The sequence below is a fragment of the Macrosteles quadrilineatus genome, unplaced genomic scaffold (assembly GCF_028750875.1).
Source record: "Macrosteles quadrilineatus isolate MER2022 unplaced genomic scaffold, UCM_ALF_1.0 Scaffold_3__2_contigs__length_128488019, whole genome shotgun sequence".
In the NCBI taxonomy this organism is placed as follows: Eukaryota; Metazoa; Arthropoda; class Insecta; order Hemiptera; family Cicadellidae; genus Macrosteles; species Macrosteles quadrilineatus.
In genome coordinates this window covers 29681042-29825220 of record NW_026542596.1, presented here as the reverse complement: position 1 = coordinate 29825220, position 144179 = coordinate 29681042, and the positions used below count along the sequence as shown (strand labels likewise).

The 144179-nt window shown below is 33.9% G+C and overlaps 5 protein-coding genes and 1 long non-coding RNA gene across 6 annotated transcripts; 3 read left to right on the top strand and 3 right to left on the bottom strand.

Moving 5' to 3' along the window:
• Positions 1-26782: 26782 nt before the first annotated feature.
• On the bottom strand, positions 26783-41176 carry LOC128990662 (uncharacterized). Its single transcript, XR_008490550.1, has 3 exons — positions 41077-41176; positions 37268-37383; positions 26783-26954 (listed from the first exon to the last, which is right to left on the bottom strand). It is a non-coding gene; the product is annotated as an uncharacterized LOC128990662 (long non-coding RNA).
• Positions 41177-60488: 19312 nt separating this feature from the next.
• On the bottom strand, positions 60489-65490 carry LOC128989070 (uncharacterized). The gene is made up of 4 exons (XM_054410927.1): positions 65474-65490; positions 64448-64617; positions 63617-63869; positions 60489-60582 (listed from the first exon to the last, which is right to left on the bottom strand). Exons 1-4 carry the CDS (start codon positions 65488-65490, stop codon positions 60489-60491), a joined length of 534 nt encoding a protein of 177 aa, XP_054266902.1.
• A 15307-nt stretch (positions 65491-80797) lies between these two features.
• On the top strand, positions 80798-88268 carry LOC128989069 (uncharacterized). The gene is made up of 4 exons (XM_054410926.1): positions 80798-81038; positions 86084-86357; positions 86987-87118; positions 88026-88268. The coding sequence occupies exons 1-4, from the start codon at positions 80798-80800 to the stop codon at positions 88261-88263; spliced, it is 885 nt and encodes a 294-aa protein (XP_054266901.1). The 3' UTR covers positions 88264-88268.
• A 3764-nt stretch (positions 88269-92032) lies between these two features.
• LOC128989068 (uncharacterized) lies at positions 92033-97010 on the top strand. Its single transcript, XM_054410925.1, has 5 exons — positions 92033-92217; positions 94356-94575; positions 95627-95759; positions 96383-96504; positions 96795-97010. The coding sequence occupies exons 1-5, from the start codon at positions 92033-92035 to the stop codon at positions 97008-97010; spliced, it is 876 nt and encodes a 291-aa protein (XP_054266900.1).
• Positions 97011-97522: 512 nt separating this feature from the next.
• LOC128989067 (gastricsin-like) lies at positions 97523-101682 on the top strand. The gene is made up of 4 exons (XM_054410923.1): positions 97523-97776; positions 99098-99233; positions 100770-100862; positions 101542-101682. Exons 1-4 carry the CDS (start codon positions 97523-97525, stop codon positions 101680-101682), a joined length of 624 nt encoding a protein of 207 aa, XP_054266898.1.
• A 9228-nt stretch (positions 101683-110910) lies between these two features.
• LOC128990788 (uncharacterized) lies at positions 110911-112399 on the bottom strand. Its single transcript, XM_054413368.1, has 2 exons — positions 112260-112399; positions 110911-111820 (listed from the first exon to the last, which is right to left on the bottom strand). Exon 2 carries the CDS (start codon positions 111806-111808, stop codon positions 110957-110959), a length of 852 nt encoding a protein of 283 aa, XP_054269343.1. The 5' UTR covers positions 111809-111820; positions 112260-112399; the 3' UTR covers positions 110911-110956.
• Between the last annotated feature and the right edge of the window lie 31780 nt (positions 112400-144179).

Sequence of the window (144179 nt, the reverse complement as noted above, 5' to 3'; positions counted from 1 at the left end):
TTCTCTTCTTCTATTTAAACTTTACGACTGCGCCATGATTATAAATTAAAAGTCATAGTTTGGAATTAACTATCTTTTATGAAACCAAAAGTAAATATTTACAAACACAACATAAACAAATGAATATTAAACATATGTTATTTGTCAGTTCCAACATGTTCTACCATGTTCTACCAATGTTCCAAAAATGTTCCAACATGGTCCACCATGTTCCACCAATGTTCCAAAAATGTTCCAACATGGTCCACCATGTTCCACCAATGTTCCAAAAATGTTTCAACATGGTCCACCATGTTCCACAAATGTTGCAAAAATGTTACAACATGGTCCACCATGTTCCACCAATGTTCCAAAAATGTTCCAACATGGTCCACCATAATCCACTAATGTTCCAAAAATGTTCCAACATGTTCTACCATGTTCAACCAATTTCCCAAAATGTTCCAACATTGTCAACCATGTTCCACCAATGTTCCAAAAATGTTCAAACATGGTCCACCATGTTCCACCATTGTTCCAAAAATGTTCCAACATGTTCTACCATGTTCAACCAATTATCCAAAAAATGTTCCAACATGTTCTACCATGTTCCACCAATGTTCCAAAAATGTTCCAACATAATCCACCATGTTCCACCAATGTTCCAAAAATGTTCCAACATGGTCCACCATGTTCCACCAATGTTCCAAAAATGTTCCAACATGTTCTACCATGTTCCACCAATGTTTTAAAAATGTTCCAACATAATCCACCATGTTCCACCAATGTTCCAAAAATGTTCCAACATGTTCTACCATGTTCCACCAATGTTCCAAAAATGTTCCAACATGGTCCACCATGTTTTACCAATGTTCCAAAAATGTTCCAACATGGTCCACCATTTTTGGAACATTGGTGGAACATGGTGGACCATGTTGGTTCCAAAAATGTTCCAACATGGTCCACCATGTTCCACTAATGTTCCAAAAATGTTCATGATTATAAATTAAAAGTCATAGTTTGGTATTAACTATCTTTTATGAAACCAAAAGTAAATATTTACAAACACAACATAAACAAATGAATATTAAACATATGTTATTTGTCAGTTCCAACATGTTCTACCAATGTTCCAAAAATGTTCCAACATGGTCCACCATGTTCCACCAATGTTCCAAAAATGTTCCAACATGGTCCACCATGTTCCACCAATGTTCCAAAAATGTTCCAACATGGTCTACCATGTTCCACCAATGTTCCAAAAATGTTCTAACATGGTCCACCATGTTCCACCAATGTTCCAAAAATGTTCCAACATGGTCCACCATGTTCCACCAATGTTCCAAAAATGTTCCAACATGGTCCACCATGTTCCACCAATGTTCCAAAAATGTTCCAACATGGTCCACCATGTTCCACTAATGTTCCAAAAATTTTCCAACATGGTCCACCATGTTCCACCAATGTTCCAAAATTGTTCCAACATGTTCTACCATGTTCCACCAATGTTCCAAAAATGTTCCAACATGGTCCACCATAGTCCACCATGTTCCACCAATGTTCCAAAAATGTTCCAACATGGTCCACCATGTTCCACCAATGTTCCAAAAATGTTCCAACATGGTCCACCATGTTCCACCATTGTTCCAAACATGTTCCAACATGTTCTACCATGTTCCACCAATTTTCCAAAAATGTTCCAACATGTTCTAACATGTTCCAACAATGTTCCAACATGGTCCACCATGTTCCACCAATGTTCCAAAAATATTCCAACATGTTCTACCATGTTCCACCAATGTCCCAAAAATGTTCCAACATGGTCCACCATGTTCCACCAATGTTCCAAAAATGTTCCAACATGGTTCACCATGTTCTAACAATGTTCCAAAAATGTTCCAACATGGTCCACCATGTTCCACCAATGTTCCAAAAATGTTCCAACATGGTCCAGCATGTTCTACCAATGTTCCAAAAATGTTCCAACATTGTCCACCATGTTCCATTAATGTTCCAACATGGTACACCATGTTCCACCAATGTTCCAAAAATGTTCATGATTATAAATTAAAAGTCATAGTTTGGTATTAACTATCTTTTATGAAACCAAAAGTAAATATTTACAAACACAACATAAACAAATGAATATTAAACATATGTTATTTGTCATCTTCCCCTTGAACTATTATTTGTCATCTTCTCCTTGAGCTTGGAGTCCTAATCTTTTTTTATAAATCTATTATTTCTTCTCTTTATACCCTTGTCTTTAATAGAAACTAAATAAGATCTGGGTTGTTGAAGTTTCTTCTCTACTACTCCTTCATCCCATGTTTTATTGAATACATCTTGAACCCATACTTCCTGCCCTTCAGTAAAGCTATCTTCACGGTTTAAAGACTTTCTATCATAATGTGACTTTTGTGCTTTCTGAGTTTCTATCATTTTTTCATAGATGCTGTCCTCAACAAGTTTGGGGTTTTATAGTTCTTCTCTCATTGGAATTTTACTTCTTAAGTGTCTGCTGTTAAGAAGCTGAGCTGGAGAAACTTCAAGGTTAGATATTGGACTGTTTTTGTAGTTTAATAAGTATAACTGCAGATCTTGTTTTGTTTCTTGACATTTTTTTAACATTTCTTTCACTATTCCGACAGATTTTTCCAATGTCTTCATCACGTTTTCAACAGTTTCAACCACAGACTCATCTTTTATTGAGTTGTACAATTTCAAACCATCTGCCCCCAGTAGATTTTTCAGTCTGGCTAATTGAATTTCCTTACTTTCTTTCGTTGTTTTTGTAGCAATAAAGTAAATGTCGGTTTCTTTCTTAAACTGTTTAAATTTGTCTGAAACGTTTCCCTCCGATAGGTTCAGTGGATCTGGTTTATTGAACTCCATAATATTTAAACTTTACTTTCTCTTCTTCTATTTAAACTTTACGACTGCGCCATGATTATAAATTAAAAGTCATAGTTTGGAATTAACTATCTTTTATGAAACCAAAAGTAAATATTTACAAACACAACATAAACAAATGAATATTAAACATATGTTATTTGTCAGTTCCAACATGTTCTACCATGTTCTACCAATGTTCCAAAAATGTTCCAACATGGTCCACCATGTTCCACCAATGTTCCACCAATGTTCCAAAAATGTTTCAACATGGTCCACCATGTTCCACAAATGTTGCAAAAATGTTACAACTTGGTCCAACATGTTCCACCAATGTTCCAAAAATGTTCCAACATGGTCCACCATAATCCACTAATGTTCCAAAAATGTTCCAACATGTTCTACCATGTTCAACCAATTTCCCAAAATGTTCCAACATTGTCAACCATGTTCCACCAATGTTCCAAAAATGTTCAAACATGGTCCACCATGTTCCACCATTGTTCCAAAAATGTTCCAACATGTTCTACCATGTTCAACCAATTATCCAAAAAATGTTCCAACATGTTCTACCATGTTCCACCAATGTTCCAAAAATGTTCCAACATAATCCACCATGTTCCACCAATGTTCCAAAAATGTTCCAACATGGTCCACCATGTTCCACCAATGTTCCAAAAATGTTCCAACATGTTCTACCATGTTCCACCAATGTTTTAAAAATGTTCCAACATAATCCACCATGTTCCACCAATGTTCCAAAAATGTTCCAACATGTTCTACCATGTTCCACCAATGTTCCAAAAATGTTCCAACATGGTCCACCATGTTCCACCAATGTTCCAAAAATGTTCCAACATGGTCCACCATGTTCCACCAATGTTCAAAAAATGTTCCAACATGGTCCACCTTGTTCCACCAATGTTCTAAAAATGTTCCAACATGGTCCACCATGTTCCACCAATGTTCCACCAATGTTCCAAAAATGTTTCAACATGGTCCACCATGTTCCACAAATGTTGCAAAAATGTTCCAACATGGAATACATCTTGAACCCATACTTCGTGCCCTTCAGTAAAACTATTTTCACGGTTTAAAGACTTTCTATCATAATGTGACTTTTGTGCTTTCTGAGTTTCTATCATTTTTTCATAGATGCTGTCCTCAACAAGTTTGGGGTTTAATAGTTCTTCTCTCATTGGAATTTTACAATTTTACAATGGAGTTGTACAATTTCAAACCATCTGTCCCCAGTAGATTTTTCAGTCAGGCTAATTGAATTTCCTTACTTTCTTTCGTTGTTTTTGTAGCAATAAAGTAAATGTCGGTTTCTTCCTTTAACTGTTTAAATTTGTCTGAAATGTTTCCCTCCGATAGGTTCAGTGGATCTGGTTTATTGAACTCCATAATATTTAAACTTTACTTTCTCTTCTTATATTTAAACTTTACGACTGCGCCATGATTATAAATTAAAAGTCATAGTTTGGAATTAACTATCTTTTATGAAACCAAAAGTAAATATTTACAAACACAACATAAACAAATGAATATTAAACATATGTTATTTGTCAGTTCCAACATGTTCTACCATGTTCTACCAATGTTCCAAAAATGTTCCAACATGGTCCACCATGTTCCACCAATGTTCCAAAAATGTTCCAACATGGTCCACCATGTTCCACCAATGTTCCAAAATTGTTCCAACATGTTCTACCATGTTCCACCAATGTTCCAAAAATGTTCCAACATGGTCCACCATAGTCCACCATGTTCCACCAATGTTCCAAAAATGTTCCAACATGGTCCACCATGTTCCACCAATGTTCCAAAAATGTTCCAACATGGTCCACCATGTTCCACCATTGTTCCAAACATGTTCCAACATGTTCTACCATGTTCCACCAATTTTCCAAAAATGTTCCAACATGTTCTAACATGTTCCAACAATGTTCCAACATGGTCCACCATGTTCCACCAATGTTCCAAAAATATTCCAACATGTTCTACCATGTTCCACCAATGTCCCAAAAATGTTCCAACATGGTCCACCATGTTCCACCAATGTTCCAAAAATGTTCCAACATGGTTCACCATGTTCTAACAATGTTCCAAAAATGTTCCAACATGGTCCACCATGTTCCACCAATGTTCCAAAAATGTTCGAACATGGTCCAGCATGTTCTACCAATGTTCCAAAAATGTTCCAACATTGTCCACCATGTTCCATTAATGTTCCAACATGGTACACCATGTTCCACCAATGTTCCAAAAATGTTCATGATTATAAATTAAAAGTCATAGTTTGGTATTAACTATCTTTTATGAAACCAAAAGTAAATATTTACAAACACAACATAAACAAATGAATATTAAACATATGTTATTTGTCATCTTCCCCTTGAACTATTATTTGTCATCTTCTCCTTGAGCTTGGAGTCCTAATCTTTTTTTATAAATCTATTATTTCTTCTCTTTATACCCTTGTCTTTAATAGAAACTAAATAAGATCTGGGTTGTTGAAGTTTCTTCTCTACTACTCCTTCATCCCATGTTTTATTGAATACATCTTGAACCCATACTTCCTGCCCTTCAGTAAAGCTATCTTCACGGTTTAAAGACTTTCTATCATAATGTGACTTTTGTGCTTTCTGAGTTTCTATCATTTTTTCATAGATGCTGTCCTCAACAAGTTTGGGGTTTTATAGTTCTTCTCTCATTGGAATTTTACTTCTTAAGTATCTGCTGTTAAGAAGCTGAGCTGGAGAAACTTCAAGGTTAGATATTGGGCTGTTTTTGTAGTTTAATAAGTATAACTGCAGATCTTGTTTTGTTTCTTGACATTTTTTTAACATTTCTTTCACTATTCCGACAGATTTTTCCAATGTCTTCATCACGTTTTCAACAGTTTCAACCACAGACTCATCTTTTATTGAGTTGTACAATTTCAAACCATCTGCCCCCAGTAGATTTTTCAGTCTGGCTAATTGAATTTCCTTACTTTCTTTCGTTGTTTTTGTAGCAATAAAGTAAATGTCGGTTTCTTTCTTAAACTGTTTAAATTTGTCTGAAACGTTTCCCTCCGATAGGTTCAGTGGATCTGGTTTATTGAACTCCATAATATTTAAACTTTACTTTCTCTTCTTCTATTTAAACTTTACGACTGCGCCATGATTATAAATTAAAAGTCATAGTTTGGAATTAACTATCTTTTATGAAACCAAAAGTAAATATTTACAAACACAACATAAACAAATGAATATTAAACATATGTTATTTGTCAGTTCCAACATGTTCTACCATGTTCTACCAATGTTCCAAAAATGTTCCAACATGGTCCACCATGTTCCACCAATGTTCCACCAATGTTCCAAAAATGTTTCAACATGGTCCACCATGTTCCACAAATGTTGCAAAAATGTTACAACTTGGTCCAACATGTTCCACCAATGTTCCAAAAATGTTCCAACATGGTCCACCATAATCCACTAATGTTCCAAAAATGTTCCAACATGTTCTACCATGTTCAACCAATTTCCCAAAATGTTCCAACATTGTCAACCATGTTCCACCAATGTTCCAAAAATGTTCAAACATGGTCCACCATGTTCCACCATTGTTCCAAAAATGTTCCAACATGTTCTACCATGTTCAACCAATTATCCAAAAAATGTTCCAACATGTTCTACCATGTTCCACCAATGTTCCAAAAATGTTCCAACATAATCCACCATGTTCCACCAATGTTCCAAAAATGTTCCAACATGGTCCACCATGTTCCACCAATGTTCCAAAAATGTTCCAACATGTTCTACCATGTTCCACCAATGTTTTAAAAATGTTCCAACATAATCCACCATGTTCCACCAATGTTCCAAAAATGTTCCAACATGTTCTACCATGTTCCACCAATGTTCCAAAAATGTTCCAACATGGTCCACCATGTTCCACCAATGTTCCAAAAATGTTCCAACATGGTCCACCATGTTCCACCAATGTTCAAAAAATGTTCCAACATGGTCCACCTTGTTCCACCAATGTTCTAAAAATGTTCCAACATGGTCCACCATGTTCCACCAATGTTCCACCAATGTTCCAAAAATGTTTCAACATGGTCCACCATGTTCCACAAATGTTGCAAAAATGTTCCAACATGGAATACATCTTGAACCCATACTTCGTGCCCTTCAGTAAAACTATTTTCACGGTTTAAAGACTTTCTATCATAATGTGACTTTTGTGCTTTCTGAGTTTCTATCATTTTTTCATAGATGCTGTCCTCAACAAGTTTGGGGTTTAATAGTTCTTCTCTCATTGGAATTTTACAATTTTACAATGGAGTTGTACAATTTCAAACCATCTGTCCCCAGTAGATTTTTCAGTCAGGCTAATTGAATTTCCTTACTTTCTTTCGTTGTTTTTGTAGCAATAAAGTAAATGTCGGTTTCTTCCTTTAACTGTTTAAATTTGTCTGAAATGTTTCCCTCCGATAGGTTCAGTGGATCTGGTTTATTGAACTCCATAATATTTAAACTTTACTTTCTCTTCTTATATTTAAACTTTACGACTGCGCCATGATTATAAATTAAAAGTCATAGTTTGGAATTAACTATCTTTTATGAAACCAAAAGTAAATATTTACAAACACAACATAAACAAATGAATATTAAACATATGTTATTTGTCAGTTCCAACATGTTCTACCATGTTCTACCAATGTTCCAAAAATGTTCCAACATGGTCCACCATGTTCCACCAATGTTCCAAAAATGTTCCAACATGGTCAGCCATGTTCCACCAATGTTCCAAAAATGTTTCAACATGGTCCACCATGTTCCACAAATGTTGCAAAAATGTTCCAACATGGTCCACCATGTTCCACCAATGTTCCAAAAATGTTCCAACATGTTCTACCATGTTCCACCAATGTTCCAAAAATGTTCCAACATGGTCTACCATGTTTCACCAATGTTTCAAAAATGTTCCAACATGGTCCACCATGTTCTACCAATGTTCCAAAAATGTTCCAACATGGTCCACCATGTTCCACCAATGTTCCAAAAATGTTCCAACATGGTCCACCATGTTCCACCAATGTTCCAAAAATGTTCCAACATGGTCCACCATGTTCCACCAATGTTCCAACATGGTCCATCATGTTCTACCAATGTTCCAAAAATGTTCCAACATGGTCCACCATGTTCCACCAATGTTCCATCTTGTTCCATCAATGTTCCACCATTTTCAACAATGTTCAACCATGTTTAGAAAATGTTCCAACATGTTCTACCATGTTCCACTTAAGTTCAAAAAATGTTCCAACATGGTCCACCATGTTCCACCAATGTCCCAAAAATTTTCCAACATGGTCCACCATGTTCCACCATTGTTCCAAACATGTTCCAACATGTTCTACCATGTTCCACCAATATTCCAAAAATGTTCCAACATGTTCTAACATGTTCAACCAATTTCCCAAAATGTTCCAACATTGTCAACCATGTTCAACCAATGTTCCAAAAATGTTCAAACATGGTCCACCATGTTCCACCATTGTTCCAAAAATGTTTCAACATGTTCTACCATGTTCAACCAATTATCCAAAAAATGTTCTAACATGTTCTACCATGTTCCACCAATGTTCCAAAAATGTTCCAACATAATCCACCATGTTCCACCAATGTTCCAAAAATGTTCCAACATGGTCCACCATGTTCCACCAATGTTCCAAAAATGTTCCAACATGTTCTACCATGTTCCACCAATGTTTTAAAAATGTTCCAACATAATCCACCATGTTCCACCAATGTTCCAAAAATGTTCCAACATGTTCTACCATGTTCCACCAATGTTCCAAAAATGTTCCAACATGGTCCACCATGTTCCACCAATGTTCCAAAAATGTTCCAACATGGTCCACCATGTTCCACCAATGTTCAAAAAATGTTCCAACATGGTCCAACTTGTTCCACCAATGTTCTAAAAATGTTCCAACATGGTCCACCATGTTCCACCAATGTTCCACCAATGTTCTAAAAATGTTTCAACATGGTCCACCATGTTCCACAAATGTTGCAAAAATGTTCCAACATGGAATACATCTTGAACCCATACTTCGTGCCCTTCAGTAAAACTATTTTCACGGTTTAAAGACTTTCTATCATAATGTGACTTTTGTGCTTTCTGAGTTTCTATCATTTTTTCATAGATGCTGTCCTCAACAAGTTTGGGGTTTAATAGTTCTTCTCTCATTGGAATTTTACAATTTTACAATGGAGTTGTACAATTTCAAACCATCTGTCCCCAGTAGATTTTTCAGTCTGGCTAATTGAATTTCCTTACCTTCTTTCGTTGTTTTTGTAGCAATAAAGTAAATGTCGGTTTCTTCCTTTAACTGTTTAAATTTGTCTGAAATGTTTCCCTCCGATAGGTTCAGTGGATCTGGTTTATTGAACTCCATAATATTTAAACTTTACTTTCTCTTCTTATATTTAAACTTTACGACTGCGCCATGATTATAAATTAAAAGTCATAGTTTGGAATTAACTATCTTTTATGAAACCAAAAGTAAATATTTACAAACACAACATAAACAAATGAATATTAAACATATGTTATTTGTCAGTTCCAACATGTTCTACCATGTTCTACCAATGTTCCAAAAATGTTCCAACATGGTCCACCATGTTCCACCAATGTTCCAAAAATGTTTCAACATGGTCCACCATGTTCCACAAATGTTGCAAAAATGTTCCAACATGGTCCACCATGTTCCACCAATGTTCCAAAAATGTTCCAACATGTTCTACCATGTTCCACCAATGTTCCAAAAATGTTCCAACATGGTCCACCATGTTTCACCAATGTTTCAAAAATGTTCCAACATGGTCCACCATGTTCTACCAATGTTCCAAAAAAGTTCCAACATGGTCCACCATGTTCCACCAATGTTCCAAAAATGTTCCAACATGGTCCACCATGTTCCACCAATGTTCCAAAAATGTTCCAACATGGTCCACCATGTTCCACCAATGTTCCAAAAATGTTCAAACATGGTCCACCATGTTCCACCAATGTTCCATCTTGTTCCATCAATGTTCCACCATTTTCAACAATGTTCAACCATGTTTAGAAAATGTTCCAACATGTTCTACCATGTTCCACTTAAGTTCAAAAAATGTTCCAACATGGTCCACCATGTTCCACCAATGTCCCAAAAATGTTCCAACATGGTCCACCATGTTCCACCATTGTTCCAAACATGTTCCAACATGTTCTACCATGTTCCACCAATTTTCCAAAAATGTTCCAACATGTTCTAACATGTTCCACCAATGTTCCAACATGGTCCACCATGTTCCACCAATGTTCCAAAAATGTTCCAACATGTTCTACCATGTTCCACCAATGTTCCAAAAATGTTTCAACATGGTCCACCATGTTCCACCAATGTTCCAAAAATGTTCCAACATGGTTCACCATGTTCTACCAATGTTCCAAAAATGTTCTAACATGGTCCACCATGTTCCACCATTGTTTCAAAAATGTTCCAACATGTTCTACCATGTTCCACCAATTTTCCAAAAATGTTCCAACATGTTCTACCATGTTCCACCAATGTTCCAACATGGTCCACCATGTTCCACCAATGTTCCAAAAAGGTTTTAACATGTTCTACCATGTTCCACCAATGTTCCAAAAATGTTCCAACATGGTCCACCATGTTCCACCAATGTTCCAAAAATGTTCCAACATGGTTCACCATGTTCTAACAATGTTCCAAAAATGTTCTAACATGGTCCACCATGTTCCACCAATGTTCCAAAAATGTTCCAACATGTTCTACCATGTTCCACCAATGTTCCAAAAATGTTCCAACATGGTCCACCATGTTCTATTAATGTTCCAAAAATGTTCCAACATTGTTCACCATGTTCCACCAATGTTCCAACATGGTCCACCATGTTCCACCAATGTTCCAAAAATGTCTATGATTATGAATTAAAAGTCATAGTTTGGTATTAACTATCTTTTATGAAACCAAAAGTAAATATTTACAAACACAACATAAACAAATGAATATTAAACATATGTTATTTGTCATCTTCCCCCTGAGCTATTATTTGTCATCTTCTCCTTGAGCTTGGAGTCCTAATCTTTTTTTATAAATCTATTATTTCTTCTCTTTATACCCTTGTCTTTAATAGAAACTAAATAAGATCTGGGTTGTTGAAGTTTCTTCTCTACTACTCCTTCATCCCATGTTTTATTGAATACATCTTGAACCCATACTTCCTGCCCTTCAGTAAAACTATTTTCACGGTTTAAAGACTTTCTATCATAATGTGAATTTGTGCTTTCTGAGTTTCTATTATTTTTTCATAGATGCTGTCCTCAACAAGTTTGGGGTTTAATAGTTCTTCTCTCATTGGAATTTTACAATTTTACAATGGAGTTGTACAATTTCAAACCATCTGTCCCCAGTAGATTTTTCAGTCTGGCTAATTGAATTTCCTTACTTTCTTTCGTTGTTTTTGTAGCAATAAAGTAAATGTCGGTTTCTTCCTTTAACTGTTTAAATTTGTCTGAAATGTTTCCCTCCGATAGGTTCAGTGGATCTGGTTTATTGAACTCCATAATATTTAAACTTTACTTTCTCTTCTTATATTTAAACTTTACGACTGCGCCATGATTATAAATTAAAAGTCATAGTTTGGAATTAACTATCTTTTATGAAACCAAAAGTAAATATTTACAAACACAACATAAACAAATGAATATTAAACATATGTTATTTGTCAGTTCCAACATGTTCTACCATGTTCAACCAATTATCCAAAAATGTACTAACATGTTCTACCATGTTCCACCAATGTTCCAAAAATGTTCCAACATAATCCACCATGTTCCACCAATGTTCCAAAAATGTTCCACTATGGTCCACCATGTTCAACCAATGTTCCAAAAATGTTCCAACATGTTCTACCATGTTCCACCAATGTTTCAAAAATGTTCCAACATAATCCACCATGTTCCACCAATGTTCCAAAAATGTTCCAACATGTTCTACCATGTTCCACCAATGTTCCAAAAATGTTCCAACATGGTCCACCATGTTTCACCAAAGTTCATAAAATGTTCAAACATGGTCCACCATGTTCCACCAATTTTCCAAAAATGTTCCAACATGGTCCACCATGTTCCACCAATGTTCCATCTTGTTCCATCAATGTTCCAATATTTTCAACCATGTTCAACCATGTTCCAAAAATGTTCCAAAATGTTCTACCATGTTCCACCAAAGTTAAAAAAATGTTCCAACATGGTCCACCATGATCCACCAATGTTCCAAAAATGTTCCAACATGGTCCACCATGTTCCACCAATGTTCCAAAAATGTTCCAACATTGTTTACCATGTTCTACCAATGTTCTAACATGGTCCACCATGTTCCACCAATGTCCAAAAAATGTTCCAACATGGTCTACCATGTTCCACCAATGTTCCAAAAATGTTCCAACATGGTCTACTATAATCTACCAATGTTCCAAAAAGGTTCCAACATGTTATACCATGTTCAACCAATTTCCCAAAATGTTCCAACATTGTCAACCATGTTCCATCAATGTTCCAACATGGTCCACCATGTTCCTCTAATGTTCCAAAAATGTTCCAACATGGTCCACCATGTTCCACCAATGTTCCAAAAATGTTCCAACATGGTCCACCATGTTCCACCAATGTTCCAAAAATGTTCCAACATGGTCTACCATGTTCCACCAATGTTCCAACATGGTCCACCATGTTCCACCAATGTTCCAAAAATGTTCCAACATGGTCTATCATGTTCAACCAATGTTCCAAAAATGTTCCAACATTGTCCACCATGTTCTACCAATGTTCCAAAAATGTTCCACCATGTTCCACCAATGTTCCAACATGGTCCACTATGTTCCACCAATGTTTCAAAAATGTTCCAACATGTTCTACCAGGTTCCACCAATGTTCCAAAAATGTTTCAACATGGTCCACCATGTTCCACCAATGTTCCAAAAATGTTCCAACATGGTTCACCATGTTCTAACAATGTTCCAAAAATGTTCTAACATGGTCCACCATGTTCCACCATTGTTTCAAAAATGTTCCAACATGTTCTACCATGTTCCACCAATGTTCCAACATGGTCCACCATGTTCCACCAATGTTCCAAAAATGTTCCAACATGTTCTACCATGTTCCACCAATGTTCCAAAAATGTTCCAACATGGTCCACCATGTTCCACCAATGTTCCAAAAATGTTCCAACATGGTTCACCATGTTCTAACAATGTTCCAAAAATGTTCCAACATGGTCCACCATGTTCTACCAATGTTCCAAAAATGTTCCAACATGTTCTACCATGTTCCACCAATGTTCCAAAAATGTTCCAACATGGTCCACCATGTTCTACCAATGTTCCAAAAATGTTCCAACATTGTCCACCATGTTCCACCAATGTTCCAACATGGTCCACCATGTTCTACCAATGTTCCAAAAATGTTCCAACATTGTCCACCATGTTCCATTAATGTTCCAACATGGTACACCATGTTCCACCAATGTTCCAAAAATGTTCATGATTATAAATTAAAAGTCATAGTTTGGTATTAACTATCTTTTATGAAACCAAAAGTTAATATTTACAAACACAACATAAACAAATGAATATTAAACATATGTTATTTGTCATCTTCCCCTTGAACTATTATTTGTCATCTTCTCCTTGAGCTTGGAGTCCTAATCTTTTTTTATAAATCAATTATTTCTTCTCTTTATACCCTTGTCTTTAATAGAAACTAAATAAGATCTGGGTTGTTGAAGTTTCTTCTCTACTACTCCTTCATCCCATGTTTTATTGAATACATCTTGAACCCATACTTCCTGCCCTTCAGTAAAACTATTTTCACGGTTTAAAGACTTTCTATCATAATGTGACTTTTGTGCTTTCTGAGTTTCTATCATTTTTTCATAGATGCTGTCCTCAACAAGTTTGGGGTTTAATAGTTCTTCTCTTATTGGAATTTTACAATTTTACAATGGAGTTGTACAATTTCAAACCATCTGTCCCCAGTAGATTTTTCAGTCTGGCTAATTGAATTTCCTTACTTTCTTTCGTTGTTTTTGTAGCAATAAAGTAAATGTCGGTTTCTTCCTTTAACTGTTTAAATTTGTCTGAAATGTTTCCCTCCGATAGGTTCAGTGGATCTGGTTTATTGAACTCCATAATATTTAAACTTTACTTTCTCTTCTTATATTTAAACTTTACGACTGCGCCATGATTATAAATTAAAAGTCATAGTTTGGAATTAACTATCTTTTATGAAACCAAAAGTAAATATTTACAAACACAACATAAACAAATGAATATTAAACATATGTTATTTGTCAGTTCCAACATGTTCTACCATGTTCAATCAATTATCCAAAAATGTACTAACATGTTCTACCATGTTCCACCAATGTTCCAAAAATGTTCCAACATAATCCACCATGTTCCACCAATGTTCCAAAAATGTTCCAACATGGTCCACCATGTTCCACCAATGTTCCAAAAATGTTCCAACATGTTCTACCATGTTCCACCAATGTTTTAAAAATGTTCCAACATAATCCACCATGTTCCACCAATGTTCCAAAAATGTTCCAACATGTTCTACCATGTTCCACCAATGTTCCAAAAATGTTCCAACATGGTCCACCATGTTTCACCAAAGTTCATAAAATGTTCAAACATGGTCCACCATGTTCCACCAATGTTCCAAAAATGTTCCAACATGGTCCACCATGTTCCACCAATGTTCCAAAAATGTTCCAACATGGTCCACCATGTTCCACCAATGTTCCAACATGGTCCATCATGTTCTACCAATGTTCCAAAAATGTTCCAACATGGTCCACCATGTTCCACCAATGTTCCATCTTGTTCCATCAATGTTCCACCATTTTCAACCATGTTCAACCATGTTTAAAAAATGTTCCAACATGTTCTACCATGTTCCACTAAAGTTCAAAAAATGTTCCAACATGGTCCACCATGTTCCACCAATGTCCCAAAAATGTTCCAACATGGTCCACCATGTTCCACCATTGTTCCAAACATGTTCCAACATGTTCTACCATGTTCCACCAATTTTCCAAAAATGTTCCAACATGTTCTAACATGTTCCACCAATGTTCCAACATGGTCCACCATGTTCCACCAATGTTCCAAAAATGTTCCAACATGTTCTACCATGTTCCACCAATGTCCCAAAAATGTTCCAACATGGTCCACCATGTTCCACCAATGTTCTAGTTTGCTTGTCGTTACATGTTAATTCTCCATAAGAAATACGTTAAAAAACGACCTTTTTAATCAAAAATCCACCATTTTGAATTTTTTTTAGTAGGTTTAAGTTATAGAAGGTCACTCTAGGGACTTTCCTTTCAACGTTGGGAGCATAAAAAGTAGAAATATATGTGCGAAAAGTCGTTTTAAAAATTAAAAACACTTAAAAAAATAAAGGATTTTTACAATTTTTGGAAGTAGAGCGTTTTTTGAAGGTGAAGGAGTGCGAATTTCGATATGACGCCTTCTCAGAGAAAACTGTCTTGTAGAAAATTTAATTGCGAACTCACGATTTTTCCTCAAATCGATTCTAGCTCTTACCGTTTTCGAGCTACAGCTGTTTTAAAAAAACATGTTTTTCCCAAAAAAGGGCGTTTTTAATGGAATTTTTTTGGGGGGGTTGCATTTTGAAAATGTAACTTTTTGGGATTTTCCTGGTGGTCTGGGACCCATACGGACCTCGACCGAAAATTTCAGCTCTCTAGCTACTCTAGAAGTGCCCAATCTTTAGTATACCTGATCAGTGAGTCAGTGAGTTACACATGCGGTTGTAATATGGATTAATTAATTAATATGGACTCGCCTTTGGCTCGCTGGGGGCTCCGCCCCCAGGCCCCCTTTTTTGGTTGGGGTAAATAGAAATGGGCCATGGCGCAAGACCTGCAATTGAGCCAAATTTCAGATCTTTAGCTAATCTGGAAGTGGGTAAAATTGATTTAGACCGATGCACCTGTAGGAATAACATTGGGGGGATTCTAATTTTCGTGGGAGGGGGGGGAGTTATATTTGTAAAATGTCACTTTTCGAAAAGGGCGCAAGATCAACAATCATGCCAAATTTCAGATATCCAGTTTATCTAAAAATGGATAAACGTGATTTAGACTTATGCACCTGTAAGAATAACATTGGGAGGGAGGATTTAATATTTGAGGTGGGTTGAAAATACGACACCCCCAGGCCCCCTTTTTTGGTTGGGGGTAAATACAAATGGGCCATGGCACAAGACCTACAATTGAGCCAAATTTCAGAACTTTACCTAATCTAGAAGTGGGTATATATACATATATACAATATATACATTTAAGGCATTAAATTATATTCGTTTCATGTGATAACGGGCAAATTTCATAATTTAACTAATATTTACAGATGCATTAGAACGAATTAGTCTGCTGGTATAAAAATTGTTCTGTTTATAAAATAAAATTTTAAATGCCTCAAATTCAATTATATAATTTATAGTTATAAAATCAAACCGTCATAACCTAACCAAACTATAAGCTATAACGATAATTAAGAAATCGAATCAAAAAGTTTGTGCCTCCAGAGGTTTCGAACCGGAACCTATAGAACATATCTCCGGTGCGATAACCTCTACACCATCGAGACATGATGCATATCTGTGGGGAGCGCAATCTCCTAAGCCTCTAGCATTGACTATACTCTAGGTCGATCACAGCATAGATAGCTACCCCCTCCCACCTTGGCCGATGTCTCGGCCATACACACTGTAACCACGAGACACATTGCACTCGCCCCACCCAAGACCCCACTACACTACCCCCCCCCCCCCCTACACCTTGTATTTCTTATTTTCGCGCCAATTCCATCCTAGACATTATTGTGAACTGTGAGGTTATGTTCTAGGATAGCAACCTAATTGGTCTGCTGTGTCCACAAGTCCAGTGTCGTTTAGAGTTCCCTAGTAATAATTCGTAGTGCTACTTACTTACAAATGTAGACAGTTTTTTCGTGTGTATCTATTTATTCACGTGTGTGGTTTTTGTGTGGTGTCATGGGAAATAAAAAACGACCGTTGCGAAGAAAGGTGAAAAACAGAGGTGGTGAAAGGTTGGCTGAGTGGAGAGTGTTGAGAGATTCTGGTGTTGTGGGAAGTAGAAAAAGAAAACTAAGTAGTGATGTTGAGGAGCTGATTGCTGATGAGGCGGTGAGCTGTGGGGGAGAGGATGGAAATTTGTTACCTCTAATTGTAGACAATTCTACGCCATCATCTGATCCTACTGACTGTTTGGGCAACTGTGATATTACCGGTCGTAGAATAGTTGACATTTGTTATTTAGTTGATCAATTTGTCCAACTAAGTGAACATGCGCCTCAATTCGGCTGTTCCCTCAGAAACCTGAAATTAGTTAATGAAATAAAAAGAGGGCTTAGGAGTGGGTTTGTGTTTGATTGCAACATGTGCCACATCAAACAGACAATATGGAGTGAGCCTGAACCTCGGGGAAATGCAATGTCAATGGACATAAACAGTGCAGCAGTAGCCGGTTCTATTACCAATGGCGGAGGATTTGTCGCCTTAGAACGGCTGCTGTCTGCAATGAATGTTCGTGCCATGAACTGGAAAACGTATGACAATCATGAAGAACTAATTTCGAAAGGTTGGGAGGAAACTGCTGTACAAGAGATGGCAAAGGCAGCCGAAGAAGAAATCCGCCTAGCTAAAGAACGTGGCGACGTCAACAAAGAAGGGGTTCCTTTGTTGACAGTTGTTGCTGACGGAAGCTGGGCAAAGAGGTCATACAGGAGAAACTACAACTCCCTATCAGGAATGGTAAGTGTTATTACTAATAAATTCTCAATAATTAATACAAATAGACCTTGACGCTTATAGTATCTTTAAATTATATTAGTACAAACCATCTTATTATAAACATAAAAAGTAAAGTACCGGTAAGTGATAAAAAGTATTGAACAATTGTTATCTTATAAGTGAAGCATAATCTATTACTCAAAATTGACTTGTTCAATTTTATGCCTGTTATTATAAAATCATGAATGAAAATTGAACCGAATAATACACAAATGAGGCGTCGAGAGGCCAAGGGAGATATGTGACTTTTTAAAAAATGTTGTCATGGTAACGGGTTTTGTAAAAAAGGGTGGAATTTCAACAAATAACTCACTTATATCCCTTGGCCTCCAAACTAAACACCTAAGAGTTGGAAGCCAAGGGGTATAAGTGAATTTATTTTTTTTATTTTTTTTATGACCATGAAAAAAATACAATGACATTTTTTTAAAAGTCACGTATCTCCCTTGGCCTCTCGACGCCTCAAATTACGTAACATAAAAGCACATACTACGAGTTAAAAATAATATTTGTACTAAAACTCGTAAAAATGTTGATGTTATGTATTTTTTATTTTAGGCGGCCATCGTTGGATACCATACTCGACAAGTTTTGTACTTTGGAGTTAAAAATAAATACTGTGTCACCTGTGCACGCAATCCTGAAAACACAAAACACACTTGCTTCAAAAATTGGAATGGTAGCTCATCCAGCATGGAAGCTGCAACCATTGTAGAAGGATTCTTGGCAAGTATGAAGAAATGTATAACGTCCAATATGCAAGGTATATTATTGACAATATTTACAACTTGGCATGTTCTAGTTATTTATTACTAGCATAGCACCCGTCGTAACGTAAAAAGTAACCCATAATAATAACTTTTAATGTTTATCAACATTACTGGTATTTTTATTTAGTAGTGTAGCATTTTAAACAATTTCAAACAATTTATTAAGTGTGATAACCCTAACCAATAGCCCTTAAAATCATCCTAAATTATAAACAATAGACAACACGTTTTTAGAATGATTGCGGATGGAGACAGCAGTGTCTACAATAGTGTTCTCGATGCCAATCCCTACAACAACCTAAAGGTGAAGAAAATCGAGTGCTGCAACCATTTACTACGGAACTATTGTAATAATTTGAAGGATGTTGCAACAACCAGTGCACCTAAGGATGTATCAAAAGAGGACCGTGGGCTGCATCTAAAAATGCGTAGGATTCTAGGAGGTAGGTCTTAGTTTCGTAATAAAAACCCATAACTGTTTTATTCAAAAACTTGATTGTATTCAACATATAATCAGCCCCAAGACACATTTTTTGTAGCTTGGTTTACTCAAATTTTCATAAATAGCTCCGAGCACCCAAATAGCTCAAAACAATCCTTTAAGCCGTGTTTTCCTAGCGACGCACTTTCTACGTGGCGTACAACGCACTTTTTGCACTACCCAGTCAGACACAGCAGACACTACTGATTGTTTTCCTAGCAGCGTTTATTCGGTTGTGCGCCAACGCAGGATGAGCGACGCAACAGGGTGACTGGGACCAGACCAGTCAGTTCGGTTGTACGCCGCGCAAATCACAACACTTGTTTTTGCTGCACATGTTTGATGTTATACAACTGTGTTTTTGTAATAAAATTGGTTCCTAGTAAATCATACTAATATTATAAATGTGAAAGTTTGTGTGTTTGTTTGTTTGTTTGTTTGTTTGAAGTTCAATCACGCTTTAACTACACGCTTGTACTTACGCTTTACTTTTAACACTACGCTTGTACTGGACGGATTGGGCTGAAATTTGGCATGATGATAGGCCACATTCCCGATTAACATATAGACATATTCTTATCTCAAAAATCCTTTCGGGCTCCGCCCCAGTGGCTCTGTAGCTCCCCATTTTAACCTTATGAGTATTCATATTTAATGGGAATTAAAGAATTTAGTCAGCTGTTTCAACTGAAAAAGTTTGTTCTATGATATGCAAAACCATTAAAAGGTTATGAGATTTACCAACAGGGTGCAGCACTATTATTTTTTTTGCATTTATGAAAACTGCTTACCTATTTAAACTAAGCAGAAACAAAAAACTGTGATACGTAATGAGAACTGTCAAAGTAGAATTGTTTACAGGCATGTTTATGTTTTTAATTTCACAAATGATTTGTGATATTTTGCGGATTTTTTATAATTTTTTTTATTGTTTAGGAGAAGTGGTAGAACATTATGGCTATGGTAGATGTGTAATACTATAGTATACTGTAAATTTAAAGAAGTGTATTTTATTAAACTGTGTCCTCTCTATTGCAAACGCAAAACTTGAGTATAACTGCAATAAGCATTTTATACTTGATGCCAACCCCGTACGAAGGACGGGATCTCTGCTAGTCTAAAATAAGCTTTGAATTTGATTTCGTCATCTAAAAGGTGCTTATGTATTAACAACTGAAACACACCCTCGTCTCCTCTAAAATTGTACACGTCACTGGTTTTACTTCTAACTGAACAATACTTTTTCGTTATAACATTAACTTCTTCATCAATCTCGTCTAAACACTCCTTACCAAAGCACATATTTGTTTTCTCTTCCGCGAGCTCATCTTGAAGTTATCTTGCTAATTACGCAGCTGTACTGAACATTTCTAGAAAACTTGTACGCCGCGATATAATACGCGGAACACTACTGATATAAGAACTGAACTGAAATGGCTACTTTAAAAAACGGTCGTAGGTAAAGCCGTGTTTTCCTAGCGACGCACTTTCTACGTGGCGTGCAACTTATAACGCTGACGTATAACGTACATATAATAGTACGTTATACGTCAGCGTTATAAGTTGCACGCCACGTAGAAAGTGCGTCGCTAGGAAAACACGGCTTTACCTACGACCGTTTTTTAAAGTAGCCATTTCAGTTCAGTTCTTAGAATTGAAAAGTTTCACTTAACAGCTGTTTACTTTCATATCAGCATAGTTTCATTTCATATCAGCATAGTTTTTCTCATATCAACACAGGTAACGGACCAATGAGGTTCAAGTATTGAGAGAAAAGAATTAAAATTGTAATGCTTCGAACGTCAACTAATCAGCTGATCAGCTGATCAGTTGACAATTTTAATTGTTGATCTTACTTGTTCCTGTTGATACTCGCGTATTCTTAACCTAAGTTGTGGAAGTGAAGTTGACGAGATGGAAATGAGAGCACAAACTGCTTATAATATTCTATAATATTCGATGCTGAGATCTAACTGTAAATTAACTCTTTCACTATACTCATTCAGTTGTCCAAAAAAAAAAAAGAATTAAATGCAATATTTACCTAATTGTACCTGATACAGTATTTATGGTAAGAATGCTGCTAGCAGAACCTATTCCCTGAAAAAGGTATCTTATTATTTAACGAAGTTTTACAAACACTTAATTACATGAAATTAGCTGATTATACAATAAATCGTTGCATCACTTTCAGTGGCACTGACAATAAACGAAAACATAACCTCTCTAAGAAGTTATGAGTAGTGATTGTTAGTAACTAAAAACCAGATTGTTAGTCATTAAAAAACTGTCTTAGGTAAAGTAGTGTACGCAACTCGCGTTAATAGTCTTTACGACACTCGTAGAAGTTTTTAAGGCACTCGCCAAGGCTCGTGCCTTAAATTTTCTACTCGTGTCGTAAAGACCAACTTAACGCAATCGTTGCGTAAACTACTATTTTACTTGGGACTTACTATGTACAAGGAACGTCTGAGTACAAAAAGAACTATATATACAGGGTGAGTTTTAATTGTCCCCCCCCCCAACGTTTTTTTACATTTTTTCAAATATCAATCCCAGACCACTTCCAAACATTGTTGGGTAGTAAGTACTTCATTTTGACAAGGTGGTAATTTCCGGCCGCCATCTTGGATCCGCCATATTGGATGCAAAATTTTGTTTTCAAATGTAAAGGTGAGGTTGTGACCCATTATTTCGAACTACTTTTTTAAGCTGAACTTAATTCCATGATCCGTTTTTCATTTTCATTTTTTGATTTTTAAATATTGACATTTTTTACAAAAAAATTGCAATATTTCATAAATACAACTTGATAACAAAAAATAGATTGCGGCATTGAGTTTAGCTTAAAAAAGTAGTTAGAAATGATGGGTCACAACACTCCCTTCATATTTAAAATAATTTATCACATTTCAAAATGGCGGATCCAAGATGGCGGCCGTAAACAATACATCAGTCATAACCAAGTGAAAATAGGTCGGCAATTACTGGTAGTGTATACTTATCTTTATCTAGCACTATTTTGAGATTATGGTCTTAGTTTGTAAATGCACAATGTTAAAATGGGCTAAAAATAAAGTTTTAAAAAGCCCTCATAACTTTAGAATGAATCAAGATTTTACAGTTTGCGGCATTGTAATCAGGGTAAAAATCTAGTTCGAAATAATGGGTCACAACCCCACCTTTACATTTGGAAAACAATGTTGCATCCAATATGGCGGATCCAAGATGGCGGCCGGAAATGACCACCTTGTCAAAATGAAGTACTTACTACCCAACAATGTTTGGAAGTGGTCTGGGATTGATATTTTAAAAAATGTAGAAAAAAAGTTGGGGGGGGCACAATTAAAACTCACCCTGTAGATGAGTAAATTAACGACTTAGTATTTTTTGCCAGGTCGCATAATGAGGTTGCGGACAGCAGTTACCAAAGCTATTCAACATCGAAAAGTCGAAGAGGGAGTAATGGCCAAAAAGGCTGAAAAACTGAGGTTAGACATTCTGAACGGCCCGAGTCATGTATTCGGAGAACACCTTCACTGCAAAAGTAGAGGCTATTTTTGCAACGGGCCAAAAGAAGGTAGGCATGCATACCTTTTTACATTTGTAATTATAATAGGGTTAAGACTAATATATAAATATATTATTTTTTCAGTAGTGTCTGAATTGACATAATCGTTTTTGGTATTTCACTGTTGTAGAATAGTATGGGACAAGTGCATAACTGATTATTTCCCTCTACCAATTTGGTAAAAATATTAACATGTAAAAGAACACATTTAAAACAAAGCATTATTTTATTTGAAGGTGGTACAAAATAAAGAAACCGGTATAATGATGAGTTGACTACTAATGGTTTGATGTGTATTCACATGTCAAGTAGGCATCCAAAGTTCTAATTACTTCATCAAATTACTTCATGAAAGTAAAGTTTCCCTAACCAAGACTAGCCGGTAATAGCTTCTTTCATAGTTGTTGGAACTTATAGTACGTGTGGTATATGTGTGTGTGTGTGTGTGAAAAATGGCTCTTGAGTGTACTAAAAATATGAATAAATTTGTTACAGGTAACAAACTATATACCCGATATGAGGGCAAGTGGTGTGTACCAAAAGATCATGGTAGCAGTCAACAGCGTGGCTGACAACAGCAGTCACCTCATCTACGATGTAGATAGTAATATGGTCGAGCACTATAACTCAGTCGTGGCGCGATTTACCGGGGGAAAGCGGGTAAACTACATCCAAAAAGGATCGTATCAAATGAGATGCGCTGCCGCTGTAGTAAGCCACAACACCAGCCGACCTCTCTACAAGCTGCATAAAACTATGCTGAAAAATAGCCCTGGCATGTACCTCAAGCTATTTGAGTCAAGGCACTTGACAAAATTGTCAAAAACGTCACAAAGAGAACTGGTGAAGCCCCGAGCAAGGCGGCGTTTGAGACTTACACCTAAAGCAGGTGACGGCGACTACGGACCCATGGCAAAGAAACCAGACATGGAGGCCACCATCTATCAGACTAAGCTCGAAGATCACATGGCAGCTCTTCAGAAGACGAGGGAAGACATTCTTGAAATTGAAAAGAACACAAGAGGTGGGCATCGGTTTTTTTTACTTATTTTTAATATTTATATTTTTTGCTAAAAATTAAAAAAATCTGATATATCAAATTTAAAGGCTATGTTACCGCTACCCACTGGTTTAGAATCGGCAATACAGTACAGACAAAATATACTGTACCTACGTTTTATTGGTGTTTTCAATTATGTATCATAATAAAATAATTGGCAATCGTTCGTGTTAGTAAATGAAAAGCACTATAAAATATGGGTTTCACTAATAACCCAGACAGCACACTTTATCCCAGGGACATCCCATAGTAGTCCCCTATGTCCTGAGAATGTCTCGGGATATGTACGCTATCCTCAGGATATCCCGCAAAATCCCGGGACAAGTACGAAATCCACAGGATATCCTACAATATACCGTAATGTCCCGGGATTTGTAAGTTAACCTCAGGATATCCTGTAAAGTCCCGGGATATGTACGAATGCCATAGGATATCCCAGAATGTCCCATGACATCCCGGGACATTTACAAAATCCACTGGATATCCTGTAATGTCCCGGTAACAAACTGAAGAAAAAAAATACTACCACTGATGAAATGTACATCTAAATTTAAATGTTCAACAAGGCCAATATATAATAATTTTTTTTTTCACTAGCGCTTTCAGAAACTTGGTTTCCATCTTCAGGCTGTGTTAACACTAGTACAAAAAGTAAATATTTACTTAATAAATTAATTTTAAACAAAGTTAAAACAGATGATTTAAAGGATATTGGAAGAATAAAAAATAATAGAAAAATTAATCTTTTGAATTTTGTATACCTATATTACAGTGTTGTTCTTGATGTAATTATTTTCAGTAATTCCAAATTTATAATTGGGCCGTCTTCATTATTTAACAAATAATGTTGGTCTGTTTTTTTTTCTAAAAATAAGATTCCCACGCATTAAGATGTTGAGGTTTTATAATTTGTTTTAAAAGTTTAAGGTTTCCCAGATTGAAAATATGTCTTGTTAATACTATGGCTAGCAAGGGCTGACTTAACTTTACTGACATATTACTACCACTGAGTTCAGGAAAACTAGAGTTCTATCATAGTTGTGTGAAATGTGAATTTAATTCTAACTTTAAATTAATAAAACAATTAAAAACTAATTTTAATCATATAACAATCAATTATAACAGTGCTAATCTAATGGTAATTAAATAATCTATATTCAAATACCAGTATCCTCTCCAACTACAAGAAAAACAATTCAACTACTTGAAGCCTAAACAGATTAACGATTAACAGAATCATATCATATACTGTAGTATCAAAAATATTTTAAGTATTGCGACCATTGCAACTGTCGGCTACTCTTTCACCACTTGAAAAGACCTGTAATCATCAAGCGCAGATAGCTCAGGAGGTAAGGCAAGAGGCACACAGGGCGAAGGTACCAGGTTCGAGACCCGTCTGGGCCAAAAACTTTTTTCTAGTTTTTTTCTTCAAAATTTGTGTATATTAACTATTTAATCAGTTTACTAAACTTATAATTAAGATTTTCATACTAAATCTATATTATTTTGTGTTTTTTATGTTCAGGCCCAGACCAAACTTTATCCCAGGGACATCCCATAGTAGTCCCATATGTCCTGAGAATGTCCTTTAGGATTACCCTGGGATGACCTCGGATGTCCCACGCACGGATATGCTGTGAGCTTATCCGTAGGACATCCCCGGGCGGGGACATTACGCATTCCTGTGGATAACCTGAGATATCCCGGGTTGACCATAGGACCATTATGGGATATCTTGCATATCCTGTTGCAATATCCGTGGGATGTCCTGAGGAGAAAGTGTGCTGTCTGGGAACCAGTATAAATTGTAAATGATTTTATTCTAACTATACTAAGCCTCACACGAGCTAATCAGCCCACCCTATGGCCTGCACACGGTATATTTTTATGTATAATTTTAGGCCCACAATACTGTAAATTCACTAAAATATATTGTTTTCTCCGTAACAGTTTATTAATTATTGTTTTTTTTTTTATCATTCACTTTTAGCAAATTTCCCTATAGTAGTCTATTACCGTAGGTGGCACAGTAAGACCTAGGCCCAGGACCGATTTACTTTTTCATTTTGATGTTCCCGGAGGCCAAAAACACCATTCATTCAAATTTATCTATATATATATATATATACATATATAAAAATTTGAACGAATTGTGTTTTCCGTGAACGAGACGCAATAGCTTGAGTAATTTGTGTCCGATTTAGATTAAATTTGGTTTAAAGTTGTAAGGACATAAACTTGAATAAGTTCGGGAATCAGCATGATCGGACCATGGGAACGGGATTATATAGGGTAAAAAATGGTGTTCGAATTTTTGACCCTCAAAACACAAAATTTCCCAATTTCTTTCTAGACCTCTTTAAAGAGCTTAAAAACATAAAATAATTTTGTTTATCAAAATATTTTTAAAGGGTCATTGGTAACGGAGAAATTTAAAAAAAATGTAAATTTAAATTTTCTGTTATTTTTATGGAGAATATTGTAAAATGTTGTAGTTTGCGGGATTATGAATATATTTTTATCAAACTTGGCAAATTTATTCATTTCATACTAAGCTATTTACAGCAATATTTTACAAAAAATATACTTAATTTGTTTCCTTATTGCAGCAATCCTAGGCAGTCATTATAAACCTAATGTCATTAAAATAGCCTTGATAAAAAATCAATTCAGACAAATAGAAATTGCTTAGTGGCAGGTTTGCTGCGGTGGGGGTTTTTATGTCAAACTGTTTAAACAATTTGGGGGATTTACTGAAAAAATTATTATTACTTTATTCAATAATTCTGCTAATTATTAGAAGTAATAACTAACAGTACCTTAACACAACTTCTTAACACTGACAATATTTAAGTTTATATTATTTGAGTCGACATTAAAGATTGAAATATATAGGGAACTGTACATTCAGTGCAATTTAAATTTAAAGATAAAAATAAAACGGAAGGTTTAAAATTCTGCACTGCATTAAATAGTCTGTATTAATAAAAGTTAATTAAAAAAAATATTTGATAAATTAAAGTCAGAGGTCCAACAAGAAAATCGCATTACAATTTAAACAATTTATTAAAACACATTTAAAATATACAATCTTCAACAGTCTACACAAACTCATCGTTTCTCTCTTCTAGTATCGAAGAATTAAATGATCCTTTAGCCTCGCTGTCGGGTCCCTCAGTATCAGGTTCCAATGTTGTGTCGCTACCATCAGGTAATGGTCTGAAATAAAAATAGAGAAGATTTTAAGTTAAACTAACATACAACAACCCATGAATCAACCACTTAGTAAAGATAAGTTATAAAAACAATCAAATGGAGGCTTCTCCCTAAGAGGGAAGGAGAAAAGAGCACCTTCGACTAAATGTAAGGTTCAAAGAGTGAGCAGGGCCCAAAATTTTACACTCACAATATTCACTAATTTCCATGGCACTTGACACATATTTATATTTTTTAGAGCTTTTTTGATCCTGAGATGCCACAATTATTCCACTTAAACCAATGGCCTACTTCGACGAGTTGTTCTTGTCCAGCTGCCTGGATGCTACGGAGCACTTTGACGAGGTACTCTCGTCACGCGACAGTGCTAGTAATTTCGGCTTTTTCCAATAGGTAGCAGCACAAATTGGGTGACTTAATGGTAATAAAAATCAAGCTATTATTCCTATCTCCTGGTTAAACCCATAGATCACCAGGTAGAAACCCTTGCCGTCAGACCGCCACCGCCCACCACTGCTCGAGCGAACATCATTACCGCAACAATACGTAGTACAGCCATCGGTCTCAGTGGTGTAGTGGATAGCGCACCGGGCTGATAATTTGGAGGTAGCCGGTTCAAAACCTACCGGAGGCATTAACTTTTTGACTCGATTTTTTTCATTATCAGCAAGTTTGGTTGGTTTGGTTAGGTTATGATAGTTTAATTTTATAATTAAAAAATTATTAATTTATTTTGAGACATTTATAATTTTATTTTATGAACAGAATTATTTTTGTTATTAGTAAACCTTCATTCGATATTTTCATTATCAGCAGGTTTGGTTAGGTTATGACAGTTCAATTAAATTAAATTTAACCTAGAAACGATACATTTTGACAGCGACAGTGATAGAGATAACAATTTCCCACAAACAGTTCGGCTATGCACGGTATGATGCGTTAACCCTCACCCGGAGGGTTTACTGAAACCTAGTTTAAACAGAGAAATTATTTTAGGGAAAGTGAATCTGAGGTTGAACTAAAGTTTAAACCACGATCAGAGTTTAACTTGATTTGGGGAAAGCGGCCCTTAGCCAAATAAAGTGATCTACTAAACCATTATAGCTAGCCTTTAGTATTTTGACTAAAAGAATAAAGAACAAAAAATATAATTTCCCCTAAAAAGAAATCGAGAAAAACACTCAAACCTCACTTATATGAAAACATTGACTACAAATATTGGGTTTTATTTTTATATAAATTAATTTTGTTATGAAATACACTCAAAAGAGCTTCAAAATGTACAATAGGATGAAAAGATTAGGCCTACATACGTGGGATTTAAAGTCAATGCCAGAATAATCAATTATGCAATTACACTGTAATACTAGGTGTACGCTCATTTTTCCCGTATTGGGACGAAACGAAGACTGTGAATAAGGCTGCGCTGGTAAAGCCGACCAGAATACACAGTAGTAACCTAGTTGTTGTCACACATAGAAATTACATGTATAGGCCTACTGGATCTAGCAGTCATGGATCAGCATGGATGCTCAAACAGTGTCTTGCAGAGCAGATCATTTCAAGAATGCCAGAGGTCTTGGTGCAGATGTGGTGAATATCTGGCTCAGACTCATATGACGAGTCAATAAGAATCTAGGAAATATTCAATATCCAGAGAATTGAATTAATGCTAACAATTTTCAACTTATTCTTGGTAGGATTTACCATTATCTTTGGTCAAGTCTTAGCTGAGAGCCTTGAGCAAGACTCAAAGTCATGGAGGGAAGCAACTTTCCACAAACAGTTTTATATCGCCAGCAAACTAAAGAAAAGGGATCTTGACAACTCTCTTGGTGTCGTTAAAGAATGTACCGGTAGAGCTGAAAATACAGTATCTGAATTTTGTTGGATGTTTTCATGATATGCAACAAATCCATATTCACCCCACAAAACCACATGAAAACCAGTTTCAAGACAGTTAGTAAAACTCAATCTATAGAGGAAGTGTTGTGTTTTATCGTATTAAACCAAATTACAATAATAAAGTTATCAAGATCCCATGACAACTCCTCCTTATCCTTAGTCAAATAAGGACTCAAAACTATGGTACATTCACTTAGGAATATGTATTGGAAATTTTCCCTCTAACCCATTATCAAACAATAAATGTGGTCAACTATGGTTGCTTGTTTTTTTAGCTACGCTATTTTAAAAAGTTTCTGTTAGCATGTGTAATTAGGTTTTTTGAATAAAAAAATCCAAAAACACTCATATTTGCACCACAGCCTTCTATGAAAGGGAATAAAAGATACCATTTGCTACTTTGTTTGTTTTTAAGCAATTTTTACCTCATGCAATGGAATTTTGAGGTTTTCAGGGTATAAAATGGTAAAAAATCATATTTTACGCCTTACAACACTCTGTAAAAGTCTGTTTTCTTAGTCCGACCAGAATGATTTGTTACACTCATCATATTATGTATATGTGTTCAATCTCTTAAATTTAATCATATCAAAAGTGGTTGCTTTAAATATCATGGGATATTATTTTTACAGATACCTCAGTAATCCTTTATCAAGCAAAAACATATGTGATATACTACAGTATAAACCTGGTTAAAACCGAATTAAAGGGCGAGAGCTTTTTTGGATAACCAATTTTTTTGTTATCATATGCTTAAAATAACCAATGTGTTCCCACAGTGTGTAGAAAACATGAATTTAAGACAATGACTTTATAACCATTGAATAACCCAGTGTTTTATTTAAGCTAAAACAATGCTACAATGGGTTAGAAAACACTTTAAGCTAAATAATTAAAGTTACTAAAGCATTTTACAACCCTGGATTATTTTATGGAACCATTTCGGTTAACCCGGGTTTCGATTAACCCGAATTCGGTTAACAGGGGTTCTTCTGTACTTTGTTGGTATTTTAAGGTCTTTTTAAACAGATCCACTAAACCCATGTCATTTTTAGGTTTTCAAAGCATAAAATGGCAAAAACTTATATTTACCCAATGCAACCCCATGTGAAAAGCCCATTATCATAGTAAGATTAAGATGATTTGAGAAACTCATCATATTGTATAATGTGTTTACTCAGTTAAAACTAATTATATCAAAAGTGGAGTCTCATGTGGTGCTTTAAATTTGGTTCTGTCCCGGGTTCTTTGAATCCCGTCAAATCATTAAGGATTTTTTTATTTTATCCAAGTGATAATGCCGCAACCCCTAAGTATAGCCAGAAAGAATGTGAAAATCAATCCTGGGCTCGTACCTAGCACCCTAGGAAAATAAGTTCTTGTCTGGAAATGTTTTAAACCTTACTTCCAGCGAATATAGTATTGCTGGACTCTACGGTTTCCCAACGCAGAATGATGAAATAGACTCAATGGTATTACGGGGTGCGACCATAGGAAACTTATGTCATCGGCTGCACACAAGTGAAAAACCCTCTTTCTTGCACTATGTGTCAATGTGTCCACTTTATATTGTGTATTATCACTGTTAAAACTTAACTTAATTGAGTGTCTCCCGTATTACTCCAAATCTGATCAATGCTGGAGGATTGACTTCAACTACATTAGAACTATTGGGGAAAAGAGGCCTATATTAGTAATTTTATCTGTAAACTTTCATAAAGAAAAATTTTTTTTTCTTTTTACGATCCTTAAATAAGATTTGATAAATATAAAGGAATTTGTACATTTAAAAAATAAAATAACCCCACACAGCAAATCTGAAGACCAAGCAAATTTCCTTTTGAAACCTTTGATTAGTTTTAACTTTTAAGGTGTACACACACCGGAGCCGTAGCGGTGCGATAGTCGCACAGTGATTTAGTACAATGGAAGTAAATGCAAGCGGCCACAATGGAGCGGTAGCAGTATACCGCCTGTACCACCACTCCGCTGAGATGCAACATGTTCTATTTCACCGCCCAGCGGTGCCGGTGCGACAAGCCAAGCATTTGTGTTTCTTGTCTTTTATAAGTATGGCCCCATTTATGCACCAAGAGCGAGAGCGGGGCGATAGCGGGCCCGCTCCCGCTGTGAAAATTTTGTAAAAATTGTGCAAGCGATAGCGGTAGCGGTTGGTCAATGTAGAATGGAAGGGGGACACAGTCTTGCCAACTCAAACTCTGCTAAATAATTAACTAAACTATTTGTCTTAAGTGACCGTGCGCGTGGGTCAAGTTGGCAACCCTGGCTGCAACCGCTCCCGCCCTGCATAAACAGTCTCATTTGACTCAATGTAGTTGAAAACCGCTCTATCCTAAGCAACCGTTGCGATTTCTAACTACACAGCGGTCGAATTAGAAACCGCAGTGAGAGGTCAACCGCTACTGCTATCGCTCTTCGTGCATAAACAGCCCCATTTAACTCAATGGTGTTGAAAATCGCTACCGCTCCCGCTCTTGGAGCATAAACAGGGCCTATCGTATTTGCCATGCTCAAATCGCCTTTTGTTCATGTCATACATCCACTCCAAATTTTTGTGATCGTTGTCTTCAGCTACAGCAAACAATTGCAACATTTCTTCCTTGTAATCTGATGTAAACAATGTAAACATATTTCTAACTAACAACACACTGAACTTGTTGACTGCACACTCATAAACGAGGACGGAAAATTACTGTAATCCGCTGTCAACGCTGAGGTGCGGAATCGCTCCGGTATGAATGCCCCAGCTATACTGCTGGGTGATGATAGTAGATGGGGGGGGGGGGGGTTAAAAATTGTGCCTATACCACCATCATTCCGGTGTGTGCAGGCCTTAATTTATTTAAGTAGATTAGGTTCAATGAGTACTTAGGTATGCTGCTGCAGGGAGTAAAGTGTAGTATAATGTGTTTTTAATAAAACATCAATATCGTGGTATAAAATAAATAACGTTTCCATATAGGTAATATATCCACAAACAATCAAACCACAGCGGTTTCCTTCTTCTCCATAAGAATATCATGGGAATTTTAAATTTAAAATTTTTAGAATAGCCAATAACTGTAGGTCTACACAAACACTTTGTTGTAAGATCTTTTTACAAGCTCTTCAAAATGTTTTAGAGAGAAAAATTGGGAACACTGTTTCTATGATAAATTGTTAGGCTCCTTTTATGCACAGTGGTAGAGGTTTTTGCCACCCCGATATAAAAATTGCCTGCAAAATTCTCAAGCACAAGCGATCCCTACTCGCTGCTACTACTGGTTTTTAGCGACAGTAAGACCTAGACCGGGGACCGATTTACTTTTGTTTTGAGGTACCCAGAGGCAAAAAACACCCCTGGTTTAAATTCATAGGCTATATATATGTCTGTTAGCATGACAACTCGAGAAAAAATCATACGATTTTAATGAAATTTGGTACAAACGTGTAGACCTACGTTTATTCAAAGAGTTCGCAAACCAGCATAATCAGACTAAGGGAACAGATGTTTAAAATTAAAATTTCACAAGTTCTTTCCAAATCATTTGGTACCGTAGAGCTTGAAAAAAGAAATACCTTTGCATATTGAAGCATGGTTGTATGCCTAACGGTTACGGAGATAATTAAAAAAATTGTAGGCCTAAATTTAAAATTCCCATGTTATTTCTATGGAGAATAGATAAAATATTGTAGTTTGCTTGTTTATGGATATATTTTAATCAAATTTGGAAAGTTTCATTCCATTGTTTATTTCATTCTAAGCTATCAACATAAATTTAATTCTTTCTTGGATATGATATGTATTTCAACGCTGCTGAGCATAGCATGGGTTCTCTAGCGTTAGGTATTTAGTAAATGAATCTAACAATTTGAGGGAATATTTTTGTAGAAATTCAGACAGGTAAATGGATATTGGCTAAGTGTGCAGGTTTGCTGTGGCGGGGGTATTTATATCAACCAAGGTTTAAGTAAGTGCTGCCAAATATTTATCTGTTATGTAGGCCTAGACTCATTACCTAATATTTGGTTGAAATAGATTCTTATTCGATTGTAGGTTACCACCCTCCTGACCAAACTAAAATGTCCAAAGCCGCTGCCAGTTACACGACATTCAATAACCCAGAGCTGTCTCATGACGTATAGAGCTCTTGCTTACGGAGCTAGGTTAGGATAGGTTAGTTTGCACTACAGCCGGTAAAAAGAATTCACAGTGTGCAGGCGCTCTGGACGTCGTGGGACAGCGCTGAGCTATTGGACGCTGTGAAACTGGGAGCGGCTTTGGACGTGGTGCAGTTGCTATATTTTAAAGAGTGTTAAGTGCGCTGTTTCACGACGACCAATCTCATGACCAGAGCTTGTAGAAAGACTATGTTATGTTTATTGCAGTTACTGTACTTTTGGACATGATGAGATTTGAACGTCATGCAAGAGATAAATATTTCAGACTATTGGACGCCGTGAGACAGCTCAAGAATTTTACTTTGAATGTTGTGGAATGCATCCTTACTTATACAACAGTTTAAACAAAAAAAAACTTTTTAATACTTGATAGTGCCTTACCAGAAAGTCTGTACACAGCATTTTGTTACCATGTTAGCCTACCCATGAGTAATGATGTGCGATACTGGTCAATGTGTTGATACTGCTTAGAGATATGTATTAGAACGGAATGTATCGATACCTATATCATATGGTATCTTTGTGCATGAATATTTACCCAAATCAGATGAAATATCGTATAAGTTATTTCAAATTTTTAGAAAAAAAATTTTAATACCTTAAATATACAAGCTGCAGAGACAGATACTATGTTATTTACGAGCTTGTACCCTCAAAATTCAAACATATTTTGTTATTGCATTCCTAGTTTTTGCACATGTATAATTAAGTAGAAAAAGTAGGCTACCGGTACTTATAATATTTGTGGTGAGGCTTACTTGAACACATTTAATAGTATACCCTAACATGGATAATGAGGGTCACTTCCATTGATGATGTCCCTAGTTTTGAGGTTATTTGCAAAACTTAGCTGAAAATACATGTTATCAGTATTTTTGAGAATTTGTAGAGTAAAATATCAAATTTCAACTACAATTGAAGGGAGGAGAAAAATCCCCCCACCGGGTTTTTACGAGAAGGAAAGGAAAGGGAGGAAAAGTTACTTAGGCCTACCTGAAAAACTATATTTGATTTATATTAATAAATAAACAATACAGTATTCAATACGGTGCTGGTTATAGGTATATCGATACAGGCATATCGATAAGTTACACGCCAACCATATGATACAAAATATCAATATTTTCCTGTCCTTGTGCTGATATCCGAATCGACACGTATCGATTTTAACTTACCTATGAGCACATTTGAGAAATCAGTAGGCCTAAGCTTTTTTTAAAACTTTCATCATGAAGAGAAGTTTTTTTGGTTATTAGGGAAAATTATGAGACAATATCAACATTTGAAAGAATGTAGGCCTACTGTAGGTAATTTAAGAATAGGCAAAAAACTTGTTATTCCAAAATTATTACCTAAATATTAAAAGTACGGTAACTTATGTACTGTAATTTTTCAGATAAGTTAGGTTACTTAGTAAGAATTACTGTAGAACTTTCGGCCGATTATGATAACAAATATACAATTAATATTAATACAATTAACTTACATTCTGTTAAAAACAATCAATTACTGTATTTATGGTGCCGCGTCGCCTCGCATAAAAGCTCATAAGACTAAGTAACTTAAATGGTACTTTCCTGTTATCTGGTACCTGCAAAAAAATTCTTCCCTGTTTTCTGGTACCTGTGTTTATTAATCAAACGATTACATATGAGTTTCGGGTGGCCAGAAGTATTGAATTACTTCTAACAGTGCTTCGAAAACATCGCAATCACCGAACATCTTGCGCCACATAAACTCTGCCAAATAAGACTCTAAATGATGACGTGCAGTGCATCGGTGCTTCTTGTTGCGCCACTTTGCTGCCCAACACAAGCGTTCGACGGTCTGAGTATCTGCTCCGCACTCTGTATCGACGAAGTTGTACTTTGGTTAGGTTAGTTTATCAATAACATGAGTATTGTAAGTAAACGAACCTAACCAAACCTAGCCTAAACGGTAGTAACTTATGTGCTCCGGACTCTGGATCGACGAAGTTGTATTTGTGGTTAAAGAATTTTTTTGCAGGTACCAGATAACAGGGAAGTACCACTTAAATGTAGGTTGCCTACTTAAAACCGCTACAAAGTTGCGGTTCCTAGGCTCGCCGCTCTGGACTATAGAGCAAGCTGATCCAGCTAAGCCAAACCAAAAATACTTTTTTTAGAGTAGCTGGCATTCGAAAAGACCTGAAACAGTTTATAAGTCGACTTGAGAATTATTTGTTTGATGCCTTTATGGTTATCAATGTCCATTAATTACACCCACACTGTGTGCCCTTGCAAATTTCAATAGGCCTAAGTTATGTTTGTGTGTGTTGCTAGCCTATTGATTAGGCTAGCGTTACTGATTTTAGAGCAGGGGTACAGATTCAATTTCCGGCATATCCATAACAATAACTTAACTTAGGCCTAAGTTAGGCCATTTTTAACATTTGGACCGCTTTCCTTAAAAGCATTATTACAGGGGTTTTAGGTTTACTTATCGGTTAAAAGTAGGCTAGGCCTACTCGATTTATTATAAAATGTTATGTTGGTTTGCCAGTTAAATATTTGAAAACATGATGCCAAGGCCTAACTTAAACTTATCTAGAAAATAATGTGTTGTCTAAGTTAAATATTGTCTAGAGAGAAGTACCGGTACCTACTTATAGTGCTCACCTTCAAATCTGTAGATTGATTATTTGATTCCAAGCAAGTTGATTGTTTTTGTTAACAATTAATGACTGCTAAGTTTGCCTATCCAACAATAAGGTGTAAACAAGATAAGGTTGTTGGGAAGTTTACTTAACTTAACAAGACCATGGTTTGAACCGCTCCCATTAAAAAGGTTAAAAAATGCCGTCGGCATAGATACTACAAAAAAATAATAAAAATAAAACGAAATGCCTTACAGGACATAGGTCTAGGCCTAAGTTTAGTTGCTGAAGCTAATGATTGTGTTATGCTGATACATACAGGCATAACTTGGCTAACAAGTTTCTAACTTGCACGCCTAGGCCTAGGCATAGATTTTAGGACCAAAAAAACTTAACAATAAGTTACAAGAAGATTAACACCACCTAAGAAACTACATAGGCCTAGGCTAGGTCTAACTTACTACGAAAAGTTTGGTAAGGCTTTAAGTAGAGTACTTAACCTAAATGTTTGAGTGGAAGTGCTCCTACTGAGCTATATAATAACATAGACAAAAATAATTAAATGATCTATTTATCTTAATGTTACCCACCCAAAATGGGGGCTACCGCTACCTACCTGCTAGATAAATCACGTCACTAATCAACTAAACTAAAGCAAGAAGCAGGACTAATTATTCGATAGACGTGACTAATAATTTAGTGCGATGTTAACATAATTTCATTCATAGAGTACAAAATGTAAGGCTTAACTTTTGAGTAAAAAGTCGAAGTCACTAAGTAGGGCAATAGCTATGAATTATTGGCAGTTTGTGTTTACGTTTACTTCACTAACATTTTTGTAAACAAAATATTATAACTTAAATGACAGTCTACTGAATCAACTCAAATCAAATACTCAACACGACGGACGACAGCTAAGAACTATGATAGTCAAACGAACAACAAATGGCTAACAACTAAAGTCAAAATTGAAAATTAAGTTAAAAACGATAAATCAAAAACATAAACGAAAATTACCGAAATATACCTTAGAAAGAACTACATAAAAAAATAAATGTGTGGTACAAGAATCAGATTTTTTAACGTTTTCGTAAAAAAGCCTTATGGTAACAAAGTTTAGCATACGAAATTTTTTACTTGAGTATGAGGACTTCAACTTCGTTTCGTCCAATTAACAACTAAGGTTATGGAATATAGCTTAGAATAGGCCTGTATCAGTTTATGGCCACACCGAATTCAACCTAGTTCAGTGGTTCATGTGAACTGGAGGATCTAGCGCAACACAGTCTGAAGTAGGCATATGTCCTTTATTCAGTCGAAGCGGCTGCTTTAAGCAACTTATGTGAAATGTACTTCCAGGGTTAAGTCAGTTATGAGGGAAAATAGCTTACATAAATTTGTCAATTTATGGCAATTAAGTAAATAATTATTTGGTAAGAGTGTAAGCCAGGCCCAACATTATTACGCATTACGCCTACCCGATAGTTAAACATTTATGTCCAAGGGAAGTTGGCGCACCCCCTGTCTGCATCCGCCACTGTAGGCCAATGGATTAGGCCTAATTTGAGACTTAAGTTAGGTTTACACTAGCATTGAAAAGTTCTACACTCACAAACTTGTCGTTTCTCTCTTCTTGTATCAAAGAATTAAATGATTCTTCAGCCTCGCTATCGTGTCCCTCACTATCAACAGGTTTCACTGTCCGGTCACTAATCTTCAGGTAACGGTCTGAAATAAAAATAGAGAAAAAACAAAAACACATGAACCACTTAGTAAAGATAGTTATAAAACAATCAAAGGAGGTTTCTCCTTACGAGTGAAAGAGAAAACCACCTTTAACCAAATGTAATGTTAAGGTTCAACACTAACAATATTCACTAATTTGCATGGCATTTGACACATATTGCTTTATTTTAAGATCTTTTTTGATCCTGAGGTGAAAAATCCCAAGTTTAACATGTACGGTAGTGTAGGGGAAAACTTCTTACATTTTTAGATTTATTTGGATTTAAAAAAAAAAAAGATCGTAGGGTCTAAAAATATAAAAACTAGAACCGAACTTAGCAAACAATATTTGTTGAGCATAACAAAAAAAACTAATTAATCGAGTTTCAAAAATTAATTAATACCGTACGCAAAACTTCCCAGGACTTGCGTAATTTAGTCGATCGGTTGGAGAAAAACTCTACTTAAAAAATGTCTTTGCATTATTGCATTGTTAACTTGATCAATTTTACTAATTTATTTAGGCCTATTAAGAATGCGAATGACTAGTTAATATAAGTTTCCTCATCTTTGAGGGTATTTTTTTTTTGAGGTGAACAGTTAATGTGTTGAGAGTGTAGGTTAGTATTATTAATGAGCTGTGAGGTGTAGTCATTTCAAATTACAAAGTAACTTAGTGCTGACTTTTTTGAGTCATTAACCTACTGTAGCCCAACGGCCATTGGAAATGTTATTTTTTAAACAGCTAAGCAAGACTTCTAAACCTTGTTCCGATATAGGTTGGTGTATAATAAGCCTATGACTAACTTAAACGTTGCTGGGAGTGATAAGTTAATGTTGAAATGAAACGCTTTATTAAAATGCACACGCACATAAAGAGCAATAAGTTTAACTTAGGCTTCATGAAAACAAAAACAATATAACTTACAACTTATTTGATGATTTTGTTTTCCTACACGATCCATACCGGTAAGTTATTCTTTCTGTTTTAATATCTTCAAACGCATTTAAATTACAAATGAAGAACTAACCTTGTTTTGGCAAAAATAATAGCCTATAGGCCTATTGGATTAGGAAATGAAACTAGCCTATTCTAAACTAACTTAACGTAACTAATCACACTGGCTATAGGCTACGTTAGCGTTTCAAAATTCTTTTTGATAACAGAAAAGGCATATAGGAAAAAGGCTTTCAGACGGAATTTTTAAATGTTAACAGCAAGTTTGGTTGGTCCTTACTTATTGTAGCCTTACCTAAAAAACTGATTTAAAAGCATAAGTTAATCAAGATAGGTTATGATAACTTAGGTTACTTCCAGGTGTAACGTATGCATGGAATAGTCTTGGCTCAATCTAACATTAGAGTGACATTTTCTTAGGCAAACTTAGGCCTACAGGCTGCACTTTACTTGACGTCCTACACTCATTCGATTGTATTTTTCGATTCGATATTTTCATTCGATTAATTAATTCGATATATCGTTTGGTTAGTTAGGTTAGGTTAACCTTACCTAACTAACCAAACGATATATCGAAAGAAGCAATCGATTAATCGATATATCAATCGATATTTTCATTCAAATGAGTGTAGGACGTCAAGTAAAGTGCAGCCGGCCTACATAGGCTACTTACATAAATAATACTGTAACTTACATTAATGTAACTTAGCCCTATCAGATGCAGTTCCATAAGTGACCCGCAGAACAATCGAATGGATGTATCGATTTATAGATTTCATTTGGTTATAGTTAATATAGGCTGCACTTTACTTTACGTCCTACACTCATTCGAATGAAACTATCGATTGTTCGATCAATTGATATAACTTATCGAACAATCGATATATCGATCGATATTTTCATTCGAATGAATGTAGGACGTAAAGTAAAGTGCAGCCTTAATATAACCTAGGTGAACCTTACCCATACCTAATCCAATGACATATTCGATAAGCTATATTAAGAAAAAAATTGATATATTTATTTGGTTGTTCTGCGGGACAGTTATGAAACTACAGCCAGGCTAAGTAGGCCTATCCTATCATGATATTTTAATAGGCTAAGTTAACTTAAATGGCTCAACTTACATCACACTAACTTAGCAATCAATGTCCTGAACCCTACCTAAAATGTAACAATTCGTATTCCTTCTGTGTTAATAGGTACTTTCCTGTTAAAGGGAACATTCATTATTATCGATGATTTCTGTTCGATATATCGATATTTTTGTTTTCCATCCGATATATTGATAGTAACAAATTGAAACATATCAGCTGATAAGTACGATATAGGATACAGTAAATAAATATTGTTCAGTATTAACAAACAATTAAAAAAAAAAATTATATTGAAATGAAACTGTTCTAAACTAACCTAACCAACCAAACTTGCTATAACTTAACATTTCAAAATTCCGTTTGATAGCCTATTCCCCATATGCCTTTTCTGTTATCAAATGGAATTTTGAAACGGTAACTTAGCCTATACAGCAAGTTTGGTTGGTTATGTTAGGTTAGTTTAGAAAAGTTTCATATCCTAATCCAATATAGGCCTATAGCCTATTATTTTTGCCTAAACAAGGTTAGGTAGTTCTTAATTTGTAATTTCAATGCGTTTGAAGATATTAAAACAGAAGGAATACCAATCGTGAAGTAAAACAAAAATATCGATATATCGAACATAAATCATCGATAATAATGAATGTTCCCTTTAACAGGAAAGTACCTTAATATCTTCAAACGCATTTAAATTACAAATTAAGAACCAGGCCTAACCTTGTTCTGGCAAAAATGGGTACACTCCCATAACTTATGTGTTGGCACAAACAACCGAATGAAAATATCGATCCATAGGCTATCGATTATTTGATATATCGTTTGGTTAGTTAGGTAAGGTTAACCTAACCTAGCTAACCAAACGATATTGAATTAAACTATCGATCGAATAACTTAGTCAATATTACTCATTCGGTTGATTGTGCCAACAGATATGGAAGTGTACCCGCAAAATAATAATAGCCTATATTGGATTAGGAAATGAAACTAATAAGTTAGCATATTCTAAACTCTAACACAAACACAAACTAATAAGTTAGTCCCTAAATAGCTCATTCCCTATAGGGCTAACTTAAGTTATGGGAAATTCACTAAAAGTATGGTACATTGAAAAATGAGTTGATTTCTAGCCTAGCCTCCCAAAACACAGCCAAAACGATAGGCCTACCAATGATACATTAACACTTTAACTCATCTTAAGTAGCCTATTTCATTAATATTCAAGCTAGGCTACAAAAAGGCCTAAGTTAGGTTGTACACTTAACAACACTGCTTTTGAATGATAAATCCAATGTAAATATAATTTTTAGCGATTAAGTGTGTTAAGCCATAGATGAAGTGTGACTGTTGCCAAATAACTTAAGTTTATCACTTTAACTTAGTTAGGTGTACATACCCGGCTTTGTTTCATTATTATTTAGCCTGACTTATAAACCGATCAAATATATTAAAATATTATTAAAACCTAGCGAAGTTACAGCTACAGCATTAAGTTATCTTAAATTTTAAGCTTTATTTGATTTGTATCTGCCAGCAGCCTACAAACTGGACCTTAGCCTGAGTAGTTCATGGAATTTCCTAAAACGTTGTTTTATATTTAACTAACTTAGGCTACTTCTGTAATATTTCAATAATTTGACTTACCTCATCAGTATCTACAGACAATTTTCCACTTCCTGTTCACAACATAAACAACACTCACTGAGTGAGAACTAAAATGATAACTTATGTAAATTAGGTAAACAAAAACAAACACTGGCTTCTGTCAGATCGGATAGAAAAAAATGGCGAATGGCGGCGTCTTCTTTAATGTTTCACTCCACTACTCCCAGCAGTCCCAGAGCTCACCGGTTGAGAGCCCGATGCATTGTGGGATTGAGTTTTCAATTCCTATACAATAGGTAGGTTAGGGTTCACTTACTCTACGAATCATTGACACAATGAGCCTCCAAATATGTAATTCTTAAAACACATGGCTCACTTACTCTACAAATCATAGTCTATACGAGCTTCGTAAATAATATTGAAAGTTCACTTGCACTACAGGCTCGTATACTATACGAGCCGATCAAAAATATCAAATAAATGAAGAGGGTTCACTTACTCTACAGATCATTGTGCCTATGAGCCAAGCGTATGAATTCTTGAATAATTCAGGAATAAGCTCGTATAGTATACGAGCCAAAATACTGAATTTAAATAAATTACAGGAGTAGGCTCGTATACTATACGAGCCTATTTCATGATAACTATTACACAAATAGAAGACGGCTCACTTACTCTACAGTTCATTGGCACAATGATCTGTAGAGTAAGTGAACCCTCTACAAATATAAGAAGGCTCACTTACTCTACGGTTCATTTAGCTACTCGTCGCGCGGTTTGCAGCGCATCGTTGCAGGCGTGTATGGTAAACCAATACCGCAGTTCTGCCGTTCTGCCTTACTTCTGCCGTTTACTAGTCTTGCAGCGTGAAAGAGAGCTTGTTATGTTAATGCATTGTTGAATTTTTAACTTGTGTAATCGTTGCTAGAAATCAAGCAATTATCAAGTACCGGTATTACAGGAGCTATTTTGAGAGTTATTACAGACTTAATTTTCAATTAATTAAAAAGACTCACGTAAAAGCTTATGCAACTAATGGAATCACTTACTGTGTTATGAACATTTCTATATAATTAAAGTTGTAAATATTTTAAAATTGTTTAGAAGATTGCCTTTTTAGTGTTTTCTACAAACGTGTCTCAACTTAAACACATAGCCGCATTGATGTTAATGTGCATGTGCATTTTCGCCAATGATAATGTACCAATGTCGACCGTACCAATGTCTAAACTTTACTTTCAAATGGATTTGTTGTTAAAATTTTTTATATTTATACATCATACATAATTTAAATGTTTTTACGTGACAAAATAACAAAATATAACAAGCTACATTACATACAATATAATTTAGGCTTGAGCTAATGGAAAACTGTAGTTTTCGCATACTTGTCTTAGCTTACAGATTCAATTACATCCTTTGTTTACCAAACAAGATATTTACACTTATTGAAAAAATAACACTTAGACAGATCAATAATTGTAAATTACGATGACAACTGCATTTACATAACAATCATTACACAAAGAAGTATGTTTTTGTGACAAAGAGGTCAAATAGAAATTTCTTTTAGAACTATATAATTTATAAAGACCGGCCTTTTACAGTAATATGGTTTACAGTACTTATTAATTGCGCAGTTGTTAAATGCCCTTATAAACATATGGAAATTAAAAATTTAAATTATTAAATCATTTTCTTTACAAACTCATGAACAATACAAAACGTTCTCTGACCCCTCATAGGAATGAAAAGTGAAGATGATCGCAAGATCTCAAGTTCAAGTCACGTTCTCATGGGCAAAGACCTGGCTGAGAACAAGCCAGGCATAGATTGAATTTCGATTTTAATGATTAAAGTGTAAAAAAAATTGGCCTGATCTGTAGTTTTGCAAAGTGTTTTTAAATTTTTGAAATCTTTATTAGTTTGGGCAGGTTTTCTCCCATAAGATTAACATGGAGGAATCTAAATATTTAATTGGAAACTTTGTGTCCACTAATTCGAGAGAACGGCTGGGCGTAGAAACTTGGTAGAGGTGACCAAATAAAGGTATTGGTCTGTAGATGAGTTATCAGAAGAAAAACTAAGTAAATTCCCTTAGGGCTCTGCCCCAGAAGCCTTTAAAGATCCCTCCACAGATTTGTTTACATTTTGGTCATGTGGATAATACTTTTTAATGAAACAGCTGTTAATTTTTAAACTGTATTTTAAACAACACACATTTATTAGGAGTTACTGAACTGTCCAAAAGAAGTATTTGCAATGTTATTTTCTGTTTGTAATAGCTATTTACCTAACCCGCCATGTTAAACTTCCCTATCCCAAGCGTGATGTATACAACTACCTTACTTCTCGAGTGATGTAAAGTAGAAAAAAACTCACTCGGTGATGTAATAAAACCCATTTAAATAACATTGAGTGGATAACTTAAAAAATATACCTCTTATGGAGCCAACGACGTTCAACGCTAGAAATCAGCTGTGTGTTTAAATGTTATTGTTATGCTTTGAAGAATTTTCCTAACCTAGCTTTTGTTTGTAAATGAACGTTACTGTTAGAAGATGAGTGAAATTGATAATGAAGCATATTGCTCGTAACCTCCTGAATATTGTCGGGTCAGGGGTCAGGTAAAATCTTGTACGTTACACGTTACGCAAGAGCGTGTTTACATCACCTCGGTGAATTATGCAACTCGCCTTCGCTCGTTGCACAACATTCTGATGTAAAAACGCTCTTACTACACTTGTAATGTAAATAGCTATTACTTTGCAAGTGTAGTAAGAACGTTCTTACATCACGCAGGTGAAGGTTGTGCAACGAGCGGAAGCGAGTTGCATAATTTACCTAAGTGATGTATAAACACGCTAACGTACAAGATTTCACCTGATCCGACAATAAACAGGAGGTTACGAACAATATTAATCATTATCCATTTCACTCATCTTCTAACAGTAACGTTCATTTACAAACAAAAGCTAGGTTAGGAAAATTCTTCAAAACATAACAATAAAATTCAAGAGCACAGCTGATTTCTAGCGTTGAACGTCGTTGGCTCCATAGAGGTATATTTTTTAAGTTAATCACTCAATGTTATTTAAATGGGTTTCATTACATCACTGAGTGAGTTTTTGATACTTTACATCACTCGAGAAGTAAGGAAGTTGTATACATCACGCTTGGGATAGGGAAGTTTAACATGGCGGGTTAGGTAAAATTAATTTTCTTCTGTATCATGTCATGTTTTTCAATATAACGTTTCATTACGAAATCAGTTAAAAATCCTTTTATCACAGTAACTCTTTCAATTATTTCTTATTGAACTATCTTATATCTATTGTACGGGTTGCTGTCTGCCTTTTTCACCACTTTTGTCTATATTTTATCATATTATCTTTGACTATCAATGATATTATTCTAGACAGATCATCATAGGTTCATGAAATTATTGTCATACATGTTTTCAAACGTTGGAAAAATCTTCGATTGTGTAATACAATACACAATAATACAAGTGCAAAAGGAGACGTTGCCCATATGAGCCGTGTCCATATTTTGTTAAATGGATAATAGTTTAGAGCAACTGGATAAAACATTTTACAATATTTATGTAGAAATATGTGTATGATTTAGAAAGTCATTAAGCTGGAAAACTTCAATTTACTGCAGACTTTTCAGAGAGGTTACTTTGATGTATTCATTCAACACAGAAACCTTGCCTAAAATGGTATACCTATCTTGAATTATTTGCAGTGGCCTATATTACGGACCGTGGCCCACTGGGTTGGTAACAAAATTGAAAATAACACGACATTTTGGCTGTAAACAATAGCATAAAGAGTAAGTACTATTTAAGCAGCTACTGTCGTGACGTAAAGGTCATATTCCTTTTAATTTAGATCACATCATCTAATATAAGAACAACGTAACAACAACGTACGTTAACAAGATACGTTGATTAACAATGCATGTAAACGTCGATATTAACGTAACAGCCAATTTACAGTACTTATTTTTATTTTTGGAAATGTTAAATTGCTATGTTATTTGCATTATTTGTTGCCAATGAAGCTGCGCGACCATTTAAACAAGGAGGTCCCTAAAAGTTCAAGAATAAAAGCCAACTCCACTTCAAGTACATTCCACTACACCTAACATTCCGTAGAGAGATTATATTGACAACTTTATGAAAATGATAAGGCTGAGACATCTAACTGCCATCCCCCATGTCACGCAATTCCAGCTTTAACAGTAACCCCACAACCAATTTTTCAAAACTATGCTGGAGGGTTATTTGTTGAACAGAAGTACGATAAGAACTGACGCGTTGTGACGAAGGAAAACTCCCTTTGAAGTTTCAGGTACCTATTTGACATGTCTCACATATCTACGTTTTCGACCAATCTAGTGTAAACTAAGTTTTTTTACTTCATTAATACTATCAATCCTTATTGCCTTAATATTTAAATCGGATATCTTCTAATCTGCAGTACAGCAATCATTTGCAAATTGCATTTCCATCCCGTAATCATTTTCATCTTGATTTGTATTAATTTATGTTATCACTTTAATTGTTATTTTACTGTATTATTGGCCTAACCTACGTGAAAAAGTGTACTTCATTTACATTATTACATTATTTCACTTTTTTGTATATCACGTATTTAAAAAAATCGTTATATTAAGCCGGGTTTACACTATGTAGCAAAACCTGCTATATAGCAGATTTGTGTAACATCTAGCAATGTTATATAACATTTGCTAGAAGTAGAAAAAGTCACTTTTCAAAAGTGCTATATAACACTGCTATATGTAGCAGATTCTGCTATATAGACTATAGCAAAAATTGTGCTATCCATCGGGAGTCGGTAAAGATCAAAAGAAATGCATGCTACATCTAACATTGCTATATGTAGCAATGTTATACAAATATTTTTCGTCTAGCATCTGCTATATGTAGCATTTAGTGTCAACAGTTCACAAAAGTTCACAGTTGTAGCCTCCTGTGTACGGACGTTTTTGCTCGGGGATCTTTGTTTACAATGGAAAGACTGTAAAGCGACAGTGCGTGGGATCGGGATGCTATTATAAACTTTAATTGAACTGTTCCGTGGACAACCGGCGTTGTGGTCATACGTAAAACATTTTTGAATCTACCATCGTCTTATTTCGCGTTTTAATTATGGATCGCTTCCGCTTCTGACTTCCGATCACCGTGATAGCTGCCTCGAACAATGTCTCTTCGGCTCGACATTTTCGATACAGAATGTAAATGAGGTTGTGCTACATATAACATATAGCACGGGCACCGGAATCACAAAATTGTCTGTAACAGTTGGTTTCCTTATTTAGTGTGCACTTTTCCAGATATGCTGGAAAAACTATTACTGTATAGGAATACATATAAACCTTCGCAAATACAATATCTGACAGTTTCAAGCCAAAACGAATGCTTCGCAATTAAATGTTACCCAATCTTGTTAGTCCATATTTTATATCTAATGAAGGAAGCAAAGGAATTGCTTTATAGATCTACTAGCAACAGTCTGATCTCAATCCAATGTTGTGTGTTGTGTTTGTGATGTAAAAGTGATTATTAAGTTGTAAATATAGACCCTGTAGATTTGTACAAGTTAATGACTGAACCCCAGTTATTTAAACAACACATACAATTTACAGTTGGAATTGGGTCAACCCTCTTTAAAATGTCATTACATAATATAATGATGTAATTTATATTACAACTAAAGTGTAAAGAACTCATTTATATACTAACTAGCAACAGTGGTTAAACACAACGGTCTCTAGTAAAATAATGGTTATGAAATCCATACACAACTTTACTCACTAAATGGTACAGTTTAAGCGCATAACATTAGAATCACATACTAAACATAATGAACACACTTTAATTACAAATGCAAATTGTTAACAACAACATTTAATCAAAGAAAAATTAATTAGATAACAATAAGCTGTTGAATTATTAACACATGTTTCGTATGATTAGATTATACATACTGGTAAACCAATTATTACCATCTATAAAAATAGTTGGTTTTTCTTTTCCGAGTCGGGTTAGCTCTTCTACCCGACCGATTTTCATAATTTTGGCCAACTAAGGACGTACCGCAGATTTATTTGAGCTATTGTTTATTGAGATCGGACTACCTAAAGCACACTGCTGAATCACGAATCAACGATAATTACCTATCTGCAATCAACGATACGTAACTATATTTTTATTTAAGTTATTTTATATGTCTTGGTCATAAAATACTTCAAAAGCTTTCACTTGAGATATTGATAGTTTTAATCAGTTAAGTTCAAGATACTGTATCGCTCAATCATAAAGTATAAACTTGTATTATATCTTGGATATGGAATTAAGTTTTAAATATATTTACTTAATTCTAACTACGTTATTCTATTTGTTTTGACCTAAGAACCTTCATTGAAATACCACTCCCATATCATTAAAGCACACAGCTAAATCACGACCAACACAAATTGTTCAAACAATTGAGTCCTTTATCATCGATTTATATCCAAACGATCTTGCTTGCAACCTCAACAGTACTTTCATAATTATTTGCAAATACAGTGTATTCACAAATTAGGCTATCCAATGACCTATTAATTAATAAAATCGGTTGACTAGAACTGTAGATTTAATAGTACAAAGCTTAAGAACAACATATTTAATTCAGTATTTTCTCACTACTAGATATACATTTGGAGGTTGCTTAACGTTTTTGCAAATAACTTTGAAATGGCGAGGAAATCGACCAAAGTGGAGCGTGATATTCTGAAAGAGAATAAAATTTCCTACAAATTACCACTATGTATTTCTTGAAATTACAAGAAATACATACTGTTTCATTAAAAAGTAGTGTAAAATTATACATACTAGTGTCCCTGTTGCTCGAATTCGAGCAATTGCTAAGTATTACAGGTGTTATTTTTAAACGAATAACAGTCATTAGTTCTGATGAATTAAAAAGATTCGACTCAAAGATTATGGAAATACTCACAATGTACATAACAGATTATATCATTTAATCAAGGCTCTCTCGATTTTTCCATTGTAATATTTGCGCCAAACCAAATTAAAATTTTGTAAATATCTCAATTCAACCAAGTTAGTAAATGTTTGTAGCAAACTTATTGACTGTTTACAATTAACATGTTTTCTTCTTCTCACTTTTCATTTCTGTCAACAGCTGGAGTTTCATAACAATTTTGTTTCCCATGTTAATCTTATGGAGAAATACGGAACTTTAAAAGGTCCCAGGGCCTAACTCTCTAATTATTTCCATAAAAAGAAAGTTTCCTGCACAACTTCACGTCACGCTCTTTCCAATGACACCAAAAACATGTCAATCGGTTCAGTAGTTTCAGAGGAGTAATTGTCACAAAAAACCTGCTTGCGTATTAAATAAGTAATATATAGATTGTCATATTTGATAGATAGATTGGCATTAATTTGGCTAGTTACGTATACAGACAAATTAATATTTACGTAACAGACAATTTACAGTATTTATTTTGCTTTTTGGAAATGCCACATTGCTATTTTATTTGCATCATTTGTTGCAAAAGAAGCCACATGACCATATAAACGAGTAAGCCCCTAACATTACGTAGAGAGATTAATTGACAACTTTATGTAGCCTATGTATAAGGCTGAGACAACTAACTGACATCCCCCATGTCAATGAATTTTAGCTTTAACAGTAACCCCACAACCAATTTCTCAAAACTATGATAGAGGGTTATTCATTGGCACAGAAGTACATATGTACGATATGAACTGACGCGACAAGACGAAGGAAAAGTCAAAAACGGATATACATCCCTTTGAAGTTAGAACGTGCCTTCTCAACAAACAGATATTTTTTCTCATATAAAATCATAGATTAATCTGCTCTACACTGGTAAAATAGCGGACATATAGAAATCACTACTAAAAAATTATAAAAATTTAGCATTTTTTTTAACCAGAGCAGGTAAAGTGTTTAACTTCAAAAGATCCACCAATACGATTTCAATAAACCCTGCTATAGTATATAGTGTGCTGCTCCTAGTATATCGAGCTCTAAATATTTGCGTTACCAACGGAAGCGCAAACAATAGCATTGTTTCCTATTGTACAAGCCTCCGAGCGCCCGGTTGGCGGTTTTTTGCTGTGTCTACTCAGTACACTACTGCTTGATTTCATCGCAGAGGCGCAGTGTGCGTGTTGTTAAGCGTCACAAAAATGCAAATACCCCATTTATATTATTGAGCGAAGCACTTATAATTTTGTGCTTATTTTTGAGCCTATAAAAAAAATATGTATTTTAATTTATAAAGGCATTCTGCACATCCACAGGAAATCTTTCTAACAGTATGCGTAGATTTTCCCTGCGATGCACATAAGCTGAGAAAAAAGGTTTTAAAGCATACTAGCTGTTACCCACGGGCTTCACCCCGTTTTAATTCATAAGTATTAATAAAATTATTGATTGGTTAAGTTAAACTTGAATAAACAAAACAGAATACAGAAATACAAACAAATAATTACACCTGATTTTAATAAGGAAATACATTGAAAGAATAACATACAAATAAGGACAGCTGAGGTTTTTTTTAACATTGTGTATAAGGAAAGTTCCCTTTGGAAAGAAATTACGACCTTAAAGGGTGATTTATGAAATAATGGATAGTTTTGCGCAAGGTTTTTCGTTTTTCTCGTCATAACGAACATTTTAAGTTTATGGTTTATGGGGGTGTGACTTGTAGTTTTCTCAAAAGTTCATGGGTACTTTTGGCTTTATATATAGATTTCTGCTTGCCTATTAATATATACGAGAGGTCGTCCAGTGGTCGAAACTCGACCAAAAATATCTAATGTACTCACTTATCTATTTTCACCCCACACTGTAAATAAAACATGTGATTGGAGTTTCTTCCATTTGTTTTTATTATCTGTTTATATTTCGTTGTTATTTCGTCACCATGGCAACGCATAAGATCCATGTTAATTTTTTCAAATTTTTAAACTCATTTTTCGTGCTTATCTTTGAGCCTATTTAAATTTATAAAGGGATTCTGCACACCTACAGGAAAATAGCTTTCTAACGGTATGCGTAGATTTTCCCTACGATTCACACGAGCTGAGAAAAAAGGTTTTAAAGAAACATGCTTGCCTATTAATATATAGATAGATTCACTTAGATCAAGCATCTGCAGTTGTTCGCATTTCACGGATTGTGGCCCATTCTGTAAGTAACAGCTGTGTTTACGTCGTATGCATAAAGTTGGGCATACTTTGGTTCAATGTTAGAGGGAATTAACGGTCCAATCAGATAGTAGTATCAGGTTTATTCCATTGTCTGTGGTAGTATGTTTTCTGTGCCGATGGTAAAAGGAGTCCGAGTACTTAAAATTATATAGACTAACTGAATGATGACGATTCATTTTGACACATCGTTTTTAAAAATCCATCCATTATTAACGGAGGAGTAGTGTTTCGTAGAAATCACCTTCACGTATTATATATAAGGAGTACCATAAGATATTTTTATTAACATTTGATATTATTACACACCAAGTTTAACATGGAGGATTCGAAATGTTTAATGTCAAACTTTGTCTAACTAATTTGAGAGAACGGCTTGATAAATAAAGGCATGTTTATTTATTATTTGTTTTATTAATTAGTTTGAAATAAATAGAAGTAGGGAAACTTCTTTTTTTAGCAGTAGGAAAGCTCTGCCAAAACAATTACATATAAAAACCGATGTTCATAGTTTGGTTTACTGATATCAATATTTAAATGAAGTATGATAGCATTACTAAGTGACAAATTATCAGTTCACTGAGAGATTATGTGAACACGAGACATCTTCTATATAAATAAAATTAGAGTTTTGTCTGTACATTATTTCTTAGTACGATCTAGGACTTGCCTGAAATATTGTGATCAACTGTTACGGGCTAGAACTAGCGTAAGATGTGTTGGTGGGATAGAAAAAAGGTAGAAAAATTACAGGGTCGCGTGACTTTCTCTCAGTAACACTATTAAATTGTATTTTAGCTTTTATTATGGTTTAAAACGCAATACCATAGATCCAAAATGTTATAACACACATATTTTTACTTTGTTCAGTTGAATTAGTGATTAGGGTAGAGGCAGCGTAAAGAAAATGAGCAAAATACAGTGCAGATAGTGGCGTACACAGGGTAGTATTTAAAGGCTAAAAATAGATCGTTTAAGGAGTTTTCTTATCGAATAAATTCCTACTGTGTGTATTGATGTCATTAGCATTGTTTTTCAAACGTGCTATTATCTCACGTCAAAAATGTGCTAGTATAATTAACGACTAGTGTACATGTTGCTCTAAATCGAGCAATTGCAAAGAAGTAAAGTAGTTATTTAAAAACAATTATTAACTTATTTAAAAACGAATAAAAGTAATAATTTCCGATTAGTTTAAAAGACTAAACTCATAGATGGAACGTACCTAACATTTCCATATAATAGCCTAAACATTTCTTGTAAATATTTTACCATTTTTCAAAAACTGATCTGGTTTTTAGTGTATTCTACAAATATTTCCCACTTATAGCCACATTAGGTAGTCCATGTTGATCTTCGTCAATGATAACGTAGTCAGCATGGTACTACCCATTGTCACCAGTACGTTTACAAATTTCAGTAATTTTTTTATAGAGATACAATTTTGTTTACAATAGGTATTTAAGAACTGCCTGATTTTCTGCATAACCTCTCTGTCACAATTTTATTTGCCTCAATTGGCATTAATTTGGCTAGTTACTGTTATAACGTAAGTTATATTTACCTGAAAATATGCAGAATTGTAAGGCCTAATGTTGTTCAGATGGTTTGTTGTTTCCCTTAAATGCGAATAATACGAAGCCTCCAATTAAAGTTTTACTAAGGTTTCTTGGATGTAATCATATTCTTTTTTTAAATCACTTGACCTTCATGAAAACTTGTGTTTAATGTCCTTGCCTTACCAGTTTAAATCAGCCTTAGAGGGGTTTCCTTTGCCAATTATCATAATGTTAAGTCCATGTTTCCTACAAAATAGTACAGTAGTTTTCGTGGTAATGTGAATAATGCGAATCCTTCAATGCAAGTTTTATTAAGGTTTCTTGGATGTAGTCATATTATTTTAAAATCACTTGACTTTTATGAAAACATATATAATGTCCTTGCCGTACCAGTTTAATTCGGCCTTAGAGGGGTTTCCTTTGCAAATCATTAGTTCGTTTAGTGAGTCGGTGGCTCAGTCGGTAGCGTCGCGGACTTCGGGCCCAAGGCAGCGATGTCGTGGGTTCGGATCCTGGTCACTGCCGATAACATTTTATCAGTACAGTTCACCTTTGTACTGTACCGGCTCACTCCTTGCTTTGCTGTAAACGATCCACGCACGGGCGCTTAGTCTATGTGGACGGGCAAATTCAAGGTTAAAAGAGGCCGCCAACCTCTTTAAAAAAAAAAGTTAAGTCCGTGTTTCCTACAAAATAGTAGCACTTCCGATAACATCCTTGTTCATTGTTTGTGGGAATCTTCATATTGTAGGTGTTCTTCTTTTATATAGGACTAGCTGTAACCCGCGGGCTTTGCCCCGTTTAACTTCTTAATTTTCAAGATGATCTCGTTCGCATGGCTCAATCACGTCCTGCATTCAAATTAGCACGAAAATAATTGTGAATTGTTTTATACAGGGTGAGTTTTAAATGAGTTCCCCTCCCTACTTTTTTATACATTTCTTAAGATATCAACTCCGAACCACGTCAGATAATTGTAGAGTAGCGATTATTTCATTTCGACTAGTTTTTATTTTATCCGTTTTTTGTTATCAAGCTTTCTTGATAAAATATAACAATTATTTTGATTTAAAATGTCAATATTTCAAAAACCAAACATGACAATGAAAAACGAATTACGGCATTGAATTCAACATAAAAAAGTAGTTCGAAATGATGGGTCACAACACCCCCTTCATATTTAAAATAATTTATCACATTTCAAAATGGCGGATCCAAGATGGCGGCTGAAAAAAATACATCCGTCATAACCGAGTGAAAATAGGTCAACAATGAATGGTGGTGTCCACTTATCTTTATCTAGCACTATTTTGAGATTATGGCCTTAGTTTGTAAATGCACAATGTTATAATGGACTAAAAATAAAGTTATAAAAAGTTCTCATAACTTGAGAATGGATTAACATTTTTTAAACGGATTGCAGCATTGTATTCAGCGTAAAGGTTTTGTTTGAAACGGTGGGTCACAATCCTATCTTTACATTTGAAAAAATATTTTTGTATCCAAAATGGCAGATCCAAGATGGCGGCCAAAAATGTAAACCCAGTCAAAATGAAGTACTTGCTACTCTACAATGATCTGACATGGTTCAAAGTTGATATCTTAAGAAATGTATAAAAAAGTAGGGGGGTAACTCTTTTAAAACTCACCCTGTATAAAACAATTCACAATTATTTTCCTCATAATTATTTTTAGTTTTGAATGGATGCCATTTTGAAATGACTTGATGAACTTGACCATTTTCAACCCAGGCCGAGATAATGTATTCAAGCACTTGTGTGCCAAATTTCATGAAAATCGGTTCAGGCATTCGGTCGTTATAGCCAATTCATGGGGACCCAGCATCCTCTTACGGCCGCCATTTTGATGACGTCATTACGGACGACCGAGGTCCTTAAAAATTGGGGTCTGGGCGGTTTTAGGTTCAGAAACTTGTATACTATGACCACCTAAAATTGCAGCCTGTCTGCCAGAACTGAAATATTCTGCCACTATATGCAGCTATACGACCCCACTACTAGAGTAACTGCATTTTTTTTTACTATGGTAACCGTTAAGGTTATTCCACTCGATACAAAGTATAGATTAAACACTAAAATTACGTGTCAAATTAAATGTTATGAAATTTAAAACAAAACTTTGAATAAATTTTCAACACATGTTTTGAAATAAAAACAAAACAGAAGTTTTCTAACTAATCTTGCATCGTTGATTATTTAGTCAATCGGGCTATTTCATGTTAAACATTCCTTCAGCACGCAGCACAACACTCTGACAAGGCTCCTGGTTACGACCTCATAACTGGTAAAATACTTAAAGAGCTTCCACGAAAAGGAATAATGTTTTTGACTATTTTATTTAATACAATGTTAAAACTTGAATATGTACCAGATCATTTCAAAAGAGCACAATTGATAGTCATTCCGAAACCTGGGAAGCCTCTTGACCAGGTAAGTTCTTACCGACCCATAAGTCTTTTACCAATAATGTCTAAGTTATTTGAAAAACTTCTTCTGAAAAGAATACAAGAACTTATTGGCGAAGATGTGATTCCTGCACATCAGTTTGGTTTCAGACGGAAACACAGTACCATAGAACAGGTTCACCGAGTTGTTGACGTGATACGTCAATGTATGGAAGATAAAAAGTTTTGTTCAGCTGCCTTCTTGGATGTTAGCCAGGCATTCGATAAGGTGTGGCATGTTGGCTTGTTATATAAAGTAAAAAAGTTTTTACCCCATTCAATTTATAGCATTTTAAAATCCTACCTTCAAAACAGAACTTTCCAAATTAAATATCAAGACGTCCTCACTAACCTACGTCCAATTGAATCTGGGATTCCTCAAGGAAGTGTCCTCGGGCCGTTTTTGTATATTCTCTACACAGCAGATCTCCCAGAAAATGAGTTGGTAGAAATTGCTACATTTGCGGATGATACTGCGGTTTTGTCTGTTCATCGTGATCCATTTCAAGCTTCTCTAAATTTACAGCAAAATCTAAACATAATTACTGATTGGTTTAAGACATGGAGGTTCAAAATTAATGAAACTAAATCTGTCCACATTACTTTTACTCTAAATCAAAATTCTTGTCCTCCTGTCACAATAAACAACACCCAACTTCCCGAAGTAACTGAGGTTAAATACTTAGGTATCCATTTAGATAGGAAGTTAACTTGGAAAACACACATTTGGAGAAAACGGCAACAACTAAATTTAAAATCTAATCCGTTAAATTGGCTCATCGGAAGAAAATCAAAACTTAGTCTAGAAAATAAATTATTGCTATATAAAACTATATTGAAACCAATCTGGACATATGGAGTGCAACTATGGGGCTCAGCGAGTACTTCTAATATAGAAATTCTCCAAAGATACCAATCGACAATGCTGAGGAAGATAACAAATGCACCATGGTATGTCAGCAATAGGACACTACATCAAGACCTTAAGATGCCTACAGTTAAGGACGAAATCATGACCATAAGTGAACGATATATTACGAAATTGGAAACTCATGAAAATCATTTAGCTCTTAACTTATTAAACAACATGGATACAATTTACAGACTTATGAGGCCATCAATTCTCGACCTGCCCTACAGATTTTTGTAAAGTGTTTTTATTGAAAAATTTGTTGTTGAGAGTGCTTAACAGCTATTTTTAATGTTCCAAAGTCAATTTTTCGTATTACATATTATTTACTTATTGTTCAATATATAATAGAACAGATTGTAAAGTAAATAAATAATAATAAAAAAAAAAATTAAATGTTATGAAATTTAAAACAAAAGTTTTGAATAAATTTTCAACATATGTTTTGAAATAAAAACAAAACAGAAGTTTTCTAACTAATCTTGCATCGTTGATTATTTAGTCAATGGGGCTATTTCATGTTAAACATTCCTTCAGCACGCAGCACAACAATAACCTACTAATGTGAAGAAATGTAATCAAAGTAAAATAATTTTGTAAACTTCGTGAACATATGTTTAAAAAAACCAAAGCTTAAATATTTCAGCCATTCTACTTCCATTTACTTTGATTTTAACCATCTCCCACGATTCTACTAAATTTCATGCGCTTGGCTAATTTACATACAAATACACAAATTTGCAAATTGCACAGTAAAATTAATTTCAACATTCTAAGACATAACGACAAAAGTCTCAATTGTATGTAACGTCATCCCTGGTTTTATATAGTATACAGTACATTGCAGAATTTACTGGCAAACGAGTTAAATCCAAATGTAATATTGCTTACTGGCTTAATGATAAATCACGATCAGCTGTATTGAGGTAAACAAAAATCAACAGACAAATGGCTTCTAATGCTATTCTTATGGAGAACATTTTACGTTATATCATTGACTAAGTCAAAGGTTATGTCTAATTTTGTGTTAAAATTTGGGGAATTTCACTATTTTTCCGGGATCGAGACCTTTAATTTGAACCCTCTCCCGTCGTTCTACGACTACCCAGTCGCCCACAATTTTGACGCAAAGAATCGGCTTTCGTAATTAATATATAGATAGATATTTAATTTCCACAAAATCAGTTAATGTAACCAATGCGTTTCGTTGAATTGAAAAACAAAGAACACAATTAAATTAAACAGCTGATGTAAACAATATTATGTTCTTCGTAAGGACAACATGGGAACTTAATAAAAAGCCACTGTGGCAGAGGCCAAGGGACTTTTTCAAAAATTTTAGGCCAGTTTGCAAATCTACGCAACACGCTCTTTCCAATGAGACGTCAGTGGATAAAATCGGTTTAGAAATGGTGGAGGATTCAACCGACAAACTTCGTGTTCGCGTATTAATTATATAGATTTCATATGTGCATGAAATGTTGGTGTGAAACCAACTTGTCTATATATATAATTCCGTAAGTCAAATTTTTGTAAAGAAATTGTGAGTGACTGGATGGCCGTAGAAGGATGGGAGGGGTCTTATTTTAAAGGTCTTGACGTGAATTTTGAGGGAAAACTATTCATTTTTCTTATTTTTTTTACCATAAATTCGCAACAGAATAAAACTTTTCCCATTAAAACAACATGGGGTTTAATTTGTTTACATCTTTTGAAATTAAAACAGCTGTGCCACAGATTTGAAAACAGTGATCAATACACACATTTGGTTTACTTTTAGCCAGTCAACTATGAAATGTATACTATAATAAAACTGAAATATTGAAGATTAGTCGGAAAAACGTCTGCATTCTTTGTTTATATTTAAATCATATACTCAAGTTTCATTTTTTCATGCTTTTACGTTATTGTCGTGTTAAAGGAATAAACGACATAGAATAAATATTCTGTATAAATAATCAAAGAGTCGAAATTAAATCTAACTTCTGTTTTGTTTTTATTTTTAAATCATATGTTCAAGTTTATTTTAAATGATGTTGTTTTCTTTATATGTCTACACATTTTAAGGTTAAGGTTGTGTAAATATATACAACTAAAATAACCTATAAATGTTATTGGTTCTAAAATGGTGTATTTGCATTCCTTCGTAAGTAAATTTTTTTAGTGCAGTGAATATACAACGTAGAGTAATCTAATCATATTCGATCATACTTTTATAAAATCACCAGGGATTCAAGATGTTTTGGTATGTAGGCTGCTGGATATATATTCTTTTCATTATAAGTACTGTAATTAATATGAACGCCAGGGGAATACCACAAAGGCGGGGAACTGTTCATAGGAATGACAGTGCGCGTAGGAGAGCAAGAGTAGATAATGACGAACTTAATCAAGATATGTTACAACCCCTTTTTAGGAGACCCATGGTAGACGAGAGAAATGTAAAGATCCATGATGCAGGATTACTGGACCAAGAGTGCATTCAATGTAGTGCTCTTCATTTTAGAGAAGAACTAACGAATAATCATTTTCTGACATGTTGCCATAACGGACTTATTAACCTTCCTCAGTCAAAAACTAATGTAGAACTTAAAAGTTTGTTTGAAGAGAGCCCACAACTGTATAAATTCATTCGACAATGCAACAGTGCGATGGTTTTTGCTTATTTTTCAGCCAGTAAGAAAGATATTCCAGGAAAAGGACCATACTGTTTCAAAATTCAAGGACAGATTTATCGTTCAATCTCAGATTTGCTGCCTCGACATGATGAAGACCCCGTGTATGGCCAATTGTACATTATTGACACATCAACAGCAACAGAAATAATTCGTCAAAGGCGTCGAGAAAATAGTGACTTAAAACCTGAAATATTGTCAAAACTAGCTGAAATTCTATTAGAAAATCCATTTGCACAAATTTACAAAAGAGCTTCGGAAGAAATGGTTGTACAAGGTGACAGTGAATTAGAACTTAGGTTTGTAGACAGGATAAATATGGATCGTCGTAGGTATAATAAGCCTACTGCAGATGAAATTGCAGGCGTCTTCAATTCATCTGAAGGCGAACCTCCAATGATTTTTTAAAATTCCAAACAGGGAAGCTTTTATTTATCCTCATTAACCACAAGACCAAAGCTACCTTAGTAAACCAGTATTCATTCACAAACAATGATATGTTTGCTGCATTTTCATGTGAAACCACTGGATTGATTCAAATTATTTATTGAAAATGACATCAACAAAAGCAAACAAAGAAGAACAACAAACTGGTTTTTACACAAAAGATATGGTGTAGGGATGCCTATTCTGACACATAGATAATGTTATTCTGAGTTTGTTTAAATACCGGTATTGCAAAAAGTTGTTTTACATTTGAGCTTTTTAGGGACTTATGTCCCTACAAGCCACTAGTATAACTTTAAGCTAAATGGTTTAAGTTACCTGGCTTAGTCAAGTGATCCTTCTTCAGTATTACACTACTATAGTTTCGGACTTGAAAATAAGTCCATCTTCAGAAAACGTCAATAGGTCATCTAACCAAATTGGTTAGATTACCTATTGACGTTTTTGTTAACCTGAAGATGGACTTCCAGAGGCTACCTCACCATGTATACCTTTGAAGTAGAGGCTATATTTATTCCCAAAAGGTATCAAACGCCAGCTCCTGATCAAATCTTTTCTATCCCTTTAAAGTTTGTTTCGTGTTTTAGTCTTCACGTACAGAGACTTAAATCTTTGTATTAAATTGTTAGCAATCATAAATCGTGGACAGAATCTTCCACAAAAGATAAATACAATATAGTTTAACACCCTAGAACTCCTTAAAAAAATATATTTTGTTAAGGCTTCGTCATAATGTTAAAAATACTCAATACAACAAATTCATTAATTTTACATATGTAAACGTTGATAGTTGTATGCGTATTGTATTTTAATATATCTTCTGTATACATCTAGTCCTCTATATTTTCTGTGAACACAAATGCTTCTGTATACACTTTTTTTGCAACTCACAGTAACTGAGAAATATTCTAAACTGGTGAACTGTTTTTATAAATTTTTGCCATTATTCCTCAACCCGTGCTTAGAAAAATAGTGACTCGTGGATGAATCCAGATACAAAATTTAATCTAAATCGGACCACAGGTTTTGTCTGTAGCTCTGTATCTGGATCATACAAGTGTGTATTATATAACATGATCAAATCACATAGTCAAAATATGTTTTATTCTATAACTTTTAATTTAATTAAACATAAAAGTCATGCTCCCTCCATTTTTAAAGTATTCAGTCCAAAAATGTAATAAATTTACTTGTGCATACATATTTATTTCGTTTTAATAAATAATTGAGGTGATGCAATACACTTATGTAGGCAGTCGCAGCAGTCGAAGCCGGGCATAGCGCCTAGAGTTTCACGAACGCAAACCGCGCAACGAGTAGCTAAATGAGCCGTAGAGTAAGTGAGCCATCTAATATTTTGAAGAGGGTTCACTTACTCTACGGATCATTGTGCCAATGATCTGTAGTGTAAGTGAGCCATCTAATATTTTTCTGCAGGCTCGTATAGTATACGAGCCTATTCCTATAATTTATATTATTCATTATTTTGGCTCGTATACTATACGAGCCGATTCCTGAATTATCAAATAATTCGTAAGCTTGGCTCATAGTCACTATGATCTGTAGAGTAAGCGAACCTTCCTACTGTATTTTTAAATATAATACACGAGGCTCATAGGCACAATGATCTGTAGAGTAAGTGAACCCTCTTCATTTATTTGATATTTTTGATCGGCTCGTATAGTATACGAGCCTGTAGTGCAAGTGAACCTTCAATATTATTTAAAAAGCTCGTATAGTCTATGATCTGTAGAGTAAGTGAGCTGTCCCCAATAGGTATTCTACACATATTCATTAGGTATCCTCAATCTAGGTATCATATAGGTATCCATAATAGGTATCAAGTAGGTCAACGAGACTTTTGTGCTATATGGGATGTGGCTACACATCATTACACTATGAATACAACCACATCTGGTGAACTTTTGCAGCTTAACACTAGTATTATTAAAAGGTAACTTATTCAACAAAAAAATATAAATCACTGATCACAGAATCAAATCTCACTTTAATATGAGTAACATTATTACAGATATTTAAACTTGAAAACGTGATACAATAAAATGATACAATAAATTACAGTTAGGAACATTAGAATAAGTGTTTAGGATTAAATCTACAGAGCATTCCTCGATGCCGTTGGGTTCTGACTGTACTTGTCATAGGCCGTCTTCAACATCTGTAGGACTGGCCCCATGTACTCAACCGATCTGAAAAGTACAGAATATTCAAGTTTTAATTAGGCTAATACAGTTTTAACTTTGTAATGGTAGTAACACCACAAATGAAGAGATGAACATATACAACTTTTCTCGCGTGCAGATATAAAATTAAAATAAGAGTAAGCTACGGTATTGTTTCAACAATCCTAAAAAATCTTCTATAATAAAAATACGTAAATGAGTAAAGATCAAGTTTGGTAAGCATTACAAAAATTAGGATAACTTAAATTTGAATGGTTTAACATTTTTCCTAGATTGCCTCAACATTTAGTTGTAAAAACAGCAACTTGTCTAAACCTCTTTTACGCCAGCGTTTTTTACGTGCGCATGTTTTAAACAAAAGTCTATTAACATCTAAAGAACGAAGAACGCCACTTTTTTAACAATTTGGATATTAACTTCTATTTTTCAGTGTTTTTCAAAAGAAATTTTGTTTTCTATCGTATTGTATTTACAACACGTTCTTACACTGCATTTAGACCGAGAGTTCACAGCAAGTGGTTTTAACAACTTGTGTTGACATAGGAAACACTCGTTTTGGCTGTTATTTGAAATAAATTGCGTAAACACATGCTTCAACAATCTTTTATTCGATCTTCACTGACTTCTTGTGTAACACATTTTTAGTATGATTAGTATTTTTTTGTCCTAAGATTTTTTTTATCACTTAGATAAAATCCATTGGTGACTAGGTGGGGATCGAATCCGGGACCTCAGGTACTGAAGTCCTGCGCTCTAACCACTACACCAGCTCGCTCCGGGAACGGGACGATTGGCACACATTTTTGGATCTTCTGCCCATGGCAGTATTGGCACAATCATTTGAGCGGAATAAGTAGGGTCAACTCGCCTGCTTGGAAAAGGCACGATTGGCACAATCGCTCGACCAGGTAAACGCCATCGAACGAGGGAAAACGGGAGGTTTAAAATTCCCCGTCAACTCTGCTACGACAGTCATTTGCCGGTAATACCGCGTATTTCCAATGGTTAGGTTATGTTAGCTTAGGTTAGGTTAGGTTAGGTTAAGTTAGGTTAGGTTAGGTTAGGTTAGGTTAAGTTAGGTTAGTTAAGTTAAGTTAGGCTAGGTTTAGTTAAGTTAGGTTGGGTTAGTGTAGTTTTATTAGGGTCCAGCAGGGGCAGTGACCGTAGCAGCAGATTTGTCGCTCAAACTTACACCATGGATGAAGTAATTGCTAACTCTAATAATCATTACAGCGGGGACTTTGTGGGGACAAAACAATTTCCATTCTGGCTAACTGCCTACTACTTCCTTGCCGGTCTGTTGTGCCAATCGTGCCTTTCCGAACCTTCCAGTTTGACCCTTCTTAATCCCCTCTAATGATTGTGCCAGTCGTGTTATTCCAAATCGGCTAAAAATGTGTGCCAATCGTTCTACGGCCCTCGCTCCCCAGTATGATTAGTATAAGGTCATTCAAGTCACAAAACTTGTTACACTGAATAGATAAAACATTGTAGTCAATTACATCTTATAGTCCACTGTCAAATGTACACCCGTGTGCTCCTTGATGAGGCAGGTGTGGGAGTAGTCTTAATCTCTTTGTTCGACCTTGGAGAAATACAATTTCGATGGTGGCACTCTTGAAAATGGTGCGTTTGAACGCTGTGGGTAAAAAACAAAATGGCCGCCATTTAAATGTTTAAAGTCAAATTCCATGAAAACCAGCTATTAAAACAAAATTTTGCAACACATTATTTAAAGTTCTTTTCATTACAAATACAATGACACTTTATTTGCGAAAATCGGATAATAAATAAAAAGGTTATGTCACTTTTATTATTAATAGTAATTATCAAAATGGCAGTCATTTTGAAATCAGAAAGTTAAATTCCATAGAAGATAGTGACAAAAACATAATAAAAGTTACATAACTTTTTTATTTATTATCCGATTTTCGCAAATAAAGTGTCGTTCGATTTGTAATAAAAAGGACTTTACATACTGTCAAAGTTTTGTTTTAATTGCTAGTTTTCATGGAATTTGACTTTAAAAAATTTTAATGGCCGCCATTTTGAAATTCGATGAGCCTGATCAAAGATTTTTTTGGAGAATGTTTATAGTTGTAGACTTAAAGTTTATACCAAGTTTCATTAAAATATCTCCAAGAGCTTTTGAGTTATAAATGATTTAAAAAAAATACAAAATGGCGGATTACGGCTAAACTAAGCCGAAACCAAAAAAATTTTATACAACATTTTTTACTTATTTTTGCACATAGAATCTGAATCTGCATAGCCCGTTAAGATTTTCTGAAACATCCTTTATTACTTTTTTGAAATATTTAACTGTCCTGGGACATTACATCCACCCTGATTAATTTATTTATGAAAAATATAAAATTATGTTTTATGAAAGAATGGTGTATCCTACATAACAACTTTAACAATCTTTTTTGTGCAGATTTGAAATAGCTACATTTTGGTATCACCAATTCATTCATAACTCTAACGGTTACTGATCTAAGTAAGAAAAGAAGTTTGCGACGGCGGCCATTTTGTTTTTTACCCACAGCGTTCAAACGCACCATTTTCAAGAGTGCCACCATCGAAATTGTATTTCTCCAAGGTCAAACGAAGAGATTAAGACTACTCCCACACCTGCCTCATTAAGGAGCACACGGGAGCCTGTATATGTACATTTGACAGGGGACTATTACTTACTGGGGCCCATTTCATAATAAAGTACAAACTAATATTATTAGTAAATCAGCTAATCAGCTGATCGCCCAATGCAAATCTAATGGTAATTACAAGTTACAAGTAGTAACTTGTAACTAGTAGTTTATTATGAAATGGGCCCCAGGAGGTCATAGTTAATTTTATCAACAAATGTATTTATATGATGTATGCTAAACTACTGTAGCTTCGTAGATGATCCAGCATATTTGTATCGGTTCACTGTATTAAAATCAAAATATTGCAACTCTCAACTTAGGATGGATGACATGTAAATGACATGAACTGTGGTGTAGCCTAATAACGCAGGTTGTCACTACGGACTGACCTCTTCTGGTAAGTGTTGGGAGTGGGGTAAGAAGCCTGGGGATACTGGCCGTACACATCATTCTGGTACAGGTTGCTGGAGTAGCCAGAGGCGGCGCCCGCGTAGGTGTCACAGTTTCCCAACACCTGGCACAGTCGCAGGTTGAACATCGGCATGATCAGTGCTGCTATTGCTGCCAACACGACAACACCCAGCACCACAGTACCTCCGCTGGAGATGATCTGCATCAGGTTGTGCGGGATTCCGTACTCATCTGGAAAACAAAAATGTAAAACAGTCGCTGTTGAACCATTTGTTTTTGGAAAAGATATGGGAATTTTCAAAGATGATCCCAGAGTGTTCTACAACTTTAGTTATCTTCAGGATTGCGATAGAGTTCGGTTAGCTTACCTGAGAAACTTATGTTCAGGTGCTTAACGATAGACCCCTACGCAAGTAAAACATTTAAAAATCTCACTGATAATTCACTACGCGGGTCCGGATGGCAGGACAAGATCATACTTACAGAGGGGTATTACGGCTGCTGGTAGGGAACGAAAGAAGTCCTGCACTAAAACAAAATATCTGAGCTATGTTACGTAACCAATAGCAAAGATATTTCATTGGAGCCCAAAACCAATGACCCTCTAAATTCCACCCCAGCTCTATTACCGCTCAGCCATCCAGCTATGAAGTCAAACGAAAGAAAGATTTAATGAAATATGCAGTAATCCAAATGAAATAGTCTTTCTCCCATTTGATCACAAAAATGAACAATAAAATTTCAGATTGAACTCAAATTCATATGAGCGTACTAAGGATTTTTTACCCAGAGAGTTCTTGCCTACTTACTGGTCGCAGGAGAAGTAGTTGTGGTGGCAACTTGTGTTTTATCAACCTTATCAGCGGCCGCAGTTGTAGCAGAGTCTGCAGCCTTTTCTGCGGCCAGCAGGGTCGCCAACATCAGGACAAACAAGGGGAAGACAACGGCGAGCTTGGTAGACATCTTGGTAGACGATGGTCTGGAGACATGAAAAGAAATTAGTAATGACTTATCCTCTACCACCCAGAAGCACCTAGCATCCGTCAAAAATGATTGATTAGCTTTAAACCCTTAAATTTTGTATGCAAAATATAAAAAATTTCACAAAACTTAACAACTAAAACCCAATCTTTGGTCTACTTGCTCAACCATATCCACTAACCTTTAAACTCTAGTATTAAATTCCATTTTGTAGCCATTGAACTGCTTAGTATAGACTAAACTAAAACATACATCGTCTTGCACTTCAAATACTGTAGTGTGTTTTAATACACTACATTCTTATGTTTCGCCATATTTTGAATTTTCAAGTATACAGAAACATTATAATATCCTAAGTGGACTCGTCAAGTAGTTTGGTAGTCTATCTCTGTCAGTGCCATGATCAGGTGTTGTAGGCCTACATGTAAATAATTTTGTTCGTACGTGTTAAAATGTGTACATTTATGTTTTAATGTAAAATTCTACGACTTAACAAGTCCAATTTGGATATTAAAATGTTTCAAATATACCACTTGAAAATGCCAAATATGGCAAAACAAATGTAGTGGAATAAAACACACTATTTGAACTGCAAAACTAGGTATGTTTTAGTTTGGTCTAATTAAAAGTAATTAGAGTGAGACCAAACTGCAGTCAGTTTATTGAAGAAGTTTGCTGAGAGTATGAGTGGTGGGGAGAGGGAGTCTTAGACTTGGACAACAACAATAACAAGTTTAGTTCCAACTCAACTTGACTCATATAACTTTGTTTATTAGCACATATAATACCGGTGTGAGACTTCACCACTGTCAAGCACCTACTAACTCTGGTTAACGTTGGCGACTAACACTTACACGTACCAGATTACCATGAGTAACAGGCTATGAAACTTTGTACAGTGCTGCTTATCCTCACATAGTCGAGGTGTTCTGTGATAAACTATGTTGCACTTAGCCACTTGTGAATTGAGGTTACGTGTGCGATTCTTATGAGTGGTGCACATTATTTTAAATATGGTTTAGATTCACATTTCGGCTTTTTAAATGCAACCCAAATTACAATTACCGCAAGACACTTTTTAACGACAAAACAAACTCAGTTGGCATCCCTGTTTTTTATCTTCTTTGCCAATCAGTTGATATACATTGTTGCATACTATGAGGTTTACAGTTATCGGGAATATATTTGAATAAGAATCAAAATGTTGTTTCCACAAGCCCAAAAAGTATTGTACATTAAATGTAAATCATAGGGTTTATGCCAAGAATGGTTTGAAACTAAGTTTAAAGATGTGACTCCAGTTAAGGTACCTAAAAATCAACTATTCAAAGAATTTTCAACATTTAAGCAAATTGGATCAACAGAAAAAAACGCCTACAACACATACTCTATTTGAGCTCGCAAGAAAACCATGTTTGAGCCTTATTTTCAATAAATTATGAATGACACTAAACCTCATAGCTATCTATGCAACAATGCATAAACAGCAGATTGGCAATGGAGTAAAGAAAACAGTAATACCAACAAAATGAGCTGGTTTTGTCGTCGATTAGTGTCTCACTGTAGAACACCCTGAACAAGCAAAGGATCTAATGTGCCAAGAAGGTAAGGTTAAGACCAACCATGAACGAGATAACCACTGCATTGTTACTAATTAAGAACAGCTGGTTCTTAGCTAGAACTATTTATTAAAAGCTCAATGATCAAGGACAAACACACAGACCTTCTAGAAACTATCTTGTTTGTACTTCTTTGGATTTAGAATTAAAAACTTCACCTGTTAGTATGTTTTGTAAGAAATCTCTTCAATAGTTTCTTACTTTACTTAATTTTGGAAATATGTGTCTCTTCAATTTGACGACTTTAGCATATAATCCATGATACAAATTCTAGGGTTGGCAATTGTTGAAACTAGTGTTTAGGGTATACTGTTCTTTCTTAAATGTATTGTTTTAAAATATTTGTATTAGTCCTGGCTATTTATTTTTATTTGTGATCAAAACTTGACATGGTTTAGGTTTCTAGATGGAAATTGTGTGCTGGAAAAGCCGTAATGAGTTTAAATAAGTTCCTTCTCCTAATACCAAAATGGAAAATAATATTTACATACAATTTTGAAACACAAAAGTAAGGCTATTAATTAAAAAGAAAAATGACACACCAGTGAAGTTAATTAACTCATTGCACAAGCTGAAGAGAATAATGACGTAAGTTTCTTGACATTAAGTGCGTACTGCAGCCTAAAATTGATGAGTTATCTAACATAATGTATTAATTTTATTTGTTTTAAAACAACTTTTTTGCTTAAATCAGTCAACTTTGGTAACAATCATTTGTACTTCAAAGTTTTGACAAGAAAACAAGAGTGTGGAAAATTTCCGTAGAACTCTGAATCACTTGGACTTTTCACTCAGTAAATTACAATTTGTCTTGTCATGCAGATGCGCTGTGAATGTGTGTTTCTAATGTAAATGTCATGTAACTCGTACAGAGAGAGTGGGCCGGATATGGATATAGATAGGCTACATACACAAACACACATTTTGGTGAATGTACTTAGGTTAATGGGACAATATTTATCATACTACAAGACATTTATTTTTTCAATAGGTGCTGTTATTGCGGATATACTGTTTTGTAAAAGTTTTAATTTATTGAATTACGATACAAAAACAACATCTAATGTGTTTAATATTTAATATTCAATATTTACTTTTATTTATTTTTATTTAATATAACTTTTATTTTTATTTAATATTTATTTATTTTAATATTTACATTTCTTGTAGTGTAGATTTTGTTTAAAAACCTATGTTTAATACAGAGTTTTTAATCCATTTCAAGTATAATTATTTTAAATGTACACACTCCGCAAAGAAACTTGGAAGGAAAGTATAATGTAACAAAATAAATTAAACACCCAATATGTTTTCCTGTTTGTAGTGTAGATAACATCTATACAATTAGTTTGTATGTGTCATTATATTGTTGCCAAAAAAACATTACTATTACTACTGATTAGGTTGTTCAATTGAATTATTATTATTGTCACTCTATATCTGTTACGGTGACAATGTATGGTTACTGTCTCGTAAAGTATTTTTTTTAAACAAATCTCCTATTTTAAGAGTTGTATAATTTATCCGTATAGGAAATGCAGATCAAAATTCATTCACTCCGTGATATCATGTTCACTAGTTCAATCTTTGTCAAATTACTTGAGCTTTCTTATACTATTTAAAAATAAAACGTAAACATCACTATTTAATATTGATGACCGTATTATAACTATTCATATAGCTAATAATAAAATTACTACGTATTTTTGGCGTAAAGTCAAACCCGCTAAAGGTAAATATCCCCTCGTCTTGCAAGGTAAGAAGCAAGAACCAATTTTGTGGTAACATCATAACACAAGAGTGTGCGTGGTTTGTTTACAGACAAGATTCACTTTCTTCATTCGCATAACAGAAGCCCGTGAGACAGTTACCGAAGATGGTCTACAGATGGAAATGACGTCATCGACGCGTGACACGTGACAAACCGTGACGTATGACAATGACCAAGTGACGGTCTGTAGATCACGATGTAAACATTGATGGTTGTCGAGATTCACGTTCAATGTCTAGTAAGAATAGTTTACCAACAATACGTTTCAAAATGAGAGTTTAGCTCCGTGTTTAGACATTTAAATTAATAATACATGTGAATTCACGTAAGTTTTAAACTTATAAATCACCTGATGATCGTTCAATTTTTCAATAAAATTTATAAATGCTACTGCATTTAACAAATTAATATTGTTTTAAATTTAAATAGAAATCAGCTGTTTCATTGTTATTACGTTTCTATAGCTGATGTATTTTAGACTGACACTACCCATGAGAATTGTATTAAAAAAACCATGCATTTATTTATTGATTTAAGCTACATAAATCAGTGTAACTATATAGAGGAACTATGTAATCATGACTCAACGTAAAGCAAATACAGATTACAGACTATTGCTCATTAATTGATTTTACACGATTGTACGAGTAACTATTGAACAACATAGTTTGTTTCAACTCGTGTTGAAGAAAAACCATTTATATACGTCAAACCCAAACATCAGGTGTTTAATCTTCTTCTGATGAAACAGTCACACCAAAATGAAGTCACACCAAAATGATTGCCAAAAACGCCATCAGAGTGCCATAAAAGTGTGACCTCGGTTTTAAATCTTACAATGCAGATCTTAAAAATAATTTACCATATCGATAAGGTTGTTCATAAGGCAAACAAATCATGATCCTTGTTTTTTAAATAATTCATAAGTTCCAAAATCTTACTAATATTATAAATCTGAAAATTTGTGAGTTTGTGATTTTGTGAGTTTATCTGTTTGTGTGTTGTTCAATCACGCAATAACTACAGGACGGATTGGGCTGAAATTTGGAATGATAATAGCTAACATTCCCGATTTACATATAGACGTATTCTTATCTCAAAATTCCTTTCGGACTCCGCCCCAGTGGCTATGCAGTTCCCCATGTTAACCTTAAGAGTATTGATATTAAAAGGAATTAAAGAATTTAGTCAGCTGTTTCAACTTTACAAGTTGGTTCTATAATATGCAAAAGCATTAAACAGTTATAAGATTTCCCAACAGGGTGCAGCACTATTATTATTTTGTTTTTGCATATATGACAACAGCTAATTTGAACTAAGCAGCAACAAAAAGTTGTGATACTCAATGAGAACTGTCAAAGTAGGATTTGTTCATAGTTATGTTCATGTTTTTAATTTCATCAATAATTTGTTATATTGTGTGACTGTTTGATAATTATTTTTTTCTATTGATTATGTGTAGTGGTAGAACATTATGACTATGGTAGATGTGTTATACTATATCATACCGTCAATTTAAAGAAGGAAATCTTATCAAACTGTGTCCTCCCCCCATTGCAAACGCAAAGCTTGAGAGTATAACTACAATAATCATTTTATACTTATACGCCAACCCCGTACGAAGGACGGGTACTCTGCTAGTAACGATATATTTTCAAAAGGAGGCATAAAGGCTGTACTCTTTCTATTAAGATCTAAATTGACTTGTTCAACTTATTCAATTATGTTTCAATGCTGATACATAAACACAATTAACACAATTAACTCCCAGAAAACATACATTGCCTGGCTCATGTGAGAAAAGAGTTGAAACGATGGGAGAAAACAAAGAGTATTGTAAGTATTAACAAAAGAAAAACGGCGTAATCTAAAAAGTCTGACAATGAAACAAATGAAAATGAGACAAAGGCTTACCTTTGGAACGGAGGTTTGGATGATTGGCCTGGAGCTAGTGTAGACAGGGGAAGCTAGCTGGCTTTTATACCCCTGCTTTTTGCCAACCCCTGATGAAACTGATTACAACGGGGGTAAAAAGCCACATTCCTTGCTAACACAGTTCATCACAGAATCCAACCCTGGGGCAAAAACTGTGTCATTGGGCTGAGTAGGGGGGTCTTGCCAAAGTGATGTTTTATAGACGACTTATTGTGAAGGCTAAAAAAAATTGTACTTGTAAAAATTAAAATAAGCATCTTACCTTATTATTGACTTATAATAAATAAAAACTCTATTAAATTTCAAAACAAAAAAATATTGACATGAAAAGTATTTCATTCGCAATCTAACGTACCATAAGAAAGGGGTTTGTTTTAAATGGTGATCTCAACCATTGGTTTGTTTCGATGGTAATGGAGAAATAAATGATTTAAATATTTTCTTACCTTGCCTAGAGCTTCAATTAAAGCTTTCCTTGTGCAATATACATTGTTTGTCAAAGTTTGCTATCCAATAAATCTACTCAAAAGTCTAGATTTATTGATTGGTTTGATAACAATAACGTTGATAATAACAATGAAAATGTGTAGAGTGAAATGCAATAGTATATTTCGTACCTAGGGCCGAAAATGAGGTTTTGCTGGCTCGAACTTAAAACGATCGAGAGCTGGAAAACCATTTCGGTCCGTGGTACGAGTCGAAAATTCCCTTTGTCTTATTGTTTAGTAAGGCTGGCACTGGGATGTTTACAATACATTAAAACAACATCATTGTTGTTAGATAAATAATTATCGAAATGTGAAATAGTGCAAAGGAACTGCCTAAATTATTTATTTTAGTACAATATCAGCTTTCTTGTATAATCAAGTGGTGCTTTGCTTATTGTTAGCTACACACCGAAAATAAGAAGTTTAACACATCCAATCATGTGGATATGCGATAAGGCACAACCCCTTTGGATTCGCATATTTCTTAGCAAGCTTAATCTTGCGTTAAATTAACAGGAAGGAGAAGGTAAGATAAGTAAGTTATAAAATCAGCAAAATTAATCGTTAGGTATGAATTTATTATGCTGTGTAATAAGTAATGTAAGAAAATACTTTAGTACGAGATGTACAAATCCAAACTATAATATAAGTAAGTAACATTTGCCCACAATGATTTCAAAAACTGCCTCTACGATTTCCTCTAAAGAGTTAGGAATATCTTAGTTTTAGGCTAAAAACAATATCCTTGCTAGCCACTGTTTTTGGAAAATTCGTTTTACGTTAAAAACTTTAAATGAAATTTTAATATTTATAACATTGCTCTTATGTCTAGGTAGCTATGACAACTTTACGAAAATGTAAATATTGTAACATATGCTTATAACAAATTATCTACCAGTACAGTGGCAAATTACTAAATACAGTACAAAAGAAAAGGACATTCACATGAATACGTTATACCCCAGCAATGGCCAAATTAATACACTTTGGTTGTTTTATCAAGCCTTGGATAATTACGACTGTTCAAAACCGTAGAATATTTTACCGCAAACGATTATACAATAATACTGAACCATAGACGAAAAGAATTAACTAAGAGTATATTGAGGAAACCACAAAGACTTCAATTTTTGATGATTCGCCAGCGGAATGGGCGAGATGTTTAACGATCGTATACGGATTATAAAATATAAAAGATTTGGATCATAAAAAAATGCCCGAAAATAAACTTGTTTGTATTATTTTTTAAATTTAACTGTCAAAAACTTCCAAAACACATGCAGAGATTATTAGTAATAGATTCCATCCAGTGACGTCATTCTTTTTCATGCATACAGTTTCTGTTCTAATATTAGTGGACGATCCCATTGTTACGACGTTCCGCGATCCAGTCGCAACCAGAGAGCGCATAATATTCGCAACTCGCAACAATGCTGGTCAACAGCTGAGATGTTAAAGTATTATCACGAGTTTTATAGTGAACATTATTGTAGATATTGTCCGATTGTTTATGTGGAAAGGATTGTTGATTAAATTAAGAATAAAGAGTCTCTCTATGAAAAATTGGCTTTACAACTTAATTGACGTGGAAAAATTGAAAATGGAGATAATTAACACGTAACACGAAAAGATATATGTTCTTATAGGTTAACTAGAGTTCAAAATTAATTGTTTAATTTTAACATGATTTTTTTATTTAGACATATTTTACATGTGATTCAGTACAAAAACTAACCTTTCCTTTTTTTTATACACTTGTATAAAAAATATGGTCTAGACTCAAGAGCATGACATTTTTTGTCTCGCAAACCGTTAAATTCAGCCTTTGATACTACATACAGCAGAAAACCACATCTTAGAGTATTCGGAGTGTTTATTTACAGTTTTCACTAAGTGTTTTGCCGTTTTTTTGTTTACACTTTAACTTATTTCCAAGAGTATATGCGTCAGGGTAATTCACTCGTGTTGGATAAAAATAGCATTTTCTTAGGCTCAGCACAAAACTATACGATGCAATGGCAATAATTAATTAATCAATTAATTTGTGGAGGAATCCCAATGTCAAATATAGGTCAATAAGCTATGAAATATAAGATTAACAACATCAGTCTTATAGAAGAGCTCAGTTTAAAAAAATGACAATACTATAAAGATACTATTTTTAAAAACAAAATTTTTACTTTGACAATTGTTTATGGTGCCAGTAATGAAAGTTTTTTTATGCCTGCAATGGTTTTCAATTACTTAAGACGACAGGGCCGTGCACAAAATGTTGTGCAAATAGCACCAATACGTGAGCATGCAAAATGTTATGATATAAATGGTTTTATTACATATTTTATACTACACTTCATAATATAACTAGCTGTACCCGCGGGCTTTGCCCCGTTTAACTTCATATGTGAGCTCGTTCGCATGGCTCAATCACGTCCTGGTTGAAGTTCGTTCGCTACGCTCACTCACCTTTACGGTTGGAGCTCGTTCGCTGCGCTCACTTGCCTTCAGGTTAGCTCGTTCGCTACGCTACCTCGCCTCCGGGTTGAAGTTTGTTCGCAACGCTCACTCACCTTTTGGTTTCAAATTAGCTGCTGTCAAATATTAAAAAAAATAATAGTGCTGCACTCTGTTGGTAATCCTTGTAACTTTAATGCTATTGGACATCATAGAACAGAACCACCTTGTTTAATTAAAACAGCTGTTATGATTCATTAATTCCATCTTTGACTATTAATACAACAACTTCTGTATCCGATAGTCAATGATTCCATTTAAATATGAGTACTCATTAGGTTAATATGGGAAACTCCAGAGCCACTGGGGCGGAGCCCGAGAGTCCGATCAGAATAAAAACCACTTAGTTTTCCTATTTAATGCCTAAAGAATCAGTGTACCAAATTTCAGCCTCCTAGGTAATTGGGAAGTGGGAGAATTAGTGATGAGTGAGTGAGTGAGTCAGTCAGTCAGTCAGTCAGTGAGGGCTTTGCCTTTTATATACAGGGTGAGTTTTTTAAAGTGATCCAATAGCCAACTTTTTAATTACACGACTTAGCACCACACTTTTAAATTTGAAACTTGCTCAATTTTAAGTTTCACTCAAGAATACGATTTCAGATTTTTTCATTGTGGCCGCCATTTTCCAATATGGCTGCCAACTTTAAAATTTCTTATGGAACACCCTGTATTTTATTTTGTTTTTAGATTTTACTCTAAAAAATAAAACATTTTTGTATTTGAGATTTTTTCAATATCTCTAACGGTTAAGGAGCTACGAGGACTTAAAGTTTTCATACAAAGTTGCATGAATTCTAAAGCAATGTTAGTTTTAAGTGTTGTTACTGTTTAGTTGTGTCCTCGTAGATCCTTTAACCGTTAGAGATATTGAAAAAATCTCAAATACAAAAATGTTTTATTTTTTAGAGTAAAATCTAAAAACAAAATAAAATACAGGGTGTTCCATAAGAAATTTTAAAGTTGGCAGCCATATTGGAAAATGGCGGCCACAATGAAAAAATCTGAAATCGTATTCTTGAGTGAAACTTAAAATTGAGCAAGTTACAAATTTAAAGTGTGGTGCTAAGTCGTGTAATTAAAAAGTTAGCTATTGGATCACTTTAAAAAACTCACCCTGTATATAGATGGAAATTGTACTTATTACATGTATGTTTATTTTTATGTTTATTTTTTAACGTCTCCTACAAATTAAATACCACGAGCAACGCTCGGTCCCCTGGTACTACTAATTAAATGTTAACTAAATGAATATTATGCTGTTCGATAACACATATTTTCCTTGATGTTTAAGGTATTTTGTTCTGAAGTGATGTTTTCATAATGAATATGGTAAGAGTTCTTTCGATAAGGTTTGTTATGAAAACTTGAATGTGGTTGCATCAGTAGGTGCATGGCAACCAATATACAAGGTGAGTTTTAAATGAGTTCCCCCCTACTTTTTTCTAAATTTCTTAAGATATCAACTCCGGACCACGTCAGATCATTGTAGAGTAGTAAGTACTTCATTTTGACTGGGTATAAATTTTTGGCCGCCATCTTTGATCCGCCATATTGGATACAAAGTTTTTTTTTTCAAATGTAAAGGTAGGGTTGTGTTGTGACCCATCGTTTTAAACTAAATTTTTATGCTGAATACGATGCTGCAATTTGTTTTTTTAAAATCTTGACCCATTCTTAAGTTGTGAGAACTTTTTATAACATTATTTTTAGCCCATTTTAACATTGTGCATTTAGAAACTAAGAACATAATCGCAAAATAGTGCTAGATTAAGATAAGTATACACCACATAATATACATAAATCTTTTTCTAGCACTATTTTGCGATTATGTTCTTAGTTTCTAAATGCACAACGTTAAAATAGGCTAAAATAATGTTATAAAAAGTTCTCATAACTTTAGAATGGATCAAGATGTTTAAAAACGGATTGCAGCATCGTATTCAGCATAAAAATCTAGTTTAAAACGATAGGTCACAACCCTACCTTTACTTTTGAAAAAAAACTTTGTATCCAATATGGTGGATCCAAGATGGCGGCCAAAAATGTATACCCAGTCAAAATGAAGTACTTACTACTCTTTAATGATCTGAAGTGGTCCAGAGTTGGTATCTTAAGAAATGTAGAAAAAAGTAGGGGGGAACTCATTTAAAACTCACCCTGTATATGTATGTACTTAATAACATGAAAACAATCCCTACCATTAACCCCAAGGTGTAACACGTGTACTGTCGTTTTCAATAGTAGGTATACATACAATTTAGCCTTATGGCGAAAACTAAAAATGTTGATTACGACTAAAGGAAAGCGTTGACTTGACTGCTGAAAATTATAACTATTGATTACAAAATGTGGTTCTCTACTTATCTATAATATTAAAACGAAAGTGTGTTTTTTTATTTCACGATTCTGAATCAACCACTCGACGGATTTTCATGATTTTTGTGTTGAAAGAAAGATAATTTTGAGAACTAGGGAATGTCGAAGCCATAATTTTAGTTTAGGGTCCCAGTTTTTTAGAAATCGTGTTTTAATTTTTAAAAAGTCTAGCAGCCGACGCTAAGATTTTAAACTAGCTTTTGGCATAAAATAATTTGTTTAACATAACAGCTGTAAACATTCAGCTTTTGTGTCACAAATTCGGCATTTGGATAAAAATGTAAAGACATACTTAGGGTTGACTTATTTATACTATGTGTAATGCTAATCATTGATACGTTTAATTCTTCTGTAAGAGGATGACAGATTGATTAAATATACATAGTAGGATGTTCAAATTATTTTTAAAGCAATCTCTGTAATCTTCGATTTGTTTTAGAGCAATATAATTTGTTTTAACTAACAGCTGGTTAAATTATAAACTATGGAATAATGAGGTTATTTTATTTACTCTTATTTTGTCATTGATTATAGTAAATAAGTAAGATTAGTAGAGATAATTAGACCACAGTTTAAAATAGTTTACACCAAAATTAATTAAACCGCAGTACACATCGAGGCTTACACGAGTCTTAAATAAAAAAGGATAAATGCAAATTATTTTACTGCTCCACTTTTCAAGGAAAGATTAGAAAAATAACAATGTTTACATGTTTTAATTCTTCATGATAGCTTTTTGTTTACAATTATGTTTGTCTGCTTAAACATGGTTTGGATTAGGCCCGCAAATATTGATGTTACAAAAAGAAGATCAAGTATAATCAGGAATCACGATTTTAAATTACCTCCACAACCTTAGCCGGGTTTTATACAAAGATAAACAGATGGATGACATAGATTGAACACAACGTCAACATTGACCTAGGATACTGCAATTAGACAAACCATCCTTTTATGAAATCGTGAAATCGTTCAGTTGTGGTTACGTTTGGAGGTGCTTATATCAGCGCCCCCAAACTTGAAAATATCACTTTTATTTTAACTATGACTATATTGTAGTTTAAATTAACTAATATGGGAAAGTACGATGTACATTTATTTAATGAGGGTGGGTAATTATCAAGGATAGAACTGATAACGGTATGGATAATAAACATTGACAATTACGTCATTAGCTTTACTAGCGTGTTTACTTTTTATATTACTGCTACATGTGACCAGTTTTTATTCAAATGAATGTTATTTGAACCAAACAGCTGTTTCAAAACAAACTGTTATTGTTTTTACTTTTATTTGTTTACACTTATTATTTATTTAGCAATTAATGCAGTGAAATTTAGGATAGTTGTGACGATTAGTTTTGATGTTAGGACACCAAAGTTAAATTATGTGTACTGTGAATTTTATTGGATATTATCGTTTTATTTTAGGTCGTTTATATTCAGACCTACTGGATATTGTGTATAGTAGTTGTATTGTGATAATTGTGACAATAATTAATGAAGAGGCAGTTATGCTATGGAAGGTAGTATCGTTAACTAGGTCTATAGACTTCTCAATTGACTATTACCATAGGTAGATCAAACATACTCCCCTATTACTCTCTCTATTGTAGCACAGAAAACATACTACTATTCTGTGACTGTAGACTACTTATAATCAGAGTGCGTCTGTGCGAATTGGCTGCCTCACTTAAACACTTTTCACATCGTAAAAATTGCAGAATCGATGTTTTATTGTAAAATTATCGGATTTAAAATGCATATCGTATAGGCCGTATCAGGTATATATTATGATGGAATAAAAACATATTTGGTCACACAACATTTGTTTACAAGATGATTTTTCACATTAAAACTGCAAGAAACTTTGTCTTTATGTGTAAACTAGCTGATTCGAATTGTACACGGTTTTAACTGACTACTGAATTCCCGTACGTAGGACGGGCTAACACCTCGTATTTTATGATTACAATTTCATAACAAATATTGCCTTCTCACAACTCAAACGTAGAAACTATCCACCCAGGTAAAAAAAGGTTTAAAAACCTTCTGTTTCAACTGATCAACATTTTATTAAAACGATACCCTGTGTAAAACACAGTTAAAAAACGAAATATCATACCATTGTTACTGAGAGGGCTTAGGTAAAAAGTCTCGCGAACCTCCTGAAAGGGCAAACGATAAAAAGAGAAAATGGAAAGTGTCCGTTGACGATAACGCCGGCATTGTTCTACGTCCAATGTTATTGGCTGGCCATCAGAGCGGTTTAGGGGCAATCAAAAAGTAAATTAGGGCTGGGGATTTGAACGCTCGTGGATTTAGCTTTTGTTCGATTGGTCCACAGGAGGGAGTTTTACATTAATTCTCATCCTGGATTATACGCTATGTTAATTAATGTACTAGTGATTGCCTTTACCGATTGGGGTTGTTATTTAAATGTCATTGCTGTGGTGTATATCAAGTTATAAGGGATAGTTGGTGTGGTGGAAATTAGGTTCTGAATTGTTGTACGATGAATTGGTGTGCGTATGTGATTTAGGGTACTTAGAAACGGGGCGATTGAAATGTGTTAGTTGTTGTTAATTTAATAATTTTAAAATAGGCTAACATAATTTATTGAACTGTTTTAAAACTTGAAATCTAATTAGTTCGAACTCATATAGGCAGATTGATGTCAAATTCTGGTATTTTTGTCATTAGCTAGATGTTATATACTGGATGTGTCTAGATTTTATATACTGAGTTGCTACTATTGTTTACTAATATATAAAAATAATAATATGCATGACTGATTTTCTATTTATTTTAAGGTTCAAATATATTTTTTTAATTAAGTTACATACATTTATACACCACAAAGGGATGACTGAATTACAATTGTTGGAAACAATATTCCAAATGTTGTATTAAAGACAGTTGAACGTTAATTTGAAACGAAATTATATTTCTTATAGTACACGGCAGATGATTTTGTTATCTGTACCATAAATGACCTATTATCATCAAATAATTATCATAGACCATTTATATACCGTAGTTGTCTTAAAACTAGCTTTATTATGTGGTAATATAAATAGTGGTTTGAAATTCTCTACAAACTGTAGCATTTAGAATTATCTTCTGGTTTTCTGTTAGAACATTCTTATTGTTCTTGTTGTTCTGCTACTAGTATGAAAACTACGGTCTTTAATAATATAATGCCCGCTATAAAGTGTAGCTGTTAAACATAGTTTCCAAGGAGTGCTTGTCCACTCAGTCTTTGAACTATAAATTCATTTCTTACGTGAAGCAATGCAAGCCTTTTTATCAAAATAAATCTTTATTGGAAAACACTGTAAACATTAACCTATAATATAACTCAGAAACAACCAAAGAACGACTATGTTTACCAAACACGATTGAAATCGCGAATAATTAAAAAAATATATAGTGTTCAATAAACAAAAATAATAAATTAACAGAATTACTGCAAGATACAACATATTAAAATCATACTTTCTGCTAAACATCAAGAGAAAACTCATTACAATTTCGATGCAACCCTCCAAGTTCTCATCAGTTTTGACAATTTTATGAGAATGGCTGTCTCGGAGGCGCTATGGTAAATGAAATGTCTGTGGAATGTTATCATTATCATTCATCGCAATAAGGGGAGGAAGGGTTCGCCTTAATAACGCAGGGTGTGGCGGAATGAGGAAGACACCTGGGCAAGACTGGAATGCCATTAGACTGCAAAAACTGCAACTTCCCTTCCGTGGCTGGCCGCAGCTCGTGAACAGTAGGGGACCGAGACTACTGCCTTGGGGAACTCCGACACCGACGTACTAAAGGGGTATTAATTACGTGTATCGATTAAAATGTATTTCAAAAGTAAAATTAGACACTTTATTTTGGGTGTAATTGCAAATCAATTTTTAAGATTCTGAATAAAGGTTTATATACATAAATATTCAATTCATCTTTTATTCACAAATGATTTAATAAAATCTTATTGTGACAAATTATTTACTTTAACAACACAATTTCTATTAATCATGTTTACCTATACTATGGGTTTCATCAGAGAATTAAATTTTGTGCTTGAAATAAACTTATAATGGTTAATCGTACATCATAATTATTGTGATAATTATTTTTTTAGTCTTTATTTTAGGAAAATGAAATGGTTCACTGTTTTAGAGGAAAATATTAGTTTAAGCCCAGAGAGGATTTGGAATGAGTTACGTTTGTTTAATCCTTGTAATCCAAACGCGCCCCTTGACTCAGGCAAACAATTTCTTTTACTATGTGGCCCGATAATTTGTTAGTGAAAACTTACATCGGAGCATACTTTTTATGGTTGTTGGTACCATCAATCGTAATATATTCATACTTTTGACTGCTACATGAGAACTAGTTTTGTATATAAAAAAAAAATACGAATTTTTAAAGTTGTGTTGTAGTCTTATTAAATTAAAAAATTAAAGCCCAAGACTATTTATTTTCCAAAGTAAATTTCTATAGTAATGATATATTCCATGACATAAACACACAAAAATATATTTAAACTGAAGTGACATTGTCTAAAATTAAATAAAGATCATAACTCATGTTTTTATTATAAAATAACTTATTTAACTTATAATTTAACAGTCCATCGTCTGCTGGATTGCAAAATAAACAATCATCCTCTCTTAAACTCGATTTAAAAATGCATGCTTCTTCCTGCAGAGAGCTAGTTTCTAATTGAAGACGCCTTCAAAAAACGTAAAAATGGTTCAAATTATTAAGTGGTAGTTGCAACCAACCAAGAGGAAACTAATTGTAAAGTCAGTTGAATACTTTAATACTTGCTTATTAAATGGCGACCCTACAAAGTAGGTATTTTAAGACAAGTATGAATGGAGATGAGTGGCGCGATCTTGTAGTCTTTTTAGTGACTAAGGCCGACATTCCTTAGACACAGTTGTTAATTAATAGCCCATACAGCTAATGGCAACTAAGGGACCTACAGTTTATTGTACCGAGCCACGTTTTTGCCTTGGAATACACGAATTGGTCTAATTATCAGGATAGGACTGCGGATAGTCGTAGTACTCACTAGTGCGGACGTTAATCCACACCAGGGAGTATCACATCCACGGTGCATTCCTATAAATATCCACAATTCGTGACCTCCTGGTAGTTGGATTACTGGACGACGCTACCCGTCCCAGTCAATTAAATAAACGTGTAGGCTAAATAATTTGTAAAAGTGATAACAATAATAAAATGTCACCCCAAAATTCCAAGCAAACTCTTTAAAACTGTTCTGTTTATATCTGTGTAAATTTTATAAACCACAACTGCTTATCATTTACGGACTCCCTTTAAAAAAATAAGAACCATGAGGAAAATCCAATGATTTTCGCAATGAAAAAAAATTATCACTGAATTAAATAATTAATTTACAGGTGATTCTAAAATCACTGATGTTTAATAAGTGAAATTGGCAGTTATGTGTGGGCCACGGACGGACGCGCCGTCACACCTGTGCAGACGTACAATAGGGAAACCGAGAGCATTTCCATGTGAATGTCGCTGCGGGTATAACTACGTCGCCGGCGCCGTGCTGTTATCAGTAGAGTCCTCCATTATCAGTGCCATGTGGCGGTCCATCATAGTGCTGTCTGTGGTCGCCGGGCTGGCCGCCGGGTCTGCCATCCAGAGGGTGCCGAGGGAGAGGAAAGCTGGCTTCGGTAACTTTACACACATTTAGGAGATATTAACAAATATTTGGATCAAAGTTTGATTGGAAATTTTAGTGTTAGCTTACATAAGTAGTTTTTAATTAAGTTGTTTTTTCATGCAATTTTGACTGGAGAATCCTACCCTTAATTATAAAATATAAAATGTGAATGTTTCACCAACATTTACAGGAATAGATATTTAGTTGTAGTGAAGAGAATTGTCTTTTAATATTGACTATAGCTGTACTCTTTTATTCAAAAGTGTAACACCTTAATTTTTCTTAAAATCTGATTAATAAATGCACGAATGCTAGAACGAAATCGGGTTGCATCGTAAACATAAACAAATTACGTCACTGGCCCGAATCTTATACTAGTAACCAAACAGTTGAGTTGAAGTTGAACGTTTTTGACAGTTGCATTAATAATACATTACAAATATCTTCACTGGGCCAGTAATAAATCTCTAATACTCTCAGGAATAAGTAGTGTAATTAATCAAAACCATGTTACTGTACTTATTTTAAGAGATACGAAAGGCTTGGGAGGTATACATACACCTACTCACCATTAATACTTGCTCTGAACACATGATCATTTAAAACACTTTGCACACATTGTGTAATAAAAAAAAAAAACATTAATCAACCTGTCAAGGATAATACACAACATAAGATTACAAAATCGCATAAATAAAAATTCAAGTTATCCTGGTAATTTAAAATCTTCAATACAAAATATTAAAATAAAATATTGTCGATCCTTACAAAATGTAGAGTAATATCACAAAGAAAGGTTTTGTGCATTAACTCATAAGACTCAAGTAGTAATAAAATTAATGTGCACATTATCATAATGTGAATTTTTATTTTTTATTTTTGAAATTATTTATATACCTCCTACCTTAGGCTATGGAAATTATTCCTTGCAGCTTATCAATCAAACTTTAGACGCAGACAATATAATACTTTGGTTCCCATAGCCTGTGCTTTAGATTTTAAGGTTTAAAACAAAATTACTCTACATTTTATTGGAATACTTTTCAGATTACTCTACTTAGATTGGAGAAAGAATCCTCTAACTTTAGTTAATAATATAATTTAACCTGATTAAAAAAAATATTTTTTCTGGCCTCGCATACTTGATTTTTTTCTGGATCAGGAACTAAATCTTAATGTGGACTATAAGCCACAAAATTGGTGTTGTTTAATTAAACCCAAATACAATCTTTTTCCGAAAAAAAAATTAGTGCAGAGAAAATAACCTGCTCTAATATAAATAAAACAACGGTTAACAGTTAAAGTCAACGGTTTTAACTGTACAATTCTCCAGGTGTCAAAAAGATCCTATACACTATAATAGTACAGTATACTATAGTATTCTCAGCGTATGACCAAATCGTTTACTGACACCACATTTTGAGACAAAAACATTAAATAAACATACATTTATTTACCCAACAACTAATCTATTTAAAAGCGAGACACTCCCCAAACTCCAAATCCAAGTCAACTCAACATTTTATCGAACTGTATAAAAAGTAACGTTCCCGACACTGTACAGCAGAAACACAAACGTCTGTATAATACGACTATTATCAACACAAAAACTTTCAAACAAGCCTATTGAAAATCTTGGACATAATCTGGGTAGAGCCGAGTTTGCATTAACATTCAAAGTGTTATTGCCGGCTCTACAGAGTTTGCAAAGTTTGTTCGCGATGCAAATGGTGTATTTGAGCGTTTGCTTGAATTCCTCTTTTGAATGGACTCTAACTATCAATACGGAAAGTTTGCATTGGTTTTACAGCCTGAAAATGAATCCACACTTTCTGGAAAGTTGTGGTCAGCCATTGTTCGATTCTTTTGTATTAGGAGGTGTTTTATACGTTCCATTGTAAAATGTGTACCTGTTACTAGATTTGATAGCGGTTCATTGTTTTAGATGGCAACATTTAAAAGAGAGTTCAAATACTTTAGAGTTACTTTTTTAAGTTAAAAATTATAATAGAATTTTCCTATTAAAATCTTTTTACTAATTGAAGCAAACGAATAATTTAAGTACAAAGTACCTATTTCGGAGTGTCTCTTTTAAGCTGTACAACCTGACATAAAGAAATGTAAATTGATAATGTGATATCACATCTTGTTTAAATCAGTGGTTAGTTATATAAACAATCTTACGTAAACAAATGCATATTTTCTGATTGCCGTTTCTTCTTCTTTTACAGCTTCGTGTGTATTAATGGCCTAGTTAAATACAAGTTTTAAAAGGCCACTAAGCTAATTTCATATATCAAAAATAAATATGGAGAAATTAAAAACAAAGTTTTTAAGAAGTTGAAGGTAATGATTGGTCATTAGAATAATTTTAACAAAATAATTAAGGCTAACTTTTTAAGGTAAGTATCAAAATAAATATTTTACATAAAAATTATCTAAAAATATACGATACATAAATTTCACAGTTCCAATGAATTAATTTAAACTAAAAAATGCAATAAATCTTATCTCCTAATTGCTGGGAAACGGTAAACGTCCCGGTAAACTATTCCGAACTTTCTTTCTGAAGAGAAAGCTGTTAGGAAATATCGAAACAAACCCGAAATTAGAGGTCGGAACTAGCGGATTCGGCTCATTCATATGTAGAGAAGTTCGGTGTTTGGTGGGAACGCGGTGATGGGGCGGTAATGAATGTATTCAGGTGTATGCAGATTACAACTATGCACAAGTACTGAGGCTGGAGGAAATACAACGGTCAAATACAGAACTGCTTGCTGCCAGGAAGCTTGTATGTTAGCTGAGCATAACGGTGGTTTGAACATCTGATATCGTTAATTAATTTGTGTGATAATGCAAGAATATTCCCAATTACACATTATTTTACAGGGTAAAATATAAACATTACTAACTTACTTGTGTATTCAGAAAACGTGTTATATTTAAGTTTACTTTGGATAATGTTCTAAACGATGACATTCAGTAACAAAATCACGATTGAATCAGCTCTTGTTTGATTCATATCGGAAACCATTTATGTCGGGTGTACGGGTCTAATTTCAACAATGGATTGCAATGTTCGTAAACAAGTTTTAATTCAACCTTTCAATATGAATATTTTATAGATCTTTACACTCAATGCGTGTAGTAAGAATAATCAGACTATCAGTGTATTCCTGGCATATCCAAGCAATTTGAGGAGATTAAATCGACTTTCCATCAACACCTTTTACGATTAATTCATATCAAATCCTTCTGTTCTGCCAGTACCACAAAATTCACTCACTCAAAAAGAATTTGGAACATTATTTCAACTTATATTAAAACATTTTATAACGCTTCCCTAAAATTAAACATGAAAACCGTTAAGTTAAAAGATTAAACAAGGTATTTGAATAAATTTATTTTTCGTTCAATACTTAAAACATTAATTGTTTCCTTTACTTAGCTATCCCTAATTGGTTTCGGTAGTGAAAATGGCCTTTTGCTTAATGTAACCAATCTTACACAAAAGAAAGTCATTCGGAAAAGAAAATCTTATAAAGTAGACTTAAATGACCCAAGTCAGTGATTCAGTCTCCTTACACTTGTAAGAACGGAGCCAAGAAAGTTGCCGTAAATTAGGGATTAGGATCAAACGGGTCGGATTAGGTGAAACCCCGAGTCAGCGAATGTGAGAGGGTGACTTACTTGGGGATGTCAGGTATACAGTACTGGGGGGAATTAAATTGTTTAAATTAGGTAGTTGACCTGAAGAAGTTAATTGTAATGTGCTTGGAAGTTGCGAGAGCGTAAGACTTTGATAAAATGTAAATTATCACAGACTGTGTAGTAGTTAATGACATGCATTAAAATGAATACGATATTATACATGTGCATAAGTTTAAAAATCTCACAAAAAATTATTCACTTAAAATGTATTTTACAACTTTGTTGACTTGTGCTTGATTATTTAAAAATAAAGAAAAAAAGGTGATCTTTAATGGTTGTGGTCATGGTTTCTTCAAATAACGAAATGTCCATTGCAAGTTATCTGAGGAGTTTTTTTCACTTTAATGTAGGGAAAAACAAACTCGTATTTTATGAGTAAAATGTCGAAGTGGATTTCTTACTTACAAAGATCACCTCTGTTTTCTATCGGGACCTACTAAAAGCTTAACGATAAAAAAACAGTTAAGTTCAATTTTGAAACATAATATGTTAATGAGTTTTCTAAGGATTGAACCAGCTACATAACCACTCAGATATCCAACTTTACTAGTGATATAATCATTAATAATTGTGTGCCTCCATTCCATTATGGTATTCAACTCAAGGCACAACGCATATGACATCCGTTGTTACAGTTGTCTTCAAGTCATGTAATGCACAACTACTTTTGAACTATTCAATGAGCATTTCCACTGTCCAAAACATTCCTATTGTGATCGTGAAAGCTTTAACCGTGTTCCTATCTTGTGTGTTCATACGATTACATCAACTATCAACATTTGCGACTCCTTGAACTTTTTTCTAGCCTTACAGTCAACATCTTTTAAGCACTATTTGGTATTTCACTGTGCCATTGGCTTTTGTTGGATTAAGTTGATCAGTTTGAAAATCTGGGATCAATCACTTTAAAACGTACAACTTAAATGTACGTCCAATCTTATGTTCAAGGTATAAGTATTTAACCAACCTCGTAATTAAAACCCTTCAGTCCCTTGGTATCATGTTATATGGGATAGAAAGTTCAAGAGCTGGTGTATTATGTCATTATACTTTAAATAATGTAAACTATGTACAGTTCTTCAACATTTCAATGAGCTAAAAAATAATTTTTTTAAGAAAGTGTGTATTTTCCACAAATAAACTTATTATTTAGAAAAGCAAAACTGTCAAAGACAAATTAATAGATAGTGTACAACAAATTTTAAAGCGATTATGGACTCGTACAGCTAAACTTCTGAATACTATCGAAATCTACTATCAAAGTGAACAGATCTCTCTGTATTTAAAACTACTCTAAGCCTTTCGCCAATTCTGACTTCTGGTTCTAATCCTCTTGCATTCCAGGAGCCGGCCTCGCCACCATCGTCGGCACCCTCGCCATCCTGAAGGTGAAGGCGTTCATAGTCACCCTCATAGTGTTCGCTATCGCCGCGTTCCTCTCCAGGTTCGTGGGTCTAGGAGGATGTCTAGGAGGAGGCGAGTATGGCTGTGGAGCCTCTGCTCTCCTGTCTCCCACGGCCCACTCCAACAACTACGGGTACAACTACGACACCTACACTGGCTCCAACACCGGCTACAACTACTACAACCACAAGAGATCCGCCAAGTCCATCCAAGGGTGAGTGGAGATGAAATGTAGCAGTGAGAGCGTAAGACTTTTCAATCTTGAGAGGGATTTAATTGAATATACCTCCTAGGAATAAGTTTTTATAGAGAACAAGAAGCTTTCATTTCTCTTACTAGACAGTTTTTATAATGCCTATGTAAATATTCCTTGTAAATACCATACCAATAAGTACCCTAGTGGTAAGTCCTTAAAAGACAGAATTCATAGACTTACTCAGTGATGCATTTACACCAGGCAAGCCACTGGCATTGCTATCGAAAACCTGACCTAATTGTATTAAATTGTATTGTTGTCTGAAAACAAAAGAAAATTGTTAAGAGTACACAATTATCAATTACACATTCTTAACCTGGTCAAATATAAAATTAAAACAGAGGTTCAACCAATGAAATACTAAACAGTTATAGTGAACAATTATCTTGAAATAACCAACAATTACAAAAGCATAAATTATTTGCTGTCTTGGAATTGTTTTAACATTGTTTAAATTTGTAAACTATTTAGTGGTCTTAGGATTTTAATATGTATGTATGTGAGATATTGTAAGATGTTTAACATCAAAACATACATCTTAAAGTGACTCATCACTTCTTCTAGTGATCATGGTATATTTTTTACAGTTGGGACATCCTAGACATGAGTATGGAAGTTTTGGGGCTTGAGTCTGACGATTGCAAGAAGAAATTCGTGTGTCTGGCAGACAACGAAGCGATAGAGAACCCGTTACTCAACATCCTTATGAGGGCTTTCGGGTAAGCTTAGAAATTTAACAATTAATTATCTATCAGCGAATAATTATATCTGTGCAAATCAGTTTAATATATTTTAACAACATCTGTAATGTTATTCTTTTGCCTACGATTATGCACTGAAGAAAAACATTTTACAATCAATATGGTGGCATTCTTTCGAATAATTATTGAACAGTATAAAAGAAGAAATTATTGTTCCACTATCTAAAAAAATATACTTTTCATTATTGATATTTTATTCGTTTCTATAAAAGTTAAATATCCAGATATTAACGTACACAACCTCTAATAAAATTACTTGTTTTGTTTCCATTTCGTTATTATTTTATTGAGATGGGTTAAGTAAGTCATAAATATCAAAGAATCTATCACAATACAGTATTATATGCCGGATACAAAGGTCTGACATTTGTATGAATTTGTAGTTTCAGGTTGGATGTTGACATATTTTTGCAATTGCATTTTGACTATGGTTTTAGCAATATTGAAAGAACTTTGGTCTAAGGTGTGCGTTTTTGAATACAACATAAAGCTAACCCGAGATCACTCTAACTCTAAACTCAAATCTCCAGAGACGTGGTATAATTCTTAAGTATGCAAAGAATTATAGATTTTAGGTATACTTTGCTTAGAAAATAATTAAAATGCGCGACAATTTAATCATTGCATTGGGACTACAGTATTTGTATAGCAATTTAGTTTTACACAAATCGGAGAAAGAATGATTCTCCTAATCTTGACCGTGTAACAATTTATTAGTAATACTTGTCAGTAAAAACAAGTCAATTTTAATTTAATCGCATGCGCGTTTAGGTTAGTATTACGCACCAAGCCACTGACCCGACACTGCACCACTGGTCACTTGTTGGATTGTTGCTTTGTTTTGAAAGTTTTCTCTCCGATGCAGGTCTAGTCTGACCAAGTACCGAGACCTGGATGACGTAAGCGGCTCCAAATCAGCCCAAAACTGCGACAAGCTCTACCCGAAATGCGCCCGGCCCCTGCGTCGGACCTCCCCTGAAGAGGAACCATCTGATAAACTACCCTACGACGACAAGCCCACTGATAAGCTGCCCTACACTGACGTCACGTCTACTGATAAGGTGGCTTATCACGATAAGAGAAAGATCGGAATCCACCGGTGAAACACGTGAACTGTTTGTAATTTATTTTGTTACGTTTATTTATTTTGTTGCTTTAAGAATAAAGATTTTGTAATTGAAATGAGTGTTTTCCTCTTTTGATATATAATTGGTGAATAGGGATGTGTAAACATTTTAGATTAAAAATATTGCCAAATAGTTTGGGTAACCAAGTAGCTAAAACGCATGTATTAAAATTTAAAGTTTTTAGTTAGATTCTGTGTGAAATCCTTTAATTATGCTAAGCAGCCGAGGGTTAACTAATATGGGTTTGGACATTTCCTTTACGAAAAGAGTAAAAATGCTAGTGTCATTAAAACACACAAAATAAAAAATAATGAGAAAAGTATATTCAAAAGGTATTTCATGCTTTTGCAATAAAATAATACAGTTAACGCATTACCGAGGTTTTTTAAAACTTGAAGTAACCTAGGCTTAGAAAATGAAGTGAGTGTAATTTAAATGTATTTTAAATGCAATTTAAATCCGTTCTTAAATACAATATCTCACTTCTCTAAAGCACGTATAAAGTTTTTATTTTACTGGAATTTATTTCACCTATAAGTCTTAAAGCCTCTCACAACAAGAGGCTCCTAAATACAAACCAACAATGTCTGCCAAGATGTAAAAGGTCCAGCTGATTTTTCCCGCCCTTTCCGTGTTACAACTGGTCTTGGAGAAACTATCTTACAGCCACGCCTTTTTATGTGGGACAGCCTGTTTTAAAGGAATCTTACTGTAATTCCAATTTTATTTTCTAGTCACACCGTCTTATTGTCCTGCAACTGTGTTTATGGATTCGCAATGAATTTAAAACCGAATTCACAGTTTTGAACCATCTGCATTCAAAAGTGAAAACACAAGATTTTAAAATATGCAAGTAGTTTACCTATATTAAAGTCCACATGTCATAAACGAATTATTGTGACGAACCTTTACTTAATTTGAGGATCTTTAATTTGTATAGGTTAACAGGAGTTTTGGCTGGATTATGTACTCTGGTTCACGAGTTTAAATTATAAATCTACTATGTGAATTGATTTAGAACGGTTGCTGTAAGGAAAAAAAAGCAATTGCTTGCATTGTATACATTGTGGCACAATGCTAGATAGTTATTTACTGAAAGTTTAATCCAAAACTAAAGGGAGTCATTTATATCATTAATGGCTCTTATCGTAGGGTAATGAATTCAGTTTTGAGAGAGAAACACAGAGACTTTTGACTGTTGGAAATAAAGTAATATTTTTTTAGTCATTGATCTGTAATCTTCATTATTTTTAGTATCCAATATTTAGTCAAAGATTATAAACTTTCATATAGTTTTTAATCGTAAAATGAAATTAAATTGAAATAAAATTAGAAGACAGTTACTAGAATCTGTGATATGTTATAAAGCTTTAAATGAAAGAATTTGTTACCTTAGGTTAAGAGGAAAATTTAATAGTTTATCTGTGATTAGTTACTATGCGCCAACAGAAGAAAGTAATGATGAGGATAAAGACAATTTTTATACACAATTAGAAGAATTAGTTACCGATATTTCAGATTATGATACGCTTATAATGTTAGGAGATGCAAATGCCAAAATAGGTAGAGAAGATATATGGAAAAGTGTAGCTGGAAAAGAAAGCTTACATGAAGAAAGTAATGAAAATGGTGTGAGGTTACTAAGTTTTGCTTGCTCCACAGACTTATTCATAGCAAGTACCAAATTTCCTAGAAAAAATATATACAAACAAACCTGGGTATCACCTGATGGACACACAGTAAACCAAATAGACCATGTCCTAGTAGATAAAAGACATCTGAGCTCAGTTACCCAGGTAAGAAGCCTAAGGGGAGCAGAATGTGGCACTGATCACTATTTAGTCTTAATAAAAGTAAAACAAAGATTAAAAATAGAAAAGAGAAAAAAGAATAAAGCTGAAGAAAGAATATTGTTTGAACCAAACAAGATAAAGGAATACCAAATCGAACTGAAGAATAGGTTTTCGGTATTAGCACAAGACACCGGAGAGGATGTAGAAAGAGTATGGGAAACCATTAAGAAAGGGGTCAAAGAATCAGCTGAAACAGTCTTTGAAAAAAGTAAGATTATTAAAAAACCATGGTTTAACGAAGAATGCCAAAAACTTGTTCAAGAAAGAAGACAAGCGAAAAAGGAAACACTCGCAGATAACACGGCGGAGTCAAAGGCAAGATACCAACTCCTAAATAGAGAAGTAAACAAAACACTAAGAAGAGAAAAAAGAAAGTATGTAAACAACACTCTATTACGAGCAGAACAGGACTGCAACCAAAATAACTCTAAAGACTTCTACAGAAGAATTAGGTTTTTCCAAAAAGGTTTTAAACCAAATGTAATAGGCGTGAAAAATCGAAATGGAATAGTAACATGTGAGCCAACTGAAGTTTTAAAAACTTGGAAAGAGTACTTTTGTGAACTATTGAACTGCAATGAGGATGAAGCAAGGAATATTGAAGATGAAGTTTTGGCAGAGGAGGAAGAAGATCAAGGAATCGAAGAAATTCCTTGTGCTGAGCCCACAATGCAAGAAATAAAGGACGTTTTAAAAACATTCAAAAATGGCAAAGCTCCTGGTGAAGATGCGATCCCAATAGAATTAATGAAAAATGGAACCGAAGAACTTTTCATCCATCTACACAAACTGATTCTACAAGTATGGAAAAGCGAGAAAATGCCAAAAGAGTGGACTGAAGCAGTAATAGTCCCACTGCACAAAAAAGGGGACAAACTAGAATGCAAAAATTATAGAGGTATATCCCTTATAAATACAACATACAAAATACTATCTAAACTTATCTTAAACAGACTCAAATGCCATGTAGAAGAAATAGTAGGAGACCACCAAGCAGGTTTTATGAAAGGGAGATCAACAACAGACCAAATATTTATTCTAAAACAAATAACCTCAAAGTATTGGGAATACAACAAAGATATATATGTAATGTTTGTAGATTTTAGCAAAGCTTACGACTCAATAAACAGACATAAACTGTGGAAGATGATGAAAAAGTATGGATTACCTAATAAAATAATTCAGTTGGCAAAAATGTGTTTAAATGAATCCAAAGGGAAAGTAAAAATAGGGAAAGAATATACAGATACATTTAATATAAATACCGGAGTGAGACAAGGTGATGGTCTATCGCCATTATTATTCAATATAGCACTAGAAGAAGCTCTCAAGAAAACAAGAAATAGTGAAGGAGGGGCAAGACTTACTGATAAAATAAACCTTCTAGCATTCGCAGATGATGTAGCCATTGTAGCTGAAAACAAAAATAATCTCAAAGTGCTAACAGAAGTACTAATTAAAGAAGCAAGAAAAGTGGGTTTACAAATAAATGAAAACAAAACCAACTACATGAAAATAAGTAGGCAAGATGACGAGGAAGACCACTTAGAAGTATTAAACTATAGGTTCCAGAAAACTAGTATCTTTAAGTATTTGGGAGTGATGATCACAAACAATAATAGAGAAGAAATAGAAATTCAGAGCAGACTCACAGCAGCAGAAAGATCATACTGGAGTTTAATAAAATTATTCAAAAGCGCCTTATTACTTTTGAAAACAAAATTTTGAGAAGAATTTTTGGACCAGTAAAAGAAGGAAATGCATGGAGGATAAGGAAAAATAGAGAGTTAAAAGAATTATATGGTGAACCAGATATTGTGGGAATAGTTAAAAGTAGGAGATTGAGATGGATGGGCCATATTAACCGTAGAAGTGAGAGAGAGATGGTGAAGATGGTACTCAGAGGTATACCAGAAGGAAGGAGACCATTAGGTAGACCAAGAATGCGATGGGTTGATGAGGTGACGAAGGACTTGAGAGGAATGGGAGCAGACTTGGAGCTGGCAGAGGATAGAAGAGCTTGGAGGCACATGGTTGGCGAGGCCAAAAACCACCTAGGTTTCCAATGGCCACAGGAGTAAGTAAGTAAGTAAAATGAAATTAGATGAACGTGTGAATAATAGGTGACCTTTTTATGGCTATAATACGAGTATAAGGTTTTCATACGTATAACATACATATTTTATAAAATCATATATAATGGTTAATCTCAAGCAAACGTTTTTGGTGAGTAATCCTCAGGAATATATGCAGCCTCAAATTGTCCAAATAACAATGAATAATTATATTGGCAACACGAACCAGTGTTTCAAGAAGTTGTTACTTGTTCTTAAAGTCACAGCCACAAGTGCAAGATGATTGTAACAATAATGACACTGCAGACAAAATCATTGTTGTACCTTGCTGTATTGCAGTCATCGTTAGCTGCATTGTACCTTCGTTACAACGTCACAATCCAGTGTCATTAGGGACAAAAATACACGAGTTGTGTACTACTGTAAAACAGTGAGGGGTTATGTTGACAATAGGAGCTCCAACTTAGTAACAGTGGAGGATCAAAAGTACAGTACAAGAAGGTTTTGTATGTCAAACCAATTTGACAGGTTTTCATTGTATAGGTTGTTCATTGTTGTAGGTTTTGTGTTTTTTGTTCAAGTAGTTCTGTAAAGATGTGATATCTGCAGAATATTTAAAAGAGGGTTAAAGAGGAAACAAGAGGAGCTTGTACGGTTGGTATAAACTCTAAAGGTTAGAGAGCAGAACATATGTTCTGTACTCCATACTTTATCCATCTATTCTATGGTTCTATATGGTAATATGCCTGATGATAAAGACGATACCCGAAGTACAAGTTCAGAACCAAACTTTAGTTGTAGGACTATCAAATAACAACCCCTGCTAAGACTGTCTCTTAATTGGAGTATACAACTTTACGAAAAGCCATGTGATCTTTTAAATTATTACCTGTAATCATGAATAATGCAGTAATATAAAAAGAACATGACGGTAGAAACATATTTCGGTACTTTCCTGTTAAAGGACACATTCATTATAATTGATGATTTTTTTCTCGATATATCGATATTAACAAATTGAAACATCAGGTGACAACTACGATAAATATTGTTCAGTATCAACCCCTGAGCTATAATTCTAACTGGAGGTAGGACTGAATGTCAAAGATGCGTGTCGCCAGCCGCCATGTTTACGTGAGGTGTGAGTTATAAGAAGCCATGTTATTGGATAAGAAAACTCACTGCTATACCAACCTAGTTATAGAAGCCATGTTATTGGATAAAGAAACTCACTGCTATACCAACCTAACAAAATCAGCGACACGCCTTTGACAGACTTCTGCCATGGCAGTGCTACCTCCAGTTATAATTTTAGCTCAGTGGTATCAACAAACAATAATGAAATGAAACTGTTCTAAAAAAGAACGTAACATAACTAACCAAACTTGCTACGTGTAACATTTAAAAATCCCGCGTGTTTAACTTGACTTTTCTGTTATCAAACGGAATTTTTAAATGGTACAGCGAGTTTAGTTTGTTATGTTAGGTTAGCTTAGAACAGTTTAATTTCTTAATAATAGGTTATTTTGGCCTAAACAAGATCAGTTGTTAATTTGTAATGAATCGGAAAAAAATATCGATATATCGAAAAAATCATCGATAATAATGAATGTACCCTTTAACAGGAAAGTACCCATATTTCATTGTTGGATTAAAGTTTTGAAAATGAGAGCTAAATACTAGTCAAAATTGTAATAATGATGGTTAATTTGATTACATGTATTACCATTTATTTCAGTCAGGATTGAATTTAACGATGGTGATCCAATTGAAATTGTTATGTTTGCCGAAATACAAATTACAAGTTCCATTGTCACACCATTGTAACACCAATTATTCATTTTTCTGCCTTTAATACTTTTAATTGAAATGGTGACCATACGAAGGTAGGTATTTTAACCCAAAAGAATGAATGGAGATAGACAACAGAAATTAATATTTAAGTAGTGGTAACTAAACTAATACTTTTGTTTAAAAAATGAAAAAAAATGAAGTCCCCTAAACAGTTCAGAATTGACACTTCATTACTGTACCCACAATAAAAATGATTAATCAATTGTATTGCAACTTGGGTAGTGTTCACAGAGGCGTCCACAAAATACTTCATTTCCTTGATAGGATTAAAGCTTGGACATTCGAGGCTCATGTTGATGGATAAATGCAAGGCTGAAAGAGGTCGCAATTCTTCTGACAACTCACCAAAGTTACGAACTCAATTAATGTCAGTCATTAGTTGCAGAGAACAAGATGACAAGAAGATGATGCGAATGAGTGTGTTGAAACGTCGACGGCGTCACAACTTGTCAAGGACGTTGAACATATCTCGGGACATCACAATAGACCTGACGAACTTTGCAGATGTGAGTGAAAATATAGACAAATCTTTTTACCTTAAAATGTAGACTTTTGAATACCAAATTATACATCTAATTTGTATGTACCATCTGTACCAATTTGAATAAGCCAATAATGGAGTGAAATTTGCGCAAAAGTTATATTTTCTCTCTCAATTTTAAATTATTCAATAGTTGATATGACATTAAAAACGATAAGTTAGTTTTTAATTCATTTAGCTTGGTTAAAAGCTCGGTTTTTATTCGAAATAAAAAAAATAAATAATGTATCAGCACTCTCTGATGGTAGTTCCAATTACGTTCAGTTTTATTCTAAAATTAGCCACAACCCTAATATGGAGAAAGGACGTTTACGTAAAGATAACATTAAGCGTTGAAGTATCCATAGTAAAAGCTCAAAGTAATATTACAATTGAAAAAATAATATACGACTTTGTAACAAGTTAGGATTCAATACGAAGTTTGACAGAACATTGATGGAGTGTTGCTGCAAACCACTGTCTAAACTAGGTCAAACCAGGATTTCATTTTCGCTCACACAATAGCAAAATGAAATGTCAATCCATTTACATCACACAGCTTTAACTTTGTTTTGTAACGTGGTGGGTTCACAGAAGAGAATAATCTGATTCTTTCTAGTGTATAAACCAGTTGTTTGTAAAACACTGTTTAATATGATATTACAACTATTTTAATGGAAAGCTTAACTGTAAAACATATAGTTTAACGTTTTTTGGTTTAATGAAACATGCTGTACATTAGAAGAACTTTGATAACTCAATTGAAATGCGAGTAAAGTAAATGCAAATCAAGCAATGCAATTGTAGCTTTTATTTTGATGCCATACTAGATTAGCCTAAGTCAAGTAACCTTTTATGGCTACTTCCGGATCCTAAATACATTATTCCCTATGCCTTACAAGGACTTCATTGAAGCAAAGATCACATTGCACTCATCCTAGGCCTAACTGTTTCAAAACTGATGTAATCCTAGTTAGCCCGAATGCAATGTGTGTAGCTACAGGATCGTAGACAGATAATGATTATGTTTTTTGCAGTCTTACTACTACGGCGACATCACTATAGGCACTCCGGGTCAGCCAGTGAAGATCAACTTCGATACAGGATCTTCAGACTTCTGGGTCGGTTCAGCCTACCTCTGTACCTCATACCCTGAATACTGTAACAAGTGTGAGTATCTACCATGGGTGCTTCCAGAAAGTTGTAACGGGGAGTGACCGAAAGTTTGTGGGTCCGGGAAAAAGCCATCTCAGTTGATTTTTGAAAATTAAATTACCAAAAACAATGTTTGAATATGTTTTCAAGATGATGCACAGTAAAAAAATAACGTGGTTAATTTTTTCATAAAATATGACTGCATCATGCAACAGCTATTGCCTATTATCTTTCCTGTTCCTCTTTTGTGTTGTTTGGTACCTCTAGATTTGGTTGCTAACCACCGCGATTGAGTTCACTGTTAACTTTAGATTAAGCCGCATTGAAAACTCACAGCGAGTAGCTACATCATAGCCGCGTGAGTAGAATAGTTATAGCTGTTGAGTGTTGAGTAGAGGTAGAGTACTGCTTTGGTTGTAAGCCAATTTATCCTCAGTAATATGGAAGTGTCCATGAACATGTCTATTAAATGGCGTTCAGGGTCACTTCCATATTGCTAAGGGTATAATAATAAACTTTTGGATGAGATGGTGTTAGTGTTTGTGTACCGCTAGTCTGTGTGTAGTTAAAATTTGATTCCTCAACTATCTACTTCACTCTTAATCACTCAGATCAGATACAATGTTTATAGTTATCAGGTGGACATTCCGTGTACGACCACGATCAGAGCTACAGCTACCAAGAGGACGGCAGACTCTGGCGTATTGGTTACGAGGACGGCTCCTTCTACAAGGGGTTCATATCTAAGGAAGATTTTGAGGTGAGATTCCGGGATAGCTCATCTTGATTCCTGATAAAATTATTAGCTTTCAAAACACTCGAAGCTGAAATAGAGTTCACGTGAAACCTGCAATTGCTAACAGGAAAGCTAGAAGTTCTAATTAAACTAATTTTTACTTATTTGCCAAAAATATGCTCTTCAGCCAAATAAAAGTTGGAAAAAATATGACGTAATATCATCATAATCATCACTGTAACTTCACCACTGAGGTTCACTAGCTCTCCACAACAGTGTCTTTAACCCCCACAATCACTATCATATGTTTGTAGATAGCAGGCGCTGACGTGGAGGATCAGCTGTTTGCAGAGGTGATCACCATCAACCACGCAGACAGTACCTGCCAGGAACAGTATGACGGTATCCTGGGCTTAGGCTACCCTGACTACGGCTCTACTAATATACTCCGGAGAAACCTCCCACTGCTCAACATGGTGTGTCAGGGAGTCGTTGACGAGCCCATCTTTGCCTTCTACCTTACCCAGTAAGCATCAATGCTTTTGGTAGAAGATTCTAACAATTGATCTCAAATAGATATTTTAAAATTTACGATTTGATGAGATAGAAAGTAAAGATATCAATATTGACTTTTGAATTCTCAATAGTCAATGATATTATTGAATAGCTGAGTGGTTATATTTATACCTGGTAGACGGTTTCCAATTCAACCCTGAGGAAAGTCAGTAGCTTATTGATGATTTGTAACTAAATCCAGCTGTCCTCAATAATTGGGAATTGGTAATTGGATAATCAATGATTCTGTCAAATACTGTATAATAGATCGTCATAGTCGTGATGTTACAAAAGACAAGTATTTCAATTATACACTCATAATTAGGTTGTGATACACCCATTTATGTTTTAAAAACATTTCTTGGTACAGCGTGTACTTAGACCTCAATTCCAGTCAAATATAGAGTCCCAAAATCTTGATAAAATGTGCTTCGTTGTCCATTAATGTAAGTTATTCCCGAGTGTTTATTTGTAAATTTAATGTTACATGGACGACCCACCACTCGGCCGTACCTGGTGCCCGGAACCCGAACTTCCTCTCTTCTCATGGTTACCAGAACTTCCAGAGTTTCCTTCCTGGTTACCCACAATCCCGAACTTGTGGGGTTGGTGGTGCGACTCCAAGGAGGATGAACGCTCAGCACAGCTCGTGATCGGGGGCTTCGACCCTGACCACTACACTGGGGACCTTGTCTACTCTCCGGTAGTCTCCAGCAAGGCATGGCTCATAGCCGTCCAAAGGTAGGACAGTTCTGGAATAAAAGTAGATTAAACATCAACATAGTAAAGTACGATAAGTAAAGTGAAGTCCTGCAACGAAAGAAACTTTATAAAGTTAAAAAGTATACAAAATATACCTAAAGTAAATTTCAGACATAAAAGTAATCAAATACCCCCGCCGCAGCAAACCTGCAGACTAAGCGAATTTCAACTTGTCTGATTACAGTTTTACTAAAATATTTCCATGAATAAGACATATTATTCCCTATTTAAATAACATTAGATTTAACAAGTGCTTAGGTTTGCTGCTACGGGGAAGGTAAAAAGTGTTTTTTGACCACACATCAATAGTATAGGATGAAATAAATAAATTCGCCAAATTTTATCAATATATACCCATAAACAAGTAAACTACAACAATTTTCATTTTCCCCATAAGAATAACATGGGAATTTTTAATAACACTATTATTGGATTTTCTCCGTGACCGTTAGGCATACAACAGCGCTTCAATATACTAAATTATTTCTTTTTTTAAGCTCTACAAAACGTTTTAGAAAGAAATCGCAAAGTTTTTTGTTTTTAGGTTAAAAAATGGGAAAACCCCATTTTTACCCCATAAAACCCCCCATAATCCCCCGTTCCCATGGTCCGATTATGCTGGATCGCGAACTCGTTCGAATAAACCTCACGTTTGTACCAAATTTCATCAAAATCGGATCATTTTTGCTCGAGTTATCGCGCTAACGGACACACATATATATATTTATATAAATATATATATATACATATATATAAATACTGTATATATATATATAAATATATATATATATGAATTTGAACGGATGGTGTTTTTGGCCTCTAGGGACCTCAAAATGAAAAATTAGATCGGTCTCGGGTCCAGGTCTTACCATGAGTACTACGGTAATAGCTTATTCCCTATATGGGAAATTCGCTAAAAAGACACTGAACAGATGAAGACACTAGTAAACCTTCGCAAGTGGTTGTTAAAACGAAACTACAATATGTCTTTGACATTAATTCCTATTGACTCCTTTTGCAGCATAAGGAACATTAGTGAATCAGATGGCAGCTTTCCTTTTTTACCTTCCAAGGTTTTGCATTTCTCCCCAACTCACGTCCTTGATTACTGAAACCTTTTTTTTTGTTTTCCCACTTTCCTACTTTCAGCGGGAATCCACTTATATGAATATTTCGTATTGCTGACTTAAATGCAAGGGAATTATGTTTTCATGTGCTGAGCTAAACACAAAACTGCATTATTATTGAACTACTGATTGTTCTAATTTAAAAGTAAGTATGGTTTTTGTGTATGTTGCAGGGTGTTTGTCAAGGATCAAGAGATCAAAGGACACATGATGGCTTTAGTTGATTCTGGAACGACTCTCCTGTATCTTCCAAAGCAAATGTTCAACATGTTTTCCAGCATAGGGATGCTCGGATCACAAGACTACTACGTAAAGTTACAATGTTTTGTGAAGTCCATCGTCCTGCTTTACTAGTGCGTGTAATACATCTAAGCTTGTTTACTATCTTAATATTTAACATATAGCAAAAGTAATCTTACATGAGTATGTCTTATATTTAACACATTCAATGCCAGCTCTCACAAAGCCTCTCATACAAAGGAGTGTGGTGGCTGGTAGGCAAGTGCTAAACATGGTTGATAGCTAACGGTTGATATTATAATTGCTTTAGAACTAACCTGTTTTAAATTTAACTGGGTCGGCTGGAATTCACTAAATCACTTATTATATCAATCCTACTAATTTCAGTTGTTTACACTAATTAATGCTGCGTTAAATATTTTTGGCGTTAACCTAGAAGAGATGCCAATAAACATAGAAACTGCCCAGAGGAAATAATCCTTTGCATGCTTAATTAATTCGGCAAATTCATTTTGTGCATTATTAATGGAGTGGTGGAAATTTTTGAAAAATTTCAATAATTAAAATACAAATTAATTCAATAGTTCAATAATTAAATGAAATGTTTATTTCTATTTCAAATTATAATTCTGAAAAGCCTAATTTATATTTACCACAAAGAAAAATTAAAAACTGGAAGCTAAAATATTAACCTAATTCACAAAGGTTAGGTAGAAAATAGTTAATTATTATATTCATCAGACATAATGATTACATGTCAAAAACAGTACTAGGTGGTCGGATGTGGAGTTTTAAAACACTCTCTTGTGCAATGAAGGTTTGCTTCGTCCGTAAATTGCTTAAATTTTAATTTCAAGGATTTGGTAGGAACCTTTCTTGGAGATGACGGATGAGTTTTGTAGAATTAGTCAACCCGTCTACTTCCCTCTTCTCTCCCATTTGATGACATTTGATAGATTTACATGATTTTTATTTCGCTTTAAATACGTCATCAGCGCGATAATTTAGAATCCGGTTTTGTTTTAAATATAGGCCCTACTCGTTTTGTATATAGTACGACTCATTAATAGGAGTAAATCTCAATATATCATATCAATCTAAACAATCTTAGTTTAAAGTAATACATTTTTTACCAATAGTTGTGGCAATTTGTCCCGTTGCATAACTGAAAATAGGCATGAATTTAACTAATAACAATTAACCTACCAATAAAGTATTAAAGTATTAACATAAGCTGCTTAACTTTAGCTAGAAATGAATAACTTTTTCCAAAAAATCTATATATGTTTAAAAAGGAAATAATGTAAACAAAAATACTATGTACATGATAGTTTACAAACTTAATTAGATTGTTTATAACACACAGTGTGTTAAATAAAATAATTCATTAGTTTGATTATTTAGATAAGTTTTAAAATATTTATCTAGACAAATAAATTTACATGTAACACAAAAAAATTTCAGTGTTAAGAAATTAAAGTTCTAGATTATGTTAACCAATTTGAAATGTATACCTATTAGTTAGCAATTATTATAAAAATATATTAGCCTATATTTGCTATGCATATTATAATCACAGCTATTTAGAAGATTATTTATTTCCAGTTTGACTGTGCCAAACTTCACATGCTACCAACATTGACTCTCGTCATAAGTGAAGTTAAAATGACCCTGGAACCTTCTGAATATGTGTTTAAGGTAAAACAAACTTCTGTTCATGAACGAATATTTGTAATAATCCTAACTAATTCTCTGTGAATGCGATAGTACTCTGCTTGCCCAGAATGTATATATGAATTGAATTTGTTAATATACAGTATAAGGTTAAATACTAAACATCAACCATATATTGGCAATATGTATAACATGTAGATACATAGAGGAACAAACAGCGTTTACTTTTAGCTCTAAAAACACTGAAGAAGACTCATTGACTCGTGGGGTGTGATTACCGCCTCAAGGTTGCAGAAGAGATTCATTCTTATAGACATTAAGCCTCTAATCTTCTTTAGTTGGATCAAATCTTTTAAAACCCCTTTTGGTATAAAAGGTTCATGCCACAGATGTTAATGCCTTACAAATCAAACTATTGTCACAAATGGGCGTTCGTTAGGTGATACTATCACGAGAGTGACCTTAAGTTTTCCGCAGTAATTAAGGTGAAGAATCAGAGCTATGTTTATTTGAAGTTTGATGAATTGCCTATTTTTTTATTGTGGCTGAATTCGGGGTTTACATGTTTTTAATTAGGGTGATTGATGAAAGAGATATGACCCATAGGAAAAGAAAAAAAATTTGTGATGAAATCTTTACCTTGATTGAGAAAGAGGTATCTATTGAAACAAAGTAAGTTCTTAATTCCAATGATTGTCTCCAGGTTCGACCAGGTGTCTGTGACGTGGGGATTAAGCCGTCTGATAGCGACAGTATGTTCATCCTTGGCGATGTTTGGATGCGCAAGTACTACACAGTGTTCGACATGGGCAACCATCGTGTGGGCTTTGCCAGAGCCGTCTAGGAGTTACCCATACCCAAGTCAGCGACAAAAGAGAAGAACTGTCAATTCTCACAGTAGAGCCTTCTACCATTGACTATAACATACTAGGAGGCTTGGCGTAACAACTAGAACCGTTCTGAAGGAATGAGTCATACAACTGACATTCTTTTTAGATAATATTGTCAGCCTACAGAGAGATTGGGATGAAAAAGTAGTTGAAAACCCCGCAATGAAAGTGGACTGTTGTGATAAAGAAGAGGTGTAAACTAATTGATTAAACTTAAAAAAAAACACAGTGTTTCTTTTTCTTGTCAAGTCGTTGAAATAGTTTTATTTTATGGGTAACATTTGTTGTATAAGACATGACTGTAGCTCGAAACAATAATTATAAAATTATCCTAACTCAGGCTAGGTGTAGATAGTTGAGATTGACGGAATTGACCACGGGGACTTCTGCTCGTGCTCTACCACAAGATTTGCTCGCTGCCTAAAATACAAATGCAAAACACTACGATCTGTAACAAGTCTTATGATTTCTTGATCGACCAACATTATGTATTGATATTTTTTTGTTATCCAAACAAAGGAATAATACATTTGTCAAACTGTGAAAACTGAAGTAATTTGGGTAAGAAGGTTGTAGTCGAATAAACATTTCGTTAAGTCGCTTATCTGGCGAAAGTTGAGAGAGAAAATTTGGATTTAAGTGCTGTAAAGCGACACGTCCTTTTATCATTTTTAATTCTGATCTCCCTCTCTGTGTATAAGTTGGTAGCTGAGTGGTTATAGTGTTTAGCTGGTGCTTTTTTACCAAAAAAAGCTAGTTCACTTTACTATATTCTTTCTTGTCCAAAAGGTGCTAAGAGGAGATCAAACAGAGAGTGTGAAAGCCGTCCATACCCACATGTTTTGTGGATATGCCGGGAATCGAACCCGTACCCCCGCAAGTCCGAGACTATAACCACTGGGCCAGCAACACAATTGTTTGATGTTTCGATATTAAACTCAGCTATATACATGATCGTTGGGCTTTCAGTAAATAGTGCTAGTAGTACTGATATTAGTACAAAGCTACACGCGAATAAGGCATCGCACTCCATTTTATACCCATCTTTACTCGTGTTCATGTAAAAATACGCAGCAGCGTCCCTATCCCGATGTACAATATGGTATAAAAGGATGTTTTAACTACCCTAACAAACATAACGGATTATTGACAGTACTAGGACACTATTGTATGCATCTGAGTATCTCATTAGACCGTTATTATATCAAATTACACATATGAAAACAAATATATAATTTCACTCATTGTATAATTGTGATATCAATCCACACAATTAATTATCCTCAACGTGTTTTAGAAGCATCTAAAAATAAATGCGTAGTTATAGCTATAGGGTTAATAAACAGTTTATTAGAAGACAAAAATATATCTGCACTCAAGTTTTCAAAAAGACAGATCTTAGTTGTTTAGCATCGATGAATATGCATGTCAATGATTGTCAAAGCAATGATCCAATGGCAGCCAAAGATACAGAGGCTATTGGACACCAATAACAGAAGCTCGGATGTATAATGGTTGGTATTAATGTCCCGATATTGAAGTCTAGATATGCAGATTTGTTAATGATACCCTTTCATGTGGAATGTCTTGCTTAAAGGTGGTATTATTGCTCTGTAGTATCTCCTTGTAGATATTGGGAGTAATGATGGATTACAATCCTTTGCAAAAATAATTTAAACTGGACGATTTGATTAAAATACTGACTTATCGATTTGGTTAAAATACTGACTTATACGTTATAGTATTTTGCAAAAGATTCAAAGGCGTTCTCGTATTACCAATCAACTACATATTAAGTTAATAAGAGTATATTATGGACAGTTTTGTTTTATGTGTTATTTTTCATAATAGTTTTCTTTTAATTTTGCAACTGCCTTTTTGTGTAACGGAATTAATCAGTGCTCTTGGAATTTAAGGAAAAAAAGTTCCGAACGTATAATTCTCTTTTATAGTCGTATTGCTTTGTTCATATCACTACAGTTATTTCTACAATTGTATCTAGTCAAATTTAAATTTAAGCTGTACAGTATTTTAGTAATTTGAACAAAAACGCTGTTGCGTTGGCTAATATCTGACGCATATAGATTTCTTCAAACGACCTCAACATTTTAGGCCCTAGTGATGAAATAATCAACTACTGTACTACAAGATACTGGAGGAATGACAAACTTTATCAATATGCTTAAACATTTGTCCTCTTGTCAATGTAACACAACTAAAAACGACTAAAACAAATAATACATGAAATTAGTGGCATTGTCATTTAGGCAAATAAACAGGAGCTTAGTGTACCTAATATTCCAAACAGTTATTTTTATGAGAAATATCTATCTATATACTTATTTAATACGCAAGCAGTTTTTTTGTGACAATTACTCCTCCGAAACTACTGAAACGATTGACATGTTTTTGGTGTCGTTGGAAAGAGCGTAACGTGAAGTTGTGCAGGAAACTTTTTTATTTAAATAATTAGAGAGTGAGGCCCTGGGGCCCTTTAAAGTTTCGTATTTCATTTCTCCATAAGATTTACATGGGAAACAAACATTGTTATGAAATTCCAGCTGTTGTCAGAAATTAAAAGTGAGAAGAAGAACATATGTTAATAACAGTCAATAAGCTAATTTAACAGTTTGCTACAAACATTAACTGACTTGGTTTAAATGAAATATTTACTATTTGAATTAGGGTTGGCGTAAATATTACAATGGAAAAAACGAGAGTGACTGGATAATTTGATATACTTAAAAGAAAACTAAATTAACACTGTGCTGCATTTCTTAGTAATCATTGAAAGAGCCGATTTGCTAACTATGGAAACATAGGAAAGTCAAAGAACACCACCAAGGAGAAGAAATAGAAACGTTTGTCTACAATTTATAATCGTTATTATGGACAACCTAATGCAGCTATGAGTAAGACTATTTGTAGAAAACGCTAAAAAACAGGATCAGCATTTGAAGAATGATAAGATATTTACAAGAAATGTTGATTATATCGGTATGTTATGTACATCTTAAGTATTTCCATAATATTTGAGTCGAACCTTTTTAAAGTCATCAAAAATTATTACTGTTATTCGTTTTAAAATACTTAACGCCTGTAATACTTAGCAATTGCTCGAATTCGAGCAATAAGTACACTAGTATAAAGTTAATTGATTAATAAACTGTGTTATAAAAACTAAGTTGTTTGTTGTTATTCACAAAGATTAACTAAGATTATATCTCTGTCTCATTTTCAACAGCTATTTATTAATGGTGTTCATTAAGCTGTTTAAACGAGATCATTCTGTCAAAAGAGCTTAATTTATTATCTGAGATGACGTCATTTTTGTGGAGAGGAAAGCTGAACGAACCTTGACGCTATTTACATGGAATACAAAATTAAGGTTTTCAAGTGTTATATTGTTTAGAGGGATATTATAGATATGTAAACCTATAATAATAAGAAATGACATTTTAAAAGTGGCTAAAACGTTTAACATAAAAAAAATTATCACCAAGACTATTAAAAAGAAAACTCCAAGTTATTTAAAATATAGAAATAAATATATTTTCCCTCGTCCTTAATAACAACTTAACTACAAAATCGATTAATGTGGAATAAGTTATGGTTCTATTTCAAACATACCACAGAACCTAAAGTAAAACATGTACTGTGCATAAAATAATATAAAACATCAACGACATAACCAAAATTATTTAAAATAAACATAAAGGAAACAATATTCAACCATCGGTAAGAAAAATTAGTTGTTATTGCAAACATCAAACGGATTGGTGATTGTTTGAAACTCACCACTGAATATTCACGTCAATGATTGTCAAAGCAATGACTGTCCAATGTTAGACAAAGGTACAGAGGCTATCGGATACCAATTACAATGACTCCAATACCGTTAGTTAGTATTAATGTGCCGATATTGAAGCCTAGATATGCAGATTTGTTAATGATACCCTCTCACGGGGGTGTCCCAAATAGAGGCTATCATTCTGCATTATCTTTTGTTATGTTTTAAAGCTAAGATATTGTTCCAAGATATTGTGTTGAAAGGGTTTAACAACTTCTTACAGTATACTGTACTTTTAAAATATGAGAAATTCGATTCTTTGGTATATATTACAATATAATTTATGTACGAAATATAAATTATGTATAAATTATATTTAATTTGTTTGTTCGGCTGTTCAACCAAAGATGTCAATAAAATATTTATCTATAAGTATAAAAGAGGATGTTTGTATATATATATATATATATATATATATATATATATATATATATTTGTTTGGCAGTGATAAACTCAGACACCGCTGAACCGATTGCCACGAAACTTGGTACATACGTATAGAATTTCATGGAATAGGTTTATACACCATCAATTTCGTGATCCTTCCAATCGGCTCCGCCCCAGTGGCTCTGGAGTTTCCCATGTTAACCTTATGAGAAATGGAATTAATGAATCTTAACAGCTGTTTCAATTAAACAAGTTGGTTCTGTTCTATGATGTTCAATAGCATTAAAGTTACAAGGATTACCAACAGGGTGCAGCACTATTATTTCTTTTACATTTATGACAACAGCTAATTTGCAACCAAAAGGTGAGTGAGCGTAGCGAACGAACTTCAACCTGGAGGCGAGTTAGCGTAGTGAACGAGTTAACCTGAAGGCAAGTGAGCGTAGCGAACGAGCTAACCTGAAGGCAAGTGAGCGCAGCGAACGAGCTCCAACCTAAAGGTGAGTGAGCGTAGCAAACGAACTTCAACCAGGACGTGATTGAGCCATGCGAACGAGATAATCTTGAAAATTAAGAAGTTAAACGGGGCAAAGCAAGCGGATTACAGCTAGTTTTATTAAAAATGATTCATTTTGCCGTATGAATGCTATATAAATTAACAGTATCAAAATTATGATAATTATTATTTTACTAGAAAATCTTCTTAGACACTAATTATTTCTCGAAATGGATCATATTCCTACACACATACAAAATAACGATACTTATTTTATAAGAACAGGCTTTTAAAATTGAGTATATTGTGATTTTACATGATTGAACTTGAAGCTTGCAACATTTATATAATATATTTCAATTCATAAGATCCACAGATTTCAAGCGTTATTCTAAGATATTCGATCGAAAACAAAAAAAATCTATGTATACGAAATTCAAATTACGATTGCCAAATAATATTCTCTAATAACATAACGAAAAGCTGAAGTATCATTAGATATTTATTAGAGTTAAGTATTAGATATTACAGTAAAATAACCTTGCAATAAAAATATTTTCATCACTTTGGTACGGTTTAGTTGCTGGTCAACAAGCTGTGCCATGATAGTAAAACCTTAATGTCGTAATCAGAAGATGTTAGAAATAGTTCACAACTATGAACTAGAACTAGTTCAATAATGCTCTCATACCAACTTACTCTGATAACCGAACAATTCTCAACTTCTGAGAACGCACAAAGACTGCCAACTTAGTTTTATTTTTATTAACATTACTCAAAGTTTAATAGCGAAACATCAACTTTAGACACTGGCTAATGTGTAAAAGAAGCAAAAACATAGTGTGTGCCATGACAAGCAAATAAAGTTAATACAAAACTTTTCGAATGTATTACAGAATTACCAACAAATTATATTCTATGTAGATTGAAAACTAATCAAACTTTGGTTTTAATAGACACCTAAGCTTCAGAAATGACAACGTGTTGAAAAACTACACGATATATAGCTTTTAAATGCACTACTTGCAGTAAACAATTTATATTCACCATATAGCAAACAAAAAAACCTTTATTTTGATTGGGTGGATAAGAAAGCATAAACTTGACTGTAAACTCGCCTATCAGAGAAAAGTAGATAGGGCCATTCTTCAGTTAAGGGCTGTAAAACGATATTGCCTTTAATACTTTGTTTTCCTAACGTGGTTATCTCTTTCTGTAACGTTAAATTCAGATTGTAAATTCATACTTGATCTAATCCGAGTCAACACAGTTTTATGTGAAGACCAATACGATTGCTGAATTGAATTCTCTAGGGTTTCAGTGAGATTAGGGCTTGTCTACAAACACGTTGTTAGGTACCTCTAGCTTGCCTTGTTTGTCTTCTGTATTCAACCCTGAGGGAATACAATTGTTCTGTGACTAATCAGCTTTGCATCTTGTCGTGGTAATACACAATACTCAATACACAATACACAATACACGAAACAGAATAAGATCCTAAACTATAGATGTTCTAGTCAACTATGAAACGTTAGGAAGATTTAAATGAAAATAAACACTTGGGTAAGCATTTGGAACTAAGAGGTTGTAAGCGATGTAAATTAACAAACTTTCTGTTTCTTTCTTACACTTAACTTTACAGAAGGATTTCAGGTTCACCTAACTGCAAATGTATTTTTTAGGGTTGACCTTGGACGAGAGACTTAGTTTTTGCAGCCATGTCAAACACATTTAAAGTAAACTCAGTTCTAGAATTTTTGTTTTACGCAATCTCAGGAACAATGAAAATCTAGATGTGTTGCTAACCGCTTATTTTGGGCTCATTTATCTAGCATATGCTGTTGCAATTTGGGGATTTCACAACACAAATATATTTTTATAGTTCAAAAGATGGCTGTGAGGACTATGTTATCTTTGCATGCATAAGCGTTAGTCCTGCAGAGAGTACTTTTTCAATTCAAAAATCTTGACTTTTTCCTCCATCTACATTCTAGAATCTTTGATCTTTTTGAAAAAAAAAACTTTTCTGATTTTGACTTCTTCACTAAAAGTCAATACACATTGTGCAATTCATTTAACTTGCCAATTCGTAAACACAAAACATCTTAAAATACCACCACCACAGCAAACCTGCAGACTAAGCGAATTTCCATTTACCTGGCTGGACTTCTACTAAAATATTCCCTGAAAATTGTTAGATTTATTTCCTATTTAAATAACATTAATTTTGAGTACCTATGTTTGCTGCTGCAAGGAAGGTATTGAGGTGTGTTTTGAAATGTTGATAGCTTAGTATAAAATAAACAAAAATGCTAAATTTGATTAAAATATATCGATGAACAAGCAAACTACAATTTTCTTTAAGAATAACATGGAAATTTTAAATTAAATTTTTCACCACACTACTACTATTCACAATCATAATAATTAAAACTGATATTCAACGCAACTTTAAGGCTATGTGAAAAAGACATTTCAGGAATCAGCAAAAATAATAATAAACAGTTGCTAGGGAGCGGTGAAAATAAAACAATTCTATTTCAACGCTATGGATACTATTTGTGTAATTAATATGCAAGCGGACAGCTGATTTTGCGGCCCCGGGATGTAAAAACCTGCTCGGTCCCCAAATTACGATGACAGCTCACATGGCCAGCAAAACGTAACTTTCCACCAATTAACGTATGTAATACAGCCAAAAACATCATAGTGTGGTAAAAAAAAAAACTTTTCACCACACTATGATGTTTTTGGCTGTATTACATACGTTAATTGGTGGCTGAAAGTTACGTTTTGCTGGCCATGTCAGCTGTCATCGTAATTTGGGGACCGAGCAGGTTTTTACAGGCCGGGGCCGCAAAATCAGCTGTCGCTCTTACTTACTGAAAACATGAATGCATTTTAAATACACAATCAAAATTCATAGCATTGCAATAGAGTAATTGTGTTATTGTCACTGTTTACTAGCAACTATTTATTTTTATTTTTGCTGATTCCTCAAATTATTTTTTCACATAACCTTAAAGTTGTAGTTGTGTTGACTATCAGTGTGCATTATTATAGTAGTGAATAGTGGTAATAGGGAATAGTGTGGTGAAAAATAGCGTTCGAACCACGGACCGAAATGGTTTTGCAGCTCTCGATTGATTACGTTCTCGACTTCGTCTCGAACTTAAAAAGTGTCTCAAGCCGGCAAAACCTCATTTTCGGCCCTAGGTACGAAATATACTATTTTATTATCTCGGTAACCGTTAGGCGTACAACAACACTTCGATATACAAAATTATTTATTTTCGTCGGAAATCACACAACTGTTTGTATCCAAATCGACTAAGGTTTGTCTATTGACATATACTAGTACTAGTTGCTTTACGCATCCACACAAAAGTTGTCCATTGGCGTAAGACCACATGTTCACAGAGGCCAGGGCCAGGGATCGTAGCTAGTACTAGCTACTATCCCCGGCCCTGGGCCACGCCAATTAATTTCGCGAAATCATGCGATAACGGAACGTGTTTTGCAATAAGTATATTTTTTCTGTATGCACGGTATGCATTTTTCGATCTTTATTACGGACCGCGTGTTCTGTGCTGCGTTTTCAACCAGGCCGCTTAACGGGTGACCTGCCACTCTTTTTTCATATGACCTCTTAGGGTGGGCATTAATTGTGCCAACTGACCTGAGTCAGGTAATCGGGTATTCCTGAATTGCGCGCCAACTATAACTACTGCAGGCCAATATAATCGATACGTTCATTAACTGTGCCAAGTGGCAGCCCTCTTTAACTGTATAATTGAGTAGGTTGGGTTAGTTTAGGCTAGGTTAGGTTAGGTTAGGATATATTAGGATGACACGTAAACAATGACATTCCTTCTGCCGGTTACTCATCCCTACCTGGCTTGGACTTGGTGGTAACGAAGGAAAGTTTTTTGCAACCCTTTGAGGGCTTGGCGCAATTCAAGAACTCTTTAGCGCAATTAACGCACGACCACCTCTTTTCCTGTTGCCATGTTCACGCTCACAAAAGACGCCATTTCTCTTTCCACAGAGGCTTGAATTTCAATTAGTTTACAAAGTTGTATTCAGTTTGAAGATGATAGTAAGGATTTTTACAAAAATATTTTTGTTGTAAGCTATTATACAATGGATTCTGCAACAACGTCCATAAAATCGATGGGCGTAGCTCCAATTGCAGTGCACGACGGTGAATTGATTCATTGGGGTCCTGCTCAACAGTGCGTTCGACAGTAGAAATGGTTTCCTCATTATCCATTGCTTGACGTCTCTGCGGAAGTGACTTATGAAATAGAGTACATGTAAGAAGAAAACGGACCATCGATCATAAACGGACCATCGATAATAATGAATGTTCCCTTTAACAGGAAAGTACCTAACAGGTTTTAACTTACTTTACATAAGTTAAAAGAGGACACTCAGTAATCAGTGTTTAAATTTTACATAAATAAGTAAAATCAAAATATCATATATAATTTCCTTATTGTGTTCCCCCATTTTTCTTGGACTTCTCGTCACCGTCCTCTTCATCATTCAGAGCTGTAGCTCCTTTTATCTCTTTTCTCTTCTTTTCATTCTCCCCTTCATGGAAGAGGAGGTATGCGAACCAGGCCATGGCCAGTCCACTAAGCGTGGTCACGGTCAAGAACAACCTCGTAGCGTTGGCCCACGGAGGGAACGCGGAGGACTTGAGATCGAGGTAGAGGGAACTGACCAAGGCGGCCGCGACCGTAGGGAACCCTAATGCAGTAGGAAGTGAAAGCCCCAAGATGGCGACGTAAGTAGGAGCCATGATCAACTTCAACGTATCAAAATCTGGCTTGGGAATGGGGCTGTTAGAGACCGCAAGACCCCATTTTATGCCGCTGAGGACGGCCACGCTGGAGGCGGCGAGATTGAGCTGGTAGAAGGTGACGGTGTCAGAGTAACCTCCAATGATCTCCAGTAGTGGGAGGACAACCTGGGTTGCCCCAATTCCAAAGGCTAACCAGAACGCGGGCGGAGGCGCGTCCTTCAAGTGGTCCAAGTCAACGGAGTTCAACATGTTGATCATGTTGCACGCCAATTCACTGGGACTGGGGACTTTTGCCTTTTCCTCTTTCTGGTCAGATGCCCAACGTATGCTCAAGAAAGGTGTAATGTAAGGGACGTTATTTATCATATTATTGTAAGTTGGCGTAAGCAAGGGTTTGCTGTGGAAGGCTACGGGTAGAGTCGTTCTTGGCCGCTCGAAGACAGCAGAAGATGCGGCGTGCGCAGAGAGTGCATACTCTAGGTGTGGTATTTTAGCAAGGACTTTTCTTGTGGATTGAGAGAGTATTGCTCGCAGCATCTTTATTCCACCCTGAAACAAAAATTGCAAATAAAATATTTATGGAGATACATGTAATATTGCTGTTAATTTTAACTACTGCAGTATTAAATGTTTTGGGTAGATCATTATAGAATTATGTAGCGATTGGTGCATTATTGATACATGGGTACATGGGTATTGGTTCATTTTAGAATTATATAGCTTCATTACTTGACATATTTACTCAGTAACTATTGAATCCTTATCACGCTACCAGTTCTTACCCGCTACATGTACAGTAAACAGAATGCCAAAGGAACGATGCAACAATTCAAATCATTACGGAGTACTGTAGTTCTATGTACAGAGTTAAATTTATGCCAATAGTCAATGGCTGTATCAATCGTTCAATTGAACTCTAGGGTAACTTAATAATTTTGGTACATGATTAGATATGAACCTAATAATAACTAAACTTTTAAAAACTTACCGGAACCACGTTGTAAGGTGAACATAAACGATAAATAACCAAATATCAAAAGGTTTTGAATGAAAAGCGTGAAAAGTGTATCTGAAGTGAAAATTACAAACAAAAAATTTACCGTTGGCAAAATAATTTGTAGTTTTGTGTTTACAATGTAACAGCTGTTTGATATAAAGTTAAAGCCTTGTTAGATTTGAGCTTTTCAAAGACATACAAATAATAGCAAGGCCACTGAAATCGTATGATTAACTTGTTACTCACCGTAGCCCATACTATACAAAATATCCCCGCCCCACAGCAAACCTGCAGACTAAGAGAATTTCCATTTGCCTGAACTAATTTCAAATTAAATCTATTTAAATAGAATTAGGTTTAACGAGTACCTAGGTTTGCTGCTTCAGAAAGGCTAATAAAGTGTTTTTTTTGTAAAATATTAGTAGCTTAGTTTAAAATAAATAAATTTGCCAAGTTTAAACAAAATATATCCATAATCAAGTAATCTGAAACAGTTTACAATATTCTCCATAAGAATCACATGGGAATTTTAAATTAGCATTTTTTGGAATTTTCTCCGAAACAAATAACCGTACAAAAACACTTTGGTATACTAAATTATTTGGTTTTAAGCTCTTTAAAATGGCTTAAAGAGAAATTGGTAAATTTTGTGTTTTGTGGGTCAAAAATAAGACGAACCTATTTTTACTCCATAAAAACCCCCGTAAAACCCTGTTCCCATGGTCCAATCATGCTGGTTCGCGAACTCATTCAATTTTATCCTGCCTTAAACCTTGAAACCAAATTTCATCAAAATCGGACACTAATTACTCAAGTTGTTCACGGACGTATACATAAATATTTTTTTATGTCATTTATATATATTTGAACGGAGGGTGTTTTTGGCCTCTCGGGACTTAAAAACGAAAAAGTAAATTGGCCCCGGGTCCAGGTATTACCATGAGTACTACGGTAGTAGCTTATTCCCTACATAGGAAATTCGTTAAAAAGAAAAACACACATTGTGCGTTCGCATAAAGGTGTTTAACTCACTTACCTTAAGTTGGAACAAACTTTTCAAAATTCAAAAAACGGTTAAAATATAAATCGCTAAATATATTCTGTTACAGCGTCCAATAATTCCTGAAAATTTTTGAAAGCTCTAATGTGTAATTAATGTAAATATTAGAATTAGCAATTGCTGTATAGTATAGTATTTTTGTACTGTTGTGACCTGGCTAATGCGAACTGTACTATTGTTACTTTGGCCCAATAAAATAATGTTTTTAGCGAATTTCCCTATAGGGAAGTAGCTATTACCGTAGGTGGCACGGTAAGACCTAGACCCAGGACCGATTTACTTTTTCATTTTGATGTCCCCAGAGGCCAAAAACACTATTCGTTCAAATTTTTATATATGTATATATATATATAGACATATATATATATACGTCCGTGAACGCGATAACTTGAGTAATTTTTGTCCGATTTTGATGAAATTTGGTTTAAAGGTGTAAAGCGGGATAAACTTGAATGAGTTCGCGCACCAGCACGATCGGACCATGGGAACGGGGCTTTACGGGGGGTTTTATGGGGTAAAAATTGGGTTTTCTCACTTTTGACCCTCAAAACACAAAATTTCCCAATTTCTCTTGAGACCTTTTTAAAGAGCTTAAAAAAACAAATAATTTAGTATATAAAAGTATTTTTGTTAGATAATTAGTAACGGAGAAAATTAAAAAAATTGTAAATTTAAAATTCCCATGTTATTCTTATGGAGAATATTGTCAAATGTTGTAATTTGCTTGTTTATGAATATATTTTGATAAAACTTGGCAAATTTATTTATTTTGTACTAAGCTATCAATATTTTACTCAAAAACACACTTTATTAGTTTCCTTGTAGCAGCAAACCTAGGTACTCGTTAAACCTAATGTTATTCAAATATATTTAACTGAAAATCAATTCAGACAAATGGGAATTCGCTTAGTTGGCAGGTTTGCTGCGGCGGGGGTATTTTGATTTTAGGTTGACAGTAATTTTCATTAAAAAAATAGTAACTATTGTTGGTAATAAAAAACAAATATATTGTTGAAACATAACAAATATTGTCGTAGGTAATATAATAATCTGTACTATGTCTCTACTCTCTATGATTTGATTGAAATCTGACATGTAACGAATTTATTTTGCAAAAATTAAGTACAGCTTTGCAGGTCAATGATAGAGAATGCCTCGTCGTCATCTGAATGTTAGAAATAGTTTGCAACTATGAACTAAAAGTTATAGTTATAATTATTTTACAGTTCAATAAGTTGCGACGTCATACCAACATACTGTAGTTTAATGTTAAAACCAAAAAATCTAAATTTTTGTTATCACCAAAAATTAGAACAACTTAATTGAATTTATATCAAAATCCCACAAGTCTAAAAACTGACATGGAAAACGTATGTTAAAAATTTGTAAAATGAAACACTTTTTTAATTACTGATTTGCAAATACCTTGTTTTAAATACAGGCATCTAACCTTAATAAATCACAAAGTAAGAAAAAACTACTCAATTTATTTTTAATGTTCACTATTTGCAATAAACAATGTACAATTACCATCTCAGTCGATAATAATAGTAAAAAAAAATAATAGTGCTTCAGCCTATGTAAAACATTTCTTTTATGAAATGAAAAAAAAAATAGCTGTTGTCTTAGTTATTGTAGCCTTTTTTAAGGTGAATACCAACATCAGAATTAAACACAAATAATAGGTTAGTAAAGTATAGAATATAAGTTAAATGAATAGATTAAAACAATTTAATTTGACCTGTGTTCTAGAAACTAATAAGAAAAAAAAACATATTGTTTGCATTGATTTAGCATTGTAAAACAACAATACAACATTTCAACTATTAAAAATATTAAAATGTAAACACTATTTAAAATGTTTGAAGATTTTATCAGAAGGAAAAAAAGAATAAACTCAGAAAATTTGCTTATCTGGTGAAAGTTGATAGAGCAATTCTCGACTTGATAGGATGTAAAGTTATACTCCCTTTTAATACTACTCTCTCGCCTCTCTTTTAGAAACATTTATTTTCTATAGTCTCTTTAGGATACAAATTGTCGTCATATCAAAATACCCCCGCCGCAGCAAACCTGCAGACTAAGCGAATTTCTATTTCCCTGAATGGATTTACACTAAAATGTCTCCTTAAAAATATCACATTTATTCCCTATTTAAATAGAATCAGTTGAAAACATACTTAGGTTTGCTGCAACAGGGAGAGTAAAAGTGTTTTTTATGTAAAATGTTAATAGTTAGTAAGAAATAAAAACATTTTCCAAATTTGGGCAAAATATGTCCATAAACAAGCAAACTACAACAGTTTACTTATTCTCCATAAGAATAACATGGGAATTTTAAATTTACAATTTTTGAGAATTTTCTCCGTAACCATTAGGCGCATTATAACGCTTCAATATACTAAATTATTTGTTTTTTTAAGCTCTACAAAATAGTTTCAAAAAAAATTTCAAAATTTCATGTGTTTTTGGTCAAAAATGGGAAAAACCCATTTTTACCCCATAAAAGCCCCCATAAACCCCCGTTCCCATGGTCCGATCATGCTGGTTCGCGAACTCGTTCGAATAAACGTAGGTTTACACGTTTGTACCAAATTTCATCAAAATCGGATCATTTTTGCTCGAGTTATCGTGCTAACGGACATATATATATATATATATATATATAAATATATAAATATAAATAAATATATATATAAATATATATATATAAATAAATATATATATATATATTTGAATTTGAACGGATGGTGTTTTTGACCTCTAGGGACCTCAAAACGAAAAAATAATCGGTCCCGGGTCCAGGTCTTACCGTGAGTACTACGGTAATAGCTTATTCCCTATATGGGAAATTCGCTAAAAGATAAACGTTGCATTAGATGATTCAATCGTTGACTAGTTCCAACGGTATCAATAAGACGAGGAGCAGTGTATAACGACGTTAATTAGTACCAGTTACCTTTCAGCTTACCTTACCTTGTTTGTCACTTGTATTCAACCCTGGGGAACAAACTGGGTCCCTAACTAAACACCTCTGCTCCTTGTTACATACAATACTCAATTGGCACCATAGAAGTTTAGATTTGAGACTGAGTTTGTCGGGTGAATTGTATCGATTTTAAGCTTGAATACACAAGTTTTCAATTATGCTGATGCTCATTGCAAAGGATTTTGACATATCCTCCAAAAAATGTTTAACCAGGACACATCTATTCTTGCGAAAACATATCCATAGCTAATGATTCAAATTATAACAGGGTACACTGAAATAGGGTATGTGTAGCACTTAAGCGATATAGATAAAAATCAAAATGGTTTTTGTATAATCATCAATAGTTTATTACAAGTTGTGTAGTTTGAAAATGTTGGATTTATTTGGACAAATTACATATAATTTTAGTAGTTCCCATGGCATTATTATGGAGAAAATGTTTGTTAACAGATGAATACTTTGAAATTTACACTATTACTTGAAACAGCTGGTTATACTAAAATTCACGAGAGCTCGCCCCGTGGCTGAAAACTCGACCAAAAGTATGTATTGTGCAAATCTACAGACAAAATCTTTCATTTGGTACCAACTGCATGTAATTCGATCCAGTAGTATGGTTAGGCTAGCTGTCATAGGTTTTGCAAAAGTCTTTTAGTACATAAGATTTAGATTTACTACACAATTTGATTGATCAGACCCAGTGAGGAATTCAATCAAACATACATTTTATAAACACTCTATACCACCAAAATCATATTATAAGCAGTGATTAAATACTCCAGAATTAAGGGTTCTTAATAAATTTGTATTTAGGAGTTTGAATCTTTTAGGTTAATACACTAAATACTAAGTAATAAGTATAAAAACTAAACCAAACTACAATGGCTTTGGGGTTCGTGTTAACTAACTGACAGATAAGAATTGTGTTTATCTCATAACCTGGTGTTGATGTTAAGCTGTAAAGCGATGTTTCTTGACAACATTTTTATGTTTAACCTTATCTCGTAATTCTTTCCACAGAGTGCATGGTCCTTTCTATACATTTACCTTTTATAAGAAAAAAAAAAAAAAAACAGCAAATTGACTTCTACAAAAATCTATGACACCAAATGTTTAGTTTTGTTATTAGTGGTGTATTAGGGTAATAACGAAGACCTTTTATGGCATTTATCAAGATGGCCCAGATTCCCTTTTTCATTTCTGATACAAAGTCAATTTTATTATTAAAAGGATGTCTTGAAGAAGAATAAAAACAAAGGGGTTAACCTTTTGACTTTTAGGTCAGCACTATTTGCAAGAGGTGCAAGTTTACGTTTCTGTGTAGCTTAAGATTAATTTTGCTAACACACATTTAGACAATAATACTAACTATGCCATGTGTTCGTGGTTGTATATGCAGGCAACTCAAATAATATCATGACACATGTTAGTTATTCATCGAGATTTTATGACGTTTCAAACTCTATAAATCGAGATGAAAAAATATATGAGTCAGTCATAAAATCTAAAGCTATGCAAAATTTGAGCTAAACTACTATGTACAAATTCCATTGATTTTATTTTAGAAATATGTAAGAGGATATCAACTACAAACTCTGCAAGTTGAAGAAACAGCTGCAGACAAAATACAGTTTGGAAACCAAAAATTAAAGTCAGATACACAACAACACATTACTTTTTAACAAGAAAATACATTTAGCAAATGCAACTCCGAGGGAAGAGTTAGTTCTTCGAAAATGACTTTTTATTTGAACCCAGGCAATACAGCAAAAATTAGCAAAATCATTCATGAAAATAGATGAAATTGAAAGTTATCCTACAATCTATATATCTAATTCCGTAAGCTCAAAATTTTACAATGAAATTGTGAGCGAACGGGAGTCCGTAGAAAGCTGGGAGGGGTCTCATTTTAAAGGTCTGGGCATGAAATTTTGGGGAAAATTATTCATTTTTCTTAATCGTGCACCAAAAAGTTGCTACGGAACAAAATAATTCACATTTAAATAGCATGGGAATCTAGGTCATGTCTGCTTTGTTTACTTAAAAACATGTGGTTTAACTTTATTTAAAGCATATGGTAATATGTAGTACGTAATATCATTACTGTAATATGTGTACTGTTTATAAAGCTGAAATAAACTTTTTCCCAAATTTAAGGGTCTGGATTTAATGAAGTACGATTGATTGTGTAGGTATGTCTGAAATAAGTGTAAAGATAGAAGTAATTACTGGAGTAGGCAAAGGGATCATATTTTTCATGCCAAAAATTAAACTAATATATACAGATCCTAATATGCCGTTTAAGTTTACAAGGATTCAATGCCAATTGCAAATAGCTTTCACTATTATTATACATAAAGTGCAAGGCCAAACCTTCATAAAAGTTGGCATTTATTTGAAAAAAAAAACCAGTGTTAACATACACAAATGGTAAGCGATCATTCAAGGTAGGGTAACCCATGAGACTAATACATGTAATTTATACAAAATAGTTACTAGAATATACATATAGGGGCTATTGCCCCTACAAGCCACTAGTTTATTTAAACAGTCTAAAAGAAAATAGGAATAATAGATAACACATCTACATGGAATTTGTTGTTATTGCAAACATCAAACGGATTGGTGATTGTTTGAAACTCACCACTGAATATTCATGTCAATGATTGTCAAAGCAATGACTGTCCAATGTTAGACAAAGGTACAGAGGCTATCGGATACCAATTACAATGACTCCAATACCGTTAGTTAGTATTAATGTGTTGATATTGAAGCCTAGATATGCAGATCTGATAATGTTCCTGACCTACCAACGTTCGAGTCAATCCTCGCCTTTATCGGTAAAGTAGTTTTTGAGTTTTGCGTAGAAAATAATACAGAAAGTAAATGAAAGAAACGTCTTATAACACTTAAAACATATATTTACACTTATACTGTTACTCACAAAACGGTAAATATACAGAAAGATGGACACTCCAATCATCTTCAGACCCAATAGGCGAAGAACATTCGCCTATTGGGTCTGATGATGGTTGGAGGGTCCAATCGAAATCGATTACCACTTACAATCTTTTTTGTATATTTACCGTCTTGTGAGTAACAGTATAAGCGTAAATATATGTTTTAAGTGTTATAAGACGTTTATTTGATTTACTTCCGTAAATTTAATAACACGTACAATGCTGATCAAGAAGTTATTTAGAAAATAATGACATGAATTCCACATTATACCATTACACCACAACTATTATACCATTATACACATTATATTATTCTTCATTATAACAAAGTATAGATTAAATTTTGAGCTTTAAAATACACCATGGAATCGTAAACGCCCTGATATTCAAAGCCGTTGCTTTTTATCGATTTTTGCTTTACTATCATATTCAATTAATTGTTTCATACAACCAAATAGTTTTTGTGACATTCAGTTTTACCTTGAATGCGTTAGTCGAGAAACCTGAAATGTTTAGTTTCATGACAGCGAACACTTAACGACTTCATCAGAAGATGTTAGAAATAGTTCCAAACTATGAACTAGTTCAATAACGCGCTCATAACAACTCAGATAGCCAAACAATTCCCAAGTCCTGAGACGCAGAGTTCTGGGATTCCGAACTTTGTAATTGAATTTTTATTAATATCCCTCAAGACTCAGGAAAATAGATAGCGTAGAATGGTTAAGTTGATTTGGTAAAGTTTGGATTTTAAAAGCTTTTATTGTAATTGTTTTGCTGAATAAAAGTTCATTTTGGGTAAATAATTATTGTGGATTAGATAATACTAAAGTTTGTGTAACTATTAATGACTTTTACTTCATCAAGGGATAAAGTAAATTATTTTTAGGATGTCACTATTAAATATCTTACAGTCATTATTATTTAATTAGTTTGGTGTGTTTATTTTATAGAAACTAGGCTCAAGATATAAATCTCACTGGGTGCTACACCCATCTGCGGTGGTTATTATGTCATTATTTTTCCAGGTTTCTACTTATAAATTATAGTGAGGGATAGATTTTCAAAAACCCTACCATAGAACTTATTGACAAAGAGTCGTAACAAAAAGTTCATAAAAAACTTGATAGGGAGGGTTGCTGAAACTGCGGTCTTCCTTGAATCCAGCCTTTATTATTATACCGACACATATTCAGACACATGTAATCTATGCATTTTCATTCAGATACTTATACTAACCGTACGTCCAACATCTATACTATTATATAAAAATCTAATGGTGTCTGTCTGTATGTGTATTACTAATAGGTGCAAAAACTACTAAACCAACTGGGCTTAAATTTTACAAAAATATATTTACCATACCAAGGACCTTTATAGGACTATTCACATTTCGATACTGACCGTAGGCTTTGTCCCTTTGGCGTTAAAAGTTCTGAGGTGAACATTTTAAAAGTAAATATTGATTGGTCTCCATGGCTGTGATGAGAACCCTAACAAATGTTTGTTTAAATTTGCTTTGACAACTAAATGTAAACAAGAAGAACTGCTAAAATGCATTTTTCACAATTTCAGACAGCTGATACAAAGAAATTAAATATTATATTTTCCATAACTATGAGGTAGGTTTATTTTAATCTAATCTTTTATCATGGATTATTTATTCTAAAACTATGTCAATGATTATAGAAAAAAAGATTCTATAACCGTTGCTGTATCAATTCCTGTTCTGCTTTGGATCTTTTAAAGCGTCTAAGCTGCAAATAATGTTATTGATATGTTTTCATGGAAACAGTATGAAAATTACAATGTATAGATGTTTTGTATGAAGTTTGAGGCTACTTTAAATAAATTCTAACTGCTTAACTATGTGTTTGATTACCTTAACATAACTTGCACATCACAATGTTTTTAATATGTATATTTAGGTAAATTAAGTTATTGTGTTTTGCTAAACCTATGCTTAAATTAAACTAAAGAATATCATCAATAACTAAATTGTACCGTTGATATTTGTTTTCTAAAATCTGTTATATATGTGTAACTGTATTTAATTAGCAAACGGTAATACAAAATACTCTTATTTTTTCTTAACATAGCTTTCAATTCACATTTACTTTATTTGATACATTTATTATACAGGGTGAGTTTTAATTGTCCCCCCCCCAACTTTTTTCTACATTTTTTAAAATATCAATCCCAGACCACTTCTAAACATTGTTGGGTAGTAAGTACTTCATTTTGACAAGGTGGTAATTTCCGGCCGCCATCTTGGATCCGCCATATTGGATACAAAATTTTTTTTTCAAATGTAAAGGTGGGGTTGTGACCCATTATTTCGAACTAGATTTTTACTGTGATTACAATGCCGCAAACTGTTTTAAAAAATATTGATTCATTCTAAAGTTATGAGGGCTTTTTAAAACTTTATTTTTAGCCCATTTTAACATTGCGCATTTACAAACTAGGATTATAATCTCAAAATAGTGCCAGATAAAGATAAGTATACACTACCAGTAATTGTCAACCTATTTTCACTTGGTTATGACTGATGTATTTTTTTCGTCCGCCATCTTGGATCCGCCATTTTGAAACGTGATAAATTATTTTAAATATGAAGGGGGTGTTGTGACCCATCATATCGAACTACTTTTTTAAGCCAAACTCAATGCCGCAAACCGTTTTTTGTTATCAAGTTTTATTTATGAAATATTGCAATGTTTTTGTAAAAAATGTCAAAATTTAAAAATCAAAAAATGAAAATGAAAAACGGATGATGGAATTAAGTTCAGCTTAAAAAAGTAGTTAGAAATGATGGGTCACAACACCCCCTTCACATTTAAAATAATTTATCACATTTCAAAATAGCGGATCCAAGATGGCGGTCGAAAAAGATACATCAGTCATAACCAAGTGAAAATAGGTCGACAATTACTGGTAGTGGATACTTATCTTTATCTAGCACTATTTTGAGATTATGGTCTTAGTTTGTAAATGCACAATGTTAAAATGGGCTAAAAATAAAGTTTTAAAAAGCCCTCATAACTTTAGAATGAATCAATATTTTTAAAAACAGTTTGCGGCATTGTAATCAGGGTAAAAATCTAGTTCGAAACAATGGGTCACAACCCCACCTTTACATTTGAAAAAAAAATTTTGCATCCAATATGGCGGATCCAAGATGGCGGCCGGAAATGACCACCTTGTCAAAATGAAGTACTTACTACCCAACAATGTTTAGAAGTGGTCTGGGATTGATATTTGAAAAAAAATGTAGAAAAAAGTTGGGGGGGGGACAATTAAAACTCACCCTGTATGTGTTTTGCCACACCACTGATTAAATTAAACCAAGGAAAATATCATAAAACTAAGCAGTACACAGTGTTCTTTTGTTTCTAAAATCAATGAAATATCTACTGTTACTATGTTTACTTAATGGTAAGTGTGAAAATGTAAAGGCAATGGACGATGGAACTGATTAAAAGAACTGGTTTGTATATTGAGTTGTTTGTGGATATTTTTGTAGAGTAAAATCAGAGATGCAATGAAACATATGCTGTATTTGCTATTACATTTTTTAGTCCTTGATGCTTTGATAGTCATATTAGTTTTGTCTGCTGTCTTTAATGCTAAATTACTCGTATTTGTTTAAATTTTTTTATAGTACCTATAGATATAGTTTCTTTAATATTTCAAAAGATTGATAAGGCACAGCAATATTTCTAAAGTTTATAACAGCTGACTTAGTTCTGCTAATGATTTATTGGGAGTGAAGAAACTGAAGATGAAAGGATTTGTGATTTAATATAAAGAAGAGTAGAATAAAAAAAAAATGTTCATTTAAATTTAATAATTAGTATTACTTGTATTGCAACTTCAAAATTGAAATTTAAAATTACAATAATAAATTAAAAGATATGTAAGTATGGGAGATGAAGGTAAATAATGAATGTCAAAGTTTTATTCAAAGATTTGGCCAGTTTTTTCATATCAGCCTACAAAATATTTAAAATTAATGAAAACCAAAATTGTGGTATCCACTACTTACCAGATTTTAAAGTCATAACTTAAACATTTCTATTAATGCCATAAAAGTTGAATTTTGTTTCCAAAAGCGTTGGCTGATGTGTAACTATTATATGCAACAGATGTAAAGATTAAAATTTTATATTTTGTGTCCTCTTCCCTTGCAAAGCACGGGTATAACAGCTAGTTCCTAATATGTTTCAATTATGGTTATTGTTATTTATGTAATTATTATTTTTTTTAGATGTCTGTGAAAGGGAATATCCATGCATACACAAATAAAACCTATAAATCATAAAAAAGTTACAATATTATAACAAAATAGCTTATTCCCTATACTTCCTATATGAGGAATTCAGTAAAAACGTACACAAATATTGAAAAGGCCAAAAATCAACGCGACTAACATCCACCAATGTCGTCCTTTGTAAAAACATAAAGGATGTTCTTTGAGCCTGGTTACTTCAGAGTATCAGCTGGCCAACAATGGATGCTCTAATTAGAACAAAGTAACACAAGGAGGTACTTTCTGTTAACGAGGAGAACAACACAAAGCAAAGGTGCTAATTGGAGAAGTACAGTCCAACTAACGCTTGCCACTGTAGTTGACATTCGATATACGTAACAATAGGGTGCGAGGAGTAAAATGCAAATCAGATTAAAGACAGTTTGTATTTTTTGTGTACAGTTTATGATAATTATGAGTTTTTTTTACGAAAGGTTTGGTTAATTTTTTAAAATTATATATTTGCTCCCCACAGTTTTCATGGGTTAATCAGGGGTTTTAGTGTTAAGGGTGTTCAAATAGAAAAGTGGTTTGAGTAAAATTATCCTTACATTTACAAATATATATTCTTACAACATTGGCCACATACTTTATTAATTAATTGTTTAAAGGCTTGAAACTTAAATAGTAAGTAATTGAAAGATAAATTAATTTATAAATATTTATTTAACCAAAACAATACATCATTACAAGGTACAACTGTTTCAATACAACAATAACAAAAGTATGATGCAATTAAATAAATAACATTCATAGTTACTACTCTATGACTAATTTATAATTTAAAAATACAATAAAAAATAACACATTAAAATTAATTAAACGATTTAACAACAAATAACTTTAGTATATACAAACAGTACATTTTTATTTTGGAACAAGTAAGTTATAATTTTTTTTATCAGACGTTAGTTTAGAAATATATTGCACAGATAAACTAAAACTGTAATATATTTTGTAGTAATACCTGCAGTTTGATGATTTAAAGTTAGTTAAGTTATTTAAATCCTAAAAAAACTAAATCAAACAACTTAAAGAGAGACTAGACAAAATGTTAACGTTACTTATGAATTTAAATAAACATCGCCTTTATTTTAATTTTATTATTAACAATATTTCAAACATCGTTACCATAAATTATATAGGCTATGTACTTATAAACTATTTTGTCAATGATACAGGTAGATATAATATTAATCAGTAAACCACTACAAATGATCATCCGACGAAGCAAGGTAACGTAGACCTTTTAGCTACAAATTAATTACATTTAACATATTTTAATTTTTTATCACTTGTTTGCACTGGAAAACCTTCTTTTATTCACCCAGCTTATTAGCGAATGGTATCACATAATTTATCCTTTTCGAAGTGATATAATCTATTTTACATTATTTAAAAAAAAGCATGAAACATACACTAAACAAACAATATTTTTTTAATTCAGATATCATACGTAAATCTTAACTGCTAAAATAACAGTGCATACGATTTTTACAGTTTCAATATAAATCCGCCTAGGAGAAAACCAGGAAGCATACAACTTAACTTTTCCAATCTTCTTATAGCCATCTAAACACGACACTACTATACTTATTGTGAATTTTTATGTTACTAACTAATTTGAGCCTGAAATAGCTACCTGCAATATTCGAGAATGATTTGATTTGATCGCATAAATTATATGTTGAAAAGTACATACACAATGGGCAATATTTATATTGATAGATGGTTGAGAAGAGATAGCATCCTTTGGTTTAAATTAATATTCGTGGTACAGTAGTTAATTTATCAATTGGTCAACATTTTAACATGTTCAACGCGACGTCATTCAACCGGGTTTAGTTGTTTGAAACCCAATGAAAGCTTTAATTTTCCAAGGAAAACCAATTGAAAAAATAAAATATTTTTGGCCAATACAAAATTTCTTCAGAAGTACTGGATTGATCAATTACTACCCTAAACATTTCTCATTTTTAAAGGTTTTTAACCAAATTCATTGTTCAGTTTTCTCTTGTGACAAATTTCTAAAAATTACCTAAACATTCAAAAAAATTTGCACATCCAATTTGTAATATTCAACATTTGAAAATATACTTTGTCTACAGTGTTTATACAAAGTGGCATTTTGTACACTAGAATTAATTCTAAAACAGCTGATTTTTTAACAGTTTCTTTGCTCACAATTCATTTTGTGTTACTCAGTTAGTTGCCGTCGAGTTGGGAAACTTAGTGGGCAAATTGAAATCTAAACTTTGCCCATTACCTTTCCTCATTCGCATGACAACTGGAGAAAAAATTAGGCTTTGTTTATTTCAATCAAACTATAACTACAGAAAATAGTCTGTGGGTGGATTAAAGTAATTCTTACATGTAAGACGGTAAGACGTTGTAAATAAACTTACAAACAACGTTTTAGATAAAAAAAAATATTATTAGCTTATGGCGATGAATCACGGTTTGTAAATGGAGAGAATTTTTAATTTTCCGAAGGAGGAATTTATAACATCCACTGACATTGTTTATATTGTCGCCTCAACAACACAGCTCAGCCACAAAACACCACAACCTCAATGTTGTAGGTATATATTGTATGAGCACATAATATCTTTTTACAAATATACAAAAAACTGTAGACGAAATTAATGTGTGATTAATGAAGTGTTTGTTTTTACTCTTACCATAGTACCACTTTGCCCATTAGATGTACAAATGGCTATTTATCAAATGCAGATTCATGATACAGTTTACCCCTCCAGGTTCTTCCCTAGGCTGTCCACTTTGTTGGCCACCACACCCACAACTCCTGACAACAAGTTGCCGACTGTCTGACCGAGATTGTCGTCGCCCTTCTTGTTGCCCTGAAACATTAAGAGCAGGGAATCAATCTGGCTGTAAATAGTGACCTAGGCAATGTCTGAAAGCACAAAAGGCACAAATAACACTTATAGTAATATATTTACACTTATACTGTTTACTCACAAGGAGGTAAATACATATACAATCTGATGATGATTGGAGTGTCCAGTAGAAATCGATCACCACTTACCATCTTGTATATGTATTTACCGTCTTGCGAGTAAACAGTTTAAGTGTAAATATATTATTATAAGTGTTACTTGACGTATCTTTTGTTCTTTCAGGTAAATTAATAACACGTACGATGCTGATCAAGAAGTTATCTAGAGAATGTCAAACGTTTTAACAATCTAAAAATCCAATGAAATAACAATAGTTAAATTTTTTAAGCTAAATCTTATGACAGAAAATGTTTGAAATTTATTCAAGAGTTGTGTAAAAAGATAAAAATAGACGTACGTTGTTGTGGTCAAGTCATTAAACATTAGTCTTTACGGAGCTATTTATATTATGATTTTGTAACCGTTTTACCCTTATTCAGTCAAAAACCTGTGCTTGTTTCATGATGTTGTAAATACTATTGGAAAAATTAACCGAACCTTCCCGTTATACTGCATGAATGCTTGAAACGTAATTAGTTTAGTTATATTGGTTTAATTTTCTTTAGCCGACCACACCAGTCACCAAGTTAGTTTAGGTTATGTTTGGTTAAATAATCAAAAATCTTATTTTAAAGTAAATGTATTTTTAATCTACATAACCTAACCTAACATGGTGAGGTGGATATACAGTAACAGAAAACCACCTGGATGGTCGGTATAACAGAAAAGTACCGTAATATTTAAGTGCTACAGATAAAGATTTTTATTGTGCTTATCAAGACATTCCACTTCCTTGCTCAAGCTGTAGCTAGTTTAGTGATAACAATTCACGTAACTTAATTGACCCACTGCAGCGTGCGCAGTTGTAAATTACTGATTTCCGTACAAAAAGTCAATTATTAACCAAGTCAAACTAAAATCAAGTTAAGTGATTCCATTCAAAATATTCATACTATTTAAGGTTTACGAAAATCAAATAACATAAAGTATTCCTTTAGATAATGGTAATGTTGACGAACCATTTTGTCTTGTATTCCATCACCAAGGGCTCCCAAAGTGGAGCTCAGTTTAGCAGTCAGCCCAGATAACAGCTGAGGATCAGGTCTGCATGAAGCCTGGAAAACATACGAGAGTGGTTAAATTAAAATTTCAGTAAATAAAACACAAACAATATGTAACAGTTTCTTATGTGAAAAGAGGTGTATAATGTGCATTGTGTAGGTTTCTCATAATTTTTTATCCGAATTTTTTCGCCGATCCCAGTCATCCTCCGAAAGTTCCTGGACCAAATTAATTTTAAAGGTTTTAAACCACTATTATGCAAGATAGGAAGAACAGATCTTTGGGAAATTTCTAAATTTTTGGAGATTATGTTTGAGGAAACAAAGGGATTTTCAATTGTTCACTGCAAAACATCCAACGATTTAATGTTGGTTCCGTTGAGATGAGAAATCGAATACTTGTTGAACTCGAAAGATTTCCAAGAGGGAATGGGGTTTCGATCAGCCACCGCACATTTTCTTATGTATTATAAGAAAATATTTATCCAAGAATGGGACTTGTCCAGACCGTCCAAAGAGAACACTTTGCGCACCTCTTGTAAAAAAGTAGGTTTGATTTATTATTTTTTAAATTGTATATTATGCTTAATTTTATTTATCAAATATATATTTTCCGATTTAATTTTAATGAATGTCAAACAACTCATTTTGCATTTTAAAATGGCTGCCATTTCGATTAGGGGTGTAATATTGACCTCCGGTTTGTGCAATTTAATTTTTAATGATAAACCATTTGAAATGAATGGTCACTAGACAGGAGTTTACATTTGAAAATTTGGTCCGCCCCATTTTGGGGACCGGGAAAAAGTTGATGAAAAAGTGCAGTTTTTCAAGTTGTAAACATGTGCTGAGTTTCGCTTTCTTACTGCAACGCGTTAAAAAGTTAACTAGGGGTGTCCAGACTTTTGGTTAAAACTGTATACATTATATACATTTTTCAACTGTTAAACTTACCAGATATGAACTAATATCTTTCGTAAATTAATAATAGTTTTACCACGCAAATGTAAAAAATACAAAATACTTCACTGAACCTCTTTCTTGTGAGATACTTGTCTGTAAAATATAAAATGAACATAAAATAGACAGTATAATTCTTTGAAAATTTGATTTTTTATGGAATAAAGCTACTGTATTATGATTTAATTAGAATTTAATGGGTAGAACAGTTTACTTGAAAGCCAACTAAAAGAACGAGTGCATAATGAATGAAAACTAATATTTTTGGCAATTTAGTGTTTGATCACAAAACGCAATTGCACAAAAAAATCTTAAGTAATGAGTTAGTTGTTTAGGAGTAAAGTGAAAGAAATTACAAAAGAATACAAAGATAAACTCACTTGATGAGAAACTAGAAGCACGAAAAGTAGTAAAACAGGGACGGACTTCATAACGATAAGTGAGCACTGGCACGAGCACAATGAATGAGCAAATACGTTGTTAAACGTAAACAAGTGTAATCGAGGCACGGTTTTTATTTATGACTTTGTCCCAGTTAGATTCATGATATAGAGGAATGGCCTAGTTTTGAATACTACGATCAAGGGCGAAAATAATATCGTATTGTTTTTATGATCAAAGGATCCATTCGTAGCGCGATGTGATCTGCATCTGGCTACAGAGGAATCTCCAACTGTGGGATAGCTTTGTGATTAGATTCTTTTACTTTGAAAAATATCATGAAATGTACTGTTTGTCCCCTTTACTTTTAATATTGTACAGTATTTATACTTAGTTGTAATATTAAGAATCTGACAGGGGCTTTATATCAATTTTTTTGGAGGTAGCTTGGCTTGTCTTACCCAGCTTAGCGTTACCAGTGGTAACTCCTAGGCCCAAGAGCACTTAGTTTTGTTTGTTCAAATTGTTGTATGAGCATGTATGTATACAACTTGTTGTTAATGGGTCTACAAAGTATTACGCAAACATTTTTACATAGTTTCTTTCCCACTTTTTAAATAGTTTTTCCAGATATTTCTTGATACAAAAACTTATTAAATGAACAAAACAACAGAAAGCAGGATTTAAAAATAATTTGACACCAATAATTTATCAGTTTGGCAATTACGTTGCTGAGAAATGTTGATATTTTGAATGTCAAAAAACACACAAAAAGTCACCCAATCATCTTTTAAGTTGCCTAACAAGCTGGGCAGGCGAGTGATTACTGGTTAACTCATAATATTGGACGTCGCAATTTGTTTTTGTTTTTTTAACTTGCAAGAACAGTTTTTACAAAAGCTTCGATAAGTAATAAATCACCTTGTTTAATTTAGTAAATAAGAATATAGTTATTAACAATTTATTCTGTATAAATCTACAGCACTCTATACTCAAAATATTATCTCTTGAACTATTTCACCCATACACATCAGTATTAATGAAAAAAGATTCATTAAAATGACTGAAAATTCAGCATCAACGTCTTCATTGATGTAGCAATGTTTATGAACTACTCGGGTAGATAGGTCATGGAAAACAAAGTGTAAACACTTTAACTATTTATTACTGCTTTACGTCAAGGTAAATAAGTGATCAAACAAACGAAAAGCAAACACATTTCACCATTTCGTAATTTCCTCATACGTTGGTATAGAAGGCTCTACCTTAAATTTCCTACTCGTGTCGTTTACTATTAAATAGCCGCGTAAATTTTACGCAATTTGCTTACACTACTTTACCGAGGAAAATGTTTTAATCCATCTATATCTATATTCTATATTCTATACTAATCTATATCTATCTATACTAATGTATAAAAATGAGATGGTGTGTGTTTGTGTGTCTGTCTGTTACTTAATAACACAAGAACCACTGAATCGATTGAAATAAAAAATTTTATGAAGGTAGCTTATATACCTGGTTAACATATAGGCCTATTCATGTTATTATATTTCCCTTGGGCTACGCCCCATGGGCTTCCAAAGTTTCAATGTTTACATTTTGGAAGAATGTAAATAGTAAAAAGTATTAATTGAAGTAAGCTGTAAATACTATAATTTGACAGTTCAAACAGCAGAGGGTAAGAGGTACAGGTTCTGCTCCCAAGATTATAAAGTTTTATGATTATGAGAATAGTTTGATTAAAATATTTATGAAAACATACATATTTTCATGGAAACAGAAGGATCAATACAATGTATAATTTTTCTGAATAATTTTGATAAGGTAGCTTTATGTTTACAAAATTGAACTGATAAAAAAATGTTTGGATCAGGGTTTTATTAGATTTTAAAAACTAAGAGATATGTTACAATTTTGTAAATTGTTAAGTACAATTTATACTTATATAGGTTGTTGGTACAGTTTAAAAAATTTAACTGACTTAATGTTTACACTTATTTGTGTTTTAATTCTATTTACAAACTAAATTTCAACTATACCTACTTTTATTCTGTCCAGAGGTAGCTACTAATTATATTTTCTTAAATCATTTACTTCACATTAGTTTTTTTTAATTTACAGAAATCTCCTTAGTAGTTGTATATTTACAACACTGCTTTAATTTGACTATGGAGAATATCGCAAAACTAAGCTGCACGCAATTCACTTTTGTATCTAAAATCAATTAAAATCCGTAACGTAACTATGTTTCTTTACTCGATGCTTTAAATAATGATGTTAATTAATGCAAATACATGCACGTTTTGAACTATGGAACGAGTTAAAATAATTACTGTTACGTATTACGTTGGTGATTTATATTTAAATTGATGAAATTTGAGCCCTGATTAACAATAATAGTGGTTGGCTTTCTAACAAAAGGTAATACAAGTTTTCCATCAGTTTATTTTTGCTTATTATTGTGATATATACACACTGATCTGCAGGTAAAGATTTAACTTTGAAAAAAGCTCATTAGCTACGGTAAAACATGTCAATTATATGTTAAATCAATATAAACTGTTTTTTGCTTTACTACAGTGCTTTATGTTGTGCGATTATTTTACCTTATTTACTTTATATGTACGTTTATCAACGAAATAATTGCTTAAGTAAGCTTATCATTTGAAAATTGAATCGTATGGGTACATTATTTCCACAAATGCACAAGCGTCTCATATAATTCGTACTAGGTAGCCTAGCCTTAAAGAAAGATATTTTTCAAACTAAGAATTTCAATTGAGTTATGTTTCTGAAACCAAAGGAGAGTGTGTAACTATTTTATACAACCACATTCAAGATCATTTTTTCGCTTCTGTGTCCTCTCCGTTGCGAAGCACGGGTACAACAGCTAGTTACTAATAATCACTACTCATAAGCTTACGTTTTCGTATATCACCTCTCATTGCCACTAACAGTGAATCAACGAATCATTGCACCAAACACCACTCAACAATTAAATTGGCCTAAACAGCTGTTTAGTTGAATTTCGAATCATTGCAATTTTACTTCTTCTCTCTCAATCCTTGAACCTCATTGGTCCGTTACCCGTGTTGTTAAGGGTCTGACTTAGGGGAGGTACAAATGAGGCATTTAGTTCAAAATTCCTCCGTGAACAGCGCTGTAGTAGAGAGCACTTTGGCAATAAAGGTTTACTAATCTCAAAAATAGTTCTGTTCATAAAATAAAATCATAAATGCCTCAAATTCAATTTTAACTATTTTTTAATTATAAAATTAAACTATCATAACCTAACCGAACTAACCAAACTTGCTGATAAAGAAATAATATAACAACAGTTTAGTAATCGGAAAAATAATTCTGTTTATTAAATAAAACTAGAAATTGCTCAATTAAAATTTTATAATGACTTAATAATAAAATTAAACTGTAATAACCAAACCAAACCAACCAAACTTGCTGATAATAAAAAAATCTTGGGCAAAAAGTTAATGCTACCAGCGGGAGTCGAACCCGGGACCTACAGTATATCAGCCCGGCACGCTAACTATTAGACCACCGAGGCCGATGGCTTACGAACGTTTTGTTACGGTAATGGCGTTCCCTCAGCTAATAAGAAGCCCTCAGCTGTCATCGTAGCCTCTTCTATACCTCCCCTGAGTAAATACCTGTTGTTAAAGGAGTACCAGACAAGAATAGAAGTTTGTTGAATTCCTAAAGTTTCAGTTTGATGTCAAAAATAACGTTTTATGTCACATGTGTTGCTGTTGAAACGATTAGGAAATGGGCACATCTTTAGTTGTTAATATCTCGAATGTCATGATTTCATAATGGATTGGTTTCTGGATATTCGGAATTAAAACTAAAGGGTTTTGTTACCTGTGACGCTGTCAAAGATTATCCATTTCTTTACCAAATAAAGCTGTTTTGTGCGGAAGATCGAGCACATCTTCAGATCAAAAGGCTTCCCGAGAGCAAAGATCGGAGTTTCTTAATTTACCTGTTCGCTATTATCTCGGTTTATTTAAACCGATTTTATAATTGTTTGGCAACTTGGTGCTTCATAATTAAAGTATTAAGTATGATAAAGAGCAATACAATACAAGAGAAAATTTAACTACGGTACGTATTGTACAGGTAAAAAAGTGGTTAAGAACATTACAAAATTCAAAAGCTGTTTAAATATACATTTTGTAAAAACATGAACAAAAAGTATTTTTACGAGGCAAATCAGTAAGCATGGATCTCAAATTATTACTAAATATGCCATAAATATTACAAAGCATTCTGGAAGTTTAGTAACATAACTAACAGGAAGAGTTGTTTATTATCAATTCGGTCTGAAAAGTGATTTGTTTTAATCACTTGAGAAGAAACTGCATTGAAGTAATTTGGGCCTTGCAATTCAAACGTAATCGCTGATGTATTATCACTTTTGAGGATGTGTTAAGGCAATTCCGTTCAATTTATATAGACATATTAGCTATTTAGGAAGGGATTTAAATAATGAGGACAAACATTGACTAATATTAAAATAACTTATTGTTTTGCTTTGTCTGTTTAGTTGAAAGTCAGGTTGTTACAGTTTTCATCAAAGTACTAAATTACACATACTTAGATAGGAATAGTACACCTCATATAACAACATATCTACACTGCTGATAAGCTTTGTTTGAAATTTCACAACATTTGCAATGTTAACAAATAAATAAGCTAATAAATAACAAAATAAATAACTTAACACATTTGAAATAACATCTGAACATATTTACAACTACATATTTTATACTGTATAATTTTTCGAATTCGCGTTCAATTTAGAATAATTCTGTATAGTTAGGCACTTTAGTAGTTAGCTTAGCCTAAAAATAAACCCTGCTATTATTACGAAGATGAGTATTTGTCATACGCAGCATCTAACCTCTTCATCGCTGCGTCCACCTCTTCTGATAAACTTCTGCTCCTTAAACAAAACAAACTTAAATATAAGACTTGCTAAACTATATTCTTTTCTTTATATAATTTAATATTGCTACTATTATGATCTCCACTCTTTATTGTCTGTTGATAAAATCAGAAAAAAGCTTTGTGGCAGCAATATAGTAAACGATCAGAAAATTGTTATTTTAAATACATTTTTTTTGTAAAGGTGTTTCAAGTAAAGTATTAGTATGTATACTGTAAGTGGCTTTTAATGAACGTAAAACATACACAGACGGTATACACAGATTAAAGCAGTGAACTAAATTTCTTTTCCTTAGTGGTCTGTTCTGATAGGTGTAGTTTTTGGATGATAGAAACATGTTTGGTACAAAACCTCAGTCAGAATCAGACAATTAGGACGGCAAGTTGATTTAGAAACATTGCATACTTAGTCTTGATTTCAATGTTTTATTTTTCTACCGTTACTAATTCCCTAACATTTTGCCAAGCCACCTCAGTGCTATCTTTTGTAAAAATGGTTACAACTAACCTATAAATAAATATAAACAAACAATAAAAATAGGATAGGATCCTTCCTTTTTTGTAACATCTACTAAGACAGAGCGAGCTAGTCTAGTGGTAGAGCGCGGAGCTTCGATGCCGGAGGTCCCGGGTTCAAATCCCAACAATCAACAATGGTATTTATCCATGTGATGATGCCACACCCAAAACTAGTCTGAAGTAATGTGTAAAACAGTTTCGGACTGGAACGAAGGTGCGACAGAAATAAAAACATCTAATAAGGAGCCTTATCGGCTTTTCATAAAACGAATGACGCTTGGTATGAAAATGAATGAGCTGTTCTTATAATAGGGAGTGCATATTTGGCTATCCATAGTAATCAATTAATTATCTCGTGAAATTTAGGGGAGGAGTTATCCAAAATAGGGCAAACTGTCATCACCAGAAATACTATTATTTCCTTTTCTAGATTAAAGGACGAAAAGTTCAAATATTTGACTATAGAGAGTAGAGGTCGTACCATATTTAAGGTAGAGTTTTATAATGTACCATTTTTGTAATGAAGAAGTAGTTTAATTGAGCAACCGACAGAGCGTGCTGCTTCCAAAGACGCCATGATTACTGATAGGATGTGTCATGTCACATCTAACTTCAAAATACCAAAACCTAAAGAATAAATTCACAATTTTGACAGCAGTGCACAGTGCACGTGAAATGCTCATTGAATTATGGTCTGTTTGAATAAGGATTCGGCTACAGCTGGTCAATATAGATGGGATGTCTACTTGAGTATCCTAAAGTGAATGACGGTACCCACCCCCTCTGTCCCACAGTGTCACCCAAGTCCCTGAGGAAGGTCCTAGCACGGGTCTTGAGAGTGTCACAGTTCTCCAGAAGCGAGCACACGAAGGGTCCCAGAGGAGGCAGCACGAAGATGGCGACGATGATGTTAGCGAACAGCTGACCGATGGGTCCTCGCTCGTTCAACCAGTTGATCACCCAACCAAAGCGACGCCCTGTTGAGGCAGCTGAAACAGTTGAAGAAGAAAGTTATTAAAATGTTAGCATACTACAACAACCTCAGTGTAGTGTGCTTTGAACATATACAGCTTAAACACCCAAACCGTGTTTGCACTGTAATCCACCAATAACCTCCATCTAAGACCAATTTCCTTCGGTTCTCTTTCTTGTGTGGATAAATTGGGAAGAGAATCCACATGAGACTTATAAAAATCTATTAAAATTACCTAGAAACGACATGTAAATTTGCCCAGTTCGGACGTAATCCTCAAATGAGGACCACATGTTGATTATGATTAGCATAATCATAATAGGCCTACCGATTTAAATGATTTCTGATTCATCAGCTGTAACCAGATCAAAATATGGGCATGAGTGGAACTTGGGAAATGACCTACCGTTAGTTTTCAATACTTCCTAGGAACGCTCCTTAGCTTTTTGGTGATATGTGAAATAATACTATTATTTTTCCCCTATTACATCCTAGATAATATGGATATTACAACTGCTCACGGTTAATAGGAAGACACTATCAGCGTTATTTCACTTGCTCGCTCTAACGGTTCAGGCGACGTTACAAAAACAGCCATATTATAATCATAAATTAACAGAGTATTCAGTAATCCATTACCGGGGTATGGAGACACTTTTCCGTAGATTTTGTTCCACCTTCTTACAATGTGATGGTTAGTGGGACAAACATAAAGTTAACTGACATACTTTTTCTGATCAATGTTCTATTCTAGAGTAATTGGATTCAAATACAAAACATATCTTATCTGGATACCCATCAAGGTGGTAGGTTTTCTGTACATAGACTTAAAAGATTGCATGAAAACGGGTTTTAAATATAATATTTTGATTATATTTGATCACATAAGAAACTCTACATCTTAAAAAATTCCTGTAATTCTTACTGACTATTATAGATTGCTACGCTATGCTAGTTTTCTATTATGAAAGGAACTATAAATTTACCTAAAACTGTAAGCCACAAATTCACAAACTTTAAAAACTAATGGAAGGGAAAAGTAATATCCCTGTAGATATAAAAGTTGATCGGACTTTGTAAAATACAAGACAAAAAATTGTCGACAAACGGTCCAAACTTACACCCCCAGTTTCCGGAGCGAGATTACCGCGTTCTGAAAGATGCGGCTCATCCGTATCAATAATATTTTACCCAAACACATTTTAACCACCTGACACGCAATCTCCTCTAATATATTCCGTCATATTTCTCCCAGCCGGGTCATTTATTTCCCTAAACACACAATATATTGGCTCTTTGCCGGTTTCCAATATCAAAATATTTCAATGCGTTTATACCGGACTATTAATCACCGTCCCTTTATGATGGTGCTTTTATCAGTCTTTTGTGGCGAGATTCAATATAATATCCATTATTTAGTCCGTCATCAATAATCCAGAGATTTTTGAAAGAAAATTTAAACTGAGGTGTTTTGCAGGGTTAAAGGGTATTAAGAAGGATGTGTAGGCAGTTGTTTATTAAACAAAGTGTTCTTTGCGTCCTAATAAATTACGTTAAAGAATATTATAATAGATGTACGAGTATCAAACATATTGAGTGAAAAATAACAATCTAATTAGACAAGTAAAAGAAAATAATTACTTTTCATTGATCGAGTATAAACTGCAGCGTTTTAGTGTCACTTTAAAACAGAATGGAAACTTTCAATGGATTAGCAATGCTGAAAAGGTCTTTCATCAGTGTGTTCCATCGAATCAAATATTTCGAATCCACATACCTAAAGATTCAGAAACTACTAGATCCTTATATTTATCTAAAACTGGTTGCTCTATTCCCTATTATATTACTACGATACATTTCTGTTTCTGATTATTTAGGTTATTATTTCTTTGTCACTCCAGGTTGTTTTTTAGGCTCAGAGTTCATTCGTAATGTAAGTCAAATGTAAATTTGGCTTCCTAAACCAGGTTTGACTGTATTAAGGGGATTAAGTGGAGTTCCATTGATTGTTATGCTATTTTAAGACTACATTTACCCGTCGTGGTTGGAACGTATGAATAAAAGCAAGATGTGAGCCAAAAAAATTCATAATGTGATGATGATGACAAATACCTTAATGCGGCACCGGGACATAACTGTTACAAATCGCCCAAAAACCTAACTTTCCTATTTAAGGAACACTCTCCTTTGGAAACGGATCGTCAATGCAGGTCCCAACCCTTGGGCCTTAATAAATCTTTGTTGTCAACCAAAGAAAACATTTTCTGTGATACAGAAAAAGAAAAGTTGTTGTTTTTTACAAAGATTTGTCTTAAGTATAACTCACGTTGCGTCTGCGTGCTGACGAGCTGGTTGTCAGCTGAGTCTGTCTGACGGCTGTCCACCACATAGCCGCAGCAGCAGCCTACTACCAGCAGCAGCAGCAGTGACGTCAGCAGGGGACGGGCAGCAGCAGGGACAACCATTCTGTCTATGTTGGTGAATAAACATAAATATCAAAGTAAGTTTCAGCATAGATCAAACTCTCTTACAAGCGTATCCACCAAGTAGAAAATCCCATATGGATTTACTACCAAGCACCAGATAACGACTATTATAAAGTTACAAATTTGTTATTGGCATTTTTTACCTATTTTCATTGGGGAATGGTTCAAAACCTGGTCTTGTTAAGGTTTAACGTAGACCCAATGTTAGATAGAATGATTAATTACAGATAACAGCCATTGGCATCTTAGTGGGAATTTATTCTAAAGATTTAGAGGCAAGCACTTACTTGGTATTCTAAAGGATAAGCCAGAGATTGTCTTATATTTTAAATTTAAATTAGATTCATATTACTTTAATGTAATAATAAAAGATATCCCATTAAAATTACTCAGGGTGATATTTATGACGAATTAAATGATATTTGGATGTATTTAACTTAAACATAGGTATAATTTCTACACGAGTATCTTGAAATTAGATGTATAATTATTTTTAGTGGTATTAAATATTAAACAGCCAAGTTAAATAATACAGTTTGATTTTAATAGTTGTACGATATTTAGGTTTTACTAGATTTTATTTAACAAACATTGAATCCCTTTGATATAAATTTAGACTACTTCTGATACTAAGGACATTAGAGTGGTATGTGTGCAAACAACGAAAGATTTCCTTAAAAGTTTTCCCAAATACATATTTCAACACAAACGTTTCTGAATGATTGCTTTAGAAGTTTTACATTTGTTTTTGCAAGAAAGAAAATTCAAAGAAAGTTGGATTCTCTGAGCGAGTTACAATTTCAGATTTGCCAGACGACGTTTTAATGACAAACTTGCACAGCACTTGTTTATCTTTCTGTGGTTATTGAGCATGACTTATATCCTGGATAAGGTAGATATGTATAGAGGAAACTTACTTGTAGTATAAGTAAACGTACTTAGTAGAAGTATTCATACTGAACACATTTAAATTATCTACATAGATTACATTTTTTGTGTTTTTATTTCAATTAGAACGAGGTAATCAATAATTACTAACCATATATTTCGGTTGGATTTATAAAGTATAGTGGTAAAGTTCAATTGATAATTTTTTTAGGTTTCTAATACTTATACAAATATAATTAGTTCAATTCGAGCATGCTTATCTATGGCAGTACATAGCTCAATAGCAATTCTAGTAAATCTCAAGTGAATTGTTGATAAATATAACTTGACAAAGCTTATAATAATCCAAGCAAATTTGCTTTCCCACCAGGTACTTAAATAATGACACATGTATTTAATATTTGTTTCAATATCAAATATTTTAAATTTTGTTTAGGAAAATACTTCACTTATAGGCCTACATGAAATTGTCGTTTTATTTGTATTAATATTAAATATTAAAACCTTACCGATAGACATGAAATTGTCGTTTTATTTGTATTAATATTAAATATTAAAACCTTACCGATTGAATACCAAGCTACATTAAATTTGTTCAAACGGGTTCGTAGTAATACAGGCTTTAAACTTAGAAAACTACTACCCAAAAACACTGTATGAGTTATTTAAATTTTTGAAAGGATACACATGAAAAAATTAACTTACAACACAACGAAGTAAAGAAATTTGTGAAAAATCTGCAAGTTACTCCAAAAAGCAAGAAAAGTGCAACAATTAATAAATTTTGATAAGCTTAACATGAGAGCAAAACGTACTAGGCTCGTTTTCAATGTGAATCGTTAAACAATTTGAAATAAAAATATAATATATACAAATTCATTTATTATTTTAAGCTGCTATGAACGGTAAAATATTATCATAATGTTTTCAAAATACGAAAACCTAAGATAGTCCTTGATCTTACCATAAATACTACGGCACTACTCCTCTACAGGGAAACTTCCAATTACAACGAGCACTATTTAATTAGTCCAAGACTCACCTACCTTACAACTTTGGTGTCAACAGTTGTAGTGTCCAAAGACGATTAAAGTTAAGGGTCTCCTGAGCTCAGTACGATTGATCTAGATCCGGGGTAGTTGGGGTGGGGAAGGTAAATATAGGGTGAAACTCTCTAACGGAGCTCAACCACTTTCACATTCATGTCAAATTAGATCAAGTGTGGTTGTTGTCAAATAATGATTCATATCTTTGTTGCAAAACGGATGAGCATTGCGTAGTTTGTATGATGTCACTGTTTTATTTTAAATACCTTAGTCACATGGCTATTCTACAAATGTGATATTAGGGGTAATGATGGTTTGTTCTACACGCTAGGTAACTTAATAGGCCTACGATAACTTTTTATAATGCTCTGTAAAAAGAAAGCGTTGTGACAAATTATGTATATGCTACTGAATGAAAATGTTTACAGTTTTCAACTTCATAATTTAAGAATCCAATATTAAGTTTTGTAGAAAAAATCACACTCAGCATTTTTGATTACAATAGGTTCTCCCATAAAGGGGGTTCCCTGTCATTTGTCGAGTTTGACATACCATTACTCTACTTGTATTGATGCGTTTAAGAAAACAATCCCAAAAGTTTTCCGAGTATTACGTTTTAAGAATGGCCCAGTAAGAAAAACTCAATAACTCATTTATTTAATAAGTGTCACTAGCTAATCAAACTATATGAATTTTGCCAAAAAGCTTTGTTTGAACGTGCAATTATTGAAAACTATCCAACTGAAAACATAAAAAAATAAGCTTTGGCTCAGAAAAAAAACTGTTGAAAATTTGCTACGTCGGCCCATACTGTAACAAGGTAATTTAAGAAAAATATAATAATTGAAGCTGAAGCAGCTATAACATTGAAGTAACACTTCTGAAAATGTCCTAATGCTGCTATAACATTTGGATTAAAATCAAAGAAACAATGTATCTTTCCAAGTTTCACGAAAGAAATCTTCATGATTTATACAATCTTTAAATAATAAAACATTACAATAGTCACAATATACTCTTTGAGGGATCTAGTTCTGAAATATGCAACCATTTTATGCCTTAACCTTCTTTATTCACTACATATACATTTCAGGACAGGGAGAAGAGATCTAACAATCCCACGTCGCCAAAGCTGCCGTTGGGGCGATGAAAATCCAAACGTACCCTTAGAAATCCCTTCGGCGGCGACTGACCCATCCGATAAACTTGATAAATTCCCGGCTTTAGATAAACCACCCTAATACGGATTGGCGATTTCAGAGTCGAGTTAAAAAGTGGTCTAAAAGCTTTTACAGCGGGGGCGAGCCAGTGATGAGATACTTGAAAAAATCGGCTTCCTACAACACTAAAGAAAAGTGTTTTCCAATGTAATTTACTAACCCCATTGATTAATTCAAAATTTCGTGATTTTAAAGTATTTTAAGTTGTAAAAACAAGCAGTTAACTGGCTAGGATTTTATCTCAATATTTTTAGCAAACGCGAGCTCGTTCACCATGGATGTTATTCTAAAACTAGTTCTGAATTACCAGATGTTACAATGATTGTGTATTAAAAAAAAATTAACTGACTTAAAAGTCTTACAAAACATTTAATTAGATTTTATTCAATCGGTTTTGTGGTCACGTACTGAACGTTAACATTTTCAGTCATCCTTTTGTGGACATAAAGACCAAACAATAATAATTCTCATGTGCCTAAAATGGTAAACTTGAAAGATAGGACAACACAGCCCCAAGGAATTTAAAAACCGTGAATTAGACAAAAACCTCCCGAGATACACTTGAACAATTCACCAAAGTATCGTTGTGATTTGATGGGCATTCTATTAGTGAAACGATAAGTCTTCAATGTATTGGTATAAGTATTGCTTGCATTGGTCGGAGAGTCTTGGAAATCGGCATTCATTCAAATTAAGAATACTCACTTTCCCTTGCATCTATATTTAGAATACTTTAATATTTTTAAAGCAAAATCATAGTTTTTTGTAACCTTTATTTCCTTACTCCAATTACAATAGTAGATAAAAACGATATCCCACATAGTAAAATTTCCTTCTTAAACACAGTGTGCTTTATAATGCCACAATATTGTTCAACTCACTGCCCGAAAAACTCAAGTCAAAGTGAAATCAATGTACTCAAACGAAAACTGGAAATATTTTAAGCAGAAAACAGTTTTAATTTTGTAGACAATTATGTTAAAAATAGGTGGTAAAGATGTTTGTTACTTTGTGTGACTAAGCCACGCATATTACTGTGTTTTAAAGCTATGCAGAATATTTGATTTGAGTTTATTTTATTTTATCTTTTTTTGAGGACATAGGGTTTGCAGCTCTTTCTTACTAATTTAAAATAAATAATAATAAAATACTAACATTTAATAACATTGAACCGGAGTTTTCAATACAAAATTTCATTCGTTTTTCTCAAATTCAGTCCCATATACACATACATAGTTATAATTTCCCGTTTGCTGTACCTAAAACACAACCCTCAGGTTTAATTGAAAATTGTTATCATTCATAAGATAATAAGACATAACACATAACATGTTCATAGGATAAACACACACAAACTTTATCATTTAGATGTTAAGATTTAAATAATTTTGTATGCACTGGTTTAGGAATTCTTCTCTGAAGATGGTGTTTAGTGTTGATCAGAGAGTTAAGGGAAACTGTATTATACATTACTGTATTAACATTCCTGGTTTACGCGTTTAATCAACAACTGAATAAATCAATGGGAAATTTTCTTAGGCTTCAGTTACTGTTATTCCAATGCACTCCAAAATTGGCGCAATATACTCGTAGACGTAAACGTATTATTACCAACCTGCCTTTCTATTGGAGTATATTTAGCATGAAAGAGTAAGTAATACATGGTTATTATCATTCTGTTGTTAAGTTAGTTAACTCAGTTTTTCTGGTTTTGCTTACTGTATACTGTATGTGGTTAAACCCAGATTAGAATTAGGCCTACTCTTTTGTATAGTTGGATTTTATCCAAGTGATAGTGCCACAACCCCTAGGTCTAGTCTGAAGTCATGTGAAAAACAATCCCAGGTTCGTGCCTAGAAAAAAAAACTCTTTTGTATAGTGTGATTGTTGTAAAAGATGGTATAAACATGACGTTTTCTACAAGTATAAAACAAAAAAAAGTATGCAGAAAGGTAAATGACAGTAACCGTCAATTGCTTGAGCTATGATTATTATTCATGTGCTAAATGCCATGCTCAACACTCCAACTCTTTAAAATAAATAAGCTAGATAAGTATTGGCTGAATTATTTAGATTATATCGACACCAACATCGGAAAAGTGTTGACAATAACATACAGATTTCATCCCAACTCCAGACAGGGTGATATCTCCCCTTATTTTGACCACTCAACCCGGAAAACCGTTTAAAAGATGCACCCTCCGTGTGGAAATTGGATGCTTATAGGATCTAACAGTCTTGGGTTTGATACTTCGGCGATAAGCTCTGGAGCTTTCGAACAAAAAAGAAAAACGTGTGGGCACAGACAATGATGCAAGAAAAGTTGGTCTAAATCATATGCCATTGCGACAGGTTGGAAATTACTCTTGCTGTTGATAATGTGACAAACTAATAATTGTCTACAAATTGATTACTCATCAAGAATTTGTTTTATGATATTAAATTTATATTATCGTTTTTATGGTTAACAATACTGAAACGTGATCTCGGTGGAGTAAAAGTGGCATTCAGCGCAAATTAACCTCTGATCATTAGCAGGAAATAGTTATTTGTGTAACTAGTGGTGAAAGTGGCACTTTAGAGCAATGTTTACGCACGAGCCGCAGGCGAGTGTGGAATGATCTCGAGTGCAGCAAAGGCCTTTTTCACTCGTGTTACACATTATATTTTTCCTACAGTCACTATAAAGCATATAAATAATTAGTCTTTCAAACACTATGAAACACGTTTTTAGGTTCAGCTGGCAACACAAATGGACAAATGGTGCCCTAGAGAAAGTAGTACCCGCGGTCCATATCACTCCGCTATTTTTCCTCGGCAAGAAATGTGCTCCGCGTTTTGAGAATATAGTTCCGTATGTTTTTGTAATTTGAAGTGGTTTCCGCGCCTAAAAAAAAATGCTTAAAAGGTATTTTCTTGTTTATTAAGATCGTAGGAAGGTTTTAAAAACGTTTAAAATAAAAGTCCAGAAAGTTCAGGAATACCGAAACTATAAACACGAAATGACAGGTTAAATCGTAGTTATAATAGTCAATCAGCTGCTCATAGTATAATTATCTTTAAGTGTTGCCAACCTATTTCCAAGCGTACACGGATTACGTGCATAATGGAACCACGCTGTTTTG

Excerpts from the sequence above, each read along its gene's own strand:
- LOC128990788 (XM_054413368.1), bottom strand. The coding sequence starts at position 111,808 with ATGCTGCGAGCAATACTCTCTCAATCCACAAGAAAAGTCCTTGCTAAA.
- LOC128989067 (XM_054410923.1), top strand. The coding sequence starts at position 97,523 with ATGGACGACCCACCACTCGGCCGTACCTGGTGCCCGGAACCCGAACTT. Across the intron at positions 97,777-99,097 it reads TGGCTCATAGCCGTCCAAAG|GGTGTTTGTCAAGGATCAAG; the intron begins GTAGGACAGTTC and ends TGTATGTTGCAG. Across the intron at positions 99,234-100,769 it reads TCGGATCACAAGACTACTAC|TTTGACTGTGCCAAACTTCA; the intron begins GTAAAGTTACAA and ends ATTTATTTCCAG.
- LOC128989070 (XM_054410927.1), bottom strand. Across the intron at positions 63,870-64,447 it reads AACTACTTCTCCTGCGACCA|ATGAGTACGGAATCCCGCAC; the intron begins GTAAGTAGGCAA and ends TTTGTTTTCCAG. Across the intron at positions 60,583-63,616 it reads CCCAACACTTACCAGAAGAG|ATCGGTTGAGTACATGGGGC; the intron begins GTCAGTCCGTAG and ends TGTACTTTTCAG.
- LOC128989069 (XM_054410926.1), top strand. The coding sequence starts at position 80,798 with ATGTGTGGGCCACGGACGGACGCGCCGTCACACCTGTGCAGACGTACA. Across the intron at positions 81,039-86,083 it reads GGAGAGGAAAGCTGGCTTCG|GAGCCGGCCTCGCCACCATC; the intron begins GTAACTTTACAC and ends CTTGCATTCCAG. Across the intron at positions 87,119-88,025 it reads ATCCTTATGAGGGCTTTCGG|GTCTAGTCTGACCAAGTACC; the intron begins GTAAGCTTAGAA and ends TCTCCGATGCAG.
- LOC128989068 (XM_054410925.1), top strand. The coding sequence starts at position 92,033 with ATGGTACTCAGAGGTATACCAGAAGGAAGGAGACCATTAGGTAGACCA. Across the intron at positions 92,218-94,355 it reads GGTTTCCAATGGCCACAGGA|GCTCATGTTGATGGATAAAT; the intron begins GTAAGTAAGTAA and ends TGGACATTCGAG. Across the intron at positions 96,505-96,794 it reads TATCTAAGGAAGATTTTGAG|ATAGCAGGCGCTGACGTGGA; the intron begins GTGAGATTCCGG and ends ATATGTTTGTAG.